General features: G+C 29.9%; 6 protein-coding genes across 6 annotated transcripts in view; 1 reads left to right on the top strand and 5 right to left on the bottom strand.

The window, feature by feature from the left end:
- The window catches only part of LOC108781129 (outer dense fiber protein 3), a 1,860-nt gene extending 764 nt beyond the window's left edge, over positions 1 to 1,096 (bottom strand). Inside the window, exons 1-3 of the mRNA XM_018549023.1 lie at positions 1,054 to 1,096; positions 537 to 749; positions 262 to 466 (exon numbers count right to left, since the gene is read on the bottom strand). Coding sequence (XP_018404525.1) covers positions 262 to 466; positions 537 to 749; positions 1,054 to 1,096 — 461 coding nt within the window. The remainder of the gene's footprint in view (positions 1 to 261; positions 467 to 536; positions 750 to 1,053) is intronic.
- A 799-nt stretch (positions 1,097 to 1,895) lies between these two features.
- Prp6 (pre-mRNA processing factor 6) lies at positions 1,896 to 5,869 on the bottom strand. The gene is made up of 9 exons (XM_018548972.1): positions 5,761 to 5,869; positions 5,598 to 5,657; positions 5,227 to 5,353; positions 4,609 to 5,159; positions 3,730 to 4,510; positions 3,412 to 3,627; positions 2,976 to 3,317; positions 2,555 to 2,898; positions 1,896 to 2,376 (listed from the first exon to the last, which is right to left on the bottom strand). The coding sequence occupies exons 1-9, from the start codon at positions 5,853 to 5,855 to the stop codon at positions 2,097 to 2,099; spliced, it is 2,796 nt and encodes a 931-aa protein (XP_018404474.1). The 5' UTR covers positions 5,856 to 5,869; the 3' UTR covers positions 1,896 to 2,096.
- Positions 5,870 to 6,723: 854 nt separating this feature from the next.
- On the top strand, positions 6,724 to 10,370 carry LOC108781094 (chitinase domain-containing protein 1). The gene is made up of 7 exons (XM_018548975.1): positions 6,724 to 7,110; positions 7,698 to 7,850; positions 8,396 to 8,567; positions 8,636 to 8,745; positions 9,157 to 9,311; positions 9,391 to 9,723; positions 10,117 to 10,370. The coding sequence occupies exons 1-7, from the start codon at positions 6,976 to 6,978 to the stop codon at positions 10,256 to 10,258; spliced, it is 1,200 nt and encodes a 399-aa protein (XP_018404477.1). The 5' UTR covers positions 6,724 to 6,975; the 3' UTR covers positions 10,259 to 10,370.
- Positions 10,371 to 10,432: 62 nt separating this feature from the next.
- LOC108781095 (estradiol 17-beta-dehydrogenase 11) lies at positions 10,433 to 14,086 on the bottom strand. The gene is made up of 8 exons (XM_018548976.1): positions 14,074 to 14,086; positions 13,036 to 13,284; positions 12,314 to 12,438; positions 12,111 to 12,221; positions 11,856 to 12,017; positions 11,679 to 11,761; positions 11,464 to 11,580; positions 10,433 to 10,585 (listed from the first exon to the last, which is right to left on the bottom strand). Exons 2-8 carry the CDS (start codon positions 13,274 to 13,276, stop codon positions 10,453 to 10,455), a joined length of 972 nt encoding a protein of 323 aa, XP_018404478.1. The 5' UTR covers positions 13,277 to 13,284; positions 14,074 to 14,086; the 3' UTR covers positions 10,433 to 10,452.
- Positions 14,087 to 24,617: 10,531 nt separating this feature from the next.
- On the bottom strand, positions 24,618 to 93,792 carry pHCl-1 (pH-sensitive chloride channel 1). The gene is given in 16 exon segments (XM_018548940.1): positions 24,618 to 24,663; positions 24,947 to 25,129; positions 29,362 to 29,484; positions 38,855 to 38,905; positions 42,145 to 42,359; positions 43,343 to 43,495; positions 45,476 to 45,565; positions 50,594 to 50,734; positions 50,868 to 50,950; positions 51,143 to 51,363; positions 53,076 to 53,140; positions 65,601 to 65,757; positions 65,760 to 65,859; positions 73,099 to 73,269; positions 80,327 to 80,517; positions 93,750 to 93,792. Coding segments are annotated over 13 exon segments (1,707 nt in total). The 5' UTR covers positions 73,260 to 73,269; positions 80,327 to 80,517; positions 93,750 to 93,792; the 3' UTR covers positions 24,618 to 24,663; positions 24,947 to 24,982.
- Positions 93,793 to 101,644: 7,852 nt separating this feature from the next.
- LOC108781065 (uncharacterized) overlaps positions 101,645 to 125,602 on the bottom strand; it is a 24,490-nt gene continuing 532 nt past the window's right edge. Inside the window, exons 2-7 of the mRNA XM_018548936.1 lie at positions 119,776 to 119,932; positions 116,276 to 116,407; positions 115,489 to 115,600; positions 115,387 to 115,420; positions 108,836 to 109,456; positions 101,645 to 102,123 (exon numbers count right to left, since the gene is read on the bottom strand). Of these exons, the coding sequence (XP_018404438.1) occupies positions 101,645 to 102,123; positions 108,836 to 109,456; positions 115,387 to 115,420; positions 115,489 to 115,600; positions 116,276 to 116,407; positions 119,776 to 119,932 (1,535 nt within the window). The remainder of the gene's footprint in view (positions 102,124 to 108,835; positions 109,457 to 115,386; positions 115,421 to 115,488; positions 115,601 to 116,275; positions 116,408 to 119,775; positions 119,933 to 125,602) is intronic.

Here is a 125,602-nt window from a genome sequence, read left to right as displayed (position 1 = left end):
AAAGTTTCATCGCATGCCGAGCCCTGTTACTATATATATTATATATATAATATTATATAATATTGTATGTGTATTATACATATATGTATTTTTAATACATATATGGTATATAATAAAGTTATCTTCTCTCTCTTGCTCTCTCTCTCGCGCGTGTGGTGTGTATATGTGTGTGGAGAGAGAAGGGGAGAGGAAAATGATTTTATCATACACAATACGTGCGTATTCAATAAAATAATATAACAGATCTATCCACATTTTTACATAGAAAATGCACTCTGAGCAGACTTATCAGGAACTTTGGGTCCTATACATGTCGGCAAAAAGTACGAATTTGGTCCGGGCCCTTCATCTAGAAATTTTGTTACACTTCGTGACTTGATACTGTAAGCTGGTGCTCTACGATTGTGATTCATCGGTGGACATAACTCGGGAGAGTATGCTCCAGGTCCTGGAACATGATCTGGCACTATAAGTGAAGTATTAATATTATTTTCCTAAGCCTCAAATTATAGAGGAAGGTACTTTTTTACACTTACTACTCCAAGCTTTCTTTCCTCTGATTGTATAAGCGGGTGGATTATCTGACCCAAATTTTGTTAAATTTCTGACATTGTAATGAGGACCAGGTCCTATTACAAATGTCTTTATACCAGTTCGAGCTCGTATACTATATGCTGGATTTCTATACCGAGATGGATCATGATCTTTGTAGCCAACTAACGTTGGTAATTTATAAACTGGACCAGGACCTGTGTATTCATAATTTATTATATTAAAGTACAATATATATATTATCATATTCCAAGTTCGCGGCCACTCCTTATGAGAATGAATCCTTAAATGAAGTTGTTCTATCACATTTTTGAATGAATTGAATTTAAAATGCCAAAAGTAGCATCTTTAAATATTTTTAAATTAAAATATTTAAAAAATGTTACGTGTTTTAGAGCAATTTTATTTATGGATTTATTTTCAGTAATAAAGAATCTGTAAGATTCACTTTGTTCCGTTCATGGTAATCTGCGTCGGATAGTATATTATCAAATAGTTTACCTTTTACAAGACAACTTAAGATTTTATTTTCTTTGCCCTCCATTTTTTTTTACTGTTGCTTGATGTATGTAAAATGCATAATCTATAAAAATGTAAAATCTATAAAAACCAGTTTAAAGTATAAAATTTTTATGACAGCAAATAATACATGAATAAAATTTGAAGGTCTTTAAATTTCAAGTTGATGTGTTCACATCAATCAAGGCCTATTATTATAAAAATGAAATAAAAATATTTTCTTGATTATAATATCGCTTGTTATGAATGTTGTCATCCATAATAGCTAATGATTTTACTCTCATTAATAAATCTTCTCTCCTTTTAGAATTTGTTTTATCTTTATTTCTATCCTTATTGACAATTTTATCTATACTAGAAATACTAGGTTTGCTATTATTTTTTTCCTTACTTCCTATAATACTAAATTCTAAAAATAAAGTAAGATTTATGCTAATTATATGTACAATTATGAGAAAAGAATAACAATATCGAAAGAGAGAGAGAGAGAGAGAGAGAGGTGGGGAAGGAAGTTTTTTTTTTGAAAAAATTATCTTAATGAAAAATTTCTTTATTACATAAAAGAAGTATCTAAACAATTAAAATTTCACGAAAATACAAGTTTTACATACATATTTAAACCATAGATGATACATTATATTTTGCAACAGAAAGAAACACAATTTCCTTATATTTCATGGGGATTTACAGGCCATGACAAGAGATAAATTGTATGACATAATATTTTATGTGATCAAAGATTTTATTAAAAAATATCAAGCTTCTTAATAAAGTTTATATTGTACACATTTATAACTAAAAATTATATAAATATGCCGAATAGGGGAGACAGCTCCGATGACCTTGATCTTGATATATATTATCAAGGTCATCGGCTGTCTCCCCTATATTACATACTAAATATAAATGTTCTATGAAAAATCGAAAATCAAAGTTTTTGTCAGATTTATTTACAAACTTACATATGTATTACCTAAGTTTAGAGTACCTACGTTCTGACTCATGTCACAATAATTTTTGTATGTTTATATAGGGATGGGTAATTCTTTTGCAACCAATACTAAGATTTGATCTATACTCAGACACCAATTTGCTATATTCTTGGAAACTTTGCACCAATTTTCGCCATGATGAGGTTCTGCGGCTATACATCTCTTTTTCACATCCTCTTGCTGCTCTTCTGTACCATTCAGTAATTCAAATTTATAAAAATATGCCCACGCATCGCCTAAATCTGAATCTATCTTCACTGTTCTATTGAACCAGTCTCTACATTTTGAAATCTTGTGCTCGCACCAAAATAATCTGTAATGGAAATATCCATACATTGTTTGTATTACTTTAAAAAGAATAAAAGAGGAGAGAGGGAAGGAGAGGAAAAGGAAGAAGAAACTAAATTATTTAGAATATAATCAACTTCTTTATATTCTATATAATGACTTTTAATATATTTATATTTTAAATAAACTTTAAAAGAACTTACTTTGATACCGCCAAAAGAACGTATGGATCATGTTCGCATTTTTTAGTAGCATCAATACTCTTCGTTTTCCGTTGAGGTCGAGGTTCCATAAAAATTGCTTCTGCCCAGAGCAGTCCGGATGTGGAACATTCCTGCAATGCCTTAGCCATTAATGTATTTGCCATATCGCGTGCACCACCATTTTTCAATTCATTTCGTATTGCTTCCAACCATAACTCCGCATTTTTAGGATTTTTAAGTCTCGCTTTTTCTAAAACTGATCGCGCTTTAGTTACTTGATTTTTCCTATGCTCCAATCGCGCCAACAGACACCACAAAGGTATCGAATTTGGACATTTCTTGATCTATAACGTATAAAAAGAAATACTTAATATTATTTGCATTCGCATTATATTATATATTGAAAAAAAATTGTTTTTACCGCTTGGTTATATGTACATATCGCTTTGTCTAAATATCCCTGCTGTTCTTCAATTTGACCTTTCATTAGCCACAGTTTGGGGAAGTCGTCAAAAGCTTCAAGAGCTTCCTGTAATAGATGCAACGCTGCATCAAGACTATTAAGAGCCCATTCCAACTTGGCGCTTTTCATCATCACTCTAGGCGTCGGAGCGGATGCTCTGGCTTTTGCCAATAAACGTCGCGCTCTCTCATATTCTGAGTTTTCAGATTCAAGCTTCACTGCTGCCAACCAAATTTCTTCGGAATTTGGATTAGCTTGAAACGCGAGAGATAAAATACCTCTGGCTGCTGGCACATCACCCTGAAAATAATAGAATTGGAAATAAAAAAGAAATGATATAAAAGAGAAACAAATTTTATAAATAACTATAAATTGTAGGAGTGAATCTACTTACAGCCAGCCACTTTGATTTTGCTCCCATCAGCCAAAGCACTTCGCTCTTAGGACAATGAGCGACTGCTCTTTGTAATAAAGTTTCCAAAGATTCCCGCGTACCATATGTCTTTTCAAAATAAGCTGCACGTAGCCAAATTGATTTCTTACTAGGAAATGTCGTTAATGCATAAGCATAAACAGCTCTGGCGCATTCCAATGCTCCTTGTTGGGCGCACTGCAAGCAATATATTTTTTAATATGAATATTAATTTTCGCATGTATATCGTTTATATTATATAGAAAATTACAAAATTATATAAAAAACTATTAGTCTTACAGCTTCAGCATCCTCCATCCAAGTATGTTTTCTGTCCTCTTCTTCTACTCCAAAACCGATAATAGCTTTAACAATAACTTGACAGCAGTGCACTGCTCCTGCTTTTTCAGCTTCCATAGCTTCTTTAAACCAATGTTCCCTATTAATCTCTACTCCATTTGCGCTTAATGAGGATATAGCGCGTTCGATAATCTTCTCCACCATATGTTTATTGCCATTTGCTTCTTCCAATTTTGCAGCAGTAGTCCAAATTTGTCTATCGGTTGGGATATTCTCCCTAGCTTTGTTTAAAACTTTTCTTGCATTATCGTAAGTTTCCAATCTAGCAAGAGCTAGCCACAAATCTACACTGGTCGGACAGCATTCAACTGCACGACTGAGTAAGATGCGCGCATCCTCGGGTTCTTCTAACTCGACAGCCGCTTTCCACAGTCGTACCGAATTTGGAATATGTTCCAATGCTTTTCGATACACTCTTCGCTTCGCTTTTACTTCCATTTCTAAATCCGCGGCCTTTATCCAAATTCTCACGGATGTCGGAATATGGCGCACCGATTGCGCTATTACTGCTTTCGCCGTGTCTGGTGGCTGCAGTCTCGCAGCTTCCAACCACAGATCTTCAGAAGTAGGATTCACTTCACATCCTTTCATTATTAAGTTTCTCGCTGCTTGAACCTTCCCAGTTACTTCTTCTAGACGCGCAGATGCGATCCACGCAGGAGGATGATTAGGATTAGTTTCTCTAACGGATTTTAACAATAATCTGGCTTTCTTTATGTCGCTAGAAAAATATAAAAAAAATTGTATAAAGATCCATTTAGAAAACTTTGAAATTAAATATTACTTTAAAGTCAAATATATACAAAATTATTTACTTACTTTATGTCACCACCATAAGTAGGAATCATGCTCTGTAAATCTGTAAGGTATCCCTTTGGATCAACCACAGTTTGACCTTCCACAGAATCAGAAACCTGATTTAATTTGACATTCATTAATGTGTTTCTGGCCTGTCCAATCTTTCTGAGATCAAGATCTCCCGTAGGAGTTAACATACCAGGTGTTGCCACACCTGGCATTATGGAAGCCAAACCGCTAGATGGATCAATGCTGGTAGATGTCTCTCCTCCTAAATTTCTTGCCAGAACAGAATCTGGTAATGGAGTAAATTTTTCTGCTCTTGGATTACGCTGTTTTCGATTTCTAGCATCTCCTACATCAGGAACGTTCTTCCATTCATCTTCAGTTACATTAACCAACTCTCTTTTTAGATCTGAGAATTGCTGTTGAATCTTGGGACGTTCTTGACGATAGCGTTCCAATTCTTCTCTAAGACGTTTCTCTCTATATTCTTTACGTTTCTCGTCCATTCGTTTGTCAATAGCCTCATAAATCGCATCTGCTTCTTCATCATCTTTATCATAAGGATCCTAGTACATTATTGGAATATTAGTGTCTATATCATTATTGAACAGGTCTATTCAATTCTTTACTTACTTTACTAAAAAGAGAACCTCCATATCCTGAAAATTCATCATAATTTGAATCGTTCAAGTCTTCTTCATCTTCCTCTTCTTCTTCCTTCTTTTTTGTACGTTTCGTGGGTGGAGCATGTCTGTCATCGCTATTATATTCAGAATAAATTTAAGATTAGAAGCGTTTCAAAATTTTGTTTTGAATTACGATTAATATCTCGTTTTGTAGAAAAGAGCGACTTTTTTCTGCCAGATTCTTTCGTTTCACGCAAAAATGCGTCGAATGAGACTAATTTCATCAAAATTGAAGTAGAGAAAAAAAAACATTCAAAATAATTAACCGGTAATTTATGTCTCACATTTTTTCAATTGTATAATGTAATTTTTACTTACGAAACGTCATTGGCATCTCGAGCGGGACCAATATCAGACCGTGTTGTAAATCCAGTTGCTCTAAATAGAAAAAAATAGTACATATACCAAGGTTGTTATAATTTATTATATCAATACATAGAGATAAATATATACAAATACTACATATTGGCTTAAAACTTACCCTCTACCAACACCAGCAACATATCCCAAGGGTGCCGGTACACCTAAAAAATGTTTTTTATTTCGCGTATTTAGCGAAACCGAGGAAACTGCCATTTTGGTGGTTATTAGGCTATGAACAACTGTGAGAGGCCATACGGTCTTCTTTTGATTGGCTCCCGCAGCCAGACCGGCTACCAACCAAAGACATATGTCTTTGCTACCAACCGATTAGTAGATGCGTTTTATTTCGCGTATTTAGCGAAACCGAGGAAACTGCCATTTTGGTGGTTATTAGGCTATGAACAGCTGTGAGAGGCCATACGGTCTTCTTTTGATTGGCTCCCGCAGCCAGACCGGCTACCAACCGATTAGTAGATGCGACAAGAGATGCCTTCCAACAAGCAATACAGTGATCATCTCATCCTTGTTTAATATTGGTGAACAACAAGGATGTACTGATATACACTTTGACAATTTTAATTGGTCGCATGCGCGTGAGCATACCCTTATTCTTATACCATGGATGCGACAAGAGATGCCTTCCAACAAGCAATACAGTGATCATCTCATCCTTGTTTAATAATCCTTGGTGAACAACAAGGATGTACTGATAGGGGCTACGCAGGGGTGCATTCAGCGAATCGTCGTCCAGATGCACCCAGATGTCGTTTTATCCTTGTTATTCACGAATGATAAACAAGGATAACACGACACCTGGGTGCACGCAGATGATTTTAAACGCAGTCCAGAATAAAAGGAACAGGGGAACAGAGAATAATAGCGTTTTCTCTTGGCTGCACCAGTGCAACACTCAGCTGAACTTTTGCACTAGTTCATCTTTCTTCCTTTTCTCTCCAGGAGAAGGGAAAAGGGAAAAAGATGAACTAGTGCAATCACCCTACACTGGTGCAGCCAAGAGAAAACGCTATTATTCTCTGTTCCCTGTTCCTTTTATTCTGCGTAGCCCCATACATTGCACTGTGTCACACCGGGTGCGTTCCATCTAACGTCTACAACGCTCGCGAAATTATTTTTTATCCTTATTATTTATCAAATGTCAAATAAGGAAAAATGATGCTCGTGAGCATTAAATGGGACACAGTCACCGTGTCATTTGTATCGCTTGTTAGAAGGCACCCCTTGTTACACCATGATTTTATGAATATAAGCACGTAGTCGCAAATGGATGTATTGGAGCTAGTGTATTTTATATTAGTGTACTATATATTTTAATATGCAATTGTTACTGCATATAATTATGAATGCAATTACCTTGATTACTATATTATGTATTACTGACTTATGTTGCGGTACTCTATTACCACCAATAGGAAAAAATAAGAAAGAGAAAGGAAAACTTCATGAAAAAGTAAGAATCAATTAAAATATATATTTTATTCGCGTTTGTTTGTAAGTATATAAAAGTGTCAAGTTGATTCTATAATACAACAAGTCGGTAGTCGAAGAGTTTAAAGTTTCTTGGTAACCTATATAATTTTTAGATAACCGCATATTATGGGAAATTTATACAGAATATCTCCATCACCTCTGAATGTGATAAAATTAAGTTCATTCGATGCGTTTTCACTCAAAACGAAAGAATCTGGCGGAAAATTGCGGCGGTGAATTGCATGAAACAAATATTTATAGTGCTCATATCGAGTCGGAATGACAGATTTCCTAACCTGAATAGTCGTCACCTTTGCTTAATAACTCGATTCACAAGGTCGACCGCCGCGTTTTTCCGCCAGATTTTTTCGGTTTGAGTGAAAGCGCGTCGAATGAGACTAATTTTATCACAATCGGAGGTGGTGAGGGTTAATTGAAAGGTATAGGAATAGATATAGGTTGTAACCTAGCAAAAAATTTTACATCATTTTGTATATAATTGTGTGTATGCGCGCTCGCGCGCGCGTGCGTGTGTGTAACTGTTCCTTATTTTATAAATTTTTTAAGTCCTATGAAGGTCCGGTGGACCAAAATGTTTTCGAAAAAAACTTGGTGGTTGAAAATCCTAAACAACAGGATATTCTTCATGAATCTGGTCGATATTTTCAAAATACTCAGCATAGAAGATTTAAGGGAGATGTCTTAGGATATTGTACACCCGTGAGTAACTTATTATTTAATTATTAATTATTGTAACATTATCAGCTATACAGGGTGTTCCAAATTTAAATGGCCAAACTTTGGGGGTGTGTAGAGGATTCATTTCTGTACTAATTTATTACTTATTTATTCATACTTAAAGTAACCTTCCACAATCAATAATATTGTCAATATTAACAAATACGATATTATTGATATATTTCTAAAGAACTTTTTTTTCTTTGTTCATTGCATGCTCTCAAAGTTTGGCCATTTAAATTCGTGACATATCCTGTATATAAAATTATAAGAATGGAATGATATATATTGTGATTTATGAAACTTATTAAATCATATTATTGTTATATTTTTTTGAAAATTTATAAATAAAATTATCTATGACAAAATATTTGTTTATACTCATAAATATTTGTTTATAGTCTGATATTAAAAGGCCATTTTCGTAGATTGCCTCTTTTAAATCAGTTATACATAATTTTAATGTAATACATTTGATCAATTTTGTGAGTAACTGTATTTACATTCAATATTGTTCAATTTTACAGTGGAACAGAAATGGTTTTGAGATTGCAAAAAAATTTCATGGCAAGTTTGCAATAGTATCTCCAATATGGTTGACTTTTTCTTTTGGCAATACTTCAATTGATCATCATTCTGTTCAGACTAAATGGATAAAGGAAATAAGAGCCAATGACAATATTAATCATACTGTAAAGCGTAAGTTGAAAATATAATTCAGTGTATAATTATAATTCTTCATTGTTGTTACTTTCAGTTATTTTCAGTTATGCCTAGAGTATTATTTGAACACTGGTCAATTGATGACATTAATAAGATATACTTTAACATGGACAGTCAAACTCAATTAGCAGTATCTCTCTTAGAAAATGCCAAGGTATTTAATTTATTAATAATTTTTTTACATAATACGAGGGAGGACTGAACAGTTTTGTCTCCACTTTAATATTGGATTGGGGAAAAAGATCTTTTACATATATGTATTCCACAATTTGTTGCGAAATTTTTGTTGCAATCATTCGATAGAGCAAAATTTCAGTTTTAAGAATCTGTTTTTCTTTTAAATTGTGGTATATTGATTTTTAATGATAATTTTTAACGGAGTGTTGTGAGAATCAAAATTATAAAACTCCTTTACTCATAAATAACTCAGGAACAAAAAATCGTAGGAATATTTTTAAAAAACAATTTTGTAGGGAAAGCTTCAAGCTTTCATGTAAATAGGTAGTTTGCGATAGGTAGTTTGTAATATTATTAGAGTATATACATAAATATTTTGTGTTTACAGATTTTTCATTTTGACGGCTATGTCTTAGAAATATGGAATCAGTTTATATTTGCAGGTGCACATTTACCAGTTGTTACATCTATAGTCAAATCTATTACACAAAGGTTAAAGGAATTTAATTTAGATGTTATATTAGCAATACCACCATCCAGAGGGTACTTGATACTTTTTTTCAAAATGCATATAATATATTACGTAAATTTAATTTTTTTTACTCTTACATTTTTTTTCTAGTACAAAAGTTGAAATATTTTCAAAGCAAGAGTTTGATGAATTAGCATCATATGTAAACGCCTTTTCACTTATGACCTATGATTATTCGAGTATTCAAAGGCCAGGTCCAAATAGTCCTCTTGATTGGTCCAGACAATGTGTTGAATTATTAGTTCCAGAGAAAAATGATCCTAGACGATCTCAAATTTTATTAGGTATTAACTTCTATGGTTACAATTATACACCAGAAGGTGGCAGAGCAATTCTCGCCTCGGAATATTTGAATATATTAAAGTCATTTAAAGGAAAAATTCAATGGGATAACAGCAGCAAAGAGCATTTCTTTGAATCAAAGTAATATTTTATTATAACATATCTATTCTTTCTATTTCTTTCGTCTATCCTCTCAATCTTTCAACTTTTTCCTTATATTTATACCTCTGTTTTTGTCTTCCTTTTCCTTTCCTTCTTATCTTTTCTTAATTTAAGTTTCTTTGTCTCTATTTTTTTCTGTCTCTCTCTATTCCTTTTCTACTTATTCTCTTTTTTTCTCTTTTCCATAGTTTTCCTATTTTTTTTTATAGCTTTTTCTCTCTTTTTTTTTTTAATTTTTTTCTCTGCCTTTTTTCTTCTACTTATTCCTTATCCTTTTTTTTCTTCCTATTATCTTGTTTGTAATTGATATGAAAAAAAATATAAAAAACTTGTTTTTTTAAATATATTTATAAATTTATGCATTTATTTTAGATTAACTACAGGTAATGGCTATGTTTTCTACCCTACGTTGTATTCAATTAAAGCTCGATTAGAACTTGCTAATGAATTGGGTACAGGAATTTCGATTTGGGAATTAGGCCAAGGATTGAATTATTTTTATGACTTACTCTAAATTGTTACATAATTTTCTATTTTATGTATAATAATAAAACTTTTGTAATACCTACATTTAAAATGCATGTACTATACAAGAGATAACCACAAAATATATTTCATAATCATGTATAAAATTTATATCGTATTGGTAAAAAATTATAATATATTTATCTTGTCTTGTACAACTTGAATGCACACATATATCTTTTTTCACAATTCGTTGTATTTACTGTTATTATCACTATAAGTAGTATTTGATTTACGACCTTTGAATGTCATCATAATCTGTGGTCCTTTCAAAATGTGATACATTAATGCCCAGCTCATCTTCAGCGGTAATAAACTGGTAAATAATATAAGTAATAACGTCAACAATATATGTATCTTATGTATATATTCATATACGTGTATATATTTATCCATAAATATGTATATGAATATATATTATACACAGGATGTTTCTTAAATACTGTCCACTAACCATATAGCGCTATTCCTGATAAAAAATTGAGTCGATAAGTATTATGAAATTTTTTTTTTACAGTGCTTACTAAAGCAGTTATTGTCAAGTAAAGATGATTCAATCGATGCCGTGTTTTAAACGCACTTTCGTGAGCTGCGATTCTAGTACTTAGTAATCGCACAATGTTCTTACATGTTATAGTAAAGCGAAAAATTACGATCTTTATTAATAAATATTTAAAAAAAAATTTATTTTAATGGTATATTATATATATATATAAAACAATTAATATTATGTCGCGCGACATAATAATTGACTCAATTTTTTATCAGGAATAGCGCTATATGGTTAGTGGCGATATTTAAAAAATACTGTATAGATAGAGCACAAATATGAGATATGTATATACATACGTACATATATACATTACTACTCAAAAGTTTCAGCACGTCTTTATATACATATTTTAGTTCTCTCTCTCTCTCTCTCTCTCTCTCTCTCTCTTTCTCTCTCATACACACACACACACACAATTCCATTTTTTTATTTATAAAATAGGCAATTATATGTTGTACAGCTATAGGTCAGTCGAAATTTTTATGATTGTGGAATCCCATCTACTTTTCGTGCCAGTATCTATCAAATTTCCCAAACATCGGGAAAATCTACCATATAAACCCTGCCAATTCCCCATTACATGTGCTGAAACTTCTGAGTGGTAGTTAATATATATATAATATTTTTATTATTGAACTTACCTTTTAAACGGTAGTAAGTATCTTAGAATATTAGGTAATACTATCAATTTTTCGTTTGCTAAAACGCCCGCAACTACTTCTTCAGCAACATATTCCGGTTCAAGCATTGGCACCAATCTTTGATTAAAATATTATTTTATTATAAAGTATTGTATGTAAATAAGTGAATAATTATTTTTTTAGTCATTTATTTATAATGCTATATTTTAACAAACCTAGGTTTCACTCCATTGAACATTCCCGTATTAATGAGGTAGGGACAAACTAATGTCATATGAATTCCTTCATATCCATGCATCTTAAAGTACAGTGATATTAAAACAATTAGTAAAGTATATAAGAATAATGATACGAAATTATTTATTTTACTCGATAATTGTAGTCTTACATACTTTGAGTTCGGTGAAGAGACTCTCGTGACATCCAATGGCAGCGAACTTTGTTGCAGAATAATCTGCACAATTATAAATTCCTATAAGTCCAGCAACACTTGCTATCGTTACAATGTGACCATGATTATTTTTTATCATATCTTTCAAAAATGACTTTGTAATCTGTAAAATAATCCTAAATAAAATATAAAAATCGGAAGTTTTGTTACAATTTGTAAAAAAACTCGAAGAACGTAAATTTCCTTAAATACTCACCCAATAATGAGACAAAATATTTACTTTAAAAGTTTTTTCAATTTCGCAATCGGGCAATTCCATAAAAGTCTTTCCGTATACATATCCAGCATTATTTACTAGTAGACTTACCTATATATATATATACATATAGATGTTTGTATATGTATCTTTAAGTTTGCATTACAGAGTTCTTATTATAAATTTAAGTAACGTTTACTCACATTTCCTATTTCAATTTGTACCGCTTTTGCAGTGTGATACACTGCCTCTTTATCACCTATATCGCAACAATACGTCCAACATTTTCCACCAGCTTTTTTAATCTGTTCTGCAACTTCCGCAAGACCTGTATTTACCGTTTACGAATATATTTATGCTTATATATAATATATATACAATATATATATAACATATACAATATATCTTAACATTTATTAAGAAAAAAAATCTTTCAACTTTTACAAATTACAACACAAAAAAAATTTTAGATATTTAATTCTAATCCGTATGATTATGTAACTCGCTGATTATTTTCATGATAATGCTTATTTTTCATATCTAATTTAAATATTACATTCATGTTCTTACTATCATTATATATTTCAAGATCTAGTAACGCTAAATTTTTACTTCTTTGTTTAAATGGATTGGAGTAGGAAGATCTTTTAATAAAAATGCAAAGATATATATTTAGGTTTCATCATAGACATAAAAATTAAAGATAGTATCAATTGAATTACACATTCCTTATTTAATTTACTTAACTGTATTAATTTACTAAACTGTAACTTAACGAGTATAATATTGACTTATAAAATTAGCAATTTATTATCCTCACTTCGTTATGTTATCCACCAATCCTTTTTTTGGGTATATGTTTATTAACATTTCAATTAAAGAAAAGAATCATTATTAACTTGGAATGATTTGAATCATTTCTTACCATTTTTGTCGATGTCCCAAATGACTACATGAGCACCGAGTTCGGCAAATTTGATTGCGATTAGTTTGCCGATACCACTAGCACCGCCAGTAATAAGAGCAATCTCGCTCTTGATTGATTTTGCTCGATATCGGCGAGGAATTAACGTTAACACTACAGCTTCGGTGAAATAAACTATTGCTAGGCCGATAAACAGCAATAAATCGTAGATTACATGTACAATTTTCTTCAAAGTCATCATTTTATGACCTAGTTGCCAAAAAACGTTATAAAATTACTTATTATGTTCATTATTTTTTTTATATTTTTACTTCATAATGATGTTTAAAATAAACTTTACATCATTCATATTAGTTTATTACTATTCACAGTGTTTCTTGTGTATAATAAAACTTGTGATATTTAAATCTAATTTAAGAAATAAAGTCATACATAATTAAATAAATTTACATATTCATATCTATACAATATCATTTCAAAAATTCAAATTTAATTGTAACAACTTATAAGAAAAAGTGTTCAAGGATCATTAAGTCATGGCGCTTTAGATAAATCCATTGATGGCTGTTGGCTGGTGAAAGCCAGCTAGTACAATGGAAAGTTATACCTTTTATTCAAACTTCTAATACTTTATGAAAATACAAGACACATAAATTCTTATTTATGAATTAATTAAAAATTATACAAATTATTATAAAATACATTGTATTTCATGTATATATAGGAGGTATTGTATTCCTTATGATCAGTTTCATTTTATATAGTTTTGAATTTTCTTGTTTCTTGAAACAGAATGCTATTTTTAATACATATTTATAAATTTTCTTTGCAATAAAAATTTTACAATAAACGGAAAAATATGTTTAAGCAATAATAATAGTAATTTAATTGCAATTACTTAAATATTATTCTCTATTTATATGTATATTTTGAATATATTTCCATTTTTTTAATCTTTTTCATTTTCTCATATAAATATACATATTTAAAACTTATTTTAAAATATGTTTCAATCCCTCAATGCTTATCAACAATTACCTTTTATTTGATGGAATATCTAAACATTCAATATTAGATCCCTCAGCAATTCGCGTAGCTCTGCAGAATCACATTTAACAGTTTTACACAAGCAGTACCGATAACGCAAAATAAATGTTTTGTATTAAAGTTTTACTGTATATATATATTTTATTTACTTTCTTGCATTATCTTCAAAATAAAAGAAAATATATATCTTTGCTTCGCAATGTGCACTAGGTGACCGGCAAATGTTGACTGTGGTTTCTAGTCCGCCTGAATTACAGAGCGCACTGTGGAAATATCGGATAGTGAAGTCTTAGCTATAGTATAAGCGTTCCGTCAGGACTATGGAGATTTTAACGCTAAGACACTACCGTGTCTCCTGACAAGAAATATAACTGGAGAGAGTGTAAAAAGATATAAATTTTTTATAAAGAGAATGTTTGTGAAAATAATACCTTAACAAACTTTATGTTGCAATTACATATCTATTTAAATGTAAAAATGTCATAAACTGTTCATAAGATGTATGTATGTTGCTTACACACACATACACACACACACACACACACACACACACACGTATATATATATATATATATATATATATATATATATATATATATATATATATATATATATATATCTCTACGACGTTAGAAAAAATAGAAAATTTCGCGTATTGATGATTGTACAAATTTACAATTACACTCTTCGTACTTTTATCTTTCTCTATTTAAAGCATGTACTTATTTTTATTTCGAATACAGATAGTGCAAGAAAGTAGTTGAATTGAACGGTGAAATCTCGTTCCAGTATATAATTTGTGATTGCACTTGTGCAAACGGTGAATGTATGAAACATTTACTTTGCAACAACTTTTCTATATATTACATTGTACCTTTTTGTTTTTTGAATTTGGTGCTAAAATTATAGACAATATTGCTTTATCCTATTTTCAATTTTCATAAAATAGAAACATAATAATACGTGCATTATTGATTTTTATTTAATTTTGGCTAATATTACAAAAAAATTACTTTATAACTCAAATATTTATATTGATAATGCAATCATTTTTATTTAATATATCTGAATTAAAATGTATACGATGAGTACATATGTATAGTTAATTTTTTTAATAATGTCACTATGAAACAAAATGAATGAGTTTATGAATATCAATCTGGTTTGAGTTGTTTTTCAAAAATTTGTTTGTCTCTGTGTTATTATAGTATATTAACGCATTGGTTAATATACTGGCGCAATCTCGTCACGAACATTGGTTGTAAGTTTCTACAACCAAATTTCCCACTAATTATAAGTAGCTTGCGTAAAATCAGACGGAGTGAACGCCAACAAGTATTGCATAGTTACCAGCCGCCTTTCCAAAAAGTCATTTATGTAGCTAAATCTTTAAATGGCGTGAAATATTTTGATAAAAATAGCCTTACTTTTCATTGCTACATAATATAATAAATCTCTCTTGCCTTCAGATTACCACAATAAAATGATTTTAGAATGTACATACATATTTCATATTTGTTAAGAGAAATATTTATTAAACAATAAATATTTTTAACGTATATCCTTTTTGACAAAAAAGTTGATAAAAAATATATTTATATTGAACTGAATAATTAAAGTAAATTTCAACAAAATGCATATGCGAAGTTTGGCTTCTCTTCTCAACCATTATTGGGAGAAATGTAGGTAAATTGAAGAAAATACTTCCCTACTTGAAACCGGTGAAAGGATGACGCTGCCAAACTGGGTCGCTGATAATTGACTTTATGTGAAGAGAAGAAGTACAAGAGCGATATTGATGTTATGAAACATTTTATGCGATATTTTGTAATAGAATGTCCAATATACGAGATGTAGATTCTTCTACTACGAACGGAAACCTTCGTCTATGTAACAATCATTTTTTCTCACTAACTGTTAATCATCCAAAACAAATAAATCATAATATGAACATTTATTAACAAGTAAATGTACGAGGATTGCATTGGTGAGTAAAGAATATTAATATTGTATACTTAAAATCATAACAATATGAGATTATTGAACTTTTATCGTGGATCTTCCCTTAAAAATTCGGTAAATTTAAAGGTTAAAATAATTGTTTACTCTTTTAATACATAAACACAATTTTATTTAAAAAGATCTATTTATACGATGTTAAAATTTTTATAAGTATTTTACATTATTAAAAATTTTTAATATAAATAAAATATAAAAATAAAAGTTATAATTTATTTTCAAAACATTCACGTAATATTTGTAATACTTACAATTAAGAGGAATTCTCGTATATGATTACTCGTTTTCGAGGTGAATTTTAGGAATTAAATTTGGTATAAAAATGGTTACCCCTACACAGAGCTAATGTTTTGCATTCACGCATGTATTCATATTTGACAAAACTCCTCAAATTTTTTCATAGCTTTTTATTGCATATTATACAAAATATGGATAGACGCACAGGTTATACAGCGAAAAATCATTTCTATCGGATGCAGTGATTGCCTCATCTGAAATGAATAAATAAATTTCTTTTGTTTTTTATACTTTACGTATAGTCATTGTTCGGCACAAAAAATGTTTACTTTTTGCGGCATGGAAAAATAGTAATTTTAAAGATATCAAAAAGTTGGAGGATCCTAGAGTAACCAAATTGTGGGGATATTGCAGATCGATATAAATCTCCAAATTTATCGAACGAAATAAAAAATCCTTTTAGGATTAAGATAAATGCAAAATTGGGAGATGCTGCGGTGGATTTATATTAAAATCAAGAAAATTTAAAAACTTACATTTTTTCTACTCGAAGAGCTGTCAACTGACAAAGATATTTCCTTAATACAAAAGTTCTATGTATATGTATATAATAATATTTATTTAATATTTTTATGTACTTTGTCTCCAAACTATAGTAAGTAATTTTTGCATATATTATATATTGTAATAAAATAAAACAAATATTTTATATACCCTTAGTTCCATAAGATACATAATGTGCATAATGTATCATTTTTATTAATATTCGTGAACAACAAAGATATACAAAATAATTCATCATGCGTATTATACGCGCTTTATGGAATGCAGACTGCTTATTAAAATAACTTTCGGAAACTTATATTGAAACATTTAAACAAAACTCTTTAAAATTATAGCGACGTTGTCAAAAAAGACAATATGAAAAACTGTCAGATTTCTATTTTATTTTTTAATTATGAAAATAAAAGGCGTTTTAGGTATTAATGGCTCTCTCTCTTTCTTTCCTACTTTTTTTTGTTTGAAAGAATGCTAAATTTCAAAGTGCTTAATAAATAATATATATTTATCTTTTATTTCTTTTCTCCTCTATTTTGTTTCTTTTTCTCCTTCAAAGCTTATTAGCATTGTATGCGACATTTTGTTGCGACATTGTTACATTACCTTTACTTATCTTATTGCTTATACATAGAAGACAAGAAATAAATATGTTTTCACTATACCTATCCTGCTTTTTATTCTTTTTTAATTTCAGAGCATTATAAAGAAAAGAAATAACACTTTTTTATGTATCCTGAAAAATTCATGCAAAAGATATTTTTCGTTTGTTTGGTTTTATGATTATATTAAAATCGAAGAATATTTATATCATTTGCAGTGCAATCTATATTTTATGATATATTGCTGAAACTTTTTGAAAGAGAACTGCAATGTTTACCCGCGTACAAGTATTTTTAATTATAATCTTATATCCTTTTTTTCTACACTATTTTGCGTTTTGCTTTTTATGTAAGCAATATCTATACAATACAGTTCTCCGAAGGATGTTTCGGCAAAACATCTTTTGGAGATTGTGTCGGATAGTTTTGTAAAATTGAATAATTTCTGTTTAAAAATCAAGATGGTTTTCATTAAAAAATTATTCTTTAACTATCAAATGCATCATCTTTCTTATTCATAATTGTAGTATTTATTCTTTTGAAAGTTATTGATATAATGACGAATTTAACATAATTGCAACAAGATATAAAATTTTTTCTTTAAATCTACATTAAAATTGTAGGCCAATATATAAACAAACTTTTAGTCGTTAAAACGTAGTACCTCAGTTTTAAAGTTACTTTACCTTATTACTTTTGTTATTAATCTTTGAGAATGCTATTCATCTATTGCTCTTCAATTGAAGAAAAAGTATGAAAATCTTGAAGAATCTCGAAAAATAGAAATTTTGCAGAGAAAAGTATTTTGGATAAAAGTTGTACAGTTTAGAAAGATGTATTTACTATAGTCTTATTATATTACTTTGATCTTGAGTGGTGTCGCCAAAGTCAGCTTAAGGTTCATCGATTTTTTAAATGAAAAACCTCTCTTTTTTATTACATATTCTTGTTGCTTATTTCAAAAACTCTTGAAAACACTATAACAAAATATTTTTCATTAAGTTATATTACTTTTCGAATTATCAAGCTTAAAAGTTACAGTATATAAAAGTTACATGTGTAGATATTAACATTATGTTCAGTCGAACACATTATAATGCTTAAGTTCAGGGTTAGAAGAGAAAGTTACTTTTTAAGTTACTTTTTTTGGTTGGCTTATATATTTGCTATAGAAATTGAGTACAAAAAGTAATACAATTGAAGCAAATGATAAAATATAATATAAAAAATAAAATACCTGAACTAATTGTACTCAATTTCTACAGTAAAAACTAATTATAAGTAACTTGTAAGGTAACTTTCCCAATTTTAATAAAAATTATATTATTTAAGATTTTTTATGGTTTTCATACTTTTACCTCATTTTGTATATCATATGATTGCAACTTAAATTGTGATATTGTCTATTTATTTTATTTTTTCTTTTCTCCATAAAAATAAATAAAATGAAAAATATTACTGAACAATAAACAAATGCATTTAAGAGTTAAATAGCATTTTGGACTAAACTGTTTCATGTAATCAAAATAGCTCAGTCCAAATAATATTGATGCTTTATTATATATAACCTTCCATGATTCTGCTTTATTGCTAATTTATGATGTATAGAAGAGTTCCAAATTAGAGTATGTGTTTATATGCCAGTGAGAGTTAAAATTTTTTGGCAGTCAGTTAGCAAACGAGATCTTGTTAATGAGTATTTTGTTAATGAATTTATCGTTCAGGTTCGATTCTTTGGACGTCGGTTAGCGATATTTTCATTTAAACGCTTTTATTTCTGTTATGTTAATTATAATTAACTTTTTTACTGTAAATATTTTGTTTATAATATAAACAAGATCATAGTTATTTTAATATTACATTAATTAAATAATATGTATTTAAAAAATTTTTAAACCATCGTCAAAGATATCGAACCTCACACATGTTTTTCAATTCATGACGCAACGTCTTCACAAGCGCGCGTAAATCACGTGCATACGAGTACGCTTAAGTACGAGCTGTACTTATAATTTGTGTTAGCAGTATATGTTGGCGTATTTTAAAACATTATTTACATGTATTTAACAACATAATAACGATGTAGCAAGATACCATATAGGTTACGTTCCACTGAATGCGTTCGTAACGCTCACGAGCAATGTTTTTCCTTAGTTTAACGTTTGATAAAGAACAAGGATAAAATAATTTCACGAGCGTTGTGAGCGTTTAATGGAACATAACTATAGTCTTATAATATTATTAGCAATCTAGTGGACCTCGAGTAATCGCCGTAATTATCGAAATGTTTATGTATAACGCTCACATTTTTCTTGGTCTGCTGCTTTTTTTAAATATTGCTAGATAATAATAAGTGTAATTCGATTGATACAAATAGTATTCGCTTGAAGGCGCTCTCAATTTTGTGTTTCGCCTAACATTTGCAATATTATAATGGTATAATTTGTAATAATAGTAACAATAGTAGCGTTAAATATTAAAATAGTAACTATATAATATAATATTATATTAGTTGCGAAGTTATAAAAGTAGTAATAGTGATAATAACAGTGCAGCATAGCGATGTTGCATTTAAAATAGTACGCAAACTATATACACAATAGATTTCGGATTAGTTGACGATGCTTGATGTATATCGTAGTGACATAATTATCCGGTTAGAGAAATCGCAATGCATGTAGTGTATCGTTACTTTCAGTAATGTCAAGGTAGAATCTTTTTTCGTATAATGTACATGGCATTTAAACCAATCATGGCATTTAAACCTTTCTTTTTCCATTTTGTGTCTATAATAGTGGCATTTTCCTTCTATTTAAGCAAGTAAAGTTTGTAGCATTTAACATCTTTCACTTATTATTGTGTTAATGGCGGCAATTTTACTTCGATATACATACAGCGTTGTGTTGTGTTGTAATAAATAATATTCATGGTAAAAGTAACAATTAAAGAACCAAGCTCCAATGACCTTGACATATTGTTAAGATTATGATCCTTCCAACAAGTTTTAGCAGTCGCTCGTTATTCGTTAAAAAGTCATTAACAAAAAAATTTATGAAATAACGTCTTATTTTTGCTTTATATAATATTGTATTAAGAACTATTCCGCACTCAACCTGTTTAGAAGAATCAGATTTTCCATGCAAAATAAGGTCCACCCTACCTCCCTCCCCTGCCAAAGGGTGCTAGAATTTTCACATGAAGCGAATTTCACCACACTTTCTCTCTGCTAAGGGGCACACGATTTTTCACGTGAAGGGAATTCTATCCCATTTCTCTTCTATATCAAAGTCGTACATCTCTTAACGAGGGGGGGGGGGAGGGGGGAGGAAATGAGACTCGCTTAACGTGGAAAGTTAAACGTTCCTAAGCAGAGGAAGGTGTAGGATAGTACTCAATATTGTATATGTATTATTATATCAAAAATATAACGTTATTTCTTGAACCTTTTTGTTAATAACTTCTTAACGAATAACGAGCAATGGTTAATACCTATTGGACATTTTTCAGAGCCATTACCTTGACAATATACTATATGTCAAAATGAAGGTCATTTGGAGCTTAGTCCCCTAATCAGTACACAGTACTTTTACTCTACATATATGAAACAATCACAAACAAAGGCTCATGACAGTCAAAGTTAGATATTTAAATATTTAAATAATTCCATGTGAATTTGTATATACTATATATGTATGTATGTATGTACAGATAATACATATAATATACTATACATTTGTAATAATTTGTCCTGCGCGCAGAATTAATTTTCTCGGACTTAGAAACGCAGCTAAACTACTGTAGTAATATCACAATTAAATTTGATGCTCAATAAGCATCTATTAAAGAGATCTTAATATGCTGGGAATTCTGTAAATAAATTTATTGCGAAAATAGTACCTCTGCCGGGAGTCTAAACTCCCGGATCTCTAGCATTCCGTGCGAGCGTCCTAAGCCTTTAGAATTTAGATCATTAGCATCTACTAAGATCTGAATATTTGATACAAGATACTTGAGACAGAGATGCGTAAATTAAATTGTTCACTTACCGATGTATCACAATAAAAGCTTTATGTGTAATCCTATCCAGCTTTTTAGCTACCTTTGTCTATCTACCTAGTCATTTTAATATACTCATATATTTTTCTGTTTTCAATAGTTACACAGTTCGACAAAAAATCACGCTTTCTTTCTAAAGTGTCATAGCATATATATTTCGAAGATTTTTTACACTGATTCACGATACCGTCAGAATTAACATATGAAAATTTTGAATAAATGGGAGTAAAATAAATAAAAATTGATGTTTTTAACTTTTTTCAATATTTTTTTACGGTAAAAAAATTTATTTCTAAATAAAATCAATCTAAAAGTACAATTCAAAAGCTTTTAAATGAATTTTAGTTTACGATCGTATAGCTTAACTTCTTCAAGTTATAGCTATTTAAATTTTAGACTTTCTGTATATTATACAGTACAAGAAAGGTTAATATATTTCGAAAAGGAAAGTTCAGACACAGAATTTTATGTTGAACTGTGTCCTTTATGCATTTATTTGAAATATTCTATAATTTCCGCATCTTTGTATGACTTATTTCATATTTAGTTTTTGATTTTCGGTTACGATTTTGGAATTAGGCGCACGACAAGCGAACAATCAATACTGATATTACGCTAGTCATCTGAATCAATCATGTCTATATATACATTTTTTGTGTTAGTACAGTTGAACATCCATATTCTTAGCGTGTTAGAATCATAATTGTTCTATTCTTTTTAATAAAATAAAAATGTGTATTCTGTTATTGACAGATTATGGATATGTATGGCACATTTTCCGTCTTTTATTCATTTTTTTAAATTGTTCTGAATTCCTAATGTAAAAATTATTCGTTCCTATACAGCGGTTTAAAGCATTTCCTTAATTGATGTTAAAGATCATTCTAAACGAAAGCAAATATTTTAATTCTTTTTCTTTGTTTTGATTTTTTCAAACTTCTTTTACTTTTTAATTAATTGATTTTATTAAATTCTGTTCTCTACATTTGAATTCTCCTTAGTTTCTTCTCCTGTCTAAATCTTTTTTACACCTGCGTACTACGCAGTGAATTAAGCATCAGCGAAGTATTAACTTCCGCGACAAACCATCCAAGGAAAGTACAAAAGTCAACAAAAAACTAAATGACATCAAAGTAACTTTTTCTGATACTTAAAATCAATACATAGTCAATTTTCCTTACCAAAAATCATCATTTTGACGTCAAAGTACGTTATTTTAACTTTCTCTTGCCTTGGCATTCCTTGGGTATAGCAAACATTAATATTTATAAGTACCCTTATCAAGCCTAAATAATGTAAGATGGTTAGATCAGCTTTTTACTGATTTTCACATATGCAGAATAGCATCTGAAGTGTAATTATGTAATATGAATTATACATGTATACATTATTATACATATTTTTCGTATATCTTTTCGCTTGCTATTTGTCAATGTACTAAAATATTTACAATGCCAAATGTAACTATTAAAATATTAATATAACAATCATATATTAAGTATATAAATATTATATAACTTGATATATAATAATAGTACATAAATATATATTAATATAAATAGAAAATATTTAAATAATTATGAAATACTACTTTGAATTCTGTTTCTGTAATTTTATTATTATATTGTGTTAGCAGATTATGTTATATAATATTTTTGGTATTCTATGATAATATAATAAAATTTATAACAAATACCTTTCAAATATTGAGTTTTTAATGGATTTTACTATTTGATTAGTTGTTGTTCAATGAAACTTCTTTTAAATCAGTCATTTCTTCTTACAATTAGTTTTCTTATAGTGAATTCGGTGAATTTGGACACATTAGTGCATGTTACTATTAAATAAAATACTATTAAAGTTACTATTAAACAAAGATTTTAATATGTACTATTTAGTACGTATCAGTGTATATTAAAATGTTGTATTTTATCTAATAGTAAAAGGCAAATATTTTGAATAAGATACAGATTTTATTTAATAGTACAATAAAATCTATTGATGTTTTCATCCGTTTTTTATGTTTATATTAAATTAAATACATATTTTTACGTCAATTGTTTACGACAACTTTAATATGCATCAATGCACACTAAGTGCATCCAATTAAATTTGCTATTACAGAAAATGTTAATTACACATTTTGTGAATCTATTTGTAACTCATAAAATCTTCTACATTAAACGTGTTAATCAAAGTGTAAAAATGTCTTTTTTGAATATTTTTTCTTTACTTTGCAACCGCTGTCCCAAGATTATTGACAGTATCTTTTTACTAAAAAAAAGTTGTTATTTTCACACTTAGTCTTTCTATTTCTATGTCTTTTTCTATTCCTTTTTTATTCCCTTTTAATTTATCATCTTGTGTATGACATCAGCTCAAGAGAATATATTTGAATCTTTCACTTTAAAATTAAACCATAGTGTTTTTAAAAGTGCCGTTGTTATTTATTTATTGTTGTATAAATAGTTATTTTTATTATTAAGTTATTTATTATTAAATATAATTAATCCATTTAGTGCCAGATATAAGAAGTTTTGTTATTTTATGATCATGTCAAATATATGAACGTTGAAGTGATGCAACAAAGATGTTAAAAATATGAAAATACATAGGAGAAAAATAAAAGTACATTCTGAAATGTATTGATAGTATTGAATGTCTATAGCACTTACGTGAATTATAAACTTTTATAATTCAGTATTTAGGACATCTTGAAACATATCATGTAAGAATGTAAAAATTAAAAGTGTTAAGAATACAGAGGTTCGTCTGTAATGATATTACAATATACTTTACATTATAGTACGTTTGATCACATCGTCAACTAAGCTAAGCGTCATTTTTCCTGCTTGGCCAAAGCATTCGCCAGCGACACATTCTATTATCTACCAGATGTAAGAAAGAGAAAAGAATAATGAAGATAAGTGTATACAGTTGTTGCTCGCGAACAGTTGCTTGTAATTAGCTACTTTCTTCATAGAAGAGTGCTTCCAAGAACTATCACACGTGAGAGGAAATGAAGAATGGTTGAAGGCGAACCATCGTTGGTATCTTTTCTTTTATATCGTGTCTTTGCATATCTTGTATTTGTGACTCTTTCTTTTCCCTTCAGAAAAAAATTTTCTTGTATTTCAGACATTCCACTTATCTATTGCAGTTAAGTAATATTTATGATTTAAAAATTTTGAATGTATATATTGTACTTATTTGCACTATGCATCGTTGTTCTTGTTTTCACAGAAAAAATTAAATAATTGTGACATAAATGATTATGTCTTTATTTATTTGGAAATATTTTCAATTTTAAGAGAAGATTCCATCTACTGTACATTTTTTCGATTTCTATAACATGAACGTCATCTATTGTAAAGTTTCATTGTCGTTCATACCAGTGATAGACTTCTCGGAGATTGTTGAATATCGTTCTACGAAGTGCCCTTATAGTGAATGAAGAAGAAAGTGAGGAACATAAAATAGGCGACTGGAAAAGTGATCCTGGCTATCACGTCGATCGTCTTTGCCACTCTAATTGGATGTGGCGGATCCTTTTTCCTCAGCTGCAAGAGAAAAAACTTTTTTACCGTGATCAAATTTCATACTTTAAGATTTCGAATATATATCGTAATGTAGCATTATAAAAGTTAATAAAATAAAAGTATTATAAGGACGAGAATTATCACACATTGGATTCGTTGTTCAAGAGAGAGATCAAGAAGTATACATATAAGATTTTTATGACATTTTTACAAATATCACAGATATTTTTTAATAATTAATCTTTAAAAAACCGAAGGAGAGTCTATTTTTAAGATCTTACAGTTTTTTTTAAATAAAAATTATTATAATTCATTATATTCCTTGCTTCAAAATATAACAGTTATAGTGGTTTCCTGTCCACATCAGTAATGCCAATGTTTAAAAATTGGCAAATTTTCTGAAAAATTATAAGAGATTTTTCCGTAGAAACTGTTTGAATACTTTTCAAAAAGTTATATGATGATAAATAAATACTTCATAACATGTGAAAAATTTACTGTATTTAAATTTGATATCAGAAATATGACATTTAAAATAACAGATCTAATACGGCAATTTTACAATCAGAAAAATAAATACATTTTTGTGAAATTAAGATTGTGTTTCAATATTGCATTCAACAAAAAGAGTTTTCGTTGTAAAATTATATAATATAAAGATTGATTTATACATCTTGGATCTAATGAGAAATGAAGGGCAAGATTAATCATACCAAAGAATTTTATAATAGCTGCAAAACTGTTTAACTGCAGTCATTCTTTGTCTAAAAATCTTATATGTAGAGTGTGAGCGCGCATGTACTTAATATAAGTTACAGATTTTCAGCGTTAAGAGTGAATTTTGGAAAACAGTCTAAGATATTTTTGTCATTCAAATAAATGTACATACTTATTAAAAAAGAAATTAAAAAACAAGTATTTTTTTTTTAAGAATTGTACATTTTTTATTTCCTGAGATACATACGTTAAAAATAAAAGAAGTATAAACAATATATCATTTTAAGTAATTGTGCGTTTTTTTAAATATATGTAGATTGGGTGTATTTTCGTTAATTCAACCAGAAGCGACCTTCGTCTTCACGGATCAGAAGACGAATCATGCGCCTATGCGTTCCACTTAATGCTCGCAACGCTCACGAGCATCGTTTTTCCTTGTTTGACATTTGATAAATAACAAGGATGAAATGGTTTCATGAGCGTTGTGGGCGTTAAGTGGAACGCATGCATAGTTGGAATCATCGAAGGAGCAGCTTCCGTATGATCACAGATAGGGTCGCAGTTTAACCATATACAGTTACGACAGTAAAGTCAGAAACTTTGATGTTTGTGCTACCCAGTCACGTGACTCTCCGCCACGTTTTGGATAGTACAAAAACGTGTATAATTCAAAGATGTAAAATAAAGAAATATGATTTAAATTTCTAGCTGTATATCATAGACTTGTAATTAATAAAATAGGTGATATGATAAAAGGAGCCACAGAAAAAGTTGAAAAGAATTAAATTATAAAATAAAATTAGATAATAATAAACACACATTGAAAATTTTATTGTATTTTGAATGAATAAAACACATTTCGAGTTACGATGGACAAAGTGTAAAAATTTCGAGTTACGATGGACAAGTGTAAAAATGTTAATTTTTAATTTTAAATTTGTAAAAATGTATTCATAAATTTTCACAATAAAATATACAGTTGTAAAGTATAAAAATATATAATTATTGATTATTATAATTAAATATTAATAATGTAATTTATAAAAAAATTAAAATAAAATACAAGTAGAAATATTTATTCAATATTTATTCAATTAATACAATAAAATTAAAATATTATACGTATATATTATATACATTATGTTGGAGAATCGTGAGTGTATTGCTCGACGGCGCCCAGCATCGTCGCTCACAAGTCTCGCCGCACCGCGCCAAGGAACTTGCGTCAATGACAGCTACGAACATTCGTGATTACATATGCAATGGTAATATTGCGAAAATAGGACAAATACAAACCCTATAATAAATTTGTACGAATAAAAATGTCGACAGAGAGAAAGTGATAGAAATCTACAAAATATAATTAATTTCTATCGTAATCTGTCGATGCGGCGAGATATGTGAGCGGCGATGCTGGGCGCTGAACGGCGCGCTTTCCTTTTTGCTTCTCTAACGCGCTGCCAGCGCAGTCCGTGTTTGAAAAAGTGGGCCGAACTATACCTCGAACGGTTGAAGCGTTTCTCTCAACGCGCTCTCATTAGTATAATTTAAAAAATTAATATCTATATTAATATTGCGAGAATCGCTAAACGGTATAGGACTTTTGTGTTTATTTCGATCCTATCTATACCTTATTCCTGTGTGAGGAGTTTCACGGGACACCCTGTATATTTTTATGATATACCCAGTGAGAAATGACAACGTAATCAACATTGAATTGAACATCGATTCGATTTCATTGTTATTTCTCACTGGGATATGACCTAATTGTTAATTAATAACATTTTTTAATAATACCGTTGAGCCGAATTGCTCATTTCTTTAATTTTGGGTTTTATAATACACGGGTTTTCTACAATAAGCTAAACCTTGAAAACGGATCCAACTCGATGACCTTAATCTTGGTATATAGGTATTATATCAGCAAGATCATGGTCCTAAGTGATCTTCGAATAATTTACTTCGAGAGTAAAAATATTCTGATTATGTTTTAAATTAGATAACATATTATAGAATATTTTACTCTCGACCGTATATTTTATCATTTTCTTCAATATTTTTTTAATGAATAGACATTCGAGGGAAAATACTATTTATTACAAAAAAAAAACACACATTTGCATAGTACCTCAAAGGTGATGTGAAAAAATATCTTAATTCTAATTATCATACATTATCATTTATATTTTTGCACAAAATATATATGTAAATAATAGAAAATTTTATTTACAAAAATTATATTTAAAAAAATTTTGTACAAGTTTTTCCTAAAGGTAAAAATCTTATGTACGTTTACTTGTAAATACATTATACAGACAATTCCAGTAAAAAGAAAAAATAGGAATATGTAGCATTACTGCTTACTGTGTCAGTTTTGAGGCTCATTTTGTCAGACGCTCATTTTTGCTTATCTTACAAAAACATTAATTATTGCACAATTGCAAATAGTATTATAAAAATTGCTTATACTATCTAATAGAAATAGAAGATACTTTTCAGTTTGTACTTATGTTTTTAAAGTTTTATTTTTACCTTTTGTTTACGAAATATTATCTGAAAGCAAAGTGATATGTTAATATCGGTAACTTTTCTATATCAAAAGTAAAACGTTTATTATGTACAGTCAATGGCACGAAAGCGTAATCAGCAGTTCTCTGAATAAAATCGAGTATATTAAAGAAAAATATAATAAAGTTATATTTAAAAGTCCATTCACTAAAATGCATTTACTTAGTTATGACATCTAATCGTTCTCATTAATTAAAGCTCTCGTTAGTATTATCGATAGTTCTCTGTTTCTTTTATATGAAGGGTTATTATCCTTTGATCTCTTTTATTTCTTCGAACAGGCTATAAAGTAAATCAAAATTACCCATTATCAGCACCGAACAAAATCTTGTCGAGAAATTTCAAAAAACGATACATGCATCTTAAAGTACTATCTTGCTCCTTCAAAATGTGCATTTTGAATTTTTTAAATTCTAATAAAATTGTTGTCTTATAACAAAGATGGCAGCTATTGAAAAAAAACGTAATTTTTTCAGGATTTTAGTTAAAAAAATGTTTTACTAATATGTTTCGATATTTACATAACTGATGCCAAATTATTTCTTACCTTTTTTCCTTCAAATCAAAAAGAATCAAATTATCTTCATTGTGAGTAGAGTTATAAATCGCCATATTTGCGTGGTACGAATTCGCATTTGGTGTGCTAGGTAACAGTCGCGAAATATAAGCTTCAACGAAATGTTAAAAATAATTAGATATCATAACTAAATAAAATACATTTTAGTGATCAATATCACTAAATATCCTTTTAAGATGTAACTTTAATTTGTAATAATTTTGATTTTATTTAGAGAACTGCTGATTACATCTTTGTTCCACTAACTGTATGTACATATATTGTAGATGATGTTTTACTTTTATTATTTTAAATTAATTAATTAAAGTTTATCTAAATTTTAAATGCATTTTTATATTTCTCAAAAAAGGAACACAATATTTTATAAAATAGACTGTTATACTTGTATATATAATAACTTGCTTACCTCGGCGGTGCAACCGTTTGTTGTCGTATGCGTGCAGGGATTAGGTCCGCAGTTAGTGCAAGCGACAATTTCGTTCGGTCCAGTAGTACCACCAGTAGCTCCGCCTTCCCTCTTCTTTTTACCCTACGACAGGGTCTCCGTAGAAGACACTTATATTTTTAATTATAAATTTTTTATAATATATTATATACTCGTATTTATAATATTGTATATTAGATCGTCTAGAAAGTTCGTGCGGTTTTTTTTTAGCTCAAAATTTTATGTATAGTATCTTTGTTAAAAATGAGTAAAATTGAAATTTAAAAAAGTGATCTTAAAGCTTTTGAACTCTCTAATTTCTAAAACTTACTATATTTTTTTAGTTTTGTGACCATTCAGTTTCTTAATTTTTTAATTTAATAAACTACGAGCTAAAAAAGGATGTAAATTTTTTTTTCAATTTGTGGGTTTGCCGTATGCTAAAAAAAAATTACGAAAATTTTCGACTATCTGTCGTGAAAGCTTCAAGTTTTTCCTAGAAAATCGTTTTTAACTCTCAAATTTCGCACAACCGTAACTTTCACATTGCTGGAGCGAATTTGGCTTTTACGTTTGAACCTTAATTTTGTTGTGGAGATGCAGAACAAAAATAAGTCAAAATATGTGTTTTCTGTAAGAAAATTGTGGGTATTTTTGCTGGTGTGAATTCGTACCAGTGTGGAATTTAAGGGTTAAAAATAATTCCTACCACTTTTTTTTTTAAGTTACTCGCGAATTAAGTAAAAGGAGTTAAGTAAAAAGGAGCGTTGTGAATTTGATTGCTAATAACTTTGTTAAACATTATTGTATTACAATTAAAGGAACAGATTCTTACTGAATAACTTTGCTTTATGATATAATTATCAATATTTAAAAAAATAGACTATGCATAAATTTGAGCTAAAAAGATGTGGTACTTTCCTTATAAAAATTACGCAGTGCTTAAAAAGATAGTAATATCACGTTTTTTTCAAATTTATATATATTCCACATTAAAAAATTAGCAATTACATCATTTGATAAAGCAAAGTTTCAGCTTCAAAAATTTGTTTCTTTAATTGAGAGTTATGAGCAATACAAATTACAATAATGCTCCTTTTTACTTAACTTGCGAGTAACTCGAGAAGAAAGAGTTGTAGGAACATTAAACAAAAATGATTTTGCAAGGAAAATTTTGAATGATAGATCAAAAATTTCGCAACAAATATATTCTAATTAATTTTGAGCTAAAGAAAACCGCACGAATTTTTTGAACAATCAAATACTTTATAATATATTATAAACTTAAACAATAATCTACCCTTTTATTCATCCTCCTTCTCGTCTTTTTTCTTTTGAAACGTTCCCCCTTTTTTAGATCTTTCTTCAAAAATTTTTACACATGCATTAATGATCTTCGATTTTTCACATTTTCTCTATACATTTATTGATCCCTTTATCATTTTTATGTACAGGGTGTCTCAGGATTTAACGGACAATCTGCTATAGATCATATACTGGAAATAAGAAAAAAAATATATATATGAAGTTTGATTAGAAATGCTTTATTACTAAGTTATAATTAAATATTGAAACGGAATATTTTGATAGCATTTTAATGGAATATTGGCATTTTTATGGAAATTACTATTTCACACGATAATAAAAATTTATTTAGCAAAAATTTATGTAACAGCTATTTTTTTCGAGCGTAACCGTTGTCTTAAGGCTAAACGAATATCATATATATTCATGCACAGTTTGAAATAATATTGAATCGTTTAAAGATAGTAAATGTAATGTCTACATATTACAATATAATGTCTACATATACAAAACACGTTTAATTTTTTCATACACAAAATGTATACTTTTATATTCTGCATAAGAAAATCCATTGTTTCTTACTTCATGTTCCGTTTCAATATTTGTTTATAACTTTATAGCAAAAAATATCTAGCCAAACTTCATATAACATTTCTTTTATTTCCACTTATAATGCTTCGTAGTTTATCCGTTAAATTCTCAGACATTTTGTATATAAATAGAGTAAATAATTGATAAGCATGGCCTAAACAATTAATAAACGTGAAAAAAGAAATATTATGGTACTTTTGATACGTGCCATAATGCTGTGTTGCGTTATTACAGCATGAACTAATTTATCCAGCACGCGTATGTCTAAAATCAAAAAATACAACATGTTCTGATCTTGGACATACGTGTTGTTTGGATTTTTATCAGAAAAAAGTATGAATTGATAACCCGTGGCGCGGCTTCTTATAAGCAAACTAATAATAATGTAAGCGTACTAGGCTTTATTAAGAAAAGGCAATTAAGCTTGCACATAAAAGCATGTGATATTTTTGGAATAAGATGCACTAAAGATATGAATTAAGTATCATTTCCGTGTTACAAATGCATGAAAATGCAATATTAACACGCTGATTTAGCAGAGACGTCTTGCTAGCGATCATTATTGTTTTAAAATCGTATCAAGTACTGCCGGTGACGTAACGTTACATGGCATAATAAATTGAGAAAAGACATGAATTAAATATTGAAAATCGCTGAGGTTATCTTAATCTGCTGCAAAAATTATCCACAAGTGAATCGTTGCTTTTTCTAATATTTTTTTTTCTTTTAATATATACAGGATGTCCCACGAGTCGTAATCGAAATTTAATTACATATTACTGACTTAAAAATAAGACAAAATCCTAATATCAAAAATATCGAGGTTGCAATATTAAATTAGCAACGATTAAAGTTAATTAATCGTATGTAGAGAAAAATGTAAAGTAATATACATTCGAATTCTAGTTAATTTTATGGAATCTTCAAGTAAATACGGGGACAGATGTCTTATCTACAGGGACTTATGTACAATTTTTTTTATATTTCTGGTAAATGAGTGATCATCGATTAGTCATAATAATATGTAAAATACTTTTTACATTTTGTGAAGTAAAATTATGCTTTTTTGCATAACGTAAAAAGTACTTTACAGTATGACTGTACAACGATTATTTACTAGAAAAGTAAAATTTTACATAAATAAACACCTGTTCTTCCATGAATCTGCCAATTACACACAATTTACAGAATTATAACGTATATTACTTTACATTTTTCTCCATGTTTGCAATCAATAGAATTTGAACCTAAGATTTTTGGAATGATAACCTAATGTAATAACGCTGAACTATAATCACACGCTTGACTGGACAATTTGGCGTTCGATTATTATTTGACCTGTCATATCTCGCGCAAATCTTCAGTAATTTACTTTATCATATATGTAATATTTCTATATGATTAGCTGAAATCTCAACGGGGGCCCAATATTACGGTGCAGACAATGCTTGTTCTGTCTTTGTTATTACTGTTCAGTTTGTTGTAAAGTATAGGCGTGATATGCTGCCATACCTGCGCCTAACGATTACTGGATATTTCTCTCATTCTTTCCTAGAGAGTACCAATAATCATCCATCTTCTATTCTTTAATGTTGGGTCCAGTCACGCTTAGGCAATAGGAGGGCAAAGCGGAAGGAGAAGGCAAAGCGAAAAATACCATACCTATTCGTATACCTATTCAAATATTTGAACGTGCCGCGATCGGGACGTTGAGTATATGTACGAATCACTCTTACGTTCTTTTCTTTGTTTTTGTTCATAGTAATAAAGTAAAACTTGTACGAACACAACACATTTGCACAGTGCAATTGAATTCATCCTGTTGGCAATATTACTACAAATAATCTCGATTCTTGTTTTCATCAAACCTCATTTGAACCTACTCACTCTACCTTAAAATTTTATTAGTTAGAGTTTTTAGTGTTACTACCATAAGGGATATGGGTTGACCATTACAATTAACGGTTGCCCGGTTCTATTTCCGTTAATTACGATGGACTTGCTACATCGTGATTAGTTGAAGTAGAATCGGGCAACCATTAATTGTAATCGTCAATTCGTAGTCTGATATGGACATAAGAGCACTTAACTCATCCGAAGTTGACCTGACTTTAATCCGATTCGAATCCTCGATGGAAACTTAATCAAAGTTGGAACGAGCAACAGGGCTGTTATAATGCGTTCACCGAACGCATCTCTTCGATGAGTATATTACAAAACGAAAGTGAGATTGGTGGAATTTTTGCACAATACCATGTATCCATATACAGTGAAAGCTAAAATCACGTTATACAGGGTGATTCACTAAAATCGAATATCTTGATATTCGCTTTATTTCGTTCATTTTTAATAATGATATAAGAAAATATTTCAGATGGAAGTAAAGCGGTTTTGAGGAGGACATATTTTGGGGTTACGTCGTTTTTTCTCTAACAATAAGTGGAGGCGCTAAAAAGATATAAAGGTCACCCCTACTTTTTTAAATGGAATTATGTGATTTTTTTTTGAAAATACAATTCCTCTAATTATTCTACATTATAAAAGTATTAAAGTAGAAATATCAAAAAATTAATAGTTTACATATTATTTAAATATTTTATATTTTACTCTGACACACAAAATGTTAAATTTTCGTACCTTAATACTTTTATAAACAGAATAATGAGATGAATCAATTGGAGTAAAAGAAACACGTAGTTGCTTGTTTAAAGAATAATCAATTTTGCATACATATTATTTTTACAAGCAGATATATTTTTTTATTCCAATTGATTCATCTCATTAGTCTGTTAATAAAAGTATTAAGATACGATTGTCAAAAAGTTTTCATAACGTTATACTTACTCACACCATCAGCCTTGCTCTTTATGCTTTATCTCGAACATTGTATCGACAATGTACTAGATTTAAAACTATCTCAGAGCGTGTATAGCACGAGTAAGTTTAAACAATTTATATCACATATTTACATTAAAAATGTGTTATTAATAAACGCGATGCTGCAAATATGTTGCGCAATATTTGTGATAAGTTCTCTTATAGAACGTGAATATAGATAGCATACGCTTTGGATTATATTGTACATCATGCGTTACATGAATAAAATAAAAATGAAAATATTAAAAATATTAAAATTATGTTACTCTTAAAATTATTTATTCCTTTGTCTCTCTACCATTCCTTCTTCATAATTGAATGAATTGATAAGAAAGCGCGCTATAGGCTATTCGATTAATATTATTATATGAAGAAATATTAAAAATTCGTATCATTCTATTGCTAAATCGCATAATAAAAAATCGTTGAATGAATACTATATCTATTTAATAAAATTGCGATTGAGAAGAAAAGAGAACGGGAAGAGAGCGCAACGGAAGGAAGAGGGAGCGCGAATAACATGATAAATATAAGACCGCGATGGCTGAGAGAACTGCATCCTAAAACGGATGGGAGAGAAAGAGGATGAGAGGTTGAAAGAGAACGCAACGAAAAGAAAAGGAACAAACTCCTATTCCCTTCTAACGTTCTACCATGGTCCCCGATAATGCGCTTCTCTCTCCCTCAGACCCAGACTCTATGTTGCACTTCCCCCTTCCTGACCGGCACTAGTTGCGATCAGCTGTCTAATGCCCAATTTCTTCTCTTCCAGATTTACAGACAACTTTATCCAGGAGATATTTCCATTGTATTCTGGCAGATATCTTCTGGATAAGGGTTATCTAGAGATGAAGAAATTGAACATAAGAAGAAAATTAGGGGCTACGCAGAATAAAAGGAACAGGGAACAAAGAACAGAGAATAAGAATTTCAACCTATCAGAAACTGTGTATTCTACAGTACATGACTTCTGAAATTCGTATTCTCTATTCCATATTCTTTTTATTTTCTGCGCAGCTCTTAGGGTGCAACCACAATAGAAGGAATAAGGAATTAGGAATGAAGAATAAGAAATTTCAATCTATTAGAAATCGGATACATTGGTATACACAGTTTCTGATAGGATAAAATTTTTTATTCCTTATTCCTTCTATTGTAGCCGTACCTTATTCTATTTTATATAAAACACACATACGCGCGCGAACGTTCTCTCTCCCTCTCTCTCTCTCTCTCTATTACTTACCTTGCAGAGATGTTTTGTATTATACCGTTATAACTTGACGGACAATTTTTACAACCATGAAAAAGTAATACCAGCAATATTTCAAGCAGGTTTCAGTCAAGCAAGTTATGTCTTTAGGAACAAAATTAAGAGTCAACATAATCAAAATCTGATTTATCGGCCTCTGTAACTAAGATGATAAGAGCTATGGGAGAGAACGAGACGTAACAAGATGTAACGTCTCGATTTCTGCCATAACCCTAAGTCAAGCTGTGTTTGTTTGTTTACAAACATAATCTGATTGACTGTTGTCATCGAGCTCAGAATCTGAGCACAGGATTACCGTAACATATTAAGACTTTTAGGACAATTACAAGATTATTTTTGACTTACTTACAAACAATTAGATTACTTATTTTTGCTTATGTATAGCTTACACTGAGAAAAAAATGCTGTTGATTCAATTAAAATCTATATTGCGGGCTGTCACTAACATAAGTAATTAATTCATGTATATTTTTATTGATACAAAAACTTTGATTATTAAAACAATAATCAAAACCTTTGTATCAATAAAAATATACATGAATTAATTACTTATGTTAGTGACAGCCCGCAATATAGATTTTAATTGAATCAACAGCATTTTTTTCTTAGTGTAGCATGTGGTAGCACGCTATCAAAAGATATAGTGATGTCCATTAATTTCAACGTCATCGTCAAACTTGTGTACAATTACTTAAGTCTGTCTTAATGTATTATGACAATCCTGTGCTCAAACCCTAAGGGCCATGGCACACAAAAAACTTAAGGCAGTAAGACGTAAGCAGTAAGGAAATCAACGTTGTGGGTTTGTTACTGCTTAAGTTATGGTCTTACGGCCTCTACGGCTGGGTCCACAACCTCGCTTTTGAAATTGACCAGTCACAGTAGATTATTTTTCTCGCATTAAACTATAATTGGTCAATTTCTTATGGCTTTACGGCTTAGGGTCTCTTAAAGCGAGGTTGTGGACCCAGTTATAACAGTGTAAAACAACGAATCTCTGCAAGTGAGTGAGGAAGTGAAAAAAAGAGAAAGAAAGAGAGAGAGAGAGAGAGAGAGAGCGTGCGTGTGTTATGTGAAACAGAATAACTCCGTCCTTAATTGATCGCAACGAGTGCCCGCTCATGATCGCTCGTGTCGGATGATGAGTGCGCCGCCCCTGCATACCTTTTGTACGCGGCCCGTAATTCGCTAACTTTATCTTTTAATAACTCGAAAAATAAGAGTCGGATAAAATTTTTATAGAGAAAAAATGGTCTCAGAATTTAGTCAAGAACACGTCTTTACAAAGACACGGGGTTCTGAATTACCCTGTACAGTAAAAAAAAAAGACATTCTACAAGGTGTCAGGAATTTTAATATCAAAACTTCGGGAGCGTGTAGAAGATCGATAAACTAAGGAAAAAAGTCTTGTAGAGATATGTACGTTGTTGCTTCGTTTTAGAGAAAATCACAAAAAAGACAAAACGTTGCTTCATTTTTGCAATACCTTGAAGTATTATCGTCGCTAAAATCGTACACGAAAACAATATTAATAATAATTCCATTTTCAGGTAAAAACTTTTTTTGTTTCTTTAATTTTCTGCCTTTCTTTTATAAATTCGTCAGTTATTCATCAGAAGTTATCGAGTTATTAAAATTAATCCTGTCACAATATGTTGCGTACATATTCTAATGTTGACATGGTTTCCGTGTATGGTTTCTGCAACGGTAATGTTACTGAGGCGGTGCGAGAGTATATACGCCGATTTCCAAACAAAAGAGTGCCGGATCGGCGAATTACAATAGCTTTTAATAGGCTGCGAGAGACTAGCTCATTTTTAATTCAGTTTTCAAGATCCGTAAGAGTAAATATGTAAGTAGAAAATCGTGTCCTGCGTCGCTTTGATAACAATCCTGAAATCAACGTTCGGAGAACATCACATTACGATTTCCACGGCACAGAATCTGTCAAATTTTAAGAGATGATAACCGCCGTCCATACCATATTCAAAAAGTACAGAATTTATTACCTCAAGATTATTTCATGATGTTGAATTTTAGCAACTTGAATTTGGTTTTTTGAGCAATCTGACAATGATAATTTATTTCCATCAAAAATGATCTGGACGAAACTGCATTTACAAAAGAAGGAATTATTAATCAAAGAAATCATCATGTATGGGCTTATGAAAATACCAGGGCTGTTAGGGAAAGTAGGTTCCAGCCTGAATTTGCTATTAACGTTTGACTCGGAATTTGGAACGACTCTCTAGTGGGACCATTTTTTTTATCCGACAGATTAAATGCAGCCAGATATATAAATTTTTTGGAAACTGACTTCTTTGATTATTTAGTAGACATCCTGCAACAACGGAATGAAATGTAATTTCAACTTGATGGGTGTCCAGCTCATTATGGCGCGCACAACTATTCGAGCTTGGCTAGACAGACACTATCCACGGCGATAAATTGGACATGGAAGAGTAGTACCTTATAGCCACCCCGATCACTTGATCTGACACCGATGGACTTCTTTACGTGGCAAGTCCTGAAATAGGAAGTTTATTCGTCGTCCATCAACTTCAAAGAATAATTGAGAAATTGAATCGAGGCTGCAGTGCACCACAAATATCACCAGATCATTGTTTAACTGTAATACGAGCTATCCATACTAGATGCAATGCTTACATTGTTGTAAGAGGCCAACATTTTAAACAATATGTATGTACATTAAATAAGTGAATAATTACAACATGAATAAGTAATAAAAAAGTACAAGAATAAAAACTACATTTTTTTTGTGATTTCCTCGCAAAAAAAAACGAAGCAAAAACGAGCATATCTCTACAGGAGTTTTTTTTTTAGTTAGTTATCGATTCCCTACATGCTCCCGAAGTTTTAATATTTAAATTCTGGACACTCTGTATATGTATTCTTATATATAATATTACTGATATAAAAAGTTACAGTATAAGGAATATATAATCTCTGAGATGATAAAATTAAGCGTCTATGTATATGAGTATATCTGTACATATGTATATGATATAATTGCGATTCATTTGGTGCTACAAATGCTTTATTTCTTTCTCCAGATCAAACAAATGCTTCAAATGGTTTGTAGCGCTAAGTGAATTGCAGCTTATGTCTTGCATCTGTAGGTTTGAGGATGCGGTTAAGACCTTGCACGTACATTGTTCTCTTTTCTTCTTATATATTGTACTTTTTTAAAAATAAATTTCTGATTTATTATTACATATGTCAAATCATATACATGTGTCATAGTACGTATAGTTCCTTTTGGATAATATCATATTTCCTTTTTCTCGAATTTTTTCTCCTATTGTATTTTCGATAAACTATAAGAAAAAAAATTTGACAATTACGCATTTTTTGCGAAGATTAAGAACGTACGAAGTCATGACCGCGAACTAATGCAATGGGGAGTCTTACCAACGGGCTGGCCAATATAATTCCTATCCTGCTGAGCACCGCTGGAAGCCGCTGCAACATCACAGACACCAAACAAAGAGACTTACTCACCAACTTTTCCACCAACCAAATCCTTACTAATCATGTTTATAACAGAAATGGGTAAATATGAAGAGAAAAGAGAGTGTGAGAAAGAAAAGAGGAAAAGCAAGAAGAGAGCAAGAACTCTATAAGCATACAATATTCATAGAGAATGTTATATAAATATTATTAAAAAATAAAATATTATAATATTCTAAGAAAATTATATATATAAAATATTTTTTAATATTATAGAAATATTATTATATGTCCACTTTATATAATATGCTTGACATTATTTCTTTAATATCCACGGAATATTATTAAAATAATTATAAATATTAATTATTATTATACAGGAGTTCGACAATGAATGATTAAACACTCACATAGAGGCAGAATAAACTAAACTGAGCAGAAAAATCCTCTACTATTTTACAATTTTCGCAATAGTTAACGATTTATTGTATTAATTTATGAAGATAGATAAATTAGCCCTGCCTACCGCCAAATGTAAACGCGCATCGAGATAGAACCGCCAAGCGAGACGCGCGTTTGCAATCGCTAGGCACGTGAGATGTTATAGCAAAAATTCAAAAAATGGATTTCAAGTTACTGATGTAAGAACTGATGCAACAGTTTTATAAATTACAGTAAATGTTATTATTCTACTTTTTTTATGTTTATATAATATTACAATAACATTAAATATTATTTTTTAAATAATTATATAATATTATAAGTGATATATAGCCATTAATATTTCAAAAATATTATTTAATATTACATAATAATATATATACAATAATTATATAAGATAAGTAAAATATTGTTAAAATATTATATTTAATATTCTAAAAATGCGCTAAAAATATTACTTAATATTAAAAGAATATTAAACGCTTATAGGGAAGAAACAAAAGAGAGAGAGAGAGAGAGAGAGAGAGAGAGAGAGGCGGAGGAACAGAAGAAAAAAGGAGAAAAAGAGGAAGAGAAGAAGAAAGAAGAAAATGGAGTAGGAGAGAAGAAAAGACAATATGGGACGAAAAGAGAGAGAAATATAACCGACTGTCATAATCGACAGAAGAAAAAAAGAATTTAATGATGGAGACATGCATCATATTGCAGCTCCTTTTGAAAATAATAAGCACTTTCGAAGGAATAGCGCGCTATTTATGCCAGTGGTGCTTAAACTTGCAGCATGCTGAGCTATTCTACTTAACTATGGGTAAGTCGTCTTCTTTCCTTCTTTTCAAAGTAATTCTTTTAAATGATCGTGCATTAAATATACAGTATTTGCGTATAATAACAGTTACATAAATGCACACGTGTCGATATGATATATGTTGACGAATGTATCTTGAAGACTGATTGATTGATTGTTAACGGTAAAGATACAGTACAATCACTGAAATATAACATACTATGCCGTCTTCGTTAAAAGTGATCCGAGGGAAAGCGTTCCAAGTGGCATCTTTGTCCTTTCCTAATCTATACTCAGCTTTAATTGCATATGTGTACTAGACGATACTATTCATGCGCAGTTATGACTAAGTATAGGTTAGAAAAAAACAAAGATACTATTTGAAATGCTCTTTGTTGGATCGCGAAACTAGCGCCAGCGCTCATTCCAGTATATTTCAGTGGGCACAATCCGCGCGATTCTTTCGTGGCTTACGAGGAGCATTGGTTGAAAGGCAAGAAAATACACTCACACTCTCTAGAAAAAAATATGAATAACAGAATTATATAAATGTAAAAATCTTGAGAAAGATGCAAAGATTAGAAAAAATTATATGTTGTATGTTGTATTTGTGCATAGTTACAAATATAGTCACAAATTTTTATGTGCAAATCGTAAAAGAACAAACAGCGTGATAAACAAGTATCCAACATCACGAAAAATCTATTTCCGATAAACTAATGGTAGAATGCATCATGGTATAAACTATAAACGACCATTTTTTTTGTATAAATAATTCGGTAATAATTATTAATTCGATAATAATCTTATAAGAATAAAATATAAATTAAAAATTTATAGAATTAACTCTTTGATCGCAATTTTTTACGCATTTGCGATGCGTAAGACAATACCAAAAATCAGTCATATAATGAATAAGATTTCAATATCTAATATATATGTTTACCTGGCATATCTTATTTTATTTTCGAGATATAAATTCATTTTTTCTCATCGCAATCTTCTTGCGAATTAAATCTTCGATGAAATTAGAAGAATGATTGGGCAAAACTGTAGTTTTATGAGTTAAATTCAATATAAAGTCTTGTGGGATCTTATAATATTAAAACTTCAAGTAAAAAATTTATAGAGTTTGTTCTCTTCTCATTGAAGAGAAGATTGTCTTTTTGATTAAGAGCATATTGTCGATATTAATATATTAATCTTATCTAATATCAGTAATATTATCGCGTGATATTCATCTATTTTCTTGTCACAAAATTATAAAGCCGCAGCGCAGATTTTTACATAATGCATAACGTACAGTGCATATAAGAGAATCAACCAATCAGATTTCTTTCTTTTCTTCTATTTCATGGGAAAGAAAAATTTTGATTGGTTGAGTCTCTTATGCCTATACGTCATGTGTTACGCAAAAGTCTGTGGCGAGGTTTATAACTTGTAGATATTTATAGCTAATGTTTTTTTAAATTCAATTTATTAGCATAAATGCATTTATATTCTGAAAAGAAACAATAATTAATATTTTCATTCATGTGTTAATACCAGCGAATAGAAAGATTAATTCTTTTGTAAAATACAATTTAATTTGTTTATCCTGTAAGAAAAATTAATGGTTTATTATTAGGATCGGTTTAAAATATTTAATGCCTTGATATATTTATATGTACCAAAAACATAATTAACTGCATGTATGTATGCACGTGTATAACTTTAGACGAATACAATTAATAATCTTAAAAGTTGTATATATCTCTCAGAAGAAAGAAAAAAAAATTTACAATTAATTTTATTATAATTAATAAACTTGACTTTTAAACTGATCCCAAATATATTTGTCTAAAAAATGATTTATATTAATTTATTTCAAGTTATCATAGATCAACTTGTGTTAGTTACGCAAAAAAGATCGTACAGTCCCATTCAAATTCGCATCGCATCTAAATATATTTAATAAAAATGTAACTTATGCGTCATACATATATATCGAATAAAATGATTAAAAATACATCAATCAGTAAAGTACCTGGGTGACGGGATTCTCGCCCGGACGATAGACAACGTTGTGCATCGGTCGTTTGCGACCGACGTAATTCACGCAGACGAACTCGAGAAGACTCGCGTAGATGAAACACATGCATACCCCGTCCCATACGTTCATGGCAGTCAAGTTTGAAACGACGGGCAGCGTTCCCCGGAAGCCATTTGACGTGGTGAAAAAGTTGAGCATCGTTGTTACACCTGAAATAATAAAAAATAGGATAAAGAATATAGAGGATTATCTATGTATGAGAAAATTAATCTGAACTGTGATCGTGATTTGTGTATTTTTGAGAATACATAAGCTCTCGGCAATGTCCCAGTATAGTTTCTTATATTTAGAATTCTTTTCTTTCCCATCTTTTCAGAATAGTTTGTAATTTTCTTATAAGACTCGATGCTGGATCCCTACTGAGTAACTTAATAACTTTTTAACAAATATAACGAGTGACAGCTAAAGTCTGTTGGAGGTCACTTACGGTTATGACCTTGACAACATATATCAAGGTTAAAGTCATCGGAGAGGCCGCTAAAGTGAATATTTACCCGACCAATTTTTTTATTATAGAAAGGCAACAAATTGTATGCAGAGTATTATACTATGTGACATTGTCAGCAAATTGTTATCACAAATACGACAAAGTTTTCTTGACGTGCTACCAGCAGATTAGCAAAAACCGAACAAAATCCTGTCATAACTTAACGGTAGATTGAGAGCAGAACAGAAGTTGGCACATGCATATTCCTCATGAAAAAGTGAGTCAAAAATGTTAATAGCAAAATGTTGTGGCATCAATAGTTTTCAAATGGTGAGCATTTGGAAATAACCAACTACAAGGCATGAAATTCGCTCCGTCAAGAGCGGCGAAATTAAGTGGTCGGCCGCACGAACGCTTTGATGGACATATCGCTAGACAGCACAGCACCGAATGAGTCGCAAATGTTCATGATATTTCTGTATTAATGTCTATTGCGGTATTCTGAAATTGAGTTCGATTTAATTGATGAAAAATATTGTTGTATCGAATTTGCAATTGACATTATTTCTCATAAATTAAATCGAAATTCAATTTAAGAATACCGTAGTAGATATTAATATAGATATTTCACGAACCTTTGCAATATTTGTATTATTTTCTTTTTAAAGAATTATGAAATGATAAGTATTTCGTTCTTAGACTTACCAATCATCACTCGCGCCGGTACGGCATTCCATTCGAGCCAAAATGTGATGAACGAACTGGTTACTAGAATAATGCCTGGGATGAAAACCGTAGTGAAATAGAAGGAACGATCTCGCGTGAAGATCAAATCCACCTTCAAGCAGCTGTAATTACCTAAGTCAAGCACATGTAACTTTATTTTCTATGCTGCAGTAAAAATTAATGAAAATTTGAACTTTGTGGAGCAATATAGAAAATATAAATGAATGAAAATAGATAAAAGAATGAAAATATCTTGATAATACTTTGATAACATTTTGATTCAAATAGAGATAAACCGGATTTTAACGGATATTCAAATATTTAAATACCTATTATATAGACAGTCGCGATAACCTTGACCTTGACATATGTTGTGAAGGTCATGACTCTAACAATAAGTGACCTCCAATAGGTTTTAGCCAAAATTACTTCGGATCATAACTTTAACATCATATGTCAAGGTTAAGATCAAGATGAAATTTACCCTTGTCTCAATAATTATTTTCTGTATAACAAGTATATAAAATAATTAAAAGTTTGAAATAATTAACATTTAATCTTTTAAATTAGAATGACGTAGCAATTGTTCAAACATACATTTCTTTATACTTGAAAAAAAAAATAAAACATCATATATAGTCACCATATGGCCATTAAATATCGCATTTGTAAAAGCAGTATTTAAACAAAGTGTTAATATGAGCATCAAAAAGGGATTAGGAGCTATTTGTAAGCACAAAAGAACATTTATCATTAAGAAAACATTAGCTTAAATCTTCTGTCATAAATATAACTCTACATCGAATATTTCTCATATCTTCTTGAACGTTGAAAAAAAAGGATGTGAGCATTTATCCATTAATTATGATACAAATGATTCATGCCGGTGATATTCAATTATTACCATTTGTATACCTTATTAATTTGCAGTTAAGATTTTGGAAAGTGATCTTGGAAAATGATTTCAAATCACATTTTTATTTTATTAGATATTTGATAACAGATAAATAAGAAAAAATCGTAAAATATTGTACAAATAGAAATATGAATAAAAAGTAAAGCTTACATATTTATATTTTATCATAAAAGACATGACAATATAAAATTTTCTGATAAAATTCACACAACACACTCACACACATTTGAAGACTTATGACGACTTTACCATCTTATCATTATTCAATTGTACTTCTTGTATTACAATAATAGTATAACTCGTAAATACATACTCACCAGAATTTTTATAATTCTTATAATTAAAAAATTTTTATAAAATTTTGTTTTACAAAGGATAAACTTTAATTAAAATACAGTTATACTTCTCTTTTGACTTTGTTTAAAAAATATATATACATAAAGAAACTTTTTTAAATATCCTTTAAATATACAATTATATTACATATATGTATTGCGTGTTGCAATCAATGTTAATCAGCATATGTCGATTATTTTATAAATGTATTGATCAAAATAAACCAATAAATTAACCAATCAATTTTTTATTTTTCATATATTTTTTAAAGAATATATGAAATGAGTATGAATGAACAAATATTTATGAGTGTATACAATGCTCTTAATATATATATATATATATATATATTATATTGTAAATAAATATTATAGTACAATACTTATAATGAATAAGCGTTGCTATACAAATAATATAAAAAATATAAGATAAATAAAACTATAAAATAAAAATTTAATTTGTAATAAGAATCACTTATTATTTTTTTATTTCAGTAATGCAATTCAATTCAATACTTATATAGAAGATGAATTAATTATTCCTTTTTAGCATGTAGTATTCTAATTACTAAATTTGACAACACTCAATTCTACAGTCTCTAATTAATAATCTCCAATTAACAATAAGTGATAATTTTATCGTAATAATACACAAATTAATATACATATAATACAATGAAGCAAACATCGAATATCTACTTGGGATATCTTGGCATTTTGAATTTTGGTAAGCTTGGTCCTGTCTCTCTCTATTTCTCTCTCTTTCTCTCTCTTTCTCTTTCTCTCATTTATTCTCCTTTAAATTGCTTTACGCATTACACTCATATTGAAGAGATAGATATGAGAGAGATAGATTTTTACCTTGCTCTTCAAATCTGCGCTGGCACAGCGAGCACTTAGAGTCTCCAAAATCATCGAACTCGTCCTCCTCAACCATGATTTGTCCGTCAGCTGCAACAAAACAGCCCACGATCTTTCCTTCCTATCTTTTGTCTGTTCTTTCTTTCCGTATTCTTCCAGCTTCTGTGTGTCGAAAGGAGAAAGAAATCTTCACAGAGCCGAGAAATAAGCTCTAACAAGGGAAGACTCGGAAATGTATTTCACGAATTTTGACTTTTACGTGGTTATTCTGGGGCATTAAAAAATAATCCCTGAAAAGTGGTAAATTGCACTTTCATGTATTTTTCGAAAAAATGATAATTTTAGGTTGACAGATCGCTTTAAAACCTGGGGTAATTGATAGATATTTAAAAAAACAATTAATTTTTACGTATAATATGTATATTAAATCTGAAAATTGTTTTTTAGAAAATTAATAATTTTTGAGAGAAATAACATTCTTTGATTTCAACTTTTGGTCGTCGGTGAATGAATAAACATGTAATCTGAACAAAGACTTCGTAATTGCTCTACCATTTGCGATAATCCTACCGCTTTACTAATGATAACCATTCGCAAAGTATTTCAAACTTCAATTAAAATCAAAGAATGTTAATTTTTTTAAAAACTCAAAATCATCAAAATGTATTCTCTACATTAAAAGTAATTGTTTTTTTTTTTAATATCTATTAATTCTCTCAGATTTAAAAGTAATCTGTTACTGTGACTTATAACCACAATTTTCTCGAAAAAGTAATTTACAAGCTGTTTACAAGGATTATTTTTTAGTATTCTAGAATAACCACAAATGCTGATTAAAATCCATAAAATACATTTCTAAGTTTTCTCTTGTAAGAATATAAAAAGAGCTTGATCTACTCGTTGAAAGCAAAGCTTATGTTTTTTTATTATATAGTAATTTTATAAGTTATTTTTTACTAAGCTATTTATTAACTTTTAAAGCTATTTGATTTTTATGTATTATTTTAAATTTGTGATAATTTTTGATCGCCTAATAAATAAAAATAACAATAATAAATAACAATATTATGCATAGTAGGTATAATAAGTATATATCATTAAAAGAATGATACAGTTCGATTAAAAGGATTAAAATAAAAATATTAATTATCTCAAATTAAATTTATCAAAATTTGAAGAGAATTGATTGATTAAAAAACTAGATAATTCTACATGTTGAAATTTATCCATATTTAATTAGATTATTTGCTCACTTGATTACATATATGTTCTATTAATAATTAGAATATTTTCATTACATAATTTAAGTTGCATTTGTATATTCAACGTTACTCATTAATAATCGTAATCAATAATTTAATATTATTCTAACTAAATCAAATATAACTTACTTTCCGCCATGGTTAACTCCTTTAGGGCGAATTATTATACATATATTAAAAAATGAAATTATGTGTGAGTTAGTAGATTAATATTTAATTGTTTATTAATAATTTATTTTTTATTTTCTTTCTATTGGTGTTTATACATAAATATGAGTCATTAAGTTTACAAACTGTATTTTGATATAAAAAATTAGATAATACTTTCTATTATTTCTTTTCCTTATTCTTTGCCTCAAAGAAGAAAATATTCATTTCCTATAATTTTTTATATGTATGTGGCCTCCAAAATATTCTCTTACATTACAATTAAATAATTTTTTAAGATTAAGATTAAGATTAAATTGTAAAAAGCTATTTATATTGTACCGTGGCGGTAGTACATCTAATGCAGTAGAAAAAATTCTTTCGTTTATCGATTAACAAAATGCGCTATTATTTTATTTTAAAACTATAATATAATATGTCTACTATATTATTAGATCATTGATTTTATGAATTTTATTTTTTTAAGTGAAAGTTATGATTAAATATTAGTTTTTAGTTTAGTTTTGAGTACGAATCTAGTATTAAAACTAGAATTAAAAATGGAAAAATCAATAAAATTAAATAATATTTTAATAATAAGTAATATTTTATAGATTTTATATAAATTAAATATAAATATTTTTTATATAGATTACTGAATATAAATCTATTCTAACAACTTTTTCATATTTTAATTCTTGAGAATTTGTTCCTCTTCTGATGATAAAATCACAAAAACCTTCTTAATCGCAATTTTCATTAAATTATCGTTTGAAGAATCAAAGATCTAATATTTTTATTTTCTATTTAAGTTATAAATATTGTATCAGGAACATCATATTAGTTTTAAATTTTCACAATAAATTTGTGGATTAAAAAATAATCTGTTTAATACTAAACAAAATATGTTTTTTAATATTCATAATATGTAATGTCATAAGGTTATAGGTAAAAAATTATATTAAATTATATTAAACGGTCTACTTTTAATTTAATTTTAATTTTTTTAAAATTGTATAATATTATTTTGATTAAAATCATATTAAGGGAGCTTTTGCTTGAATTGAAAAAAAATTGTCATTTTGTATTTTTTTTTAAGTTTTATGTTTTAAAAATACTCAGTTCAAATATGACGATATTTGCAAAATTGACAAATTCAAGATCTTAATGAGATTGCCGCGCAGATAAGTAAAAAATACGTTTTAAAAAATCGTGCGAATAGTATATCTCGAAAACGAATTATTCAATCGAATACAAATTTGGAGATATGTTTGTTTTGTAAAACAAAGAGTAACTCATAAAAAGTAGTTTTCTGTTAGTTTTTGGACCCTTAATTTTTAGACTAAACTGTGTGACAAATGATACCTTACAATAAAACATTAACAAAGAAGTTTCAGATTGAGGTGACGATTGTTATCATAGCTGGGGGGATCATGTCATTATATATTGGATTAGATGTGTGTACAACTATTTCTAAAAAACAAAATCAAGATAGACAAGATGATAAATTTTTTCATTGGAAGTTCAATTGATTTACAAAAATCTCCAGGATAAATGATATTAAGTTGATTTTGCCTTCATCGACTGGATTAATTGCGATCTTGCTTTCATCAGCTGAATCAACCTTAAAATATCGGACCTCGTACATTTATGATAATTTGATAATGAACTTTGATTCCATCCTCCCCCTCCCGCAACTCTAATAACAATTGTTACCTAAATTTGAAACTTCTCTGTGAGTAATGTCTTATTGTAATGTATCATTTGACACACAGTGCAGTCTCCAAATTGAAGACTCAAAACCGGGCGTGAACTTAAAAGGGTGAACTTAAAAAACTAACTTTTTGAAATTAAACGAAAAGTATATAGTATAGCTAGGCAAGTTCTAAGCCAGGTCCTTTGAGGGGATGCAGGGCGCGGGGGGTATGGAGCGAGGAGATAGCGCGACGAAGGTATCATGTTTACTGTTGGCGGTATCACTGTTTATGTAAACATACGCGCCGCCATGCGGTGACGTATTGCTTGCTATCTCTTATAGTTTCGATGACATTCGCTTCAAAATAAAAAAATCGATTTTCTTCAAAGGAGTGTTTCACCCTCTAAAACTGTAATTCCGCACGAACAAAAAATAGTTTTGTATTACGGGTGAACTATTCTACTTGCACACAGAATTTCAGAATTTTTTGAATTTTTGAGTTGTCTAGTATCCCTTGTAAGTATACATTAGAAAAGGATAATTTATACCACTTGAAACGCTCTTCGTCGGATCGCGAAACTCTAGCACCAGCACTCGTTCCAGTAGTATTATATTTCAGCGGAGATGCCTGACGAAGAGTTAGAAGAAAGCCTCACCCCAAAAGCAAACCACGGCGTTTTAATTAAAAAGCGAGACAGGATCCAAGGTTGCCAATATGCATTTTTTAGGACAATTTAGGGAATCTAATATCTTACACGTGTGTATACATTGTCAAAATATGAATAGTATAACCGCTGTCCGATTCGTGTTCACAACGCTCATGAGCATTATTTGTCTTTGTGTACTGTTTGACAAACAACAAAAAATGAAATGATTTTTAAGTGTTGTGAGCGTGAATCGGATCTATGTAAACCATCACTGACAAACAGGAGATACAAGTATATGGATATTCGATCACTGCATGCACAAGTAACTTTTTTACATAATTATATACGTATGGCTTCTCAAACTTCATAAGTCACAACTTATTTTGTAGGTTATTTAAGGTGGTTGTATATTACACAGGAGCGGTCTGTGGGATGGGCAAACCGAAAAATCGTCCGAAGCGCCAGAACATGGAAGCATCACTTACAATTAATTGAAAAAAAGATTACTGTTCAAAAATTGCGATCTGCAACAATTTTTCAACAGTAATTTTTATTTCCCCAGTGTATTTCCTCGCTGATATTTGAAATAATAAGTTAATAAATGAAACAGATATTAGTAAAATAATTTTCTAAAGTTTCATAATGAATATTTGCCTAATTACTCCTATTTTCTTCGGTTTAGGTGATTCATAAATATTCTATTTATCTACAGTCCTTTAGTTTTTGAGCAAATTTCTAAATCCTTTTACGCTATAATTAAAAATGTACTGTCGTTTTTTGTCTAGTACAGAAAACGTATGTTAAAAGCATTAACTTCAAATGCAATTATTTTTTTAACATGATTATCTTTCCTCCTATAAATTATGCATATGTATAAAAAATATCATTATTTTCAAATAATAAAAGCTTCTAACAAATCTTTTAAGAAAAGTTATTTTACGATACAACCACCTTAATGCTCCCATCCAAGATCATATTATCTTATTAATCAAAATATGTCCTCCTTGATATCATATAACATCGTAAAAATAGAATTTCAATATCATGCATACTTTCCGAAAAATTCAAGTGCACTGATAAAAATGGGACACCCTGTATATGAAATATTGTATATATTTTGATTATATTAAGAAAATTATATCTTTACGTAAAAATTATTGTTTGCCAAAATAAGGAAATAATAAATGATATATAAAAAATAAAATTCTAATAATTTACAATGAATTATAAAAGCGTGAAGAACATTAAGAGTGCATTTAATATTATTTTTATAATTCTCAAAAAATATTGTTTTAGATGCGCACATCTCATTTTTTCCCTAAATAAACTTACTTAGAAAATATATACAAGCGATTGTTTTGCTTACCTCGCCAGCTCACTTTGATCGGACATGTGATTGTCTGATTTTTAATGAGATACGCATTCAGTGACGTTAGGCTTGGGCTTTTTCGTAATGTACCCTCATCATTTTTCCACACATATGTAATCGCTGTCTGCTCATACGATACTGAAAAATAAAATTAAGTCTTTATTAATTTAAATTAACGAAAAATTAACGAAAATTTAACGAAAATGAATATTTAAGCAATATAATTGCCCTTTTATATTATTCATATTTAACAGCTATTCTAATTACTTACTGCTCTCAATTGCGAATGAACACAATGGGTCATCGAAAGGGAAGATATTAAGTCTACCCTGGCAGGATAGAATAAGATGACGTCTGTAAAAGAATAATGATTCATTTATAAAGACTATTTTTAACTAATAAATAAAAAAATTAAAAATTTATCCAATATTGATTCCAAGTTATTTAAAATTTTTTTTTAATATTCCTTAAAGTATTCGCAATTATAGAAAAAGAAATTATCATAACATTTAGTTTGCATGAAAGGTATATTGATGTTTCAAATACCGCATAAGATAGTTGACGGTGCCGTTACGATATATCCGCAAAGCAAAGTGAACAGGAATGATGGGATCTTTGAAATCGCCATGCATTATGAAATACGTATCCGGCAACCAGATGTTCTCGTAATGATGAATTGCATTTAAAAACTCATATCTGGATCTATTGCTATAACGCAATCGGGGATCGTACCACTGTTGCTGCAATAAGAATTCCACCTCGTATTTCTATAAAAGCAGAAAGACGATCACAATTCATATGAATATATGTAAACGTGACTATGATTACATATACAGTGATCCAGACTAATCAGAGGATCCGGTATGTGCGTATTTCTCATAAAAAACCGAGTTGAAAATGTTAATAGCAAAATGTTGAGGTGTCAATAGTTTTTGAATGGTGAAGCTTTGAACATATGTGTGCAAGACATTTGTGGTTACAGGAAAAGGGCCCTCATGTTCTCTCTCAGGTTTCTCTCTTACACATAGTTATCGTTAGTTAAACCCTAAATACAATACGAGACAACAGCCATAAGAAAAGCGATAGGAATAATATAAAAATAATAAGCAATGTATAATTGTTGCTTTCCTTAGATATAATAAGAATAGATCGAGCTTGAAGATCAGGTAGAAAAGGAAAAGCAATGGATGCTGTATAACTTTTTCTTTTTGACAAGGAAAATATGACAGAGCGCAGAGCAGCGTAGAATGTGATTGAATGAGCAAAATTATAAAAGAAAATTAGATCTCGCTGAAACCATAAGATACTTTGGTCATATAGATGTTTACATAGTACAAAGAGGAAGTACGACTGCGCGTGCATCAGGAAATCAGTGATAAACCACTTCCGTAGAGTTCTTTTCAGGATCCAGTTCAAATAAACCAAACCTTGGTCCCTCTCTGCATGCCATATGCCACATACGAGGACGAATCAATAAGTACCCGTGTTAGTAATGAAGATGCAATTTTTTCACAAAAAAATTTGTTTTTTTTTTTCAATGTAATCATTTTTTAGGAGGATACACTTTTCTCAACGCCCCTGTCACTTTTTTCACCCCTCCAAAAAATACGATTTGTCGAATTCTGCAAAATAAGGCCTCTGCTTCGGTAATGACCCCCTCATTTGATGTGAATCTCTTTCCATCGAGGTATTTTTTCAAGTTTGGAAACTTGAAAATTCGGAGAATACGGTGGATGCGGCAGTAATTCATAGCGTAATTCGACCAATTTGGCTGTGGTGACTGTAGAGGAGTAAGTCGGTGCATTGTCATGGTGGAACCACTTTTTTTTGCCAAATGGAGCCGCTTTTTCTTCAATTCACTCTGAATCATTCTGAAATTTTGTATGGCGTCATTTGAAAGATGGTAGTACACGAAAGTAATGACAACTTGCATCAGCAACATCGCCTGTCTTCAAACACGGATACTTATTAATTTGCCTTTATATAACCGTCTTTGTGAGGACGATTGTTTGGATTAATATTAATTGGAAAAATACTATTAGCCTATTTTACCCAAATATACATATACAGGATATCTGATAATTTTCGTATAGCGGCAAAATGGATTAAACCAAGTAGAAAAGTCATCTATAATAATAATACTGCAAAGCCTGAATTAACAATTAAAAGAAATGTTCTTTTTATTTCATAAATTTCGGAATTTTCATGTTAGGGCCACTTCTGCCTGCATTATGTCGACTATCTATATTCTATAGACTAATAAGCTTATTTATTTAATAATTTTTTATAATAGATAGATTTGCTAGATATATATCGGCGTTGCGTAAAGTTATTTACGCTTAACTCTTAGTGCCCTTTTCTTTCCAAGTTAATTTTTTATTTATAAATTATACAGGAGTTTGTTATTTAAGAATTAATATATTTTAATATCATAATTATTTTATTTTTTACTAAATTGATAAAAGTATATTTATATTACCAGACTGGACTCGTCAGGAGAAGCTAAGCTTAACAGCAATACGCTCACGTTTACAGTCAACGTTCCTGAAACAATAAATAAGTATAATTTTATTTGCTACATTCTAAATCGTCCGATCGATCACATTGCAAAGCTATTAACATCCATTTTTCAATTTAATACAAGGAGAAAATGTTTTTATAAGGCTGCAATAATAAAAGATCTTTTAAACGCCTCTCATAAATAAAAAAAACATGACATTAAGCTAAACATTCAGCAATACTTTACAATCGACTCATGCTATAACGATAAAAATTTTGTTCAGTAAACTATTCTATCAGTTATATAAATGTTGCTGCATATATTTTATAGACTTCGTCTTTTTATATATAGGACGGGACATTTAAAATGTTACAAGCTATAATCCTGAAAATATGCGTCGAATGAAAAATATATTCAAACAAAACTTTTAACGTCGATTGATTTGACCTTGAGTGGTGCTAGTAAAATCAGGACAAGGTTTAAATTAAAAAAATTTTTTTAATCCTCCGTTTTTCACATCCTTGAAGCTTATCTCAATTTTTTAAAATACTACAATGAAACACTTTTTGTAGTTCAAATACTACTAGTTCAATACTACCATTAGCATCATCCAAAGTAGCCGATTGACCGTCATAAAAGGTCAAGATCATTGGAAATTATTCCTTTTTTTTGATTATTACATAAAAATGATCATGATTCGACGTCGATTTGATATCGATTCAATATCGAATTAACGATCATTTCTAAATAATGCTAATAATTTTCAAGCATTCTAACTCAAAAAGTATTTAATAAAAATATTTTGTTATAGCGTTTTGAGTAGCTCGTTTGAGATGTACTATGAAAACATGCAATAAAAAATGATGAAATTAAAAAATTCAAAGTAATTTTGCATTGACAATGCCACCTACGATCAAACTAATATAATATCATCTTATGTCCTCTTGGAAGTCACAAAACTTTTGTCTGATCATATTTTTATCCAATATATACTTTCAGGGATAACAGCTTTAAATGTCGCAGTCTGTATAAAAAAAATTCATTTAAAGTAATTTGTACTTCCCGGCGTGAATTAAATTTTGAAAATAATATTAGCGTTGCAAGTTACAGATCGATCGGTGTAAAATATTTGCATTGTATGGAAATCGTTCAATTCAATTTAATTATAAGTATGTAGAAAATGCAGTCTTCTACAAAATTATAATATATTAGTATCTCTAAGTGCCTGTATGCTGTTTTTGGTGTGTGTGCGTGCGCGTGCGTGCGTGCGTGTGTGTATGTGTGCGCGTGCGTGTGCGTGCGTAAGTGTTTGTGTGTGTATAGGTATATAGAGCAACATAGCTGATGCTATTAAGGAATACGCTAAAAGCTTTGTTGAATCATGCTGTGCTCATGCTGCTACTTATTTGGAAAAAAGTTGGAGGTCGTGATTAGGACGTACTCGGATTGGTTTACGAACTTTATCCTAAAATATTGTTGATACGTATTTCTCCCTCTCCCCTCTCTCTCTTTCTCTCTCTCCTCTCTGTTTTTTTCCCTCTCTCCCTCCCATCCCCCTCTCTCTTTCTCTCTCCCATCTTCCCTCTTTCTTTCCTCCTCTTTCTATCTTAATTTTTTTCGGAATATATTTTAAGTCTTTTTCTGGATTTGAAACACATTTTTATTTAGAACAAAGGCGCTAAATTGCACAATATGTATTTAAGAAAATAAACAATACCATCTAATTATTAGTCATAAAAATAGATTGCGAAAAAGAACAAATAAAAATATATTGCAAAAATTATATTGTACCTTGCTTGAAAATATGTATAATACATAAATCAATCACTACCAAAAATTTCTTAAAACTTATAATATTTACTTTTATACGTTAGATGACAAATAATATAATACTAAGTAAATATACTTCATATTTCTTGAAGATAGAAAATTAGATAATATATTTTAGATAAGGGACGGGGGTCTAGTCTCTACTATAGAACAGCGTATTCTACTTACTACTATTATAGATATTATTTACTACAGATTTGCCATCGGATACATCTGTGTCCCTAAATACGCTATCTACATAAATCATTTCAATCTATGAAGGTCTCGAGTCTCAACCAGCTATCTGATTGTTATCACGTGTAAACAATTAAGACATATACATTTATTGCTACAAAAGTAAAGAGAGTAAAGTTGCACCGAAAAATGTAGTCTCTCACTAAAATTTATATTGACAAATGTTACCATTGATTTAACCTTGGATAGTCGTGTGAAATTCACCATCAATTTCTTAAATGGAAGTAGACATTTTTGTCAGACATATTTTGTCTGAAACATTTTTCCGTATTTTCCACATTTGTTGAGATATTTGCCTAGTTCGACTAAAATGACACCCTGTATATACAAGGTGTTCCAGAACTATTAATTAATATTTCAGGGAGCGAAAAAGGATGAAATTATGAATTAAAAGTTTCTTTGTCATTTTTGACTTAGATTATTATTTACCAAGTTATCAACGATTAAAATTGATCAATTAAATTGCGCGCGGCCAGAGTATGCAAGAGCGTAACATGCTATAGGACCACTCGAGCTTGCTATGCATCATCCCGCGCCATACAACTTTTATTTTAACTTCTCATATAAATAAATTAATTAATTAAATTAATAAAATAAAAAAATTAAATTAAATTAAAATAAAAGTCTATATACAGACTTGTTACAGGATTTATACTACGTATTAATAATTATGTATAAAAATTCCATTTAAAAAAGTGGAGGTGACCTTCGTATCTTTTTGGTGCCTCCACCTAGGAAAAAAAAAAACGTGATCAAAACACGTCTCCCTCGAAACCGTACCACTTTCATCTGAAACATTTTTTCGTATCATCAAACACAAGCGAGTTATTTAGGTGTTTTAGATGCCTCACCCTGTATATCCTACTAAAGAGATACAGGATATCCCAAAATTTGCGACTGTAGCAAGAAAGTTTCGAGATGTTGAATAAAAAACATTATTTGTTAATTTTTATTTTAAACATTGGCTTCTAAAATATATAATATAAGTATAATCAACTACATTTAGGTAGATACTCTAAATATTAATAAAAGCACTGAAGTGCGCTACCATCAAAGCTCATTAAAGCCTAATCTACATAAGATGCATAACGCACGTCGCAGATTACAAGACTGGAAACTAACCTAACGTGTTTTAATTATAAAAAGTTGCAGGACGTAGAACAAAGAAAGTTGAGTGAACTTATACTTTTCGGTCCTGCGTCCTACAACCTTTTATAATTGAAATACGTTAGATTATAGTCTTGCGATCTGAGATCCGTGTTCTGCGTCTTATGTAGATCGGACTTAAAATATTATTGCACGCGCGACTTATAGACACATAATTATCTAAATATAATCTGTAATTAATCATATTTTAATTCTTATTATTTCAAAAATTACTGTTTAAATTAAAAAATTACAAATAACTTTTTACTTAACTTTTCGACAAAATCATATTTTGTTATAGCATTTTAAGTAGCTAATTTTGGGACACTCTGTATAGTAAACGTTAATAAGTAAATATATCGAGCATAAAGTCGAATCATTTTAAGTGGAATGTAAATCTAGTGATTAACAATTAAATTATTTTATTTCGCATAGTAACATAATTGAATTTATAGCATATATGATTGGTTGATCAAAACAGATGATGTATATACATCATAAAAACGTTTATTTATCAGATTTGACTTCATATAAATTTTCATTAATATACATGTTTGTTTTAACATCTAATGAAACAGAATCAGATCTATTTATAAAAATTATAAGAATTTTTCATACACGATTAATTCGAAACCCAACAATATGCTAATAAATATGCAACAAATGAATATCTGAGAAGTTCATTGGGGCATTATTAGGAAAATTCCATTATTTTGCATTTTTTTTTTCATGGAAACGATGAGAAAATAATTTGTATATCAAATTAATGATTTTTTTGTAAGAAACGATGTATGATAAAATTGTGAAAGTTCCTGAGGTCACTGTGATTAACAAACATCAGTAAATTGGAGTTAAATTGGGTTTTAATGATCGCAAAACGGTTTGATGATTGTGCAAGTGAGGGAAAGTCCGCTGCCACAACTAAACATACACATCACAAGTCACAGTCCCACAAATACGAGCTCATAGTACCAACGATGATTGCAACTCGCTTTGTTTTAATGTCTAACGTTGTACAATTAAACATCAAGTTTGTTCATTCACATTATCATTCCTTGATTGTTCAATAGTGCTACTGTCAATGCTTTGTTCATTGTTCATATCTTTTTATGCATATATACAGGGTAAGGAAAACATACAGGGACCCCGAAATATTTCAAAAAACATAAGTTTCACAGAAAACTGTTTCCATTGTAAGGCTTAAAAAGGTCTGCCAATTAATCATATCAATTTGATCTTGAATAGCGTCACCAAGGTCAGGTCAACGTTACATTGATTTTTTTATTTAAGAAAACTCCCATTTTTATTGCATATTCTTGTAGAATTGCATTATCTTGAGAGTTCTTCAAAACACATAAAATACAAATATTTTTTCAGTAAGTACTTTTCGAGTTATCAAGCTTGAAAGTTACAACACATCATTAGTGTGTTATTCAATGTATCCGACTGTCGACTAAAACCTTGAGTGTTGTTCAGGGTCATGCCTTGAATAACATTTGTTAAAATCAAGGCCACTAGAGGGGTTGTCCCTCTTATTTTATTTTTATTTATGCACTAAAAATTTATTTTTAAGTAAATACAGTAATTAAGTAATTTAACGTCGATTTCAAGCCTCATCACTACTTAATGAAAGAATATTTCGTTATAATATTTTGAAGAGATCTCAAGATAAGTTATAAAAATATACAATGAAAAATTAGGAAGTTTCCGTTTAAAAAAAGCAGTGCCTTGACCGGACCTTGACGATGAAATCAAGTACCCGAAATCAAGCTGATAAACCGATAAATTGATCTTTTTAAATCTTACAACTTTATCAGAAACAAATTTCTAAACAACATTATTTTTTTAAATATTTTAGAGTCCCGCTGTTTCTTTCTCACCCTGTACGTGCATATATATATATATATACAGAGTGTCTCAATTTAAATGGCCAAACTTCGGGAGCGTGTAGGTGGTCGATAGACTAATAAACAAAGTCCTTTAGAGATATGCTCGTTTTTGCTTTGCTTTGGAGAAAATTGCAAAAACGTAGTTTTTATTTTTGTACTTATTTATTACTTATTCATTCACTCTTATTTATTCACGTTGTTGCTTAATTAATGTAGATATTGTTCAAAATATTAGCCTCTTGCAACAATGCATGTATTGCATCTTGTACGAACAGCTCGTGTTACAGCACATTGATTTAATCAACGTAACGACTTGCCGATCGGCACTCTTCTATCTGAAAATCGGCGTGCATATATTCCTCGCACTGTCTCTAAAGCATTATTACTGATGTTGTAAACGAAAATAATAATATTTCGCTTTCTGGTGAAAATGTTTTGTTTGTTCACATTTCTATCTTTCTCTTATAAATTCGTCAGTTATTCACCAAAAGTTATCAAATGAATTACTTCGTCACAATATGTTCTATATTCTAATATTGAATATGCTGACATGATTCTTACATAGTTTTTGCGTCGATAATGTTACGGAAGCGATGCGAAAGTATGCGTACCAATTTCTATACAGAAGAATGTCGAATCGGTAAGCTATTATGTTGATTTTCAATAGGCTGCGAGAAATCGATTCATTTTTAATTCATCGCTCGTTACAAAGAAATTTATCAGTAGAAAATCGTATCCTGCGCCACTTTTGTAACAATCTTGAGACCAGCGTTAAGAGAGCATGTATAGCTGTATTAGCTCGAACTTACAATAGATTTTTGAGCCTTAAATCATAAAAAATAAACACATCATAATCAGTTACTCTCCTCGCATTCGACTGTAATCGATCAATAAGAGAGGGGGTTCTGAAGTAGAAAATTTATTCGTTGGTAGTCTCAACAAAGTGAAAGATTGAATCGTGACTGCAGTACACATACTGTATATGAAAATATGAAAAATGTGAAAAATTATCAGAACAATGTTACTTGATTGCAATACAAGCTGTACTAGATGCTTGCATTGCTGCAAAAGACTAACATTTTGAACAATATCTACATTAAGAAAACATGAATATATAAGTGAATAAATGAATAAATAATAAGTACAGAAACGAAGTACGTTTTGTTTTTTTTTGTAATTTTCTTCAAAACAAAGTAAAAACAAGCATATTTTTAAAAGACTTTTTTTAGTTTATCGATTTCTTATATGCTGCTAAGTTAAATTCGAGACACCCTATGTATAATACATAAATGTATACAGTATACAGGGTATATAGTAAGACTTCTCTCACCGTGTACAAAAAGATAGATAGATTCGAAATAAACACGAAAGTCTTATACTATTTAACGATATTCGCAATAATAATCAAGACAAGTAAATATGATATGTAATCGGCCAAATAATCAAGACAATAATTTTTGTTGATTATACTAAAGAGAGACGCTCTTGATTTAGGAGGCTCTCATATAACTGTTGTTGTTGGTGCTCCAATTTTCAAATTTCTGTAGAATTAATTATCATTATCATGAGTGATAAAGTATAGAATAGCGTATAAAACAAAAAAGGTACTAGGGAAAAACTTAATCTTCGAAAAGATCTCAAATAGAGAGAGATTATAGCATGTACGTATGTATTTTTCTAGTAAATTTAATGTAGATTATAAAATAATTTTACTTTTTGTGTCTAGTGAAGGCGTGCAACACTTCTGCTGTAAACCGCGGAGGCTCATAAAAAAAAAAGCAGTCTCACATACAGAGTTTCAGCGACGCCATCTTGACATCTTAAAAAATTTTTTCTTACATCTTTAAATATTGTACATCAAGAACTTTTTAAATGAATTTCTATTTACTTTATTATTTAACTCCAAAGAATTTCTAAAGTTACCCTATATTTTCGGATGTTTACAGTGATGTTTCCCCTTCACAAATACAAAAATTAATATCTTGATTATTATTGCGAATATCGCTAAACGGTATAGAACTTTTGATCCCATCTATCTTCCTGTATGCAGTGAGAAAAGTCTCACGATACATCCTGTACATACTAATATATACATTTACGTGTATGAAATTATTAAGGTGTTATGATTGTGTGTGACACAAGTTTAATTAAATCAACGGCATTGAGTATCGATGCAATTAATGCATTCAGCAGAATTAGACATTAATATTCCGACATTCACACATTCTTATACAACTTTGTGCTCTATCATATACATAGTAAAAGTTATTTTAATATAAATCAATTGTATTAAAATAGCTATGTCCACAAAAATGTTTGTAATAACAGTATTAAATAATATATGTATAGTGGACGATCTAAATCTGTATTACAAATATTCTAATCTAAAATAAAGGAGACAATGTCCTTTGACTACATTAAATTTTTGGAAATAGGTTTAGTGGTACACATTTTGCTGTTTGCTCAAATATTTAATAATTTAAGACCTTAAAATGATAAAATTATTTAAAACAAACAATTAAAATCCTAGATTGAAAGCTCCACCCAGTGAGAAATGATAATGAAATCGATATCGAATTGATGTCGAAATCACCAATTCGACGTCGATTCCATTGTCATTTCTCATTAAGCAATTCCGATAGTGACAAACTTTTTTTCGATTTTATTTTTATTTTGCTTATATAAAAATGTCCTTTGCGTCATTTTTAATCAGATAAAGAATCGATATTAAAGAAATTTTTTCCAGAAATAATTTATATATTAGTTTTAGTATTGTTTAATAAATTAAATAAATTAATTCTTTCAAAATTTATAATTAATAGAAATTAATTGTTCGTAATTAACAATAAATAGAAGTTAATTTTTTAAATAATTATTCGTAATTAATAATAAATAAAAAATTAATTTTTTTCTGTACGTTTGTTATAAACTGCACATATATTCGAATGATGATCATTACAAAAATATTTAAAACATAAAAGCTTCTTACCTATACCATCAACAGCAAATATCATAAAAGATGGAGTAGAATAGTCCACAATCATGTCGCTTTAGCCATTTGTAGACGGGCACCCCCTTTTATTTTGTAAATTGCTCGTTCTCGATGAAACTTGGCCTATGAAGTAATTTTGAGTTCGAAAATAAGAACAAAGAGAATAGTTGACTCGTACGCATTAAAAACAATAAAGGGCAAAAGATAGGCCTATAAACGAGCTATTAAAATATATATTTAACAATAATTTTTAATATTTTATAAACATTAGATGGGACGTTTTAGATTACTTAGCTATCTTTAGCAACCATAAACATTAATTCATATGAACGCAAATTGATGTGATATACACAAATCACATAAGGTATATATGGTATAGTAATTTTACAAAGAATAATTTCCTCCTGGCGTTTGTTACGAATGCAAAAATGTAATTAAGAATCTATGATTTCTTGCCATGCAGCCGTGGGTAGAGTCAGAAAAATAAAATATGGAAAAATTCGAGTTACTTAGAGTTCGAGTAAATATGGTTAACTGTGATAATATAAGATGCAATAGTTTTTATTTTTAAAAACGTGAAATCAAATAAGGCTTATATTAGTGTATTAGGATATGTAAATTCTTGATATAAAACATAAAACATATATGATATGTCATAAAACTTAAAACTACTTAAGGTAAAGTCGACAATGTCAGGTATGAAGGTGTCCCATTGCGAGAAAATTCGCAGCGGAATGAGAAAACTGATCAGTGAGCCCTTAGTGATTCTTTGATATGATGGGTTTTTACACTTAGATCTAGAGAAGAACTAAAAACACAAGAACCAATCATATTAAAGAATCATTGAGCACTCACAGTTTTCTCTGCTGAACGTAACTATTATGATCGGTCCGAGTGTTCCGTTCCACTATGGATTTCCTCGAAATGATACATCGGCGTAACCTCATCATACGATATCACGTATATATATGTATCTCTTATTAAAATAAATATATTTTAAACAATATTATTACATTAGTGCAATTTTTTATCGCAACTTAACATTGTATATTCATGGATTAATGGCTTCTACATATAGAACGCGGTAACACTTGCTATACGAGGCGAGAATTGACGGGAGAGCCAATCAATTTATCGCTTTTCCAAACGAAACAATGATTGGCCACTAACTTACGCCGCGTGGCAAGTGTTACCGCACTCTGCCTGCGATAATCATAAAAAGTTGTAACAGTTTTCTTTTCAATGAGTTTTGGAATGCAGCCTATTCATCGAACGACTGCTTCTTACCTACGGATCCACAAGAACTAATCGTTTGGTGAGTAAGCTGTATTTCGAAACCTATTTTAAAAAAAGTGGCTTTTTTATATTATTTTTAAAAAATGTTATAACTTTTTAGTCCAAAAGTATACAGTTTTGGAACTTAAAATGAGATAGATACTAAAGAGAAACTTGAGAGAGAATATGAAAGTCTTTTACCTGTAACCGCAAAATGCTTTGCGCACTACCGCCTTTTGAAGAAGTGGATATCAACAACACAACAATATCCATCTTTTTACGGCGCTCGTGATGGAAATAAATCGCTGAAATCGTTAAAATTTTTATTAATTTGATAAATTTTAGTTATTTCAGCGATGTATTTCCATCAGAAATACCATAAAAGAGTGGATATTGTTGTGTAGTTTACATCCACTTTTTCAGACGGCAGTAATGCGCAGCAGCATTTTATGGTTACAAGGAAAAAACTCTCATATTCTCTCTCAGGTTTTTCTCTGCAGGTACATATATTATATTTGATATTCGGCAAAAACGAGAAGGAGTTCTAATGCAGTTTAGTGCATGAATAGAAAACAGACCTGAGTTAAAGGCTAGAATAAAACGAACTGTTTCATTCTGAAATCTTTGATAACAAACACAAAGAAACATGAAGATTTAGTAAGACCCTGAAAGGGCGCATACAGCTTTTGATATACTAGTATATCAGCCAAAATTATATTATTTTTCGATTTTTTTAGTACAATTTTCGTTAGAGTTCGAATCAAATACGCTCAAATTTGTACACACCAGGTGACAAGTGCATTTTGTACATAAAATATATTGAGCTTTAACAATATATATACTATAATTTTTAAAAATTTTATTAATTTTTCCAAAATCTCTCTCGCATTTTTCTACTTTCTTTGCTTTTCATGTTGCAGCCATGGTTTTTACCATCATGACTTAATTTTAGATTTAATGTTTTACTAGATTTAATGTTTATGGCAAACACCTGTGATGCTTGAAATAAGGATGACAACAGAAAATCATCGTAAAGGACTACAGACAAGGGGTGTGATCTATTTAACGCTGCAAATGCTTCATTGACCAATCAGAAGAAAGTATTTTACGAATTAACCAATCAAAGAATGTTTCAAAGATTTGCAGCGTGAAATGGACCCCAAGAATGAACGTACAAGGAGTTCGCCCAGCAACTTGACATCTCCAAATCAACAAACCAAGTTAACGACGAATCTATATTATATACTATTATCAAACAATATAAACCTACAGAAAATAAATGCCTTTAGATCTAGCTGGATCTTAAATGCTTGTGATTCTGTGTAAATTTATATATTACGTATATAATCTTTTAAACTGCGCGATAAAATAATTTTCCAGTCTTGAAACGCAAATTCCACTGAACTGTACCCTTGTAGAAAAGTACTACTGAGTACTAGGAGTATTTTGAGGCACTACATCATTTTGAGAGATATTCTTTCTTGTTCAATAAGACATTACATTTTTGCGGACAGTAAAATAATACAGATGGAAATTTTTGGATATGTATTTGTTCAACTTTTTTAATGATTTCTGATCAACAACTCAACTTATTTCTTTTTGGATCTTAAAATAACAAAACCAATGGATAGTTGAAAAGAAAACAGCTAATCCATTATTAAATGAAAAATCTCATTAACAATTCTTATTCAACAAACGGATATAATCGATAAGAAATCTTCGTAAGAAAACAATACCAACCGGAAATTTCCTGGTTCAGAGAACAGTAATTCTTCACACAGTATGTACTATGAAAAACAGTCGTGATGAAAAATTTGATGCATAATGAAAAATATTTGAAAGTAATCTTATTTTTCTAATTGATCTTTTGACATGATTTTACATGGGAAAATTTATTCAGTTCCTGAATGATTTATAATAGAAATGAGCTTGACTCAATTGTGACCAGACATTGCATTCACATTAATGTCATAATCGTCGTGTATGAATTTACTTTATGGATTGAACGTTTTCATTAACGCTTATTTCGAAAATCGATGAATTCAAGTTACCTTCAAATAACCCTCAGGGATCACTTTAATCCAATGACTAAATACATATCCGGACGTAAAATTCCCCGTTTTTTCCAAGATAAACAAATGGGGATTTCCATTTATAATCTTCAAGTTGACCTTGAAATAACTTCTAAATTTGACCTTTGGGTCAAGATCACTATCAAATTCTTTGTTTTCAACCTTAACATTTTTGTATTTAATGTTTTCTTAAGAAATTATTTAGCCGTTCCGTAACTTTGTGGATACTCTGATAATATATCATATTCGGACAGATCGGAGTTAATCAATGAGCGTTGGGTCTTCCTGAGAAATGTCGCTATTTCACTAGCAAGCAGTCGAATCACTCACGCAGCCGTTCTCTGTGTGCAATCCAACATCGAGTCCGAACAGGCCCTAATGATTATATGCGATCACACAAATTAGCATTTAAAATCACATATTATTTAATGCATGATTTTGTATGAGTATGTATAATTATGTACAATCATTAATCAGGCATGGATTTTGTCCCAAGTAGGATTGATAGAATCGGGACAAAACGTTTAATCTGGTAGTTAGTAGTGTGTCCCATTGCAAGTGATTAGATACACTCTGTATAATGTACGAATCACATATATGTATATACATATATGTACAAAACAAATGTTGTTACAATTTGTTATGTCTATGATATATTCAACATTGTGAAGTTGTTAATAATATTTTATAAAATGACTTTATAAAACATTATAAATATCATTTAATGTATTTATAATCTAATTTGATTATATTTCAATCTTATAAATTGCATTAATATAGTATATAGGTATTAAAATGCATTTTGAGCTTAATTGTCTTTAAATTTTTGGATCTATTTAAAATTGATAAAAAAACGTTTTAACATCATTACATCTAAATAAAAATTTTTCTTCGCAAACATGGAAGAATTTAACCACAATTTGAATAGGAGAAGGAAGATATTATATTGTTCGTTGTGCCTTGCCTTTTCTTACTATTTGTCACGCATCCTATCTTTCTTTTTCTATTTGTTTTGCACACTTTCCTCACATCATATTTTTTAGAATACATCTATTACAAGAAGTACTCTTACGACAAGGAGTGAGCAGTGAGCTGTGGTTGTATGGTGCTGTGTAGTGGTAGCGGTGCTCTTGGTATGCCGGTTTGAGGTGCTCTGGATGATCGAGGGTCATTTGGATATAAAGGTGAAAGTTTAGTTGCCTTGACTTTGGCAGTGGAATGGGAGCCTCTTTGTACCTTGGACCGGCGGCAGAAGCCGCTTGTCGTAACGAGTCGATTGTAACAGGTTGTCCAGAATCTCCTTGTCCGATTTTCCTTCCTCGAAACTGCAACATAATGCATTGTAGATATATCCAGAAGAAACCTGACGAGTTTACGGTGCATTTAGTGGTTTTCCGCAAACTTCCAGTAGATGGTCTTCTTTGTTTCGATACGTTGTAAAATATTAAATTGCAACATATTTTTATTTTGCTACGATCGAGCAACAGTTGGTTAACTCGAACATAAAAAATATAATATGTTATAGTATAATATTTTATTGATATGAAAATTAATAATATTTGTTATTATTTGCAAATTGATACAGAAGATGAGAAAACTTCATGGAATTCAAAGTATTATTTATTTCGAGATTAACCCTGATAAAGTTATGTTTACTCTTTTAAGTATAACATGTATATGCTGTACTTATTTAAGACATATGTACATATAAAAATCTACCAATAGAAATAATGCTCTCTATAGCACTATATAAAACTATATCTAATTTCACCTATATTATGCTCTAAAGTAGGTTAAAGAATTCATCACTGGTCTACATTTAATTATACATTTGATGCAATAGTACAATCAAAACGTTCATGATACTAATATACATGATTTTCGTATTGTTACCAGCGCATTAGTGATGTCAGTAAGATGAATTCTATTTTTGATGTCTAAAACTTTTGAATAAATATTTTTACATGCAGAAAAAGTTTTCTATCAAAACTGTAATTTTTATCTCACTCTCTTCGACTAAAATGCATAATAAAGTAGAGAACAAAGTGGTATTATGGCATCCCACTTACACTTTATAAAATAGTTTGATTAATAATCAATATTTAAATTTAAAATTTAACGATTACATACATTTGTAAAATTTAACGGTTAAAGTATTGTTCAATAAAATTATTTATTTATTAAAAATTATTTATTAAATATTTATTCCTTTAAAAACTGTTTCTAAACAAATAGCGATACTGCATAATATTGTAATTTCATAAAAATAGATTAAAAAATTGATTTTTACTAATAAAAAAAAACTATTTGGTTACAAAGTTAACAAAAAAAACTGTTGCAGAAGGAGTTTAAATATAAATACGTATATATAACTTTTTCTGCACAGAGGTTGCTAAGTTGTTAAAAATCTGTAGTACATATAACAAACTATAGACAAACAATAGAGCTACAATTAATTTATGAATAATATTTTAATAACGTCGAAAAAGAGGTATTCAGTATAACATTTAGGAAGCCACTTTAGCAAAACTCCATGCTATTGTTTAACTTTGGATAACATGAAATTTATACAATCAAATAAAATGTTAAATAATAAATAACGTACTGAAATAAAAATACATATATTCGTATAATAATATGCTCAAATTTAAGAAAAATAAAAAAGTATGTGTAACTAAATGCTAAAATATATCTTAAAAACATACAATGCTTGAAAGTAAAAATGCGTTATAAGAAATGCAAAGTATTATGTATTGGCATTTTAGTATCATAAATATCATGATGTAAAGCCGGCGGCATACTATCTTGTTTTACTGCTGGATTCCTAGCTAAATCATAATCTTGCCATCATATTGGGTGCCGTATTGACAACACCAGTATTGCAACCAATACTGTGGAAAAAATATAATCTAACTAGAAATCCAGCAAGAAAACAAGTATCGTGTGCCGTCGGCTTAACAGCGAATTACTAAACAAAAAAATTCCATAAGCAATCATTCAAATTCGCCACTTAATAGTGGAGATATTAAGAAGAGCCATTATATTCACACTGGCCATATAATACCACTTTTTCCTCTAACAAATAAACTTGTAAGTAATCAATTTTGTATGTGTGTGTGTGTGTGTCTGTGTGTAAAGCGCTTTAGTCTAAGAAAGAAAGATGTGTACTTGATCTCATAAATACAATGTGCGATTACATATGTTAGGTATTGATTTCATAGTCGCGTACACGATCGAAAAACTATATGTATAATTCAAAGACTCAAATCAATATATTACGCTAAAAGTGAAACGATTTTTACGATAAAAGAACCGTAAAATGTAATAATTATATTCTTTTCAAATTTGCAATATAAGAATAAAATAATTTTCATACAAATTTATTATATTTAGAGGAAAGTCATCGATATTGATAAATTTTCTAAGAGACCATCTTCTTTTTTTTAAAAGAGTACATGCGTAACGTATTTTGCGGAAAAAAGCTTTCATATTTCCTTTCTCAAGTTTCCTTCTGATAGTAGAAAGAATCTTTTAGATTGGTTTCCAAATTTTCATAGGCTTGATAAATCGCAATAAACAAATTTTTAATGCATAATCTTTAAATGAATTTTTTCTTTTCACAAACCCAAGCTCTTTGAGATATTATTTATGGCTTATTTTTATACAAAATTAGCTAGAAACGAATTATACAAATGAGAAAATAAAATTTTTATTTTCTTTGCAAAATGCATAGTTTAAACAATAATGACTATTGATTAACAATATTACATGTTTTTATATTATATTTTTGTAATTTTATAAATCAGTTTTATTTATATACTTTTCCTTTTTCATTTTTTTTTTTTTCATAATATGTGGTTCTAAATATAAAATAGGAGTACAGTTTAAACCGACACACCTGTCTGTAAGACAGACCATAAGCAAACTTAATCTTTCATAGTCTTTGCGTTATAGTCAAATGATCATATCGAAGCTAAAGGCAATCACGTATTTATGAGAAAACTCTCAAAAAAGAAATTATTACATTACATGTTTGCGCCTTGTAGAACGGCATAAGTATGAATATAAATCAACAAAAACATTTTATAACGATGTGAAAAGATTATGGAAAATCTTATATACCTTCACTTGTAGGTATTTTGTACAAATGATTTCTGTGAAAAGAAAAAAATAGCAATATGTGCACATTTATTGCCTTCTATAATATTATACGTTAGGCCCATTTTATCATATACTCATTATTTTTGCTTACACTTACAGCAAAAAATACAACAATATTTCAGTTGCAATAATATTTTAATAATGCGCTATATCACAAAAATTGCAACAATGTTGCCGGTCGCTGCAATATTTCAAACAAAATATTAAAATTTCAATAATGCAGCCAGGACCGGTTCGAGCATTTTTGACGCCCTATGCAAAATTCTAAAAAGCGCCTTCCTCTCTCTCTCTCTCTCTCTCTCTCATACCTTCTCATTTATATAATACATAACAATAACAAAATTTCTAATATGATTAATTCACACAAAATATCTATTGATTTACAACGTCTGCTAATGTTTGTATTATAAATTATGTTTACTGACCAATTCGTTTAAAATACAGAATAAATTATTTTGTATTTTTATATATAAACTATGCTTTTCGCGGGTTTTCTCCGTGTCCGAATCCATTCTTAGAATGTCAACGTTTCGTGAACATTGCAATTCACTTCGAGTATTATTCTGTATTTTTATTTTGAATAAATAAACATGAATTGTATAAAATTTTCAAATTTAACATACATGATATACCTTACACATCTTATACGCACATATGTAAATATAAATTAAACGATACAATTGTTAAACATAATATAAATTAAATACTAAAAAAAAGGCGTTTCAAGACGCGCCGTTTACCGTGCTTACCACCTAAAATCGACTCTGAATGCAGCAATATTGCTGCAATATTTCGATCTGTAGAGATTGTTTATGAAATATTGTTTAAAAACAGTATAACATGTCGGTATCGATGACCTTTCTCTATTATACAATACATAATTTCGGATAACTTAATAAAACATGAAATTATTACAGGTAATACACAATATTAATGCTGATACAGTGCATTAATCATTGCTAGTAATACTTCTTTCTCTCATTTTAATCTAAACATTGATGTTCTATAATAATACAATCAGATTTAGCTTCTCGACTCATTTTTCATCACGGTTTTCTCCTTAACACATTTTTTTTTTTCTTGAACTTCGTTATTGAGAATTGAAAAACAATAATAGTCACTGAATTTCGTTTAATCTCAACTTTTAATCTTTACTGCTTACTAAAACAGAATAACATTTGCTGAAAAAGTAATATTTAAAAATTAAAATTAAGTGATATTGTTTTAAAAAAATAGATTATTATTATTGAGAAATATTATTATTTAATTATGTGCAATTCTATAACCATTATTGTTAGATTTCAATATTTGTTTTATTGCACGCGGCGTGAGAGCTCAAAGATATAAAATTAAGGTTGGTAGTAGGTTCTTATTTTAGGACCATCTTAAGTAATATTTTAAGATACTAATGCGGTCGTCTGATTGGTTCGTGACACTTCAAGACTAAACTTAAGGTGATCTTGAATATAAGAATTAACTGTTAATACAGGCCTAACATAAGTGTAATTTCTGTAGAAGACAGTGTTGATGAAGTAGAGAACAACTAAATTTATCTAAATATTTTAAGTGATATTGTTGCGTCCGCGCTGCTGCATTCAAGCCACCCAAAGCATTATTTTCGCACCGTGAGATTTTGCCAAATTCGTAAGCGCTTAAAAGAAGAGGAATACAATTGTTCTGATTTCCCAGACTGAAAGAGAGTTGACGGGAACTGAATTAATTCCGCTTTACGTTTCCGAGCCATTGTATACCGCTATTAACCAATTAGAATTTTAAATATTAATATTTTTGTTTTTAAACTTACTAATTGTAAGATAATGTTCTTTCTATGCGCGATTCTCGTTTGATGAGCTGCGAAAAAACGGAGAACATAAACAGTTCGAAAAAAAATGGAAATGAAAATAGCGAGAACTTTAAATTGATAAATAAGAAAGAATGTTGGCAATGCAGAAAAACAGCATTTCTAATCGTAATATTCGAAAACAAATCGAAAGGAAGAAAACAAAGAAAGATATTTTAATCTTTGGCCTCCCTGTGGAACTTTAGTCAATCACAAAAAAAAGTGTATTGTTTGAAACTCATATGAAATAGTAAAAAAGTTTCATATCCCATAAACGCAGAAAAATAGATTTTTTAAATGTTATGTGTCTTTGTAAGTCAAATTTTCGTTTACAATAAAACGTTTATGCATAGTCGAATTGCTGTCTGTGAAATTTGACGCCAAATTTGAGTACTTCCATCATTTGCTGCACCGTACGATTTTCTTTGTGCCAGAATAACAGACGAGCACAAATATGGCATCGTCGTGGACAGTTAAATGATAAGAATTGCCATATGCCAGTTAAATCTTTTTTTATGGTGGTTCCGCTGTGGTACTATATCTCGATTTACACACTCCACTTGTTATTATACTATCTTCTGAATTGACTAGGTAATATATCAACGAGATATTGCGTTCGCACGTTCTTTCAGTGCGTAATCGGATAAAGCATAAATTCATACTTATGCATAATAGTGACCGTTGCTATATTGCGTTTATTACACATTTCTGAGTGATTTCTCAGAGAAAATTATGTCAACATTTTAAATTTACCATCGATTGAGATCTGATCTCAATCCAATCGTTCATATCTGGAATATGTTTTAGCGTCGATTATGATAACAGTATACCTATGATTAAGAACTTTAGGGCAGTTGACGGAAGCTCTCCGTCAAATTTAACATCAAATTTCACAAACATCAATCCAACAACGTATAAACATGGAGCATCTTTAAGCATGTTATTTATAATAGAGGTAGCAATACCTAAAACTAAAATTGTAATTTTTTATTATGTACTCACGCGAGCACGCACGCATACACTCATAACACACACACACACACACGCACGCACGCACACAGCCTCGCACGCATGCGCGCATGACGTATACAAGAAGCGTAAATCCGACTGTGCAATCTCCACTTGGCATGCTTCGAGTAATGCTAATGACAGTGCCTGCTATGATCGCCTGCTGCGAATAAGAATAGAATCAGTAAAGCGGACGCCGTTTTGCCTAAAGTCGTAACTTCAAATATGAAAAACATTGATTAAAGGATATCGTAATCTTTCTTTTGATCTCGTTTTTAGTAGAGTCTAAAAAGCTTAAAACTATTATACGTTGACACTGTAGGGTTCCTCTCCTTTTTTAACCGAAATAAATCGAGATGAATAGAAACAAGTAATTATTTAATTTCATCTTTTACATTTTTGTTCGTTTTTTACGAATATTGTGCGTTACTCCATTCGTCTTTTATGAGCGATCAAAGTCAAAATAACGTTTTTTGCTTCAATGTTGAATAACTCAATAAAAGAAATGTACAACGTTCGAAATAAAAGTAAATTAACACAATTTTGGAATAAAAGTAAATTCATACTTTTGAAAGATCTGTGAAGCTAGTACAACATTCTGTCGATATCAAAAAAATTACAACAGTAGCACTTTTCATAGTTATATAGTTCCTTATAAAAATAAACAATAGTTCTGCATTAACACATTTTCATTTTTAATTTTTTAGTATTACAAATACGGAACTGTTGTTTATTTATATAAGGAACAGTATAGAACTACGAAAAGTGCTACTGGAACTGTTGTATTTTTCTTTTATATCGATAGAATGTCGTGCTAGTTTCACAGATCCACTTTGGATAGCTGTAAACTGTATTTACTATGCTTGACTTCTCATTTCTGTAACACTTTGCAAAGTTCGTAAAAAATTTCGAGATTTGACGGATCTTTATGTGTAACTGTGTAACTCCATAAAAATCTGTCAAATCATTAGTTGAAAAGATCTAAAAAGAGATTTCAAGTTTTAAAATACTTTTTTGAACATCTTATTCTAACCATTTTCGTATAAATTATACTGTTATCCACTTTTTAAACATGTGATACGTGATGCTTTAATTTCCGTGCGTATAGTAACGTGTATTAGAAATCATTATTAATCGTTATCATAATAATTATGGAATAATACAATACCGAATCAGTAATAAATCTTAATCACACACCAATCTGTATTCGTTACTGCAGAATCCATAATTTACTGCAAAATCCGTATTAGTTATTGAAAGAATGTTTACTATTGCAGTATGTAACGGTAAATGTAAAATAGGCTAAAAGTTGAGAGTAAGCAAAAATACGATAAGTCTTATTTTTCATCTCTCACAAGAAGATGGCAAGAATTGTATAGTATCAAATAAGATAAATCATTAGTTCATTTGAAAGTTTTAACACTGTAAAAGGATTCGAATGAATGGACTTGTCAGTGTCCGGATCATAAAATAGCATATTATGATAGAAGGACGTTCGAGAAGCTAAAAGGCAATTCGTATATGGTGATTATTTTATATGGTGTGCTATACGTACATGTCTTCGGCACGAACGAGAGAGACGAGTGTAAGGGCAAGTGTGAGGATACAAAGGGATGTGAAGATTAAGGAACTCACGAAGGAGGTGAGAGATAGCGAGAGGATAGATGAGAGGCGGCCGCCACCACTCGCACATCGCCCTAGCGCCACCCAACCCATTCTATGTCATCTGAAACAGAAAAGTAATATTTTAACGTTAAAATACATCTTAAATGTTATTAAAAATTTGAATTTATGTTTTTTTTATTCTCCATTCTACATTAATCTATATATAGTTTAATAAAATTTTTATAAACAGATTTCTGGCACTTTGTTACATAAAATATAACAAGGTTACAATTATCTCCTATGTTCTATCATAACCGACATGATATTACAAGATTAAAAAAATCAGTATTAGCAAAATTATTGACACAACTATCTTTATGCTATAGATATGATGATGACATTTAATCAACATCACTCACGTATTTCAATAATATAATAATAATCTTTGATATAAAAACTTGATGTTGCGTGCTTGGAATAACAAATATGCTCGTGGTTTCGCATTAAGTATACGGTAGTGTCGCTACACTTGATTTAACACAGAAACACTACTGTGCCTCCTGATACGTTAAATGACGATTACACGTTTTTCTAGTAAAACCTAAGTGTTTTACTAGATTTTCTAACCTAAGTTGGATTGTCTAACCTAAGTAATAGTAGTTTTAATTCTTCTCTCAAAGATATTCGTATTGAAAATCTCTTTTCCCAATTCCAATCCAAGTAATAATTCTCTGTCAAAAATCAATCCTCAAAAAAAAAAAACTATTGCATCAAATTAAATTAAAAATTGAAACTCAAATACTACTAGCTGTGTGGTAGTAAGTAACAGTAGATTTTCTCTTTGAGACGTGAAGTAGCCACGAAATAGTCTTCGGGACAAAAAAAAAGAGAACAGTGACCTATTAATGTCCGCGTTGGCTGATCGTGCCACGCTTTTGTACTTCCGTGTCAAATAAACGAGCTTTTTGTACAAAAACCGTGCGTCATCATTTCCGTGTATCCGGAAATGCTCACGTTAACGTGCGTGCGGGTGTGGATGCTTGCGCAAAAAACAGCGAGTTTGTTGGCAGCAAAGGGCGGCACAATACGAGTTTTTAATTCATCGATTGATCAATCGCATATAAAATATATAAAAATGCAGCTTTTACGGAACAAGATTAACATTTGCGATTGATCAATCGATGAATTTCACAGTTAAGACGCTGTTGAACTACAAATTTATAGTCACTGATATGACCTTTTATTGTGTACTAAATAACTAAAGCTTAAAGACTGTTTTAAATAAAAATAGAAATTTTTTCTAAGAAAAAATAGGATTACTTAATTAAAATTATTCTCTCTCTAGTCTTATTTCAAACTGAAAAAAGCATAAATGTTTTTTAAATAAAATTATATAATTTTTTATCATAATATTTCTGGTAATGTAACTAAGCTGTTCATTGAGAAAAATTATTTAGGTAATCATTACGAAATGGTTAAACTTCACCAACAACTTCGATTTTTATATGTAATTAAAGTCGATATAACGCTGAGTCACGCACATTTCGAATCACGTCGCGCGAGCGCACGTGGCGAACTCTTTTAAGATATGACATTTTAAAGTATTGAATTTTTATTCCCGATTACATTCACTTTTCACGCGAAGCGAGGTCGCTCCCCTGCTAAGAGGGCGCACGATTTTTCACGCAAAGTGAGGTCCACCTCATCTCCCGCTATCAAAAGGTGCACGAATTTCTACACGAAATGAAGTAGAGTGGAAGTACCAATAACACATAGTACGAAAAACGGAATATAATAAAGAAGAGGAAGTGAGATGGTTCAAAGAATGTGTTTCAAATAAAAAAATTTGTCTGCTTTATTTCATTTTGAGAGAAAAAGTTAAACGTATACACTTATGTTGTCAACTGTATTTGTTAATTTTTTAACAATTAATGTTCAACAAACTTGTAGGAGGTTACTCAGAGTCATGATCTTGACAACATATGTCAAGGTCAAGATCATCGGCAAGCTTTTATCAATAGTTACCATTATTTATGTTAGAAAACGGAAAAATAAGCTTAATTTTTAATATAAAATAAATATTTCGATACAACAGTTGTAGCATCCGTTCTAACAAATATAATGATATGATGTATGATATAATAAAATTATTTTACAAATTATAGAAATTATTCCGGTTTAAAATTTTGCGGGCGCGATTACTATCTTTTCGTAAATCTTTTCGACTCTGCAGAGCCTGAGGTGTGGCCAATATCTAACTCTCTCATTGACGATTGACGTGTAAGTCAATTAATCGTCACCTGATCAATGTAAGAATCGAAAGTTGACCACACCGCGGCACCGCAGGATCAAAAAGGTAATCACCTACCAAAATAACTTGTGTAATTTGTAAAATAATATTAGGAGACGCGGGTTGTCTCCGGCCATGTTCAAAAACTGAATTGTTATATCATACATCGTTTTAGTTGTTCTATAGATATAAATATTAAGGAAAAGGTCTTCATAAAAAATCAAGTTTGATGAGACATTTCATTCCAAAATATTTTGTAGTACGTATCTATTCTGTGTGTAATCTATCTACTTCAAGGATACTCTTTAAATTTTAATTTCAGATTTTTATTTGATTAAATAATATTAAGATTAAAGAAAGAATATAAAAAGTATACATTTCACAAATGAATAAAATAATTTTAGTTCTCTATATTGAATGAATTCTTGCGCGCGCGCGCTCGCCGTCTTTTAGAAACATTATAACAGTGACACATTGACATCATTGAACAAGAGAAAAGAAAAGGGGACACTATAAGCAAGTGGAGTGGGCAGTGGCAGTCAGGCCGGCGGGCGTCTATCCTGGTATAAACGCTACTAGCATACAGCTGATGTCGTCCGATCAATACAGAACGTTGCGGCATGGAACATACAGAGTACGTCACATCACATGACTTAACCTGTTCCATTCTGAGAATCTCTAAATGATTCGTTTTCATGCCATTCGTTCTTCATGCTTTATTTTTTGTATGGCCTCACAAATTTTAACCTATACATTCTATATCCATTTCTATCAATTCTGCCGTAGAATTGATACATATAAAAAGTACGACTTCACACACACATACCCACACATCCTACACCCACACACACGTAGAGCTCTCAATACTTCACGAATATATGCATACCTGTACTCATATGTAAAAAAGAAAAAGCATCAAATTATATACTATAAAAAATATATGGCGATACTCAGATTCTTGATTAATATTCATAATTTATTCTTATTTCATGATTGTCTTAAATAATGTCTTACTGCTAATATGGGTATTCATAATCTATTCTTATTTCAAAATTGTTTTAAATAATATCTTAAGATATTAATACGATCTTCTGATTGACTTATGACATCTTAAAGACTATACTTAAAACAATCTCAAATATAAGAATCGACTATAGAGTCAGTATTCATAGTCGATTCTTATATTTGAGATTGTTTTAAGTATAGTCTTTAAGATGTCATAAGTCAATCAGAAGATCGTATTAATATCTTAAGATATTATTTAAAACAATTTTGAAATAGTTGGATCTTATATTATAGGATCTTAAGAATATAAAATGTCATGAACTAATTAGAGAACCGTATTAGCATCTTAAGACATTACTTAAAACAAATTTAAAATAAAAACAGATGAATATACCTCCTTCTGACTAGTTCATGCGTGACGTCTTAAGATTGTATACTTACAATTTCAAATATACGAATCAACAGTAAATAATGGCCTATGATTGGTTTATGACATATTAAAATTGGACTTAATACGATCTTAAATATGAGAACCGACTATCGACTTCGCTAAAATTTTATATTTGTTTATTTTTTTATTTTTTATAGTTGTGACAATAAAAACATCTGTTCAGGATCATAAAAGAAATAACAGAATTATAATAGAATAATTTGACTGTCATTTTTTCATAAAAATGTGGTGTTTTTCAACTTGAAAATTGATCTATATCGTAGACAACAATGTGGTAAACAATGGAACAGCTAATGTCGCCAGAGAAAAAAACTTGATCGTTATGTTATCGAACAAGGGTCGTGGAAGTCACATGCAAATAAGAGAAGTTAAATTTACCAGCGCTGTTTTTTTAATAAATCAAGTTATAGAAATGTCTAATTTACACAATAAGATTCAAACTTATAGTTTCAAATCGGACCGGAAAATTTTTACATTTTCCATTATAATTCGACACAGATAAGAGATACGTCAAAATGATCTCAAACAAAAATGAAGGAAATTAAATGATCTTTCGAACGGTACCATTGATTTTAAAATCAAACTTTATTTACACCTTATGGAGAACAAAAACTGCAAATAGGTCCGATTTAGACCTCTCCCCTAATTGTAACTAGACTAAGAGCAATTAATGCTTTATAGAATATTATATAAATATATTCTTTCTAAAAAAAGGCACGATTATGATCGATTATATCGATATTGTTATATTCTTGTAAATATGAAAAATAATAAAATTTACTATTTTGTTTCAATTTATTTATTCAAATTATAAATATTTTTATTCATTATAAATTATAAATTCAATTGATATCTTATATCTTAATAGTAGAAACCACCAAAATAATTAAGGGCTACAAATTTGACTATCGTATCACAATTTTGAAAGAAATTGCAATTACAGTATAATTAGATACAGAGGAATTGTAATTACATGGAAATTGCAATTAAAGTAATTACAATTATCAATTACATTTATTAACCAATTATGCCCAACTCTGATCCTAAGGACTTTCATTGTAAGAGTATAATGTTTTTTTACATATTTACCCCAAGTAAATAAAATACATTTCAAAATAGATCAGATAAGACCGCGACGACAGCCGACGGATCCACCGGGCGTTGACATCCGCAAGTAAACGCCGACATATCCGCGTGAAGAACACCATGTTCTATTTATTTACTAATCTTCGCGGGAGTGTAGCGAGGATGCAGAACATCGCGCGTGCAAGCACGCGAGGAATCACGCAAATGTCTACTCCGTGAAATGGGACATGGACAATAACCGAAGTTGTCGCTTCGTAGTTCCACATCCGGTCTAGGAGATCGTCTTCACAATTATGAGATACCCTTAACGCGATTTTGCGAATCCGTATCCGCAATAATTCAGGTCGAGAAATATTCCGTTGCAGCGGACACGTATCGATGAATAGTGTAATCAAAACACCAGCAAGACCAGCTATTAACAATATGAAATATTTCGTATAATATCGCGACAAAAGTCATATTTGTAATGACTTATGTGAGAAGTCTATTATATGCTCTTAACAATTTTCTTGTTAAAAATGGTAACTTTTGAAGGAAGAATTCTGGTAAGCTCGATTTCGTGGAAATAATAATCTGTATATTACTGTGGTTAGAAACATTTGTATGCACATACTAAGCAACCAGGACATTAGTTTTAACTGAATTCGATCCCCACAAACATATAAAACTAGTTTCGGACCGCAAATAGAAACAGAGGAATAGAAAAAATTTCATTTTGAATTAATTTTTTTGCTATATTTAGAGAACCCGTTCAGACAGCAATCATATACCAAAACGCAATCAAAACGTGAGCAAATTAAAAAATGTTTTAATTTAATAACCGATAATTAGAGATAAAATATAGCAAAGAATAGTTAAAATTTTATTGTAAACTTACTAAAGACGATCCAATAGAAGATCGAAACGTTTACGTGTACAAAGGATATATACATAAATGTTATAACAAATATAATAAACATTTAATAAACATTTAAAAAACAATTAATTTAAAATGATTATTTTCTCACATCAAGATGCAGTGTAAGTTTTCATGCTCCTTATACAAAAGAATTAATTATAAAGCAAACATTGTGAAACGATATACAATCAACTATATATACCTCGCTGAATTACTACTTGTTTATTTGTGCTATGTTATCTAAACGTGATTTTATTTTGTAAGTATAATATATGGAAAGGGATGTATAATACAAGATGCTAAAATGATATTAAAGACTCTTAAAGGTCTCTGAATATTAATAATTCTACTTAAAAAATTTTTGTTACGTATAGAGATAAGCGAGTTGGAAGATACCTTACAATTTCCTTACAGTTACGGAGAGATGTCTTGACAAATAAAGGAAAGAACCCGCAATACGTTTTCTATATTATCAATAAGAATTTGAACAAAGGTATATTGAACAGCGACGTATTTTTGTGCTATAAGAAGTTCATGAATTTATCGTTTATGGTATCGTTTAAACCAGCGATCCTCTACCAATAGCTCATGTATGTGGAAGATTACAATAGTTTCGTCCTTTCTAAATCTCTAATCAATATAAGATATTACGATATATTTAAATTCATAAGAACAAATCGTACCTTAATACTTTGATGAACAATGAGATAAATCATTTGGTGTAAAGAAAACACATAGTTGTTTATTTTAATAAAGAGAATCTATTTTATCTACGTATTTTTTTAAAGCAACAATGTATTTTCTTTGTACAATCACCGACAAGATATTAAAGACGCTCGGCGCTTATAGAAATTTGCGTAACTGTGTTAAAGTATAAGTGATTAAGAATAATAAACTGATAATATGTACTAATTTCATAATTTATTTGTTTCGTAGACATGTGTGTGTGTACACGTTTAAAACTTAATAATACTCTATTTTTATTAAAAACTGTGATTTTATTAACGTTATCAATCGAGTTTGATTATTATCAATAGAGATGATAACTGCACAGAAAAAACTGTAATTTTTCGGAAATATTACATATTATGGCGTTAAAAGTATGTGTATTTATTTATACAGCATTTATAATAAAAAATCACGGATTTAATAATGTATTATCAAAATATTTGTTTTTTAATAATCGCCAATTTTTAATAATTATCGATAATGTCATCGTTCTTCAATTATTCCCGGACTCCCATTGATAGTCATAAAAATGTGCCGAGCGTTTAATAGTATCTCGTCGGTGCAGTGATACAATATAATTCGACAGATTCATAATCAAATGCGCACACATATGGCATGGATATGATTACTTATTTGCTATCATTTGTTCGCAATTTGCTAGCATTCTGCTATCAGGGTAATAGATTATTTTAATATTGCATATACATATATTAATATACCTTAATGTGAGATATGTAGCTGATCGTAATGGACGAGGCAGGCTTTTGCTATTCGTTGTGTAAGTATGTCCCTTTACTAATACTTTTACTAATGTTCATCCACAAGAACAGCCTTCTTCATCCATTTTCATGAACAGAAAGTTCTTCAGCATTTCATTGTCATCTTAGCACAGACAAATAGTCGTCACCATCTAAAAACAGAAAATAATATTGTCAATTATGATATTATTTAGCTTATATGATTGTAATCGTCTATAGAAAAAGCTTTTCGCAGCCAACGACCATTGTATTTCTCAAATCCTTATTATAATAACACATAAATACACTCAATATTTCACTTATTCTTAGCATAATTATATAAAAAAAATATAAAAAGAGAGGAAGAAAGAGAGAAAGTGGGGAGGGGGAAACAAAAAGAGAAAATTATACAAAAAATTATCCTGCAATTATTACATTATCTATTATGTCCTTGAAATTTAATTTTAATTTTTAAGTTGAAAATGTTAATACGAAGATGTTCTCAATGTTAATATATTATGCGTTTGTCAAACGCAAGTATAAAATTGATTATGATATAAAATAAAGAGGCACCGCATATCTGAGCAATATCCGGTATCCGGCATTGCCCGGCAAAATAGTGTAATATTCTATTATTAAAAAATTACATAAAAGTTTTAAATTTACGAAAAATATTCCTTTAAATAACATAATTAAGAATTATTAACGTGTTTAAATGTGATATGTCATATCTGGATTTAATATTCAGATATAATATACTATTTAAATACGTTAATAAAAAATTAAGCGCACATACCTAATAAGAAAAAGAAAATATAATAATAATGTATATTTATAGGAATAACATGTATAATATAAACGTGGTATATTAAATGTATATGATTTGATTATAACATAAATAGATAATAAATAACACGTTTATCAATTGAAAAAATGGTGTAGCACGTAAGGCAGAAAATTCATGATCCAGAGGTCTCAAGTTCGAGTCCCATTAAGATAAGTCCCAATAAAAAGCACGATAATATACATGATAAGTACCTACGTTTAATTTACGGGAGATCTAAATGTACAAGGAGAGAAGATTTGCTATGAACGCGAAAGAAATTTAATCAAATTTGTTAGTAATATTTATAGCAAACAATTTTGTATATTTAACAAATATTTTGTTGTAAATAATTTTTGTAGCGAGAATGAAACAGAATAAATATTTATTGTTACACCTGCAAATAATTTGTGATCTCTACGTTTGCAAATGGAATTGCAAAATCATAACACCGTTATTGCATAGGATTAATGTTTATAACCATTTTTTTCCTCCGCGCGTATAATAGGTTCAATATACATCAGTTCCATATAATTTTAATTACGATAATTGCGTTTATCAAGTACGATTTGAAATAATTAGAGAATAACGTTAACAAAATGAATATATATATATATTATATAGCAACGCGTCATCAGCCGGATATCATAACTGAAATTATTGGAACATGTATCTATTACATTTAGTAAATATCTGATTTGAATGTAAAATGTACCATCTTGTATTTATTGAAATGGAATTAATTCAAGAAAAACTGCTTTTTTATTATAATTTTGTCGTATTCTGGAATATGATGCTAGTCAGTAATACGTGTTTTAACAATAAAACTGGATTAATTAATTTTTTACCGGGATTATAATGTTTTATTAAACATTTTCTCATAATTATCACAACATTTATGATAAGTATTTTATAATATTTCATAACATTTATAATAAAACTTTATGATTTGTGTAGTCTAACAATAAGATCACAAAAATATATTTGAAAAACATTTTGATATATATTTTGTAAATATTCAAATATATCTTTTAAATATTTTATAAACATTCTATGCTGTCTAGGTCATAGCTTTGATATTTGTTTCGAAATAGAATTGTTTTTTTAACGAATGTTTCAGCCATTAAAAAAAGTGCGATCTACACGTATAAAAAAATGTTTTACTCTTGTTTAGAAGCAATATATTCTTTATCAAAATCGGAGAGGGATATACTTGGGTACCTTTCGTTATTAGTAAATGTATACATGAACTAGCATAGTATTTACATTTAATAAATTTTACGCTTCACTATAATATTCATAGCATTCCATTCATGGAACGATTTAATTATTGAAATGTGTTTAAAAAATGAAAATAAAAACTGTAACTGCAAACTAAACATTCAAAAATAGACATGACATATCAAATTCGTAGATATTATGTGTTGGTGTAATGTGCACATCTGTTAGCAAGAATGTTTATTTAAATTTTGATGCATCTTTGTTTGTGCAATACACTTTTACTAAAGCAGGTATGTGTGACTCTGCAGATAAAAGTGCAAAATTTTTATTACTTGTAAATACATTTATTTGTTAAATTAATATGCGTGTACTGATATGTGTAGATGTACCATAGATGTACTGAATTAACACTTCATGATGTGTGTATGTATAAAATATTATAAACTTAAAAATTATAAATTATATATAAAGAGAGCAATACAAAGCATACACGTTTTAATAAAACAGAATTAATAAATTATTTTTAGAGCAGTTAGTAGAAATAGAATTAACGATCCGTCCTGGCAAATAAGGCCGATCGATTGAGGTAAACCTCGAAATGTTGCTGCTTTTCCGAAGTCAAGTTAATTCATTTAGTTTTAGTGTATCGAATCATTTAAATGTTGTTTTAACTCATATTCACAATAGATATTTAATGTTTTTAACGTTAAATGCAATTATTAGCCTTTGTTTTATTACATTGATTAAGATCTTATCACACAATTGTCAAATAAATTTAAACAAAAGTAATATTTAACAATACAAATCTTTCCTAATTTTTACATCTTCTTCTTCATTCTTATCTCTCGTAATTAATAAATAATAAATTCGGGAATTAATTTTATTCCTATGGATATAATTATTACTTTTATACGTTTTTGTCAATTTATTTTTTAATATCTTTTCCTCATCTAATTGGAAGTTTCTTTATGCCGTCTTTATAAAAGGAAGGTGGTTATGTTGTAAGACAATTGCGCATGAAGGCTTTTATTCCTGCGTCGTCCACAAAACACTTGCCTCCTAATGCTTTTTTTTCAGGGATCCAAACATGTGAAAATCATATTGATTTAAGTCTGGACTGTAGGAGGGGTGTTTACGTGCAATCCAGGGAATTTGCTCCAATTTTTTATGCGTTTGATTCGTTATGTATGGCCGAGCGTTGTCGTGGAGCAAATTACATCTCTGATCGGTTGGCATCGTCTTTTGGTTCGAAAAGCAGCCTTAACTTCGTCAAGGAGTAGCATGTAATGCGTCGATTGGTTTCCAGAAGGTCACGAACCGCACGAATATTGTTTTCCGTTAAACTCGTCCTGGGACGGCAATCGTGACTCTCATTTTCGATTCTCTCTCGTCCTCCAGAGAAAGTTCGTGCCAAAAGAACACACGGGGCTGTGAAAGGGCTGTTTCTCCAAATTGTTGGCGTAATCTACGGAGAATTTCAGCAGACCAAACCCCCTCCTTCGTCAGAAATTAAATTATGATCCGTTGTGCAATGAACGGATAAACCTCTTTCTCGCCTATTTTATTGCAGACTGTTCTACTGATAAGAAAACATTCTCAAGCTAGAAATTCCCACCAAAACATCCTTAAAGTTACATTGCCCTACTATACTGTCTCTAAGCTCCAGAGTGAAATTTTCGTTTATTTTTTATCTATCCTCGTATATACATACACACACACATTTAAATACAGAATATAGAAATAAATATATAATAAATATAGAAATATATATATATATATTATACAATATATATATTTCTGATATTTCTATAAATAATTGTACAATATAAAAAAAATTCTTTAATAAAAATTAATTAGGGGTCAAAACTAGTCTTATTGACCTTTTTGCTTTTTGTTAAATTAATAATCAATTAATTAACATATGAAACTTTTTTCATATAAATTTATATGAAATTTTTTTACTCTTTCAAAAAATAGATTTATTCTAATTACAATTTTTTCACAATCGTAGAAAAGTTTAAAAATGTGTGTGAGAGAGAATGATTTTAAAATCATACGCACAATTTTAATGATATAATATGGGAGACGAAATTAAAAGTTTACATGCTCTAAATAAGTGGCACATCATATTTCACTTTTGTCAACTTAACATTCCCATATTTTCTGAGAATAATCCAAAGAGCAATCCAAATCTCTATTCGAATAAGAAGACGAAAAACTTCATCGATCTTACACAGATTTTCGTAGAAAATTATTCAAATAGACCTGTATACTGGGGGACAATTACAATAACTATGAACTCTTAAAATAAAAAATAATTTTCAAAAGCACATTTTTAGCGAGGAATACGAGAAAAATATTTAAAAAATTCTCCAACCAATAAATACCAAGATAACTAACAATTATAAACAAAGAAAATGGTACACCTTACTTCGCATTGAAAAAGAGAGAAAGTAACCTTAGGATTGCGCAGAATAAAAGAAACAGGGAACAGAGAACAGAGAATAAGAATTTCAACCTATCAGAAATCATGTACTATGGAATACACACTGTTTATTCCACAGTATATGATTTCTGATAGGTTGAAATTCTTATTCTCTGTTCTCTGTTCCCTGTTCCTTTATTCTGCGTAGCCCCTTACTCTGACCTCGACGACGCCACCTAAGGTCAAACCTATGGACCACCTTGTGTTTCCCTCGAATTCGCATAATTTTATGTCTGACACTTTTTTTAATTTCACGACTTCTTTTCTAGTGGGTTTAAAATTAAAGCATTTATGATCTTGTATGTAACGTGATTCATAAAAACAATAATAATACAATTTTCATATCAAATTTTCAATTTAAAAAAATACATATCAAATAATATAATATATGTTTAATTTTAATCGCCCCGCTAGAATATCTCGAAAAGAAATTCTGAAATTAAAAAAAGTGTCAGACATAAAGTAATGCGACTTCGAGGTATGTAGTACCACAAGATAATATCATAGGCTTGACCTTGGATAGCGTCGAGGTTAACCAAGATTACTTTAAATTTTTTAAATGAAAGCCTCCATTTTTTATTACACATTCTTATAGCTTACCTGGAGAGCTTTTTCAAACTACAATAAATTATTTTTTCTTTAAGTACGTTTCGAGTTATAAGGCTTGAAAGTTACCATCGGCATTACTCTATATTAAGTATCCCACCAACGACTAAAAGCTCTTAAATGTTATTCAGCATCATGATCTGGATAACATTTGCCAAGATCAAGGCCATTGGAGATTGTGTACCTGTTATTTTCATTTTTGCACTGAAAATTTATTTTTACGTAAAAATGAAAATAAAAAATACAACCTCCAATGATAATGAAAAATGGGGGATACTATTTAATAAATTCAAAGTGTCCTTGCCTTAACTTTGACGAATGAATAATATCTTCTTCTGTGAATCTCCAAATCATATAATTTTTATTTAAAATATCTATCATAGTTTTCGAAAAATTTATATGTATTATTTAAAATAGGACACTCTGTATATAAATATAAATATTAATAAAAGTCTGTCCACTAGAAAAAAATGAGCCTTTGTAAAGGTTAAGAGATGGAAAGACTTTAATATAAATCGATCATAGAATTAAGTTTCTATAGTAAGAATCTCGTTAATATTGTCTAGAATCTTACAGAACTAGAGATGCAATATAGAAGCTATATGTACAGCGGTATTTATAGTCCGTTTCTTATTTCAAAATTATCTTAAAGTAATGTCCTAAGATCTAAGATAGTCCTTCGATTAGTTCGTGATATTAAGTAAGACTTTTAATACAGATAATTTGCGTGTCATTGACACTTCATTTATACATACTACTCTGTATATATACTACTGCAACAATATCTCTCGTGTATATATATATATATATGTACACATAAATTTTCGTATAACAGTAATATTTTAATTAGACTAATTGTAAGTCCAATTCTAACAACTCTACATTGTTTCTTCGTGCAAACTACTATTGGACTATCACTCGTATTTCATAAGTACAGACTGCACAGCTTTTATAAACAAATATTGTCACATGACAGCTCTAGAGCGCTATATTGGACTAAGAAATAGTAAAAAAGATCTTAATTTCGAAATATTTTGTCGTTCTTGGTATAAATTCCACCTGACACGTATTAATGCGTATATCTTGGAAAAGGATTTTTGAATCTGCAAAAAGTGAAAAAGTAATTGTTATACAAAAACTATGGGGGGGTTTAGTCAGTATCAGTAATACAGACGCCTTTAGGATCCTCTTAAGATTGTACTTATAAGAAGGTCTTAAATACAAAAACTGACTTAAATAATGGCTATAGTATGTTAAAATGTATGGCTGGTCTGATTAGCTATTGTAATAAAGAACTAAACATAATACTGTAATCATGTGATTTAGGCCGGTATCCATAATCGATTCTTATATTTAAGAATGTACATCTTGAATACAGTCTTAAGATATCATGAACCAATCAAAGACCGATATTCATAGGCCGTGTTCATATATTATTGCCAGTTGTCAGTACATATTGTAGTATACGTAACGGTAACTATAGATTTTCAGTATGAGCAGTCAACTAGTAGTGATATACGAACATGGCCATAGTTGGTTCTTATTTTAAGTGTTACCATTATTAATGTATTACCAAGCGCTTATAGGGCAATTGGTAAAAAAAAAAGAACCGGTGCTGAAGTAGTCAATAAAATAACGCAGTAAAAAAGCAACCAATGGGAAGTCACGTTTCAAAATTTGTTCAGATAAAAGCAAAATGCTAATGTTATAAAAGCTCAAGCGTTTTTCAATAAAAGACACGGATAACACAGTGTAAGACAGTGAATCATTACATCCTTACTGTTTGCCAATTTTAAACAAAGATATTGTAAAAATGATTCACTGTGTTCTATTATGTCATTTATGTTTCTTACTGAAAAGCACCTTAATTTAATCGATTCAGTTTGTATTCAAATTTACACTGTCAGTATTGAAAATCTATAATATATACGTAACATATACTACAGATTTTCAGTACAGTGTATAGCCTAACGCGGATTCAATGTCGCATTTCTAGTTTTCTATGCACACACAACATGTGCGCATGCACTTACACGCAAACGCGCATATACAATTTCGTTTTCATTTCAAAATTTAAATTATTTTTTTAATATCATAGCCAAGTTATATCATGTCAATTATCGAGATTTTTAAAAATTACTTTATATTTGCTCTTTTTAAAATAATATCGTGTATAACAGAAAAAATTAATATCAGTCCGAAAAATTGTTTTGCATATTATTATTGTCAATAATTACTTAAACTATACATCTGTCATTTTATTTATTTCGTTCAATTTTATTCACAGGAATAATATAACTCTTTTATTTCCTTCTAATTTAAAATACAATATAGCAGGAGAGTAAAACTTAGATGATTATACATAAGATTAATATATACAATCACGTATAAAAAGATTTCTTCTTCCAACAGGATGAGCCGTACAATAAAAGATTATTCTAGATATATTCGATTGTTAATATATTATATATAAAAATATACATATTTGAAAATATATAAGTTAATATCCAGTAAATATCAAGTTATATATAATGTACATGTTAATTGTAATGTCCGACTCAACATGTATGTTACATGTAACTTGGTATCTACTGGGTGTAGCTCAATATATGTTGATAGTAATTTTTATTTAAGAAAAGCGTAATCATTTCACAAGAATAAATGCAAGTAGATTGTCAATGGATTAAAACTCTTTTCGAAATAGAGAAATACTAAAGCGCAAGATTTTGTAGTTATTTTAATATAAGAACGACCCTCGTGCTATGAAAGATCGATATTCGCTCATAATTCAAACAGTGCGCGCGCGCGCGTGCGTATATTCCCTCCACTTCTCCTCTACTTGGCGTTGGCTCATTACGCGCACGAACTTTATTTCTTCTGCTTTAAACGTTATTTCACCATTAACCCACTTTTTGTATTTTCCGTAATTGTATGACTATATTCAATTGAAAATTCTAGAAACAAACAATACATGGTAACACAAGATGCACTTTTTAAATTTCGAGAGAAAATCTCTTTTGAAAAAATATCTTTGATAGAGAAGACAAATTAATGTCGCGTAAGATAAAAGACCCAATTACTGACAGTGACCTAAATACTGTGTGGCAATTTATAAATAGACATTTTCAATAAAAAAAGCATTTAAAATTAGATTGTCGGTATTTGGATCACTGTCAGTAATGGGATCTTTTATCTTAATAGTTGAAAATAATTTTAATATATTATAAAGTCAAGTAACTTAATGTAATCTCAAAATACCATACATCGCAAATTATCTCGAGCAATACGCGAGTGAATAATTGTTTAATAATGTAGCAAATTTGGAATTAGGTATTCTATTCATTTTCTACTTTTTTATACACTTATTTCTCGCGCTTGTATAGAATTAATCAGTCGTTGAAAATTATTTATACATCCGTATGGTAACTTCCTTTTACTAAATTTTAATGTAATTCCTTTCCTCTCTTTTTCTTTCTTTTCTATAAAAAAAATATATAAAAATTTTATAATTTTTAATAAAAAAAAATTCCTTTATTCCTTAACTATATTTTTCTGAAGTTTTATTTAATAGAAGCCTCCAGTAGCCTTGAATTTAACGATTTGTAAACATTGACATACAATAGTAGAACTATTGTAATTTAATAATGGATTATTAATATCTCGTTGCAAAAACAAATATAACTTTGTACATAATCTTCTAATTACTTTTAATCGATAGAAAAGGTATATTAATCCTTTAAGAAAATTACTTTTACGTCCTCCTTTTTAATGATTTGATATATCATATACATATTTTTAACTAATTAATATTAAACTGACAAAAACTTTAAACCTATTTTACAAAAAAATGTTACATTTAGTCCCGTTCTCCCTTACACCAAATATTTATTATTATACTCATTAACTTTCTTGTAATTCATTAATTTTAGTACAAAATTTGTAATCAGAAACATCTTGAAAAATATTATGAGTTCTTATAACTTGGATTATAAATTATTTTAAATTTTGAATACAAGTTTTATTGTCTTGTTGATTTTCATATTTCAGTAACTTAAAAGATTTTTAAATTTGATTAAATAATTGAATAAAAAAATTACAGAAAAATTAATACATCATTAATAATTTTCTATTTATTATTTTTGTAAACAAAATAAACGTAATATTACACATTTTATCAATTTTTATTTTTATAAGATTAGTTTTTAAATCTGAAGTCTGGAAGTTTAAACGATTTATTTAATTTTTAATAAAATAGAATTTTCTATAATTTAGTACACTATAGAGTAGCCTTTTTATATATTGAGGCAGCATTCATGAATTTAGAAGAAGTTAAAGAGAGCGTGCTCACGCTTTAAGCAAAGACAGTGATTACAGCAAATAAGGATTATATTGAGTATAATAGAATTCAGAGAGGATCTCTCAAGCGATGTACAAAGAAATTTTTTGTGAATTTTCAAGTTTTTTCTGAATAAAATAGTGTTTTAATAAACTGTTTTGTCCGGATTTAGCTACGGGCATACTCTGTAGATGCTATATAATAAAGGGATTGCAAAATTGTTTTATCGATTAAACACAACAATTTTCGCAATATGATATCACTTTGTAATTTTTTGACAAGATTTGAAAATTCTTTTCCAGAATTTAAATATACAAATTACATTAGTATATAATATAGAATTTGTACCAAGAATGATAAAACTTCTTAAGGTGACCCTATATAGTCAATAATAGTGATCAATATTGAATCAGTAATACTAATATAAATAAATGTTTTCAGTATTTCTACAATTTTACATTAGTATTATTAACACTATATTTCACTTTAATTTTACGTACATATATTATCTATTGCACTGTGACATACTGCGACATGAATCTTAATAATGGATCCTAATAAGCTGATACTCGAGAATCAAATCATTATCAGTATTCTACATCAATCCATCAGTATTAATCATATAATCAGTAACATTGTTAGTATTTATTAATACTGACAGTATTATTGACCGTGTAGAGTCACTTTTAAAATTGAAGTCTTATTTATCATTTCTTAATCCAATATAGGCCGATTGAGCTGTCAAGTTATGACAACATATGCATAGTTGTTTGATATAAAATTTCTATCTGTATTTACAAAATTGAAAGTTATAGAAGATTACTCGAAGAAACAAAGTAAAATTCTGAGAATTAGATTTGTGTGTCTAATTCTGTACGAGATTATGCTACAAAAATTTATATATTATTGTATTGATAAAAAAATATCGGGTTTCTAGTCCAATAAAACGCAAAATATAAAATTATTCTTCTAAATTTCTTTAGTTTCTTTTAAATTCCTTTGCACACGCACACGCACACACACACACAGCAATATATTTATGCTAACGTTTTTTTTTTCAATCCTTGAAGTACCTTTCATAATCGATTTCAGAGGTATAGCCTTCAGAACGCGCAGTGAATTCTCTTTTATCGCGTCTATCGATTCAAAACGGTGTCCATGAAACAGTAATTTTAGTCGAAGGAATAGGAAAAAATCATACGGTGTCATATTAGGCGAATACGGAGATTGTCAAATGAAATTCGTATGGATTTCGATCAAAAAGTCACAAACAAGTCAAGAAAAAATCTCGCGTTTTTAAAACAATGCGAGATGCGATGCGTTTCATGATCAAATTGTCTTTCAAAATCGATTGACATGAACCAAATGATATTCCAATATGTTCAATAATCAATCATATCTCAAATTGTCAATCATCGATCATTAAGCACTATATGTCTAAAACGCGCAATTTAAATGAGCCTCAATACTTTTAATCACAGCATTATATATGTGCGCGCGCAATATTAATGTGTAGTATGTAGTAACGTGTCGATGACACGTAAATCGTACGTGTGTAAATATTTATATCGATAAAACAGACTCCTTAATACAACATATGTTTAGATACACAATTTCATTCAATACATTTATACTAAAGCGCATCAAATTTAAAACTTATAAAACATTAAACTTTAAATATTAAATCAAATTGAGGTAGACAAAAACGATTGTGGTGTATGGTCGACCAAAATTTGCGTTATACTACTGTAATCTATAAAAAATAAAATATATAATTAATTTTAAAGAATATACTGGATTGCAAATTATTAACATAAATTTTGTTACAAAAGATATCTGTTATAATTAATTTCTTCTGATACAAACTTTACACACTTTTGTACTGTAAAAGTGTCTCGATTATACTTTCAGAATTGTTTCGTATTGTTGTAGCAAAATGTACCTACAGTAGGTTGCCAAAATATTAGCGACAGTACGATTTTTCTATTAATTTTATGTTTGCAAGTGCTTCTTAATGAAATTCCGTAACTAGTTACTTTTTTTACTTGGATATGATACTTTTTCATTATAAATGTAGTAAAATTAGTTTGAATACAAGGACTCTTAATATAGTAAAATAACATAAAAATCAGTTTTTTCAACTATATTTTCAATAAAAACCACTTGCAAACATAAAAATAACAGAAAAATCACACAGTCTCTAATATTTTCGCAATCTACTGTATATCATTATCTAATATCTCTAATAAAACTAATAATTCTAATAACTGAATAACATATTTTATCACTGTTAAAAATATCTACATTAAATTTCATAATTTCACCGAAGCAAATTTCAAGCAGGTACATTAAAATCTTTCAATGTTGTCACAATGAGCATGAAATTACAAATAACTTAGATTTAACGATTTCAATGTACCTGCTTGAAATTTGCTTCCGTTACATTTACATGAAATTTCATATACTTAATTATTATATATAGTGATATAATTTATGTATATTACTGTGTTAAAATACATTTTCTAACATTGAATTGATTAAGTATATTTATATATTCATAGTAATATTTTTAAAAATAAAAGCAATAGCTATTTATACACTACATAAAGTCAGGAAATTAAGTTATTTTTTAAAAGTAACAAGTTACAGTGTGTGTTACTCGTAACCAAGTAAAAAAAGTAACTAGTTACCAATTTTTTAAAGTAACTAACGTTACAGTTAGTGTTATTAAAAAAAGTGACTTTTCATTACTTTTCTGATACTTTTTTAATATCAGTCTAAAAATATACTTTTGCAATATTTTTGTTTAAATGTCAATAAAAGCAATATACATATAATAATGACACTAGTTTTATTTTTTAATTTTTTCTTAAAAACATAATTTTAATTCTGAAACCTATAAAATATGCAGTAAACTAAAATAATATATCCGATATAATACGTAGGAGTGTAGAATAATTCCAATCGAACCGTGTCTAATCGTGCGCTAAGTAACGATAAAAGTAACTGTAAAATTTGTCATCAATAAAATGTAATTACATTACAGTTACAGTTATAAAAAAAAAGTAATACCGTTCCCAATAAAGTTACCCTAAAAATAACTTGTAACTGTATACCAGTAATTTTTCGGCAAAGAAACGTATCGTCTATGATAAACGTAATTCAAAGTAAATTTTTACACGATTGGTAATTTTGTTTACGTAATCGTATTACTAGTAATATTACTGCAACGTGAGTTATATACATTTCTATACATATAATATTATAGAAGAATATTATATATAAGGCAGAAGTTTACCTTGGTTTAAGGCAATAATAAGAGAGTTAATGAGAGCTGAGATACTAAAGTTCAATTTTGAACCAATGTGATCAAATGTAATTTTTTAAATATTTTCTTCACACCCACACCACACACATGCGTGCGCGCGCGCGCGCACCATACGCACGCACGCACGCACACACACACACACACACACACACACACACACACACATCCTTTCTCTCGCTTTTTCACGCTCTAGCTCTTGACTTTTGCAAGAAATAATCTTGCGCCGCTATTTGTAAGCGAGTTTTTGGCAAACTTTGACAAGAGACTTACCAAGAGCAAACGCATTTCGAAAGAGCACAGAAGATCGGTCGTTTTGGCGCTTCGCCTCTCGTAGCACTTTAATTCCTTTTGAAATGGATATTTCCTATTTATGAAACTACAGATCACTACTCCAATGAATTCACGCTAGTAGAGAATGCAGGATAGACAGGCAGTCAGATAGATATGTGAGCGGCAGACAAGTACACGCGCGTGCACATAATACACGCACACACGTACTTTTTGTAATGTATATATACATATATAAAATATATATGGTGTGTGTGTGTGTGTGTGTATATATGTGTGTGTAGTAGCACAATGACGGTGGCAGCGGTGATAGCTTACCACGATTACCGCATACGTCGCGTTCCACCCGCAAGCTCACGCGGTGACTTTTGGACTGACAGAAGGGTAGTTCCATTCGTCGCGTCGTGCCACTACATCGCTGCCACCATTCGGACATAGATGTTACTAGCTGCTACCACCGCCATCGTAGTCATCCGTTTCGCAACATCACCCAGCGTCCATTGTTTCGCGAAGCGATTGGTCCTCTCACAATACGTTTTAAAAACTCGGTTAGTATACTGTGAGTGTAAATAGAACAATATTGAAAATAGTAAATATTAAATAAAATTTAAAAAAAAAAATGAATTTTTATAATCCGAAAAACATTAATGCTCATTTCTATCAATTTATTATACGAACTTTTGTTTGAGTTCAACATATTCAATTTTTCTTAGTTCTCAAAATTTAAAAAAAGATAAATAAAATAAGTTGAGATTGAAGTTGGTCTACGTTGATAAAAAGCATAAGATATTATGAGACGTTTTATGTCTTGATTTTAAAATATTTTATTATAGATATTATATTTATTATTACAGATATATCATTACCAAAATTGCATATTACATAAGTGTTATATACATATCATTATCATATTTCAATAACTTCTCATATATTCTCTTATCACGCGTTTTCATATAACTTTTATAATACGTCTAAAAAGTCATCCAAGACAAGACGTTTCAAAATGTTTTAGAAAACGTTTTGATTTTACAAAGTGTCTAAAAATGTTTAAGATGTCTTTTAGACGTTTTATGAATTAAACGTCTTAATATTTTTTGAATTGTGAAAATTATCGTTTTTAATTCTTTCTTTATCTGGATGAACATCTGTTGCGTTTATAGCTCATTTCAAAATTATTCTTTTATTAAAATAAATTGAAGAATTGTCTAAACAACATGATATTTATTAAATAGACATGCCTATTTTTATAAGATAGAGATATCGACTGTGTGAAATAAACGTTGAGTAATAAAAGTGCTTTAAATATTAAACGTGATACAAATTTGGACCGATAAGGATAAATCTAAATTTTAAAAATAATTTAAGTAATAAAATGCCTACATTCAGTCAAAACGGATCTTAATGATCAAATAAAAAGTCTTTATCTTGGGTTGCGTTCAGAATCGTCGTCTGGATGCACCCAGATGATGATTCTGAACGCAGCCCTGTATCAGCAAATTTCGCCGCGCACTACTGCCATCTGAAGAAGTGGATATAAACTACATAATATTCACTTTATTGTATTCACAACATGATGCACGTCATTTCAATATAAAATTTCGGCCGTACATATTGCTGAAAACCAGATACTAGTCGGATATCTGGTACATATATCCGCAATTAAAATCTACACAAGTAATACTATAATGATAAAAAGTAGTACTTACCTCATTGACGAGAAGAAGGAAGTATTATAAAGCACATATGATCCTCATCGGAGGGAAAAATGTTCACTAAGTGAACTAAGCGGCTTTCCTCTTTTACATCCTTCACATGCATGATCAAACAAGGCATCCTCCATCTTCCAAAGCCCTGGCCCAGGAAAGAGCTCCGGAAGACAACAAAGTTCCGCCTCCGTAGAAACTATAAGGTGTCGGACATGCCTGTACCAAAAATGATGGCAATAAGCGTCACATGTCGCCATCACGAAATTTCCGTTGCAAAAAATGCAACACGCTGCAATCACTTCGCGGGATATTATTATATATATTCACTTAATGACACGACGTTGATAAATTATTCTGACATCTAAATAATACACACATATACATAGAGGGTAAGACTGCCCAAGCTTGCGCATCGTTCAAAATTGAGCTTTACAATGAAACCAATGAAACTATCAGATCTGTAACAGCTGTATTTCACATAAATGTGTTTTTTTGCTTTACCAATCTGTGTACAAAAAATCGTTGCTATGATACAAAAAAATATTTTAAATTTGTGATTTTGACTATTTTTTCCTATATTTTTTATGAATAAATTGATCAATTTCTACATTTAACTGTTGCTTTGTAAATCTGTATTTATATAGTGTACATTGTATGCCTTTGGTTCGTATTTAGTGACATATTTACTTAATATCTGTAATAATTTTTGTATAGTTATATTATATTAAAAATAAAAAGTGACACGATCGCTCAAAAAAACAGTTCACACTTGAAAACAGTTCAAAAGTTCGTGCATAAGCAGTACTGCCAAATACCAATCGTCGATAACATACCCTCAGTAACAGGCTGCGTTCCATTTCACGCATATATGCGCGCATTCCCCTATAGTATAAGTGACGTTTACTATATAAAATGTGCGCATATGCTGAAACGGAACGCAGCCATAGATGATCAGGCACGACGCACACATACACACATAACACGCATACAATGTCTGTATCCAAATGTCAGTGGAAAACAGACAGAAAACTACTTTTTAGAATTTATTGCAATGTACTGTTAAAATTCTAATATATAAGAGCATCGACATCAAATGCAAAAAGATTGAGAGAACTCTATCATTCCAGAAAGATTTATTAGATCATTTTCCAACACGACTATCATAATTTTTTTAGGTTTTTCAATAAAACATCTGGTATTTTCAAAATATTAATTTCCGAATAAATATGGCATCACCGCTCCGTTTAAGCTTAAATATAATTGACCTCAAGAAATAAATTTTCATGATTTTGGATGAAATTTGAATAGGGTCGAAATAGGTCTCCTTATGGACCCTCCTCCTTTATATTAATCTGCAATATCTTCATAATTTGGTCACTTCAGCATCCCTTAATCTCCTACAAAAACAAGTGATAGTATTAAATTGATTCTTGGAAAAAACTTTTAGTTTAAAGTGTGTGTAAGGAATAATATAAGCACTACTTTAATGTCCAAACTCGAGTCCAAGTTATATAACCTTAAAGAAAAATGCGCACTCTTGAGCAGTTTTACCCTGTATCTACATACATATGTTATACATTGGGTTGGGGAAAAAGTCCTTACGTATATGTAGAAGGACCCTTCTCCAACCCATATTTTTGTTAACAAATTTTCGTTGCAATTGTATCATTCGATAAAATAAAATTTCAGCTTTAAGAATCCGTTTTTTTTTTTTAACGGAGTTATGAGCAATCAAATTCAGAATGCTTCTTTAAGTAACTCGCGAATAACTCAGAAACAAAAATCGTAGAAACATAAAAAAAAAAAAAAACAATTTTGTAGAGAGAAAGCTTGAAGCTTTTACGAAAGGTAGTAGAAAATTTTCCTAAAATTTGTTTGGACACGTGAGAGACTTACAAGTAAAAAGAAATTTTTTTCAGCTCGTAGTTTTTTTTTATGTGTAAAAATTATGAAATTAACAGAAATTCAAAAAATATAGTAACCTTTCGAATGTAGAGATTTCAAGCGTTAAATTCCTCTTTTTAAATTTAAGTTTCGTTTATTTTTAACGAAGATATTGTAAAATAAAGGTCTTTTTACATATATGTTTTCCTTTTCCCCAACCCAATATCTTATATGCTAAAAATAAAACATTACTTTTTTAAACTTTATTCGTTAATAATTTTTGAACAATCAATGACCGCCACCTAAAACTTTTTGAAGGTCACTTGTTAGAGTCATAACTTTGATAACAGTAGATCATACGATGCTATCTTACATGCTATCACGGGGGGTATGTCAGCTTTGCTGCCTGTGATGGCGGGAGTGTCGCAGGTTTCGGTCCTGGGTTCGATATTACTACTTATTCTTTACAATAAGGATTTTAATATTGCTCTGGTACATTACAAATGTCAATTGTATGCAGATGATCCGTTGATTTACCTCCATGTAGAACCGAAACATCTGATTGATGCTATAAGAAGAGTAAATGAAAACAATGTAAGAATTACGAATTGGATAATTTCTAATGCATTATCTTTAATGCGTTAGACGAGGACAATGAAACACTCAGATATGATATATTAATTGCATCAGAAGTGAGGATCTACCTCGGAATTCGGATCTCGATTGGTGACTCCCACATTGATTATTGCGATTCGATATTCTAATTAGAAGTCTACATTTCAAACATATACTTTCGTGGGACAAACAAGTTAATAAAACGTTAGCAAAAATGTATGCAGTTCTACATCAACTGAAGTATATCAACTGAACTATGCAAAGGCCTATTGCTGCCTTCTGAGGATTCGACTAGTAACCACTTTGATTCTGTCCCTGTTTGACTATAGCTGTGTAGCGCTCACAGATATATCAGGAGAGCTAAATCTGAGATTATAAAGGTCTCTTAACTCCTGTATTAGATTTATCAAGTAAGACGTGATGAACATTAACCCCATGTTATGACAGATTACGCTGGCTAAAGATAAGAGATAGAGACATATTTATTTCGTGGCCTGCCAGACGTGTATGATATAACTGTGTCGTGGAACAACTATAGCCGTCTGCTGCAAATTTGTGCGCAAACACAACACGATTTTTTGAGACACCAGAGCCTCTGATGACTTACTTCATATCGCACAAAATTTTTCAGGCGTTCCTTTCTTTGCATGGCAGCACAGTTCTGGAATGAGATCCCTGGAGATATAAGAAGGGCGATCTCCCTAGACACATTTAAACGAGAAATCTATGAATATTTGCTACGCAATAATTGTTAATAATATTAACATTCAATTATTTGCTTATTATAAATTGATACATACTCTGTTGGAATACATACAAATGCACATTATTCATCTAACACGTACACTCTATTATCTATATTTTTTTAATGTAAAACTTCATATATATGGTATTTTTGTCGGTCTTGTCAATGATGGAATACGTCACGTGTAAGTTGTTACGTTTAAGGGAGCATCGTTCTAGAGTCTAATAAATAGCGATTTCTCTTTTTTTCTCCTCTCTCCTCTTTCCCTTCCTAGAAAGCTTTGTTCTCGTTATCTTTTTTATTTTTTACAAATTCTCTTTTCCCAGAATATTAATAAAACAAAACAGAATGTTTTTATAAATAATAATAGAAAAGAAGAGAAGAAGAAAAAGAACCTTTTTTTACTTAAAGAAAGGATTGAAGATTTTCTGCCCTTCTTCCGAAATTGTATCTGTTTAACACTTTGATTGTATCAGATTTTCATCCGAGAAGATTCAATTTTCATCTGCCCTCTAACATAACTATAAATTTATTAACTACGAAGGTTATCCAGAAAGTAAGTCTCGATAGTCGATTAGAAAAAAGCAAGTATATATACTTATAGAAAATTTTTATTGCATTTTAAAGTATACACCTTACACTATTTTCTATATGTAACAGTTGCTGTCGTTGTTGATGTACTTATAGCGGGATACCAAATGTTGTACCTCTTCGTTATAGAAAATTGCTGTCTGTGAGACAAACATGTGGTAACAACTTATTTGACCTCATTATCATCATGAAATCATCGATCAGTAGATGAGCCAAATTAACACTACAGACTAACCTAGACTGTGCCTAGGGATGGCAAATTTTTAGGGAGGCATCATTTTTTAAAAAGAATTAATTTAATTTTAAATAAAATTTACTTTTTAAAATTTTCAACTTATTTCACCTAATATGTTAAATCTACCCCTCACCTTTAAGGGGTAGTGTTCACCCTTCAGAGTAGACCTTTGCCGATAAAAAAAATATGTATCAAATATTTTTCATAGTTCTACAAATTTGCAAAGTTTTATTAAAATCGGTGAACGACACCTCCATAGGTTTACTTGTTAGTCCTCATCAGCCGTAGACAACCCCATACAATAATAAATATGACGTCATATAAAGTCTAAATTATATGCATAAAAAAATGAACAGCTGCATGGAATTAAACTGATATACTGAATACAACGTTTTAGAGCCAAAAATTATAGTTGCAATATACTTAGGTACAAAGATGGAGGATGAGACATATAAGCCGGTATTCATAGTCAATTCTTATATTCCAGACCGTCTTAAACTCAGTCTTGAGATCTCACAAACCAATTAGACCGCATTAGCGTCTTAAGACATTACTTAAGACGGTCTTGAAATAAAAACCGACTATGAATATCAGCCATAATCGCTTAAACGGATGTTTTATTAAACGTGATGTCGATTACTTTTTAATATAGAGACAGAGCTTAACTATGCGGATGGTAACACACAAATGATGTCGTATATGTACATAGATGTCAAGCAGTTAGAGGAAACATTTAAATCCTATTTTTTTTATTATTATTAGAGTTTAATTTTAATAAATAAATATATATGTCATCGAGAGTTCTGTATCTTTTTTCAAGTTTATATTGTTTAATATTCTTTTATAAATAATGTTTCAGAAATAATCTCTTATTTTTATTGTCGCTGCAAACATAAACTTGGAATATCTCAGTTTAAGGATTGAATAGGGCAACGATTTAAGTGCCCAGGGATAAGAAATCTTAATCCGATTATGTACATAATATAGATGATACAGATTCACAAAGTAACAATTTAATGTAAAAACCGATCAATTTATTCATGATAAATACAATAAGAAAACGATCAAGTTTACAAAAAATTTAATGTATCTCTTTCATTATTGCAACGATATTAACTATCTTTTAAACACAGGATGGTTAACCATATAGGCACGTTCTGTGTGAATTCTATGTGAGTTACATTTGTTGCAATATAATAGATACAATATATTAGATACGCCATAAAATTCAATACATACTTTTAAGCGGTGCGTATATTTTTGAGCAGTCTTATCATACCTTGTATAGCAAAGGAGGAAGTTAAGTTAGGACTATTTTTCGGCCAAAATAAAAAAGTTTTGAGATGTACAAATTAGTATAATCGTTGATCTAGAATGGTATATGGCTCCTCTTTATCTTAAAACATCAAAATCATTAAAAAACTCGACTTTAAAATTCTTAGATTTAGAAAATATATAATATAAAATAGCTCAAATATAATATAAATTAAATAAAAGTATGTTGAGAAGGGCTACGAGCCAAAGACAATTATGAATTTAATGTTCGTAAATAAAAGTTAAAATGACAATATAAATACAATTAAATACAGACGTTTCGACTCCGATCGGATGATTATCAATGTTAAATACAAAACAATTTAGATGGTTAAGTGTAAAAAAAAATAATAAAAAGATTACAGACGTAATTAATAAGTCGCTCCTGAATATTAACTTAATCAAGTAGAAATGCCTCATTAAAATTGTTTTGAGCACGATTTATTCCAGGTACCCAATGTTTCCCCAAAGATAAGCGATATACTATTCGATTCCACTTGAGTAGCCGTTCAATATGATGTATATAATTTGTACATCTCGGAACTCTTTTATTTTGACCGAAAAACGATCCTAATTTAACATCCTTTCTTTTCGCAGGATATTTATGATTCTCACTTAAAATTAAAAATAGAAAATTGATGTAACTTTTGTTGCAGATTATTATTAATATATATTATCATTAATGAATTACTTATAATTTTTAAATGTTGCAGGAAACTTAATAATGAAATTATTATTAAGGAACAATAAAAATTTAAGCATAAGCATAAACTTTCATAATCTATAATGTTTTGATAGCTTTTAACAAAAATTTTATGCATTTATTTTTACAGATGTATAAACATTTTTTTTATATACAAAAAAACAATTACTTTTTATGTGTTTAATAAAAATATCCTCGAAGTTCCTTTTCCATTCAAATATTTCAAAATATCACTCCACTGTCATCTATAATTTATCCTATATCATTTATCATTTTTACTTAAACTATATTTTAATGCAAAAATCTTCTTAGTATTGTAAGAGGCGTAAAAGTATATTTGAAAAACTTAATAATATACAGAAAATGTAAACGTTAATTATTCGATAATTTCTAATTCATAAAATAATGTTATTATTTTATCTAATTACAAGGACTGGCTGGATGGTTTGTTGTTCCTGATTGCAACATAATAGCTTGTACAGAAAGTGTAGACGATATAGTAGCTGCCGTCACAGCATCTGTACGGTGATGATGATGGTGATGATACAACGCTGATGCGTAATACTGTTGATGATGGGCTAGGTGAGGATGATGGTGATGAAGATAACCGCCCGATATTCTATGATCATTATTATTTTCATTATTACTGTTATTATCATTGTTGACAGAATTATCATCATGACGGTTGTAATGATGATTATTATTGATCGTGGAACATAATGACGAAGTTGGTGAAGAAGATGACGAGTTCTGTACATTACAACCATTAGCCAGAATGTCGTGTACAGTGTGAGAACTCGGCCATTGCAAAGAGTTGTTCATAGTCGTTTGATGTCCACCATTATCATGTACTGCTGGAGGAGACGACGATGACAGTTTACTCCCTGATGATGGTCCAACTAGAAATGCAATAATAGCAAATAAATAGAATGACAGCTTTTTAATTCTCCACCAATAACGGGGAGTCTTTTACGGCATGTCAATTTTTTAATTATATAAATTTAGAAAAACGAATGGATACAGGATTCGGTATTGTCTCCCAAATATTGAGATTATGTAAAAGAATGCCAATATCCATTTGTTCGTTTCATTGCAAGGACGAATAGAAGTCGTACTTGTGCCCTCATAAGAGAACATGCTACATTGCAAAAGTGATATTAAAAAAACTAACATTAGTCAAAATGTCACATTTGAAATAAGTACTGTAGTTTTTTCCGCTGCGTGTATCGTACTTTATAGAGTAATTTTCCTGAAGACACGTACACTTTGATGACACTCACACAATATCGTTTCTATAAAAGGAATTTTATTCACAATCTGTCAAAAACAGTTTTCGATTCAACGAATTTCTCTCTTGATCGATCTTTGTTTCGCTATTTCAATCAATTTTACCTCGTTCAGCTGACTAAGTACCCAAATACAGGACACGAAGGCGCAATCGTATATAATACTTCCCTCATCTCTCTCAAGTTGTCGGCCAGACAACTGAAGTCGTTCTGGTCATGGATTCCCTTTCGTGCTTCTTTCCTCTAACTGCTGTCACAAGAATTTGAACAGTACATCACGAATCTTATTAAATCCATAAGATCTTTCAAATCTTCCACTTATATCTTAAACTTATGTCTCTTGTATCTTCGGAAAAGAAAATGATTTCGTTTAACCATTTAAGAAAAAGGCTTCCTAATCCTCGCCTCAGCATTCACCCAAAACTCCACGGAAAAACCACGTATCATAAACAATTGGACGAGACAATCTTCTGAGATCGTTGAAACTTTCCGTTTTTTCTCAATTCATTTTTCTTCTTTGTTTTTCTCTCTTAAATAAAATATTATTTAGTCTTGCTTCGTTTTTCGTTCCAACAAAATGAAGATTTTTCCTATATAAATCGAAGAGATTCTTTCTTGTTAACACTTCACCCGTGCGTTATCTTTTTAAGTTTGTTATATTTCTTTATTTGAACGTCGCGCGATTTATGTTCATGTTTGTGTTCCGGCGAGCGATGAACGGAACTTTCTTGATGAAAGACTCAGCGAAGCGAACGAAGAGAGTTTAATATGTTTCCATAACAGAATTGATTTTAAAGATGAATTAATGATAATGGCGACATTTGACTTAGTTAGCAATAATTTTCTTTTTTTTAATAATACGACATAATAGTAAAGCATGTTTGGTTGATTTAAGTTTAATAAATAAAAATACATACTTTCTTCTCAGTAAGTCCGATGTACGGCAGCTGTGACGAAGACCACGTTAGATACAATTTTGCAAATGTGCAACATAATAAATTCTTTCTAAGGAAATCGTCATGTTATATTTCGCGTTGAGATTACCCTGTTAAACGTAGAAATGCAATTTCGCAGGTTTAACTTGCCGATTTCGGTAATATTTGTCGCGAATAATTAGTAAATGTAACATCCGTTTGATCAGCAACTAATGAGTGAATATCGTTTTTCAAGAGAACACATAATACATATCTTATGATACTATAATAATTGTAGTTATCTATGATTGCATTTCAAGGTTGTGAAAAGGACTTTATTGCGTAGTTTACAGAATTGTCTATGTACGTATATATGTAAATTCACACCGAAATATTTAATGAAATTAACTCTAACTGAATCTAGAATTTCTTTTACTTAAAATTGATAAAATAAAATTTATTTATCTAATAAAAGAAATTTTTTATACGATTTACAATATATTTATATATATGTTATTTATTGTTGAAATTTTACTTATAAGCATTTTACATTAAAAACAAAATCTTTTATAAATAAAATTAACATTTTCTGTTATTAAAGTAATTAAATGTTATAAGATAAATAGGGTAAAATAAAAAAATGTAAAAGGGACTAAATTAGTACTGTATAATTATATATGTATATATATTAGTATATGAAGTAAATTTAAAAACTATGTAGCTAATGTCACAAATTTACCGTTGTATCTATAGAAAGTCTCATTATTGATCACAATAATAAGAACCATATTTGCAATTTAATTTTATCCTATTATAACAAAATTAATGATTTTTGTTATCAAATAATGATTTGATATTATAGCAGTGAATACAGACCGTGTAAGAGCATTCGAAGAAATGAAATATTTATTTATAACAGTTTACGTTGACCAACAATGTTTCTCTTTTAAGCTTTAAAAGAATTCATAACGTTTTTAACATTAAAAATATACAAGCAATAAATTCTTTAAGATAACTTAGATTCTGGTAGCAAACGTTTATTTTTTGTTTCCTTACATTCAGTAAGCGTGACAATATTCAATAACAAAGGGATATGTGTGTATCACCTTTAGAATCAATTTAATATCTTTTTGAGATATCATTGAACACAATGACATAAGGAAAATACACTTTCTTTATATGTGCTTTTGATTGCACAAGGATTTATTGTTGGAAGAAAATTTATCGTGAAGAAAGTGACGATGTTGAGACAAGGAGCCATCCTCTCTCATTACATTTTTACATGTCCTATGCCATGGAATTTTTCAAAGAAAAAGAAATGTATTCTTCGTTAATTCTTTTTTTATATATATTATTTTTTATATATTATATATATATTATTATAGTGAAAAAATGATAGACAAGCAGATATGAAAACAATAGATTTATCACAATAGTCTAAATTTTTTTGTTACAAACGTACATCCCCATTCAACATTTCTAAGTTTTAGATAGCTACGATCTTTCTTCGTACTCTCTTAGTAGAGATTCGAAAATTTTAGTCGGTTAGTCTGTCATTTAGTCTTGTGAACGATGGAATACATAATCTCTCGGACTCTGTGGGTATAATAAATCTCAATTAACTTCACTTTATAATTCAGTTACTCGAATACGAAACACGGAGACGCAGGTAACAACAGATAGTAAAATCTTAAAATTATATGAATTCTGTACTCAACTTGAACCGGAGCATATCTTTTTAAACTCTATAACTTTTATTTGAAACACTTCTCAAATGTGCATTGTTCTCGAGGTATTCTGTGTCTAAGTGGCCAAACATATTCTAACCCAAGTTGGGTACAGGATTTATAGAATCAAGATTTGACTTATCGGTTGGAAACGTCAATTTTTTTATATCATTTTTGCAATGTAGCACATTTTTTCATTTTATTTACTACGCTGCTTTAAATAAAGCTGGAAATACAAGGAACAGAGAATAAGAAATTTCAACCTGTCAGAAAGCCGTTCAAGTATATATGGTTTCTGATAGGTTGAAATTTCTTATTCTCTATTTCTATTGGTTGTACCTCTCATTGTGTTTCTGGATTAATGACATACAATTCTTGTGTAATCAAGTGTAAACAGAGAGAGATCGTATTGATAAACAAACTGTAACAGTCCAGAATCTGTATATCTATATTAGTGACCTTTATACATGCTGAAGTGACCATCTCTATCTGGTGGAGGGGCGACCGACTATGCGAGAATGACAGTCATGTGTGTTGAGTATATCTATCTCACTTTAGTAATAATACTAGGGATGCGTTCCATTTCCGCTCACAACGCTTGCGAGTTATTTGTGTCCTTGTTTAACATTTAATAAACAACAAGGATGAAATGATTCCATGAGCGTTGCGAGCGTCAAGTGGAACGCACCTTAAAATGAGGCAAAGATACCCAACACTAAGGAGTCTCTAGTGAGGGATGAGACAACGCATTGGATGTGTCGCCATTCGAGGAAGAAGAAGATTAGAAGGTGCGTCACCATAATTCAAGTTATATAGTTATTTAACACTTAATAACTCGATTCATAAGGCCAATCGCGTTTTTCTACCAGAAAACTTTCTTTCGTTTTGAATGAAAACGCATCGAATGAATACATTTTTATTAAGATTTTAGGGGAGAATTCTAATTACCTACAAAATAATTTGGCAAGCACTTTTTGTTCAAAGCATGAAAATATCCTGGAATGCGCGACCAATCCGCAGTTTGCACACACGTTGCCTCATTCCTTGCTAAAAGATCCTTATTCAACACTAGATTTCTATATGTATATGAGAGAAGCGACACTCAACTTCCACTACCACCTCTATATTCAGTGTTGGGTTATTTGTGGGAAGATAAGGCAAAATTTACGTATCAATATTTAATCAAAAAGAGCTGTTATACGATATAGAACTCGTGACGAACTACACGCCGTGTCGCAGTGGTTGCGGTGGTGGGTTCGAGGCGTAGTAATACAAAAGAACACGCAAAAGTTACATGATATACGGCGCGCAGTATCGCAACTAAGAAAAAGGAGTCTCTCAAGGCCATCACACGTACGAAAATTTTAGTAGTAATCGTAAGGTCTTAAGCAAATCGACCAATCACAATCAAGATTACGATCTCACATTTTAATATGCTAAACTGTGATTGGCCGATTTGCTTAAAACCTTACGATTACTACTAAAATTTTTGTACGTGTGATGGCCTTCACTGTCTATTAACATGTTAAAAATAATATATGGCACATGTAACACGCGGAACTTGAGAGTATTTTTGCCATCGCCGTTTGAATTCGGCGTTAAAAATTGTAGCTCCCATATATCAGTGGATGTATGTATATACACTTGCCACACCCATAACAATTAAGGCATTTTAATGCTAAATTTCTTCTTTCCAAAGATCATATAAAATACAAAAGATTAAAAAAGACCGATATCCAGCAGTGGATAGAAGTGGACTGATATGGATAGATATAGATAGATAGATTCACAATTACGACTGGTTAAATTCTTACAGATTGAGACTTAAAGCTTAAGTAATGGCTTATTAAAACGTGTAATGTATGTAGAGTGCAGAAAATGCAGAATAGTTTGATAAGACATCGCTAGCGCCTTTTGTGCTAAAACCTATACGTAAAGCTAAATCTATAAAGCACGCAGGACGCAGCTAGGTCACAAGTAAAACGAGGTCGCAAGTAAAACGTATTTCAAATTATAATTTAGGTCGCAGATTACAATATGTAGGATATAGGATTATCGCGCAGAATGCAGGATGCGACAATTGAAATTTACCCAACTTTCTGCGTTCTGTATTTTGTGTCCTGCAACCAATTGTAATTAACATACGTTAAGTTAATTTCTAATCTTGCAACTTGCGACTTTCGTTCTGTGTGCTATGGTTAGACTTAATAATACACCGTCCATACTCCGCATCCAGGGCGACAATGATGATGACGTATCTTTAATAGCATATTGTAGATCATAAGTTTTAGGTTTGGATCTTGCGTCGTGATATCTTGATCGTTTGTAAAATACTTAGAGAAAAAATAAAAACACTTATTATATATTTTTGATGAAAAATATCGATTGAGCATACATAAAACTTAATTGTTTTACCCTTTATTGTGATTCGATAATGTTATTTCCCGGCAACTTGTTGGTTCGCGTAAAGCCGTAATCACACTACAGACTCCCGACTCAGAGTCGATCGAATAGAATGATTTCTATTCTCGAATCGACAGTCCGAATCGGCTGCTGCTTTGCTGTACATTGGTTGAATGATAAGTCAGGAGTCCAAGTCAGTAGTCGAGTCAGAATCGGGAATCTGTAATGTGATTACAGTTTAAGGTACATATATGCACGGCTGGTCTTGCGCTATACGACATATTGCTGCGTTTGTCTTAGCGCTAAAATATTAGGTCTGTTCTTTTTAGCTTCGTTAAAGTGTTATTGACAAAGTTTGTGAAAATAAATTTTTTAGGGATTTTTATTTTCTTATTAAATATATTTTTAAAGGATATTTATTTACTATTTATACTTTGCATGAGCATTTACTATTTCAAGCACGTAGTAAAAGTGTTTTCGCAGCTGAGACTACGCTCCTTAATCCTTAAATATCTATCTGAAGAAACTCAAACAAAATAATTCATTTACAATATTAATTAAGGAATTCTTATAATTCTTGAAATGATCAAGATTCCTTAATAAATTACATATGCTAAAATATAATAATATAATTGCAACTGATCCGTATAAAGTATAATATTTTACAAAACGTTTTGTAAATATTTTGCATTAAAATAATTTATATTATATTTGGTATTTTTATTATGTAGTTTATAAAATATTTTTTGTATATTTCAAATATGCAAAAAATATTTTATTTATTTGAAATAAATGAATAAATAGCAAATTTTGCAGTAAAGTATATATTATGAAAAATTCTCTTCATGCAGATTTTGTCTTTTTTAAAATTTGATTTTAAATTTTAATCACAAAATGTACAAATGTATAATGTTAGAAAAATAAATGGCGAAATACTTTGATATTTTCATAAAAGAAAATTAATTTTAACTTGTAAAAATGTCCTAAATATAATGTTCTTAAATAACGTTGTAATAGTGATACTTTGCACATGTGAATATAATTAACTTTTAATATTATTTTCAAAATATAAAATTTATTTGCTTTCAAACTTTTTATTACGATATGTAATGAAGTGATACATTAAATTATTTTATACGAATAGCACATTTGGACTAAATTATTCGTAATGTTTATCAATTGATAAGAAAGAAATTAATATAAAAACGAGTAGAAAAGCCTTTCGTTTCTATATATTTAATTTCTATATTTAAATTATCAAAAGTTACATAAAGTACTAACCTTGATGATGTGGAATGGAAGGCGGCGCTGTCGGATGATAAGGTGTCGGTGGATACGGCACTGGACAAAGAGCTGCACCAGCCGCTGCTGCAGCTGCATAAAAATGGTGATGATGATGATGATGATGGTGAGCTGAATGATGTGAATGATGATGCATAGTTGTCGTTGTGCCAACTTTATTTCTTAATATTCTTGATATACTGGATACTGATGGGACGTTATATTTGTCGCAAACACCATCAGACAACAATCGATCTCTGATCTCCCATGCAAAAATCCCTGGATCTTTTAATTTCAATTGCTTTATGTATTGCACAACTTTTGGTGTAGTCACACGTGGCTTGCTGCCACCAATTGCACCTGGTAGAATACTACCTGTTTCGTGATAGCGTGCCAATATTTTACTGACACATCCGTGACTAACACGTAATTGTCGCGAGATATCACACGGTCTAATACCCAATTGTGCTAGTTCAACTATTCTCAATCTGACTGCATTGGGAAGTGGTCTTCCATTAACAAATACACCGCCTAATTGATTTACTTCTCCATATTGTTGTTGATGTTGTTGCTGTTGATGTAATTGTTGCGATTGTTCTCCAATTTCGGTGTTGGTGTTTTCTGAAACATAATTAATATTTTATTACACAGATTATAAATTATTAGTAAGCACAAATACAATAATAATAAAGACCTCATTTTAAAGGATTTAAATTTAATTATTAACATCTTATTTTTAACTTGAACTTTAAAGAGTTTAAAGTATAAGATAGATCATTTTAATCAATGAAGACCTATTATTCTATTAGGTTTTGTTTTACAAAAAATATTATAGATAATTTAAACAAAAGTTAGACAATATGAGAAGAGGCAATGATCGAACATTGTTTCGAATTATTAGTTAGAATTTCCAAAATTACAATAAGGTTAATTCAAACAGAAGTTTTTTTATTAAATTTTTATTTTTTTTAAACCAAGAGGAATCAGTTTGAAACTCTAAACTTCATTTGTGGATAAGTATTGACAGTATTGTATATGTATATACAGGATGTGTACTAAGTACATGGATGTATACTAACTAAATGATATTGAGAGAGGGGTAATTCATATACATTCATGTAAATTCAAGACGAAAAAATTATTATATAACTATATGTTCGAAACAGGTTAGTTTCACAGATACAGGGTGTTAAAGTTAAAGGAAAAATTTTATTTCTTTCTAAAAGTTTTAAAAATTACTCAAATTATTAATTTATAAGAAATGTTGTATGTGTAATAGTTTCATCAAAGTAACTTGAATGATTTTTAAAATTTTTGAAGAAAAGTTTTGGCACAATTTACAACGTATGTAAGAAATCAAAATATTTTTATCTTATATATTTAGTTGTTATTAATTCTCAATAATTCACTCGCGCATGCATATGTACACACTGATTATTGTCTTTATGCCTGTAGCAAAGTTCCTTATTTTTCTTATTCGGCCTAAACTACCTCACAAAGCCTTCATCCTATACATGAACCCAATTATTTCCAATATAACAATACACGCAAATGAAACCTTACATATGCAGTTATGTTCTACATTGATTTTAATCCGCACGCGGAACTACTCTCCCACATGTATCTTTACATTAATTATTTTTATTCCCATCATATTTTGTTTCGAAATTCCTTTTAATTCCTTTCTTTATATATGTATTCAAATTATTTATTATTATTCCTATATTATTTATTATTGCTATATTATTATCTTGTGGAAAAATTTTGCTAAAATTTCGCACAAATTTTTATGAAACTGACATTTCATTGAAAATGCTGAATTTTATTGTTACGCTACAATTTCATTGAAAGTGAATTTTCAGAAGAAATATTGAAAAATATTGGAAGTTAAATTGAAATTCCTTCGTCAGTTTGTTCGAAAATTCCTCTAAAATTTGCTGAAATCTCTGAAATTTGTCTAAAATTTATATACATATCGTTTCCCTTATTTAAAACGTCGCACTTTGCTTGAAATGAGAAAAATGATATCGTGAAGAATTAATGTTATAATGAAAAATATAATCTATGTAATTAACGTAATTAATGTAATTTTGTGGTGCAATATTATTTAGAAGCATACGAGGATAAATGAATAAGTACTCGTGTTTGAAGACAGACGATGTTACTGATGCAAGTTGGAATTATCATTGTGTACCATCTTTCAAACGACGCAGACAAAATTTCAGAGTGATTCATACGATAATTTCGATTTAACAGCAATTTGTAGTAGCGTGTTTGACGTTTTTCGATAGAACGAGAAAAGAGCAATATCGATCCGTAATTTGCTTTTTATTTTTGTATGAAAAAATGGCTGCGTTCAGCAGAAAAAGCAGCTTTGCAACTGTTGTAAAATTTTTGAATATGATTGACTTATACATTTAGATCTAATGAGGAAGTAAAAGCAAGACCAATCATATTAAAGAATTTTGCAACAGTTGCAAAGCTGCTTTCTCTACTGAACGCAGCCAATATGCAAAGAAATAAAAAACAAGTTGGAAGTCTATGGAAACTCTTCATCATCTATGACAACCGTCAGATATTAGTTCAACGAATTCAAACGTGATCGTTCATCTGTTTTTGATGAAGAGCGTCCCCAGGCTGCCCGGCAAACATGGAAACCGAGGAAATCGTTGAAAAGTTCCACGATGTAATTCTCGCTGATCGCAGAACGAAAGTGCATGAAGCAGCAGAGACCGTAGACGTGTCGTACGGAATGACGTACAATATTTTGCATTGATAATTTGAAAATGAAAAAGCCGTCGGCTCGACGGACACCGCGATTGCTCACGGTGAGCAACAAGCGGATGCAGCTATCAATTTCAAAACAGTATTCGCGGAGCTGTTTAAGCGCAATCCGTAGGAATTTTTGCTCAACGAATTATAATCGTTGATGAAACGTAGATTCATTAACTACGCACAGGCGTGATCTTCATCGACTATTTCGAAAAGGGAAAAATTATCTCACGGCAGTACTACATATGCTGATCTATTGGGTCGATTCGATGTTGAACTGAAAAAACAATGGCCTCTTTTGACAAAAAAGATATTGTTCCATCACGACAATGCACTGGCTCACTCCCCCGCAGTTACCACAGTTAAATTAGTCAAATTGTTCTATGAATTCCTGCTGTATCCACCATATTCTTCGGATTTAACCCCCTTTTTCCTATTTTCAAACTTAAAAAAAAAATGGCTCGGTGGAAAAAGATTCACGTCGAATGAGGAGGTCATCGCCGAAACAGAGGCCTATTTTGCAAAGTTCGACAAATCATATTTCTATAGGAGTGGTTAAACAAATAGTAAGGGCATTGGGAAATATCCTTCTAAAAGAAGATTTTACGTTAAAAAATTAAAAAAAAATTTTATGAAAATCGCATCTTCATTACTAACACCAGTACTTATTTGCTCTTATAGTTAGGCGGGTTTTAATTCACTTTGTGTTAGTGCGTATATGTATACGCTGTATGTATGTGCATGTAATGGGAGGGGGAAGTGCAACGCAGACGCTGCGGGTCCGAGGGAGGGGGAAGCGTCGACGGGGTCCGTGGTAAAGGGGGAGGAGAGTTTATTCCTTCTCTCTTCATTCTTTTTCCAACCCGTTGTCCTCTCTTTCTCTCCCACCCGTTGTAGAATACAGTTCTCTCTCTGTCCCACCCGTTGCAATCCTATATTTACCATATTATTCGCGCATTCTTTTTTTCCCGTTGCGCTCTCTCTCCAACTCCCGCGTTCTCTTTTCTTCTCGCACGCGATTTAATTAAATATAGATATGGTATCTCTATTTTATAAATTCTTAATAATATAACATCTAGTAACTAATTATAATAGTATTTTTAGTAATGTAATACAAAATGGCCAAGCGCGCTTGCTTATCGACTAATTCAATATTGCGAAGATATGAAAAAGGAATGGTGAAGAGATTAAGGATAAAAAATAATTTAGGAAAAAGAAATAAATTTTTTAATATATACATTTATCATGTAATGCAGCATGTATAATATATAATCCAAACCATAGACTATTAGTTCACATTCCATAATAGAATTTTTATCATAAATTTTATACAAAATATTTGTAGCATCGCTTTTATTAGTAATACATTAAACAAATTATTTTATTAGTAAAATAAATTTATTAGTATTAAATTTATAATAAATTTTATCTTAATATGACACAAAATGTTTGAATTTCTTACTAACACCGTGCGTATATTGACTCAATTCATAGAATACATGCTCGACACATTGCCCCAGCTTAAAGAAGAGCACAGTTGGTTTCATGTACAAGCATGTACCATATAATGATAATTTTAAAGTAAAATTATTATTTGAAATATATTGCGTACATGTGCTGCATTACATGATAGATAAGTATATATTATATTAAAAAATATATTCCTTTTTCTAAATTATTTTGTCTCTTCACCATTCCTTAAATATATCTTCGTAGTATTGAATTAGTCGATAAGCAAGCGAGCTTGGCCATTTCGTATTACATAACTAAAAATACTATTATAATTAGTTGCTAGATTATATTATTAAAAATTCATAAAGTAGATATCATATCTATTTAATTAAATCGCGTGCGAGAAGAAAAGTTAGCACGGGAGTTTTAGTTGGAGAGAGAGCGCAACGAGAAAAAAAGAAAGTGCGAATAATATGGTAAGTATAGGACCGCAACGAGTAGGACAGAGAGAGAAGTGCACCCTACAACGGGTGGAAGAAAGAGAGGATAACGGGTTGGAAAGAAAACGCGAATGGTGGGAGAGAGAAGGAATAAACTCCCTTTCCCCTCTACCAGGGACCCCGTTGACGCGCTTCCCTCTCCCTCGGACCCGCAGCGTCTGCGTTGCACTTCCCCCTCCCTAACCCCCTCACACACATACCGCGTATACATATACGCATTAACACAAAGTAAATTAGAACCCGCCTAGTTACGCTACTGCATTTGATCTCTCTCTCTCTCTCTCTCTCTCTCTAATTTGAAATTAATTTCATAAATAAATTATTGAAGCAGCATAACTGACAGTATTTCATATCGATATAAAAAAAATAAGAACTTTATTCACTTTATTTCAATTTACCAATTTTTCCATAAATGTATTATTGTAATATGGTATATGGCGTTATTATAATAATTTTCGATTTCTACAGACAGAAAAAAAAAAAGAAAATGTAAAATTAAAACAATTCGAGAGCGGTTGCAAAACCCTTAAAAATTTCAACCCTTCTTTTGTACTATTATATATATCCACATCACATATATAATTTACATAAATACATGTATTCATTCATATATGTACGAGGTCTGAATATGTAAATTATTAGATTTTTTCTCACAAGCAATGATAAATGGCCAAGATCAAAGGCTCCGACACGTGCAGTCATTTTACACGCGTGTAACACACATATCTAGCGAAGAAGAGACAACTACACGTATACTGTAGTATTGGTGACGATGTACGTAAGTATAAATATATGTGCGAGACAGCGAGCTGTTCTAGCTAACTGGTACGAGGGTGAAGACATTTCAGCTCTTTCCCAAAGCAGAGAAAAAACGTCGTGTGTTTCTAATTCTATAATTCTATATTTGTATAATACAATATTAATTTTACTATTGTAAGCGCTTTCGAAAATTTTCATTTTATATAATGAAGCTCATATCTGGGAAAAGTTTTCCATTGTAATTGTAAAATGATTAAATATAATTATTATATACATATAATATGTCGTATAAATAATTAAATATAACTAATAAGAAAAATAAAAGTTGTAATATTAATTAATGTAATTTTATTGCTAAAATAAGTATTATTAGCATCATATCTCAAAATATGCACGGCAAAATTAATAGGATTAGTAAAATGTTTCCCCATAAATACAGAAATTAATTTCATGGTGATCCCCAGTGGTAACCCATTAATTTTTATCCCATTTAGTGACCTCTCTACAATAGTACAGAAACTGCTACTTTGATAATCCACAAACCCTGAGTGTTAATGTATTTATAACTCTGACTATATCTAGTTGACAAGTGTCATTCTAACAATGGCTATGCTAGCTTTAAGCATTTTTGTAACAGAGCTTTTTGTCCCTCCTAGTACAGAGTATATTCCATCTGACTCTGTGGTGTCTTATAAGATTCAAAGGTCTTAATAGTCTATTCTATTACACAAGAAGACATTACTTGTAATGCCAATATCCATTCCCTGGGTTTATATTGTCCTCTTAATTTCTCCCGAAAACTTAGAATATGAATGAGCATTAAATGCATGAGAGATCATCTATTATCTCAGTATAATTCCCATTTTACCAACTTAAGGCAATCCAAACAGAAAAAATTGTCCTTGTTGAAGATAATGTTTAGGCTTGATGCTTTTGGAATGCTTTGAATACATTATAATCTCTCCAGCTTTTCCTTTTAGCGATGGATATCGTTTTATTATAACAACACTAAGCATTCCTAAAAGCTTCCTAGTTACTATTGATTCCATATTAAAAATTCTTTTTGACCTGTGCTTCGATCTTGTTGCTTCATCAAGGAAACCTTATAGTCACAAGATGTTTCAGTTTTTCAGAGCTTCATACGCTTCTTTTATCGCATCACTTGCAAACTTTGCCGCGACTTCGAGACTCTCCATGGAGTAGAATCTGATTGGAATGGATAGCTTCTAGGTCTCCTATAACCATCTCACTTTGCAACTCTAGGTCTGTCAAGTTAGCATCCCTAAATGCGAATTTTGATAAAATCAGTATTACATTTAATTGTCCACTATTTGTTCACATTTGTACATAAAAAAATTTTTTGTTTACCCTCTAAAAAAATTATAAACAAAAAAATTATAGCACCTCTGTATGTGAATATTCTCCCGAATTATATAGAGGAATCGTTTGTCCACCCGTCATTTTTAGGAATGCCAATTTCACATTCACACACCTCGCAGCTCTTGGATTACGTCCCCATTTCCAATGAGAAATGACAATGGAATCGACGTCGAATCGATGTCAATTCGACATCGAATCGACATCAATTCAATATGTCGATTTTGTTATCATTTCTCATTAGGTTGTGAGTTCTCCATATGAGAGATATATGATATATCGTACTTGCCTATGGTCTGAACCTGAGGGTTCTATGGATACTCTCCAATTCCCCGTGTCAAATCAGCCATACATATGATTATATGTCTTACCTCCTGCCTTCTGTAGTTAACAATAACTGTTCCATCCCTCTTCCAGGTATCAGTAAAGATAGGCGCAAGCACACTCTCGGAAAATTCGAGGATGCGTCGCTTGATTAGTTTCTTAATCTCAGCTACCTCACTGAGACACACGGCGTCCAATTTATTTTCAGAATAGCCCTCTATATTACATGGGCTATCCTAATTATGCCTTTAGTTACCTGAGCATATGACCCTTAATCGTTACAACAACCTTGGATCTCTTATCCAGACGATTGTCCGTCAGTCTACTGGTGCAATACATCGAGTTGACACACTTTTGCTTACCAGCTGCAGCATCTCCTTCTTCCCACCTACTAAAATCGAGACATTTGAGGAAGAGAGAGCTTGCAACCTGTTTTCTCTCCCTATACCGGCGCTTGGTGGAGTTGCTGTAGCGAGGTCGAGTTTTTGATAGATCCGACTTTGCTGTATTTATCTCCTTCTGTCGTTCGTTTCCAAGAAAAGCCCCGCCCTGAAAGACTTGGTTTAAATCATTGTTTTTGTTACTCGACTCTATTTTTGATCCACGAATATCGCGATCTCTCGCAAAGCTACAAATGCCTGAAGCTTAGCTACTTACACCTTCAGGGCTATTCTGTAACTCTTAACGCAAGTTTCGCTATCGTTATAACATTGTTGCGCAATTTTTTTATGGTCCCTCTTAGTTGATCCGTCCACCACCCCTGAATGGATATTATCGTAGATGGCCGTAAGCCCCATTACTCGCCATGGCGCGAAAGCTCGCGGGTCCTGAGGACGCCAAGCGAGCACCGTATGTAGTAAATTTTGACCTCATCAGATTGTTTGAGAAATTTCGTACCTGTGTCAATAAGTCAAAATTAAGCTTCCTGCTCTATCACTGTGAGACATTCAAATGTGCATCTTAAGCGCCCCGCAATCCGCGAAACCCAGCTTTATGGCTACTACAAGGCGGGAACCCGTCCGGGGAAAATTAAAATATAATTACATGAAATAAATTTAAAAACATGATACGTACAGTTATTATCACGAATTTATCGTTATATCTATAAAAATTTATGATTGCCCTGATAGAAATTTTTTCCAGAATTATTTATATCGAATAATGATGAAATATTAATGAACTTCATATTAAAATCTGCATCAATTTCATTTTCATTATTATTAGTATTATTTCATTATAATTTTATTACAATTTGTTAAAATTTCATTAAGATTTTATTGCAGTTTATTAAAATCTCATTATATTTGATTAAGATTTCACCACAATTCGTTAATATTTTATAAATAATATTTAATACAAAATATTATTAAATACACAACAAAATTAAAGGATTATCTGTTCCATCCCGTAAAAATAAGCAATTTTTGAAATAGAAGATCTTCGTCAAAAATAATTATTTCAAGATATTTAAAAAAGTATTTTATAGAATCAAAATCTGACTCTTTTCAGATCGGTACTTTAAAACACAATCTTACTGATATTTCATGGAGTTATATAAACATAAATGAATTAAGATGCATAAAATCTCAATGTTTTTTACGAAATTGCGGGGTTCTATAGTGAAAATTAAAAATTTATACATAAATGTGTTTTACATTATTTAAAAGAGAGAAACTTTATCTTTAATTTGTTAATTTTTAAGCTCTGTAACGATTTGTCTTCACCGAATTATTCAACATTGAAATAAAAAACTTTTATAAACAATGCTAAAAAATGTTTAAGCATTATTTCATTCATTAGAAAAAAATTTTGTAAAAGAAATAAATGACTTAGGAAAGATTTAATTTAACTAAAAAAATTAATGATTCAGTTAAAGATTTCGCTGATAAATTTTTAATAAATAGAGCTTATTTCTAAAATATTTTCTTTAATAAAAATATTAAACTTAAAGGAAAATTAACACATTTGCAATAAATTTTAATTTTTTTGATATTATAAGTATATGACTTTAGTTAAATCTTTCGATGATAAATCTATGAATACGCAAACATAATACTTATCAGTCCTAAACAGAATCATCAGTCCCGTATAATTTGTTCTCGTAAAACTTGTAAGAACTTATATGACTAGTATTCTAATCTTATGTGTATGTATCGTAAGACGTAGGATTATTAGCAAATATTTACGATTTCTCGTAAATCTTATGGTTAGTAATAAGAAACTGTCAATAAAGATATTATATAAAAGTATAAATACTTAAAAGTTCTTATAAGCCATACGAGAATATGTTACGGGCGCTTTACGATTCCGCTTAAAATTTAGGTATTAATTAGCAATATACGAAAAATGGCAAATAATGTATTGCACAAAATATCGCACGAGTATGTGTGATGTTCTTGTATAGAACAAATACAAATTTAAGAAACCTTGAAAAAAAGGTAAGTTAAAAAGTAAACGTCACTACGTGGCTCGAAGTGGGCGTGTTCAAACGCGTGATGAATGTCACTGTCACTCTGGAAACACATGTTTCGCTTACGTAGGTACCACTGAAACGCAACCAATGTTTGTCTACCAACCAACCCGCTAATTATCGGCACCGTCGTCGCTGCCTTTGTCGGCTCCGACACTTTATAGAAATGTGAATCTTTGATTTAATTTCCGCAGACTAAGGAGCATATGTTGTACATTATGTTTCTCTTTATTGAAAAGAAAGAGTTCTAAATTTTTATTTTAAAAATAGTAAATTTATTGTACTAAATTAACAATAAAATCATTAATTTATATTAATAATAAAAACATAAATCAGTTTCTTTAATACTTTGTATGTAATAAATTAGGGTTACATTATATAGGTGTGCGATTTAGTTTTTCAGGATTTCTTTTCCCAAAAACTGATTTTTTTAAACAAGATAATGAACAAATAGCTTAATCAAAATATTTTCCTCCGTTTTATATAAATTTTTCTCATCTTTCTGGCAAAAAGTGGATTCCGCAGCGATAAGAAGATTCTTCTTTGAAGTTGATTCAACTTTTAACAAATTTTCACACAGCTTTAAAATTATGAAAGTGTGTATATATTTTGCAATGTCTGGAGAATACGCAGGGTGCGATAAGACTTCCCATTCCAGCTCTAATAGCATTTGCTTCACTGATAATGCAACCTGAGGTCGAGCATTGTCGCGTGAAAAAGGATCGCTTTACATCGTTTACTGGCAATTACAGATCGTTTTTGATCTAATGCTTGCTTCAATTTGTATATTTGTTGTCGTTGATAATCAACGATGACAGTTTCTTTCGGATTTAACAGTTTATAGTATACAACACCTTCTTGATCCCACCAAATACACATCAATACCTTTGAACCGTGAGAATTTGTTTAGAACTTTTTTTGTTGAAAGGTGGACAAAAGAAAATTATGGATGGACAATCGAATCCCGTATCTAATAATGAAGTAAACGCACTTACGTGTGCAGTGACGAATTGTTTAACTTTAATTTGTTTACAACTTTCTTTTGAAAGATGGACAAAAAAAGAAAATTATGGATGGACAAACGCATAGTGGACAATCGAATTTCGTAAGTAACTCGGAAGAATATTCACAGGGGGTGCTACAATTCTTTATTAATTTATAATTCTTTTTAAGGGTGGACAACAATTTTTTTGTGGACAAATGTGAATAAATGGTGGACAACTGAGAAAGAGAATGCGATGTTAATTTTATCAAAATTCGCATTTGGGGATGCCAACTTCACAGACCTCATTTGACTCTCCTCGCAAGCTATGGAGGCATCCTCCTCCTCCTCAACAGAGTCGTCTTCAATCTTCTCGGCATAATCGTCTTCAACTTCCTCAGGCTGAGTGGACACCCTCTCCTCCTTTTTCTTCTCCACTACTTCAAATTCTGATTTTACGACTTGGTTTATAAACGAGAAAGGTTGCAAAATTTCATGTTGTATAAAATTTTTTATAGAGAGAGAAACTATTTATATGCAGGATTTTAGGATATAACAAATGCAACGATATTGCTCGCACAATCGCGCAAATACTGATTGCATTCGATATTTAAATTTTAGCGTAAAATTAGATTTAACATTTAGCAGAATAAAATCAGCAGAAAACACATTGTATGAGACAATCGAATAATTATAATTTTTGTTTGATAGGAAAATTTTGTCGTAAGTCTAAACTTTGATTGTTGACACTGTATGTTTATGTTTCTTTATGATATCTTTTTTATATATTTATATTAAAAGGACGTACCTATTTTCTTGAGATAATTTAGAGACAATAATCGTAATATTAAGATGTATTTTGTCGACTTGTGATGAATCTTATGCAAATTTAAATATATAAAAGAGAGCTATCATATATATCATTCAGTGATAAACATAGAACAACTAAAGTTCATACTTACGAGTATCTTGCCTTATCGTCTAGAACAAAAAATATAATCGTTCGTCTTGCGTAAAATGTTACTTGTATATAAGCCTTTGTAATCCGAAGCTAAGCTTCAAAGCATTTCATGTCGTAAGTTAATAATATCAAAGAAAAGTAAGTTGATAATAATAAACTGTGTTGTACATTATTATTTTGTGAATATGTAAGTATTTATTATTAATTTTTATCATTTTGTGTGTGTTACCCTATTTAGATATTATTTTTATTTTATTGAAATTGTGTCAAGTTTAATTATAATAAATTATCTATTGTGATTCATTATCTCTTATCATTTTTCATATTATTCTTTAATTTCCTATCTAACTTGTATAAAAAATCATTTTTTGTTGTAAATAAAATATAATTATTAACGATGAATATTTTGTAAACTTTATCAATTATGTTCAGATACTAAAAATTTAATCTTTATACATTTGCTTTACATTTCAAAATATTTATAATATCTAATTTATGCACTTATTTCTCTTTATTTGAGAGAAGCAAAAACACAGAAAATATTATAAAAGAGTCAATGAAAATTAACATTTTATTAGATTTATACTTATTAAATACAAATTTAATAAAAAATTGATATTGAAATTTTTTTCTTATGTTGTATACATATTTATTAGTGTTTATTTGCTTTTTTTCTAAAATATTTCTTTAACGTTATTTTGTTAACAAAGCGAAGTCTCTTTTATAACAAAGTTATTTCACTCATAGAACCAAATGTATTATTAATTTAGCAAACATGTCTTGCTATAATAGCAAATTTGATTCGAACGTATAGTTCAAATAAATTATTTGTTAGTTAATTAAACAAAAATTTATTTGTTCTTATAGCAAAATAATCTATAGTTATATTATATCTTTTAAATAGTCTAAACGAATTTCTTTGCTGTCCACATCTACAGATTTTATTATAATAGCATAAAATCTGTTATGTTAGCAAATCATTTTTCTTGTTGTAATACACATCTGGACATTTCATTAGCGTTCAATTAGTACTATTTGTTTCAGTTAAATAATGAGTGCATTTTCTACGAATATTATTGAAATAGGATAATGGCTCAGTTGACAGAGGACTCTACAAACAACAGTACCAGTTGTTGAACTCTTTTGGCTACTTATTGAGAATCCATACATTTGAGACTAAACTAAAAGATGTATTAAATGACAAAAAGTCTATAACAAAAATACATTTGGATACTGCATAAAAATGTTTTATAAATTTTAATTTTAAATTTCTGTATCATAAATTTATGCACAAATTTGACGCACTTTTCCATTAGCTAAGACAATAGTACAATTAAATTACATTCTAAAAACAAAATATTATTGAATTATTAACGTGAAATGATATCCTTAAAAAATATATAATAAGTGATTGTAAAAGTCATTAATTTTTACCTTCTACTGTAAATGAATTATGTATGTTTTTCTATAGATTTCAGGCTGTTTCACAGTTTTTTCATTAGTTTTCCATGAACATGAAGAAGACATATGTAAAAATGTGGAAAAAATTGTAAATAAACATGAATGTGCAAAAAAGTGAGATATATAATGATTTTTTTTAATATTTTAATCTTCGAAAATTATAAAATTTATGACAGTTTATTGTGATAGAGTTGAAATAGAAAATGAAACACGTACGGAAACTCGAAAGGTGTAATATGAGAGTCAGATGCTTTGTATCATCTTGCCGCCCTCTTAAATTCTACACTCTTAAATAACGAGTTACATTCTCTGATGTTTTGAAAAATGACACATTGGAGGCAACTACATTTTGATCAACATGTTTTGTTTGAAACTTAGCGTACTGTAAGGCCTGTACAAACTTTTACATAACTCGATCGTAACGCTTAGTGCATAACAAAATTAATCAATCAGAATCCTTCCTTTTACGGAAAAGAGGAACTTTAATTAGTTGATTTTCTTATGCACTATGCGTTATGCATTATGCAAAAGTTTGTTCTGTGGCTTTCAGTTTGCATACTTTGTTGAAAGGCATGACAACCGCTGAGTAAACATATTGAGACGTTGAGTACGTTAGAGACCGTTCAGCAGCAATAATAAAACGGTTTAAAACTATGGTGTACTGCTGAACACACCCATTGCCGCTTGTAGTAAACAATTCCTCGCACGCCTAGCAAAATTATGACTACTAGGCAGTCATATCTCGCTGCGTCCTTAAATTTAGACGGATTATTTGGCAATTAATTTCTCGTTAATTATTGCGAAAATTGCAAAATGATGTTAGGACTTTCTAATTCAATTTAGTACATACATAAAAAAAAACGTTGTGTCAATTAGAGGACACCTTATATGCAAATTTAAATTAATTTGCATATAGGGTGTCCAATAATTTTTGTACTTGGTCTTTTCTTTCAGTAAAAAATTCTTTTCTTAAAAAATTGTATATATTAAAAGCTTTAGTAACTTAGGATATTATGTATTATATATAATTTTAATATACGTAAACTATATTTTAGATCTTTTGCAAGAGACTATTACTGTCAGATTTTATTCTTCTTGAAAAACACAAATAAAAAAAATAACATGTCTTTTTATACGTTGTATTTAGAAATTTAAGAGATTTAAGCAGCCTTTTTTAAAGTTAATACTTATATTAACTGTTGTTATAAACAGTTATTGTCAACACAAATAATTATGATTACTTAGATTTTTTCAAAATGTATAATTTTTTGAAAATATCTGTAAACAATTTGCTTTCTAAATAATTTACTTTTTGAAAAATGTAAATATGAAGCATTTCGACTAACTTTTATCGAATCGCATATAAATGTTTACTGAAATGCTCGCAGTTCGAGGTTCGGTTAGAGTTTCGGGTCGATAGTTTGTGGACATATCATTAGGTTTTTTATTTAACAATTTATTTTCGAATTAAACTGCAAATAATTTATATATATATCTTATTAGAGAATGCAGATATTTTTTCTTGGAAAATAATATTTTAAATAAAATATATAATTATAAAAATATAATAAAATAAGAAATTGTGTAACTTTAATTCTAATTAACGTAATTACAGTTTATTAAAGTTAAAATTAACACTTTATAAAATATATATTTAAAATTGTTGAAAAATTCGTATCTTAATTTAAGTATAACAGAACGGCTATCAATACATTTATTTTTAAATATTATTAATTTGTAAAATTGCAAATAATATAAAATTGATCGTTATTTAATTTCTGAAAATGTTTCCTGATAAAATAAATAAAATAAAATGTGATAGTATGTAAATATCCTCTAAATTTATTGAAACTTCTTCTATAAATTAACAAAATTAGAACATGTGCCTATATGATTGTATATCTATTCATGATGACTTTAGAATGTTCGAATGTTTTATCTCTTTTACGTTTCAAATATATCGCATTACATATCAGGGTCTTGAACTGTACTAACCAGCAGCAGTTATAAATGTATTGGTGTCATTGACTTCGGATATTATTAACATTATTCAGACAGAAACTGAAATAGATAATAGCAGTATTTTCAAATGCACTTAATTTTTTTGTTAGTATTTCTCAGTTATATACTACTAATGCCCATTCCACCAATGCAGATTAACTTTAATCTCGGTTCAATTTGCTCTTCATCTTTTTCTAATTCTAAAAATTAGAAAAAGATGAACAGTAAGTTAAACCGAGATTAAAGTTAATCTGCATTGGTGGAAACAGGCATAAGTTGTTTTTAATTTATTCCTTTTGTGCTATTCTATAATTGCTTATGTTAATTGTTATTAATTACTGCATATTCTAATCCGCATTATTACAATTAACATTTTACTAATTTAATTTTATTATAATCAAACGTCTGACAAAGAATTTCAGCAATAAGTATCAAATATGATCCAGTATTTTAATATAATACTGGATAAACTCTATATCTTACATTAATAAACATATTTTCTGTTACTGCAAAAATGCATATTTACTCGAATTTTGTATAATTTCAGTTATTTCTAATTGTTACGCTTAATTATTATTGTTATGATATCCTTTCCGCTATATGTTATCACAAAATTTTCTATTATACTGCCTGTTAAATATAATATAATACAATATATAGGGTGTCCGGAATTTAAAAGTCAAAACTTCGACAGCATGACTCGATAAACTAATTAAAAGGTTCTGTAAAGATATGTTCGTTTTAACTTCGTTGGAGAAAATCGCAAAAAAAAACAAAATGTGTGTGTTGTCTGTAGTTGCTTTGTTCTTGCACTACCTTTAAAGTATTATCGTCGCTAAAATCGTACACAAAAACAACAATAATAATAATTCCGTTTTCACGTGAAAACAATTTTTGTTTGTTTCTGCCTTTTTTCTATAAATTTATCAGTACTTCTGTAAACTTGTCAAAAAGTATCGTTTGAATTATTCCTGTCACAATATGTCGCGTACACATTCTAACGTTGAATACGCTAACATGGTTTCTGCGACGGTAATGCTACAGAGGCGGTGCGAGAGTACGCTCGCCGATTTCCAAACAGAAGAGTGCCAGATCGGCAAGTTATTACACAGCTTTTAATGTGCTGCAAGAGATCGGCTCAGTTTCAATTCATCAAGATCCGTTACGAGCAAATATGCAGGTAGAAAATCGTGTCCTGTGCCATTTTGATAACAATCCTGCACTGAGATCAGCGTTCGGAGAACATTAAATGTATTACGATTGCACACAGAATCTACTAAACTTTAAGATGATAATTGTCATCCGTATCATATTCAAAAAGTGCAGAATTTATTATCTCAGTTAGGAAAAATATGTAGTTCCAGCATGAATTTACTACTAACGTTCGGCTCGGAGAATTTGGGACGATTCTATAGTGAAACCATTTTTTTACCCGACAGATTAAATACATCCAGATATACAAATTTTTTAGAGACTGACTTCTTTGATTATTTAATAGACATTCACCGGCAACAACGAATTGATATGTGGTTTCAACTCGATGGGTGTCCACAGATCATTATGGCAGAACTACTCAAACTTGGCTAGATATTTTGATGAATTGAACGTGAAGGAGTAAGTACCATCCCCCGATCATTTGATCTGACATCACTAAACTTTGTGTGGGGAGCTTAGTAAACTACCTGAATCTCTCTCTCTCTCTCTCTCT

This window comes from Cyphomyrmex costatus, unplaced genomic scaffold (assembly GCF_001594065.2).
Source record: "Cyphomyrmex costatus isolate MS0001 unplaced genomic scaffold, Ccosl1.0 scaffold76, whole genome shotgun sequence".
In the NCBI taxonomy this organism is placed as follows: Eukaryota; Metazoa; Arthropoda; class Insecta; order Hymenoptera; family Formicidae; genus Cyphomyrmex; species Cyphomyrmex costatus.
The sequence above is the reverse complement of the archived record's forward strand: the minus strand, read 5'-3'. Positions and strand labels throughout refer to the sequence as shown.

Coding starts and splice junctions, on each gene's coding strand:
- LOC108781094 (XM_018548975.1), top strand. CDS start 6,976: ATGCAATTGTTACTGCATATAATTATGAATGCAATTACCTTGATTACT. Junction 8,746..9,156: donor CTCTCTTAGAAAATGCCAAG/GTATTTAATTTA, acceptor TTGTGTTTACAG/ATTTTTCATTTTGACGGCTA. Junction 9,312..9,390: donor GCAATACCACCATCCAGAGG/GTACTTGATACT, acceptor TTTTTTTTCTAG/TACAAAAGTTGAAATATTTT.
- LOC108781095 (XM_018548976.1), bottom strand. CDS start 13,276: ATGATGACTTTGAAGAAAATTGTACATGTAATCTACGATTTATTGCTG. Junction 11,762..11,855: donor GTCTCTTCACCGAACTCAAA/GTATGTAAGACT, acceptor CTGTACTTTAAG/ATGCATGGATATGAAGGAAT. Junction 11,581..11,678: donor TTCAATGGAGTGAAACCTAG/GTTTGTTAAAAT, acceptor TTTTAATCAAAG/ATTGGTGCCAATGCTTGAAC.
- Prp6 (XM_018548972.1), bottom strand. CDS start 5,855: ATGGCAGTTTCCTCGGTTTCGCTAAATACGCGAAATAAAAAACATTTT. Junction 5,658..5,760: donor GTTGCTGGTGTTGGTAGAGG/GTAAGTTTTAAG, acceptor TTTTCTATTTAG/AGCAACTGGATTTACAACAC. Junction 5,354..5,597: donor CGAGATGCCAATGACGTTTC/GTAAGTAAAAAT, acceptor TGAATATAATAG/CGATGACAGACATGCTCCAC.